Genomic DNA, 126,165 nt, shown 5'->3' with positions numbered 1-126,165 from the left:
TGCCCTCAGTTTTCTCTCTCTTCCCTCTCTCCTCTCTGCATCCCAGCCCCCCCAGGCAGTGTGGTGACCTCTCTGCGTAGTGTTGCATGTACAGCCCAATCCCTATCTCCTTCTGTGCTCCTTTCTCTCTCCATTATCCCCCATCCTGGTCGTGCCACAGATTAAAACCAAACTTAAAAGATTCCCCGATCCCTCCCATCCCTTTTTTTTCTTTCTCATCTTTCTCTCCTCCCCCATCCTCTCTTCTTCCTTCCCCTGTGGTTAGCTACTGCCTGACTCATGCAGCTCTCCCTCTTTCTCCCTCTTCCCGAGAGCGTGGCACAGTTAAGATGGCTAAATATGAAATATCTTTTGCTCTTAATTTTGGCCTTCCACACCGTTGTGTGAGCTTCATTGTGTAAGGGGAAAAACTCAGTCACAGCCTACCACCATGGTCAATCATATCAGTGCACAATATGTAGGCAAAGCAGCTCAACATGTATTTGTCTGATTAACAAGTAGCATTCATGTGGTCACAGTTTTTCTGCCCCATGAAATCACTGATCTTACTATTGTTCGTACTCTCTGGATCGCCACAGAGCTCCATTCATGTACAGAGACTATTAAAAAACACCAGTGAGCCGGTTTCTTCACTGTAGTAGCTGATTTTCATTCATGCAGCATTCTGCAACTGTAATATTCTTGAAAGTGCTGATTGATCCTGCCACTAAATCCCATACCCAACAACTGCACGATTTGATCCTGTTTGAATCATTTTTGTCAGCTCATCGAGGAATATAAAGAACTTTTGTATTTTATCTTCATTTTGAAGAGTCTCACAGAGCAGGTAGCATTAAAAGAATAATGAATTTTTACTTTTGAAGATAGCTTTTTGACAAATAAAGAACGGCTGTTTAAACCAGCAGAGCCTCGGCTGGGTGGCGTTACCGTGTGCCTCGCTTCTAACCAGAAAAAAATAAAAAGCTGGTCTGTTGTGAACTTTGCAGGAATTATCAATTAAATGTGTGAGACATTAATTGCTAGATGCATTGTTCTAAACGTGGCTCTTCTTGTGTTAGTTAAGATTAAGAAGTGACTTTCTATTAATTGTAGTCTACCTTACTAATTATAAGGTATCTGACATCAATGTGAGAATTTTAGATCAAACCAAAGTTACAAATGGGGTCCCTAGAGCGTGTTTAAGGGTTTTTTTTAATGCTCAGTATCTTTTATAAATGGAACATGAAGCACACAGTCAGGAATCATCTGAAGACTAAGTTGAAGTATAAATCTCTGAACATTTCTATAATGAGGTCCCAGCTCACCACTCTTTGACTCCCTGTTTCTGAGCCACATCACTACTACACAAAAAAGGACCAAAGGAAGGGCAGCATGAGGGGGAAGATGAGAGACAGAGAAGTGGGGGGGAATTTGTGAACCAGATGGATGGAGCTCAAAGATTACGAGTGTGCGAAGGTCCAGACAAAAAGGTAAAGAGTGGAATAAATGGAAAAGTAATGGTTGACGTGCCTGGTAATAAGTAGAAATAGTATTTAAAGTCACAAAGATTTAAAAAAAAATATAAGTTTGATTAGTCTGGCAAAGATATACATAGCATATTTCACAGTGAGATTTCAGTCCTAATTGGGATTGGCAGCTGGAGGTTGGTACAATAAGGGAGCTTCAGAGAGTGACAAAGGTAGCGACAACCTGATTAATAACTAGTTAAACTGGGCGTTGTAGATCTAAAATTAAGCATAATTGAGCAGCTGCATGACCTATTTCTTTGCCTCAAATGGAGACCGTCCTCAGCAGAGGAACAAAAAGCAAGACTGATTGCTCGAAAGCTTTGAACAGCCAGCATTTTTGTGGCAAGATTATGAATTAACCTCATTAAAAAGAAAAACTGGAACTTTTTTTTGATGTGCTATAAAAAATAAAATAAAATTTAAAACTTCTGCTTACCTGTAAACTTAACAAATGAAGTTTTATTTTATGGACAATGTTGTACAGCTTCGATTCATACATACATTCATGCATACATTTTGGAACGAAATGTGATCAACGCTGTTATCTGTACAGTGAAGAAACCTGATCTATACTGCCTGCTCTCAAGCAGGCTTTGTGAACACGGTGGAAGTAACTGTTTAGCAACTACAGGAGTAATATTCCTTCAGGAGTTAGTACAGACCATGAGTTCTATATAAAAGTAAGACTGTCCTTAGTTTCTAGGCTATCGTGCTACCATTTGGTTTGGGGTTTTTTTCTGGATTAGCGGGCACGAACTATCGGCTAACGCTTGCCTGGCTTGCTAGCTTCATTACCAACTAACACCCATAATTCACTGCTATATAAAATGGGATGCTAACTTCTCCAGTGAAAAACAGGCCTCAAAGAAATTGTACTCACTGGAACAGTCTCTCTAAGCCCCGAGTCACAAAGATGAGATGGTTTGCAACCATGTTGTAACCACCAGTCACTATGTAAAAAAATGAATATTCCCCAACCAGCTGGCAAGTGGTTACTGGAGGTTGCTGGCAGTGACTGTGGAATAAATTGCTAATGCCCCATTCACTCAGGCTTAAAGACGGGTCTGTGACCTCCTGGCAACCATCGGTCGCTGACAGTCAGTTCTGGCTTTACTCACTAGCAGGATTCTGTGAGCAGTAGTTTGCATGGAACCTGTTGATTTGTTTGCAAACAAACTACTGTCCAAGCAGTAGTGTGAAAAACTGCAAAGAGTGTACCACAGGCCGGAAGTAGAACACATCTGCCTTCAAAGTAAAAGTGATGCCTTTTGAAACTTGTTGGTTTCAGAGGTAATGGTACAACTTTGAATTAGATGAACGTCCTCTGTTTCCTGTTTCTGTCACACTTTTTCGAGTTTCACAAACTCCTGGGTGGTTGGTCAGTGTTTCCAGACAAGTTAGCGTCTTTCATGCAGATTACTAGAGACTGCAGCAATCTGCTTGCAACCAAAGCAATCACAAGGAGGTTTCTGGTGCAGAACCCTCTTTGTGATTGATTTAACTGCAATCTCCATCAGTCACATGCCAGCCAGTCAGTGAATACACATTTTTCCAAGCTCATTTGAACTTTCCAGGAGATTGCCAGCAGGTCTCTAGGCATGTGTAACTTGGTTCTTAGTCCAATCAAAAACTGGATAAGGATAAATCAGCACCTTCTTGTCTAAGTGACCATGTCCTTAACATTGCTTTAAGCTTTGAAACAGTATAAACCAGTAGGTTAATTGATTTAAATGAGCACTGACCAAATCACCATTCTGTTTGTCCCCAGCTAAGAGGCTGCCACTTGGTAGAGATGGAAAACAAGCAAGTGGACAGTGTATTTGCTGGGCTGACATTTGCCAGGTAGTCTTAAATCTAACTTTTTAAATATACATAAATAAATAAATAATCGATTTATATTATGTAAAAAAAAAAATCAAAAGATTGTTTGATCATAAGAGCTCTTAACATTGTGTTGCAATTGTTTGATTAGAAAGCAACGTCTTTACGTGAATATGCAACCTGATCATTACCAGAAGTAATGTGCATTGATGTGATTTCAGCCTGACTCGGTAGCTTTTACTAGGCAGCAGTTGTGATGACAACATGATCCTAGTTTTTTCTTAAAGTATGCTTTTGCTGTTGGTTTGAATGAGAAACCTCTAGCAGCAGAAATCTCATTCTGCACAGTTCGTTTTTAAGTACAGAGTCAAAAATGACTTCACCAGGACATTCTACTATTGAACAATGTTTTTATAATGATTTGTACTGCTTTAAGACTTAAGCTAATGTCAGTGATTATATTCATGTGAAATGCATATGTCAGCATTTGTGGAGTTTAAAACAACCATTAAGGGTCAAAAATAGCATGTAATCTGTAGAAAGTGGATTGGAGTGGGGCCAGTGGCACACAGGATAGCATCATGAGTGTAAAAACAGAAATTCCAGAAATCAGAATTCAAAGCAGCAATAGCGTGTGCTGGAATTTTAATTCATTGGAACAGCTCTCACCTTCTGGAGAGGATACATTTTGGCTCTGCTGTCTCTCCCTATCAATCTCCACCTACACTGTGCATTTAGTCTGAATGCCCAAGTTCAAGCACCTTCTTCAGGACTGAAAAAAACAGAAAAAGGCCATTTGTCACAAATTACTGCTAGAACCTACTAGAGATGGATTACATCTATCTGACCATCAGTGTATGGATTTTTTTCCTTGATGGATGTTGAATATGTATATCATGTCTTCATGTCCCTTGGTACTCCCACCCCCTACATTTTCTACTTTCCTCTGGTGTTTTAGCTAAGCCCAAGTGTTATTCCTCCTCTCCAGCATTTACACATGCAACTCCATCCCTCTCACCCTACTGCAATCTGTTCCACTGCGGTTTTTCTTTTTTCTTGTGCCTGAAGCACCTGCAGGGAGAAGGCGGTGGCATGTTGAATGTGAAAATATCACCATAAAATTAATGTGTCCTGGTCTTAAAATCAAGACCTGCTGTGATGACTAGCCTAAGGGGGAACTGTAATAAAGACTTGATTTCATCATGTAGGGAATGAAATGAATGTGAGGCTCAGACTCTTTGAATTTGGGGGAATTTTAATGTACAGTACTTGTAGAATACTTCTGCACAAAGCCCAGTATGTGTGTTTCTTTGCACATTTTGTAATGTTAATGTCAAAAATCTTACAAACAACATCTTGTTGTCCTTTGCATACAAAGTATGTACAATGAATGCTCATCATCAGTGTTAAGGCATGTACTACCTTTACACCATACTGGAAAATAAAAATACAGAAGGTCCATTAGTTGTCAGTAGACATCTATGCAACACTCACAGACTGTATATAAAACATCAGCATAGCTTCTGGGTGTGAAAAAGGAAGCCAAGGCTTATACTACAGTCAGACTAGGGAAAGCAGTGGGTAGAGACTGGAGAACAAAAAAAAGTATTCCAACCGCGTGCAATGAAGTTGTGATCTTGTTGCCTTTCTAATGGTTCATTCAAAGACCCGTACCAGGTTTACAAACACTTTTCCATCTTCAAAGTGATCTTGTTGCATTGAGACGGCGATAAAACCGAATGACAAAGACATTTTGCCATCAGTTTGTGATTGAATGGGTACAACTGGGTTTCAAGTTACAAGGAGTCTTATTGTTCCTCCAGTGAAGGGTTGGCAACTCCAGGCCTCGAGGGCCGGTGTCCTGCAGGTTTTAGGTGTGTCCTTGATCCAACACAGCTGATTTAAATGGTTAAACAACCTCCTCAACATGTCCTGAAGTTCTCCAGAAGCCTGGTAATGAACTAATCATTTGATTCTGGTGTGTTGACCCAGGGTGAGATCTAAAACCTGCAGGACACCGGCCCTCGAAACCTGAAGTTGTCCACCCCTGCTCCAGTGTCACTGACCCACAAAATCATGCATTTTTTCTACTGCCCAGTAGAGGATGACTCTTGCATCTAATTGTATAGTTTGCTAAAATGACTTGTTGGTTCACGTGATCTGTGACCTCACAACCCTTTCCTGAAGAGTTCATGATCACTGTCGCAAGTTTGAAATCTTACTGAGTAAAACACAACGCTGGTTTTGTAGGTTACGGTTGCTGTTAATGTGAAAAAGGAGGCTAAACCAGGAGATGCTACCATGTGGCTGACAAGTCGCTAGCTTGTGAGCATACAGCATTGCCACTCACCTTTGGTTTCAAAACAACAAGACGGTAATAGCAAAAATGGTAAGCCTGAGGCTTCACAGTGGGTTTTCCGGTGGCTTGGTCCATCGTTTAAATACAGGCTATAGCAACACTATGAAAGTTAATAGACTCAAACTGATTCTCACAGACTCTAAGTGTATTTGAAAAGTTCCTGGGGCCAACATTATCGCAGTCGTGACGTAATTTACAATGTGTGATAAAGCAAAGTATCCAGAGAATAAAGTGATATTTAAAAAAAAAAAAAAAGTCGAGTAATAAATGGTAAATGGACTGATTCTTATATAGCGCTTTTCTACTCTCCCGGAGTACTCAAAGCGCTCTATACAACACGCCACATTCACCCAGTCACACCCATTCTCACAAGCACTACCTCTATACTGAGTGCTTTCTAACTACACTCACACACATTCATACTCCGATGGATGCATCGGAGAGCAACTTGGGGTTAGTATCTTGCCCAAGGACACTTGGCATGCAGACTGGAGGAGCCTGGGATCGGACCTCCAACCTTCCGATCAGTAGGTGACCTGCTCTACCTCCTGAGCTACAGCCACCCTAATAGCAACTTTCTTCTTTGTTTTTTGGGATTAAACATAGTCAAGTTGAATGATTAGGGGGGTTTGTGTTTTTCATTTGAATAGCCTGCGGTTGCTTTTGCAAAGACAAGATGACACTGGACTCTCTCCTTGTAAAGCTCTAATGTAAGCCTTCCACCCAACAAACATTTAGTATCTTCAGGTTTCATCATTTAATTCCAAAAATGGACAAATGTCTGTGTGAATTCGGTTCCTCTCAGACTCGTTTTTTCTTTCCTGGCTGGCAGGTCTTAGAATCAGCTGATTTGAATAAGAAGCAGCCAGTATCGGGGTGATGTTTATGTCTAACCTTTCTGCCTATATCGTCTCATCCTTGAGCTGCAGCTTATAGCGGAAGAGTAATGGCTGCTGAAATTTTTATTTAGCAGATGAATATACCTATTATATAACTCCCCCAGCGCACTCAGGCATCCATGCATTGACTCAAACACACATACACAAACTCCCAAAAGTGCCATTGTAAAGCAATTAAAATAGGCAAAATCCACGCTTTGTGTATCTGTGCCCCCCTTTTTCTTCATACACCAATTTTTTTTAATTTCTCACAGCTATATGTGCAGTGACAGGCCTCTCTTATCAGTATGCTGCGTGCACTTCCTCTCTAAACATGGCCAAAGCTTTTGGGAGCTGTGAAGCTTCACTGATAAGATAAGAGACAAAGCCCCCTCTCTTTAAGGAAAGCATGAAATAGAAAACAGGAGATCCCTCCCTGTGGAATTAGAGGGATAGAATGGAAGAAGAGAAGCGATGATGTTTGGAAAATGAAATTTAAAAACCACATCAGATGTGATCCACGAGGTTGGGGGAGGGGGGGGGGGTCACTTTTAGGAACAAAAGAAATGCACACAAACACGCATGTACATCTTCCACTGGTGGTGTGTTACATGAAGATGATCTGCAGAGCATATTTAAATACTTTGCCATGGAAACAGGCTCCATGATTAGGGGCAAATAGGCAAAACTGCTGCAGCACTTGGGATTGAGATGATACAAATTAAGGGAACTCTGGGCGGTTGCCAAGGAGACGAAACAGGCGGAGGGGTTAAAGTCCAACCTAAACACACCTTAAAGCTATTTTAGTGACAGCAGAGCAGAGAGTGGGTGGAGGGAGGGGAGGATGAAGCGGGGGGAGGGGTGGAGGTGGGCTTCCGACAGCCGAGCTCCACGAATAATCGTTAGACCTGCCGAGATGTGTGATCAGAGTTCAAAATCCTTCCATATGTCTCCGCATGTGTATGCGTGTTGACTTGTGGTTGTGTGCACCTCTCGTTGTTGTGCCGTTCCAGTGTTTCATGTCTCCCTGCGGCCCTCGCACCACAAACACAAAAGGCTCACAATCTGGTTCAGTTTCATGCATTTTCTTTATTGTTTTGTCTGTGGATTCACTTCCATCTAAAATACTAAACGATATTCATCTTTTGTTTCCATGACATCATCATCTTAACAACAAACTCATCAGAAACAACAACACAAAGTGACTTTATGGCTTTGTGACATCAGCGGGTCTCAGTTTCCAAATGTTTTTGCAGTGTTTAAAGGTGCTAAAACGGGACGTGGTCCCACGTGAGACGACATAAAACATGCATCTCTGAAATTTCTGAAAAAAGAAAAAAAAACCCAGTTACTGAGATTTTATTTACAGAGATAAGTTTTGGTTATCAGTTGCCAACTTTGTCTTCAAGTTTACTTTTAGTCAACAATAGCTTTTGTTTATTTTTCATCGAAATGAATATTTGAGCTCACGACTGAACTTGGACAAATGATTAAATGCCTAAAAGCTTTAATTTTTCTCCTTCAGTTTTGATAAAAGACTGAAATGCTGCTCACATGTAGCTCATGTGTAAATGTTTACAGTATGGCACCTGAAAGGAGATGTGATTAAAGCCTCTGAGAAGCCACAAGTTGACCTGTGATCTGTCTTGCCAACATAGTTTCACAATAGGAAATGCTCTGTATTAGGAAAATTAAATTCAATTATGAGACAAGAAAAATAAATGCATTATGCAGACTTGTATCTCCTGAAAAAGATCATGGGGAGTGTTTACAATTAGAAAAACCAGTGAATGGACCTAAAAGGGGACCAATTTTAACCTCTGCATTGTGATTGGACTCTGGATTATTAGCCTGAGCTTTTGGCTCATAAGAATTTACTTAATATGTGAAACTTTAAACAGCATAACAATTGATGTGGAAACATGGGGAAGAACATACTAGGTCACCTTAGAGATTGCATTTTTGCTTAAAAAGGAAAGGAACCCTGACTATGAAAACATGTATAGATTGCATGAAATTAGTCTGACTTTCAGTTTTACTTCCTGGAAATACTTCAAGCCTTAGTCATACTGGTCAGTGACCAATGTGCAAGGTTTACTGGCGCCTTCAGTCATCCTTTAATAACCAGTAATATTTCTGAGCACTTTTAGCTTCAAGTGCAAAAGGAGATAGGTTCCTAGAACCTAATTGCAGGTCTTTTGCAGAGTGTCTTTTTCCCACCCCCTCCCTCCTCTCCAACAGGAAAGCTGTAAAGCCTTCACTTGTTTCTTTTTAACTGGAAATTGCAAACAAAAGCAGCACACAGTGACAATTTTTTAACCTCTGGTTTGTTAGAAATTTGGACCAATTCAGTTTTTAAATGAATGAAAGCATTCTATGCGTTTTGACAGTGTGCTTTAGAAACAGTGGCCACAAGCTGAACTACTCAGGGTTCTTTTTAAGGCTGGTAATCATATTTTAGTGCAACTATTTTCAGTTGACAAGTAACTTTTTTTGCCTTAAACAGTAAATGTCATTTACTTTGTGTTGATTGGCTTCTTTGACCAAACAGTCCTGAAACAAATCTAATCTGCCTCTAATCTGTGGAGCTCTCCTTTGGCTGAATTAGCAGACGTGCTCTCGTCAGGCTGTCAGCACACAGAACTGTGAGACGTTCAGTCTTTTTAATGGCTCAACAATTATTCCCTCTAAAGGGGTACTGCAGCAATTTCATATTCCACTTAAATGGGTGAAATTCAATCAGCAGAGGCTGACATATCCTGACTTTAAACTATGTCAACACAGGAGGCATAACATAAGCAGCACATTAGCTGCTCTAGGATTCTCTGTTTCTACACAGTATGGAGGTGCTGGCTTCACTCAGAGCCTCATTCACAATGATTTTATTTATGTGCGTGAAATGGAAGAAAATACACTCGAAGTACAAACACACCTTTCTGGCCACCAAATGTGCAATACAAATGAAACACAAACTGCCTTCTAAGCAGAAAGCTGAACTGATTAAAATAGAACCATATCTGTTCCATCGGAGATCAGATAGACGACTGAAAACCATGCATGAAATACTTTCTCTGCAGAACAGCTATGCATCCCTAGTCTGGATCACCCCCCAATGCCGAATCCTAAATTTCCCATTATGCAGCTTGATAGGCTTTTCTATAACATAAAGCAAGTTCTGCTTATTTCAAACTAAATTGCCAGAGAGCCCTTTAAAGACACCAGTTTTACTCCAACAAAAGCTATTGTTGTATATTCTCATGGCGTATTTCAGGATAAAATCTCGACAGCAAGACCTGAGCCATTTTAATTTTTTCCCTTTGTTGCTGAAAACTAAAAAGAAATCCAAAAAAATCTCTAAAATCCAGATATTTTGAAAAATGTTGTGTAATGTTTCAGTTTCCATCTCTCAGGTATTTGAAATACTCAAAACAAATATGAAGGCATACTGTGAGTGAAGGCAGTGAGTTGGTTGTTACTCATCGGGCAATCATCTCACCAGTGTGATAAACTGGTCAACCACTGCCCTTCAACCCCACACTCATTTTTTCCTTTATTATCACAAACACAAAAACACACAAAAAGACAAAAAGATTTAAGAGAAAACAATAAGAGTAAGTAAAACAGTCAGCCGGTATTCAAAGTATTCAAAGCACAGTAGAAGAAGGTTTTTGTTCAGGCACTCGATTAAGTAACTGTGTGTCATTTTTCATAAGCAGCGTTGATTCGCTCACTTGTTGAACAACTGTTAAAGAGCCCTGGATTGCTCTCGCCCTATTTTCTCATTATAGTGGTGATTATGGTAATGGGCTTGTTTGTGTTTGTGCCGTACATAAGGACAGTCTAAGCGCAAGTGTGTGTGTGTTTGTGTATAAGAGTGTGAGAAGTAAATACTGTGGAACTAATGAAATTATAGACACTGATTATGTCTCCATTCCTCACACATGTGTGTGAATTAAGTGTCCGTTTCTCTCTGTACAGACTTAGGCAATGCCTCTTGAAACACACAGAGAAAAATATTAAAATGTACATGCAGCTCAAGACACCAAGAATAACAACAACAATGGATTCCTGGTGTAAATGAAACAGTCAGAGAGCCTCAGTAAAAAAGAAAGAAAGAAAACTGTCCTCAAAAATGGCATTTCACTGTTAAAATAACCCATTTAAAAGGCATCAAGTCCTCAGACTGTTAGAAATCCCACCTAAAACGGAATTCACGTTATTTCATTCCATCCTTTAGCAAAAAAAAAAAAAAACTGTCTGAACTTTGCTGATGTTCTTTGTCTTTATGTTTACATTTTGAGGAATGATCCAACTAGGCTGGTGTGTACTGTCCTTTTAAGAAAATAAAAAATAAACCACAGCACTGCCAATTTACAACTACCACTTGAAGTGAGATTCATGGTGGATTGATTTGTGTGGGGTAGCTACTAATAGATTATAATTAAAGGTTAATCATAGGCTATTAATTTTAATATTCACTAATTATTTTATTTATTTGATCATAATTTGGGGTTTAATAAGAGGAAGTGGTGCTGAAGCTATGGAAGGAAAAGAATTAACAAATAAAGACACAATAGTCTCTAGTAAGGACTAATCAGACACAATGTGTTGTTTACACTGCTGACAAAAATAACTGAAGAAAATGAATAAATGTGACTTTGGACATTTTGATATGGATCCTGCTGCTCTTTGATGCTGCTGTGTTTGCAAACAAGCCTAAAGGAAAGACTTCTTAAACAGCTGGAAGCAACTTATACATCAGCTGCAGTTCAAGGTGAGTGTTGTTCATTTAACCTGTTACAGTGTTTTTTAATGCAGTCAGTTTTCAGTTTGTACCTAATAATTTTAAAAATAAGTCTAAAATGCAAGAAAAGAAAAGGAGGACCTTGTTTGAAATGATGCTGAAATGTGCAGAGAGTCATGTTTCTGTGTACAGAATGTGTATACAAAATAATGTTTTAGGCTTTGAATTATTTCAATCACTGTTTTAAACTGAAGAACCTGAAGTAATGGCCTAATATTTCATAAAGAGTCTCTATTTTTTCCCTACCGAGAGTCGTCAGAGTCAAATTTGATTAATAAGACTAATTTCCTGGTGTTAGTGTATCTTAGCACAAAGCCAGGGAATAACAAGAAAGAGCAGAATAGCTTTGTCTATAAAAAAATCAAACTTTCAGTTAAATAAAATGTATATGGCAATCATAAAGAATTACATGAGAACTTAAGAATCACTCACTGCCCACTGGAAATTAGCTTAGCCTAGGAGAAGACCGAACAAAGGTAGCTTAGTTGTGCTAAAGTAGCTTAATCTGGCTTTAGCATCATACTTGGCACAGATGTGGACATGGCATCAAAACGTTAAACTATTTCTTAGCGTATTATTATTTATTTTAGTGATCTTAGATAATCTAGTGAGAATTAAGAGTTGAAATGCTTTGTTTTTAAATCAAACAAATAAAAAAAAAACCCAAAGAAAACAGTTCAATATTCCTGTGACTATTAATTTTAACTCAAGACCTCACATTCTCCTTTTATAATGTTCCAACTAGCTCTAAAAGCTATGGCAGATAGCATGTAACCTAATTCTCTCTTTAAGTCAATAAACTGTCTCAAAGCTACATTCTTAGAGATCATTTGACTTTTACTGAAATGTGTGAATTCTGTTTTAGGGTGGATTTAGATGGCACCCTCATTAATAATTAATACTCATCACAGTGAACCAATGATTTCAGTCATACCCACATTAGAAAGCGTAACTTTGCTAATGCTGAGAGACAGTCATTCGTGTTAATATCACATGGCAACTTTTAAAGTTGAGGTTTTAAGGTGCATTTTAAAGGGTTTCATTATTCTCTTTGTTTTCTAAGACTGTGAAGGAACATGGGGTCATTCAGTTAAATGCAATACACGACTATGTTAAAAGATTCACTATGAACATAGTCACAACATTTTTGTTTGAAATAATACAGTGAATAAGACTAAAGATTATTCCAGTGGAAACCCAGCCCACGTCATCCCCCTAATAACAGCATGCGTTTAACAGTTTCTGTTTGGATCCCAAAGCCAATTAAAAGGTGTAAGATGCTTCCATCACTTTAGCTCTTTTAGATGTCGCTGTCAAACTGGTCAGCAGGGAAGACATCAGCCCCCAAACCACATCCCAAATTAATTGCACACTGGAACATTCACGTAACTGACACTTAACTCCATTACACGTTGAATACCCCAACCCCCACCCACAACAGTACGACTACATTCACACACACATATATATAGCACATCTACACCAGTCTCATTACATAGATGGCCACTGATTCCCAGCAGGTATGATACACATAAAGTATGTGCTAGTTACTTTTTTTGTTTGGGGGAGGGGGGATAAGATACACAAACTGTAAACATCAGATGAGACTCCAAAGTGACATCAATAATTAAGGGTTGTGAAGAGTAAAAAAGAAAAGTGCATAAAGCACATTACAATATGTTTTACCTTGCTGGAAAACCTTGGACTATGTGAAGAGTTTCACTGCAAAAATACACAATGTTTTTGGTTCATGGATTTTGACATAAATTTAAATCACATTTTGAATTATGGACATTTAAAAAAGAGGCATAATCTTAGTGCTGTTTCTTAGAAAATGGCTCAAATTTCATGCAGAAAAAGGTCCACATAGTTCTCCCACGAAACCCTTCAAGTCATTTGAGCCTCTCCTTCATCAGATGGCCCTCCCTTTCACCTACAAAGCCTTTCTTTCCTGACAGAGCAGGAAGCTCCTCACCTCCAAATATAAAAGCCGGTGGAAGGAAAATCTTGCTTTCAAACAGAAATTGCATGCTATTATCAAATTGCACCTCCAAAACAGAAATTGCACTCATTATTGCAGCCTGTGATAATGCAGGCACTCCCATTCTCCTCACTATTAATCCCCATCCTCCACCCTCCCAGCTTCCTCTCTGATAATAAGCCACTGATTCGGGATCAGCTGCAGCCACTTGGCACTGTGTGTTTGGCACTGAGGAAGATGTTCCTGCTGTTCTGTAATCAGACTGAGCTGTAACGGCACTGAGTGAAAATGACCACCAAACGCTGCTCACATCGTCTCTAACCAAGGCCCTCCTGACATCTCTCTGACTCAAACTGAACAATCTGTATTCTCATTAGAGCACCAATAAGAGGTCAGAAAAAAACCACACATTTTAAAGGGAAGGTAGGAAACCCAGAAAGTACTGATCTGATGAGCTGATGTTCAAAACAAGTGCTGATATGAAAATAAACATGGGCTTTGATTTATTTCAGATTTAGTGGTAAGTAAGAATGAAGCCTGTTGACACCTTTTTGAATAGTTTTCCCTTATATTTAATTTAACTAAAAACAGACAATGCTTTGTTGTGTAAGATTCCTTAGAGCTGACCTATGTGGACAGTTTTTCAAGCAGTAACTCATGTATGTAATTGTAAATTTCATTCATACAAACAGTATCTGAAACTGTAAGCTTTGTTTATATTTTTGCAGTGTCAGCTGACCTCTGCTACACCGTCTCAAGCAATTAAGTAAATAACAGCGTTCCACTTATTCATGGTCTGTATTTCGACTCTAATTAGAATCACATGGCAGAATTCTTTGAAACTGCTCATGAAAATCTGAGACCTATAAAATAAAGTTTTTAGACATCTTGTTCCAAAAGTGTATGAATGACTAAATTTCCATGTGAAAGCATGTCAGTGCTGCTGAAACACTAATTCAAGTGTCTAGAATTGAGTACTGAATCTATTGTGGCTTTTGTTCCTGGTTGGCAAAATATGAGAAGTCACCTTTAAAGTAATAATCTCTTATTAAATCAAATACGTTTGTATTTTTTATGTTAATGAAAATGAAAACGTGCCTGTCTGGTGTTTGTTGGTTGTCTGCTGTGTAACGGAATAAAGTTACTTTTTACCACATTAACGTCCTTTGTCATAGACATGGTCTGTAGTGCTCTGCTAAATATTTGAAGACAAAACAGCACTATCTAACACAAGTTTTACATCAATAAATTTGAATAAAACTGTGATTAAAAGTTTAAAATCTTTGGTTTTAAACCAGTTATGACTTTTATATTTGTTAGGCTTGAGAATTCACAAGTAAAAATAAACATTAAATCAAATCAGAATCATTTGTTTTACTTTTGTTTATCTACTATTTACTTGTTAATAGTTAACTTATTCAGAAATATAAAAAGTCTCACTAATGTTTTTGTGCACTTCCACTTTGAAACATAAACACTGACTTCTTTTTTAAAATAAATTTAGGTCACTTTAAGCCCACATGTCAGATATTCTTTTGACATGAAACTCACCAAATCAGAGTTTACTGGAAAACGTCCACATGCACTTCTGTGTTTTGTCAGATTAACTGACGCTGAAACAGATTTAGCACCAGTGTGTGAACTGAACATTAAATCTGTGTTTGGCTCAGCAGATCCTGATTCAGTGGCTGTGTTGACACAAGTTAAGGGAGCCATTCATTTCTTCTCTGCGCATACTGCATGTTACATGAATGAGAGATAGAACAGACGTATGAGAACAAAATCCTAAAAGCTAACTTACCAGTCCAACAAAAAGTGGATGAGAAGGAACCAGAAAGTAATAAAATTAAAGGAAAAAATGAAATAGCTCAAACCAAGGGGGTAGTGGTGGGAGGATGATTCTGGTACTGGGGCACTGTGGGTGATGTAGTCCACGTCACATGGCCAGAGCTCGGGCCTTGGCAGCTGCCGCCTGTGCCCGCTGCACAGCTCCCTGGCTGTTCTCTCTCTTCATCAGCTGGCTGGTCTCAAACAGACCCTCGTGGGTGCCTCCTCCTCCTCCGGGGCCTCCGTCCACAAACGCCAGCACTCCTGCACCACACACATTTCTCATCATGCATTTTATCAAAGCAAACAGGTACGGAGGAAACTGACTAACAGCCATACTCAAGACACAACTCACTTCATCAAACAAGTGACACATGGCCAGAAGTGTCAGATCTGGCTGCCTTTATGGACTGTTTTGAATTTTCTGTCTCTGAAAATAACTGTCTGCTTTAGCAGGAAATGTAATTGCTGCCTGGATTAATGTTCACTGGCAGCGTGTCATGTTCTTGTGCTTCACAGAAGTCAGAAGCAGGGGGTTCAAAGGGTGGATGGTCCATGTACACAGCACAGACTTTGACTCTGAAGGCTGCTTTCGCATCTTTGGGACAAGTTGCCTGGCAACTAGTGGGGACTCCAGCAGGTTATTTGTAGCCTGCCACATAACAGCCCCTAAAATGACAGACTGTCATCTTTACTCTTGAGCTTTGTACAGATTTAACAAACAAGAAACAAAGTGTTAGCTTTGGCTTGAAATAATGTGGTAGGCAGTTGTTTTTTGTTACCTTTGCATGAGGCCAGGAGAGCAGTGTTTATGCTGAGCTAAGCTAACCAACTACTGGCTTCATCCAACAAGCAAGAGATGAAATCAGTTTAGTTCCCAACATGTTAAAATATTGCCTCAGTGTTTAGGAGATCACAAGACAAAAACAACAAAAGTGGATATAATACCAAACAATTGCTAACAGAATTTAAAACAGCAAAGAAAACACATTAAAAGCACAAATAAGTTCATACACAAAGGGGTATAAAAATGCCAGGTGACACAGGATGCTGCTCCTACTTAAGTAGTGTGTTTAAAACCCAGAAAAAACCCCCACATTGCAATCCCAAGAAGATTTCAAGGTAGGTAATAAATAAATTCAAGAAGGGAAACAATCTGTAAGAAGTTAAAAATTGCAAGAAATTATTAAAACAAAGATAGTTGAATGAAATGTGTTTACATGTTGATCTAGAAGTTTTCCAGATTTTAAAAAACATAAAAAAGTTGACACTTCAACTTAAGCCTGATTTTTGTAACATTAAATGAATTTATTCAAGAAATGTCAGCTTTCCTCCTTCTTTATATTTTAAATGTTCTTCCTTACATTACTTGTGCCTGACTAAAATAAAACAATCACACCGACACAATAATTTTGAACAAAAAACTGAAAACTTGTATATCATTTGTATTGTAGTTCATTGTTTCAAAAATCTTTAAATTTGCTTAGTAAGCTTGCTCGTCTGTTCAGCTTCTCGTTACCACAAACATCTAATCAGCCTATCACTGAGCATCAGACACCGAGCATCAGAATGGGGAAGAAATGTGATTAAAGTGACTTTGAATGTGGCACAGTTGTTGATGACACAAAGAATTAAAGGAGTTCTGAAGGCCAAAAGGGTTCCAACCCAGCATTGGCAAGGTGTACCTAATAACATATCCAGTGAATGTATATCATGTAGTCAAAATATAGCTTAACACCTTTTGTATTGTGGCAGATCACCCCACCCAAGTATCTCAGGCTTTATGTTAGCTTTTAGAACTCAGCAGTGTAGCAAGGAGTCACATGACCTTTGATCTTTGAAGTTGTTCAAGGCTGAGTAGCAACAGGAAAATATGTGACACTGATTTTTGGTGTGCTACTTACACCAAATACAGTACAGAACTGCTACTCAGAGTCACAACAACTAAGTTGTGGTCCTAAATGTGGCTATAAGAAACCATGACAATAACTTTAAGTTAGTTTTACATTAACTTTTACATTTTAAGTTAATTTCTTCATTTGAAAACATACATCATCACCTCAGCTGAGAGTTGGGAACTCGGGATAATAACAATTAACAAAAAAACACATTTAAACCACCGCTTGAACCAGCTCTGATTTCTGGTCTTCAACTGTCAGGAAACTGAAGGAATCTTTATGTTCCATCTCTATTTTTATGAGCACAAAAATCACCACGTGTCACACTGACACACTGATCCACCCTCTCCACACAACAGCCTTCAAATAAAAAATGTGTTGATTACCTACAGAGACTCTGTGCCCAGACACACGATAGCTTCAGACCAGACAATTAGCACACTTCACTGTTTAATATAATTAAAAACACTTAAAGTAGTTGGAATCACAGACAGATAAACCACTGAGACTTGAGGGTTAGTTGAAAACATACATCTGAATTACTACCTTAATTTAATACAAACCTAAACAATTAAAAAAAAGCATAAACATTAAACTCCAGCAAGCAACACAAGCCAAAGGTCACCAAATTTAGATACTTTTAAGCTTTTCAAAATGTTTTTTCATAGACAGCTTTGCAATAAAGCAGGCTTCACTTTTAACTCATATAATACTGAATAATTCCTCCCAATGAAATCCAAATTACCTGATACATCATATTTAAAGGTAATGATAGAGTATGCAAAAACTAAGATGCTGGCAATGTCAATCTCATCCAAAATCTCTAAATAATCTAATAGTGAGTATCAGAATATGAGGTCTTACCATAGCCATCCACACAGCCACTTTTAAACTCGCCCTCAAACTTCATGCCATCAAAGCGAGTGAAGACGCCGACACCTTGAAACTTCCCCTGCACAAATTCCCCTTCATACCTAAAAAACAATTCACATAAAAATGCATTTACATGAAAGAGAGGGGCAAATTCCAGTACTGCAATAACAGCACTGCAGAAGAGAAAAGGAACAAGTAGGTGAGTAAGGAAGGACATTTTTTTAAAAGTATGATTTTAAACTTACAAAAAATACAAAAGCTTTATTGACTCACTAATTCTGTCCTTGAATATTTAAATTACGAGTGGTACAAATGCACAAAAAGCTTTTGGACTAAAATGTAAAGCTGCACTAAAGTACCAAAGCTTTCCGTAAGCGTGTGTCATCTAAAGTTCAGAGAGGCAGTGGAAAAATGTAGTTTTTCAGGGTTTCTTTTAAGAATTTAAAATATGAAATGGGTTTTTTGTGGTTTTTAAAAAGCCAAATGTTGGAATCTCAACATTTCTTCCTATGGCAAAAAGAATGTGTTGATTAGAAATTACAACCAAAATAACTCCAGATAAAAGAAATATGTGAAGGACCACAACAAAATCATGTAGGAAGCAATATGGATCCATCACTATTGCTGGATGGTGTTGGGTGTAAGGCATTGAAAAGTAATTAGGGATAAGGAAACAGCATTAAAGGCTTTTTAAAAAACAAAAACTATAATATGTAACATAAAGGATTAGTTTTACATTTCAGGTAATCAGTCATTCATGCAGTAACCTTTTTCCAATAGGGAGCTTGTTAATTCATTTCTCTGTGCCTTTTGCTGTTATGAATAAATAAATACATAAATACAAAGATAAATCAAGACTTTTGCTTTTGTCTCTGTTCATCTCCTTGGTACACAGCTAACAAGAGCAGAAAAACTCTGATGCACCTTTAAGCCAAAAACAGCTCCAAGTTCAGCTAAAAAGAAAGCTAGTTTATTTTTCCCTATAGATTGAAGTAAATTCAATAATGTACAGTAATCTACACACTCATTTCTCTCTATGAGAAACAGAACTAACACGAACAGGCTAAATGCAGCTGATACATAATGTAATCTGAAGACATGTGAAAGACTTCAAAATTAACGGTTGAATATATGACACCCCAAGGGAGCTGCTGTTGTAATTTGGCGCTATATAAATAAAAATGAATTGTCTTGAATGACAAATTATACCATAATACAGACACAACCACCAAAATGTAAATTTTATATATATTAGGGCTGTCAAAATAAACGCGTTAACGCAAATTAATCCGCCATTAAGGTCAACGCGATTAAAATTTTTAACGCAATTAACGCATCTGGAGTGCAGAATGACTCAAAATTCCCCACAAGTTTCTGTCAACGCATTTCGGGCAGTTTGTCCAAGTAGAGTTACCTTCGCACATGCAAATGGGCAGTTGATCTGGTAGTGATGGGCAGCTGGACCAATGAACTGAATATGGAAGATAATAAACGCACATTGGCCCTCTCGATGGGAAATGAGTATTAAAAAAGTGACGGAACAGTTGACCGACATAAAGTATTATTCACATTGTGCAAAAAGGAATTTTCTTTTCACTGAAGCACTTCCAGGTTAAAATATCACATTGACGCAAAGCATACGTTAGTCGGGGATGCTGCTAGGACTTTGGCTAATGCATCACCCAGCTTGCGACAAACCACTCATGGAGCATCGGGGACTCAGTAAGTCTACCTCGGACATATTGACTGACACAATTGCCAAGTGGATTGCAACAAACTGCAGACCTATTAATATTGTTGAGAACAAGCATTTTACAAAGCTTTGGTTCCTCATTTCAAGGACTTGAAGTGCCTTCCCAAGAGTGACAGAGAGAGTGTGGATAAATGTTTACAGAGTTTTTTGTTTTTTTGTCTCATGAACAGACCAAATGAAGTGTGATGTGGAGGACCCAAATGAGACAGATTAATCTTAATAAAAGGTGATTTGTTTATTAGGCTGATAATCCACAAACAAAAGCTAAACATAAAAAACAAAAAGGAACTGAAAACATTGAATTACATGAACTAATCCTGGAATGATAGGAGGTACAAGAAACTGGGAAATACACACAGGAGGGTGATTAGAGAGTGGAAACAGCTGGGAAACAAAGCAGGCAAAAATCAGGCATAACAGGACAGGGAAGGCAACGCTGAACATGAAGCACACGAGACATGGGACTATCAAGATAAACGAGGAAGCACAAACACTGAGAGACTAAGACACATGAGCTTGACACAGACAAAACATAAACTAAAATGGAGACACGACAGACTTAACATGGAAGATACTAAAAGACAAAATAGTAAGTAGACAGGAGGGGGACGATAAAGGGAACTAATAACATGGAAAACAATATGGGAATGAGAACAGCTCATAGACACAGCGAAACCAAAGCATATAAATAGAACCTAGCAACATAAACCATTTCTCATAACTCAAAACAATAAATAATTAACAAGATCCCAAAACTCTAAGCGCTAAACACTGTATCAAAGAACCAGAATCATGACATCTAACATCTAAAAACATCTTATTGAAATGAAAATGGTTGGTGAAATCAAATTGCCCTTACAAAAGCCCCGCTGACACAAACTAGTAATGATATTGGTTATAATTTACATACATATATATTGAAGATGCAAACAAAGAGAAAACAAGTAAGGCTTGCCAATTATGATTTAACTGCAGTTTTTATGTTAGATGTCAGATATTTTCCATCTATTTTTAATAACTGATTGCAGACCTTTTTAAGGCATATAGTCTGTTACTACTAACCCAGTCTGTTTAACTACACCAGACAGTATTTCAGTGAAGGAGCCAGAACCAGATCCATGCTGTATTGTAGTCACTGCTTTACAATAAGCTTAGCATGAATCTAAGTGCAGAGTGTCAGCCTTTTTAACACACAGCATGAACACAATTACTTCAGTGTCAAACAGGCACAAATTAACAAAAGGCTGAACTGCAAGAGAGCAAAGTAGGGTTAAAAAATCTGCAGGATAAGAAGGATGACAATAAAAAGCTGAATGTGAAATTTGTCTGTAACAGTCTCTTGAGTGTTTTTCCTCTGCATTGTTTCTTTAAAGTAATTGCAACTTAGTGCGCAAAACACCGGCAGTGCAACAGGAGATTTGCTCCTTTTTCAAACAACGCTGGGCTTCCAATTAAACTTATTGTAGCTTCTGTGAATTCAAGCTGAGTACAGAGTTCATCTAAACTAAAAGGTTTCTCAGAACTCGACAGGCAGTAACTGAAAAGATATATGTTCACTTTATTATTCACGTAACCTTTAAATATTATTCACTTAGCCTGAAATACATATTTTAGTGTTTCCAAAGCCCTTGAAGGATTAATCAGTTGTTTTTGTCCAAACAAAAATACAACAGATGGCATTGAACAGGCAATACTTTGCTTCTTTATCCTATGCCGTGCTCTACTTGAACACTTCACCTTCTCTTGAATTAACTGAATCTTTATTGGGCTGACATCTTTTTTTTATAAATATCTTAGGTGACAAAGCCAACAGAGAGATACAGATAAAATTCATGTATGAGGAATAAATAAAGGGAAGCAGCCAACAATAAAATACTCAACATATTGAGGCGATGAAAGCGCTCAAAGTATTCTGAGGTTAAAAACTTTTCTTTCCGTTTTTTTCTTTTTCAACTGCACAGGTCATTGTGCTACAATCTGCTGTGTATTTTTTTCTCTGCTTATTTCTCTTTTTTCTGAAACTGGGAAACTAAATGTTCAAATTGTGCACTGGCTTATTTCATTATATGTAAGGACACAAAAAAGATTGACCCCTTCAGCCACCTTCCTGCTGTTAATTTTAGTGCCTGAATTTTACAATTTTGTGTTGGTGATAAAAGGTATGTGAAGGATAATTCACTAACAGTCAACAGATTCTTATTAATAAAACATCACCTGCTTACATACTCTAATTTTAGATGAATTGTTATTCAATCTGCAGTAATTTAAGCTCTGTTTGGACCTCTCCATGGAAATTCTAAGAGGCAATACGAATAACATGACATGGAGGAGCTGGGGTGGTGGTGATTTGTAAAGCAGCTTGCAGATGGAGGAGCAACTGTTTGCAGTTTGATCAGTTTAATTAGCGCACTTCATATATATAGTCATATATATATCTTCCTTACACTGTTGTTGGGACTTTTTATTTTTCTGGCTCAGCTTTTCAGCTCCACCTTCACTACTTTTTCCACACTAAACTGTTCTACAAGGTGTGCGAATGTCCCTCTTTCAGCTCTGTGCAGAAGCTTTTTCAATCACATGTACCACCAAAGTTAGACTGTTGAGATGCTGTTGTACTCTTCTACTGTTGTATAACTTTCTCACATTGATTATTTTGTATGGAAATAAAGCTGAAAACCAGCATAAGCATTATGTACATTAATTTACAAGGATTTTTTAGGATCACCACCTCTCAGCACAAAGTCTTTGGGACAGCTCTAGAGTGACGACATCTACATCTGACAGAAGTAATAAAGGAACAAATCAGACATGTTTCATTCAGGAGGACATTCCTCCTGTACGACATTCTTATTTGCAGGTGCAGAGTTTCAAGGTTTAACAACCAGAGTGCGCAGGAAGTGACTGACAAACCTGGAGCCGTCAGGAAAAACCAGCACCCCACAACCATTGAAGAGGCCATTTTCAAACTGTCCAGTGTAGCACGTCCCGTCGTTGAAGGTCAACTGACCCAGGCCATGACGGAGACCTGCAAGAGGATAAAAATCACCTCACCAATCACTTCCAGAAAAATAAAAATCTAAGACACGAGCAGAGAGGTTTTGGGGTTTTTTTTTTACAAAAAGTATTTGAAATCCCCACTGACTACATACTTTTGCACAAATTTCCCTCCTTACATCTCCTATTTTAAGTTAAATATACTAATAAGACGCTCTCAGGATTATCTCTTTGCACCACCAGGAGGCTCATGGTCATGAGCTATGGTATCAGCTTTGTTGAAGAAGAACCAAACAGTGCTCATGGATGCCCTCTCCCAACCTCACAACTAAAATGCATTTAGGAAGGCTTCACTAAGCATCTTTGAATTAAAACAAAATGGAAAACTGAAAGCTTTTTCATAAATGAGTGAGTTTATTGGTCTTCTAAGAGCTTCCAATTTGTTTATGAATGAATGCTACAATGTATGAAATGGCACACAAACCTTCAGGCCATGCTTCCTTCCCCAAGGATACAAAACAAAATCGGTGTGTAAGGATGTTACTGAGAGGTCACAGACACAGATATTGAAATGTAGAAGTCCATCAATGAGTGAAAACAAAGATCCTTTTATCCCTGAAAACAGGACAATTAAGGGCTCACACCACCTATATGAGCTGATTGTATCGCGTGTGTTTATATCATCCTGTATTCTCTCTTATAATTGAGAGAAGATGACATTTCTTTAACTAAAGAAATGAATAAGTGGAACCACGACAGACAGGATTAAAGGAAAAGCATGACCATGAACTTCCACCGTGGAACAAAAAAAGCATAGTTTCACTCATATCTTCACAGTTCTGGCTGTTAAACATAGTGGCCTTAACAGGATATTGGTTTATTTGTAAAACATTGGTCTGCACAGATATAAGCTTGACTTCTGCACATGAAGACCCAGGTCAAGACGAATGTTTTGTTACCTCTAAAGAAAGACCTAAATTAAATTTCTTATTTTCAAATGACTAGACATAGATATTTAACATTTTCTATCACACATTCCACAATAATCTGTTCTTGAATGAAAATAAGCAGTGATGGGAAATGGGGGACCTCATGACCTGGCACATGGATGCTGTCCTGATACTTGTAGCTAGAATTTCTCAGTGTTGTGTTTGTCTGCTCAAATATTAGTGCAAAGAATCCATATCAAACTTCAAAAATTGCTGCCCTAATGTACTATGGTTTTATGTATATCCTTATGTATCCATTTTAAATATAAGATTTTACATTTAAACCTGCTTCAAATTCTTTTTTAAATGCAAAAACATTTTGTCAAAAGATATATATGGCACAGTTGTTGCCAACTGATATTCTCTGCTGTGTGTAAAAAGAGGAAGATTTTGGAAAGTTAAGCATCATTGCCTTGTCGCCCAAAGTTAATCTCATCCAAATATGGTCACTTCTCAAAGAAAAAAAATTAAAAAACAACAAAGAAAATGCCCAAAATGCACTGATGCTTCAAAAGTGAGTCCGGAAACCAAATGGTAATCTCATTGTGGCTGTGCACATCTTTTCGATACAGTCTATGCCACTTACTTTAAATCCAAAAGTTAATGAATGAAATTAGATTGATACAACTGTCATACACTAATAGAAACACTATGTATCCAATTTGTTTAAATAAATGCAACAACAAAAATGTACTTGATTTTTTTTCCTAAATTAAAATCCTGAGGCAGCATCTCAGCAAATAGTATTGTTGTTCACAACTACTGTTTTAAAAATGTTTATAGAATTACACGAAACTCTAAATTTCAGAAAGTGTCCTCTGATTTTTTGCGCAGTTGCTGCTTTATGTTCACTGTTTTCTTTAATTATTTATGCACTTGGTCTGAATTATCCTACACAAAACAAAATATGTATTAAAAGCATTCAGACCCTTTGCACTATGCAACACTGAAGACTCAAAACCTCACTGGTACCTGGATAGTTTTCAGTAGAAGTCATTTGGGTGAAGAAAAGAGAGAGAGCGAGAGAGAGATGGCAGATGTGTTATTACACTTTAATTAGATTTTGGAGTTAGCAGATTGGGAGATTCATAATTGGTGCGAGCAGACAAAAAGGTGAGCTGCTAGCTTTCATTTTTCACCTCTTAAAATGTTCCCTGAGAGGTGAGACCCAATTTTCCCTCTAATTCTCAGACTAATTTCCAGCATCAGGAGGATGGCAGTCGATGAAGAAACGGAGGGAAAAGGAGTGAGCATTTCTCCCTGCCAACCTCTATTAGCAAGCCCAGCGGGAATTAGCAGAGTAACTGGATGTGAGGCACAGTTGGACACGGGCAGAGGAGGTCCCGGTATGCTCGTGGCAGAGGAAGAGGATTTAATGGGAGCTCAAGTGGCAAGAAACTGGTGGAGTGGAGAGAAGAGTGGAAGATTGGGGGCTTCATATATTGAAAGGGAAACGAACTGTTGGCAGGGGTGGGGCTAGTGAGTGTTGTCCCTTACTCACAGCTCATGGGTAAATTAGGCAGTCCATCTGTCAGGCCTGCTTAAAGTGCTGCTCTCTGCCTAATCTTAGCAGGGTTTTCATGGGAGATTTGGAGAGGAGATTTGGCTGAAACTAAATCTGGAGCTCTGCATTCCATTTTCAAAGTCGCTCCAAAAGATCCAGAATCTATATATATATGCTGATGTGTGTGTGCGTGTATTAGCTGGAGATCATAAAGCAAACAGTATGAATAAAGAAGACGGCCAGCAGCAGTTTAAATCCAACTCTTCAGCCTCCATGAACCTTGACAAGCGAGTGAGACCCTGAGGCAGAAATTTCACAGACTAGCCGCTGAAATATAACAATCTGTTGGGTGTCAAAGAGGCTCCGGTGTGCCAACAGCAGTATCTCCCACCAAGAATTTCAACAGCTGTGTTATAGAATGAAATCGAGTGGTAGCAGTGTCAGTGTTTTGCTGACCACTATGAAGGTTTCTTTTTTTTTTTTAATGAAGGTACAGATTATCAGCTGTGGCAAGGGACAGTAATTTCCTCTGTCTCCTCCAATTTGATCCCTCCAGACTCTAATCTGCTGTTCAGCTTCTTTGTAACGCCTCTCTCCAATCTTATGTTGGGTCATGGTCTCCAGCTAATTACGGTTTAGCTGAATTTGTCCGGCTTTTATGTCAATCAATAGCGGTAATGCATAGATGTTAAATGACCACATGGGCAAAGTACAGTAGTAAATGGCTTCTGGCTGTGCCTTGGCTGTTGTGTTGTGGATGCACCCGACCTACTTCCTGTAACCTGATAGCTCCCGGGCCTGTGTTCAACCAGCGCACTGCTGAATTATTCATGTGACACCGTAGACCTCTGTCTGACACACACCTACATGTTTGTGTGCAAACAGTGACTTTGCATGCATGGACGCAGAGACAGGATGCGCAATGCGCATCAGTCTGTGTTTATGACAACACGGCGATCAAAACCCAATTGCATGCTATTGCACCAATTCAGCAGGGTTAATACAAATTTTCAAGTTAAAATAAATAGAATGTGCAAAGTGTATATGAAGTGTATTTATGTAACATTGGTAAAGGTACTATATTCATCTGGCTTATGCTGAAGATAAGAACGAGATGCTTGGGGTAGAATCGAAATATCAATAAAAACAAGGTACAAGGTAATATTTTACTACAGATATGGGGTCGAAAGGTCAAGGGTGACCATTCCTGTTATATTTTGCAATATGTTTTGAATCTGAAGTTAAAAGAAGGACGTGGACCTTGTGACCATGACTACATGATTTTCATCACAATCTGTGTTATAAATATTAACTTTAATATTAACTATGTTTTTAAAAGTGACAAGAAACTGAAGTGATTCAACACTCCAGAAGTTATATGATTAAAAGGGTCTTTTTCCATGTGTTGGTTCTAAGAAGAACAAACTAGCTTGGGCAAAAACTCTGTTAAATCAATCTAAAAAAGTCTGTTTTCAAGTCCATATTTTTTTAATTCTTGCCTTCTAGTAGAGTAGATTTTCAGGATTTACAGCTCAGATAATCCTTATTTATCCTATACTGGGCCTTGGTGCAGCCCTACATTTCATTCACTGTCTGTTCATGTAAGCTGTTTTAGCTCCTCCCAATTAGGCAACTTTATTCGCATTGGCTGGCACTCACAGAAAGAACGTTTCAGCAGCAGCTAGATGGCCCTCCTGTGCTTACAGTTTAAGCTGAGTTGACCATATTAGGAATATGCTCTCTGTGACATCATATATATTCAGTAGTAGAAAAAAATGTCTGAAATTTTTAGGTTTTGAGTTGTCTGGAGCCTGAGCTTTGGGCTCACACATTAATTATGGATGCAACTCTTTCTATAATGCAGTAATGTAACATATTGCTGTACTAAATTCAGTAATTACATTACTACTTGCATTATAATGGTTCTTCAATTATCTGCACATTGGGAAAAAAGAAAAAAAGTCATAAGACATGCCTTTTTTTCCAGCATGCTGGCATTACAATCAACGAAATTTAGTTTCTGCGGTGGAAGAAGGAAAATTCATCTACAGCTTATAAAATCAGAGAAATGGACACCTGAATTTTTATTACATGAAAAGACAAATGAAATGCGATAATAAAGAGCAAACTGCATCCAGGACAGCTGCTAATAACAGGTCAGTTGCACAGACTGTGTGCCAAACCAGTGATTTTAGATCTGAGTGGATGCTGACACCGGCCAAGGAGCCAGAGCCTGATCTTCAACAGGTAACCAAAGCAGAGTTGGCTTGTAGAATTGTAATCTCATGATCTATCCAAACCTGTTTCCACAGTAGAAACAGCAATCTCTATGTTGATCGCTGTGGAGTGCTCTTTTGGGCTGGTTTTCAGCTTTGCTTTCAACTTTGTGTTTGTAATTAAACATTAAAAGGAAGATCTCGTTGATGTGTTTCTTATTAGGATAGGGACATTTCTTCAAAGAAAGGAAAAATAATGTGTAATACATTAACTTATTTTGGTAACAAACTCCAAACCGTATATAACACATACGAGGTCCCTGCTCCAAAGGAGTAGAAGTTTATTTTACAGAATCAGCTGCTGCTGCCCTGTTTTTGAAGATCCATATTGAATATATACTTACATATACATGTAAATAAAATGTCTGGAAGAAATCCGAGCAGTTCTTGCCAACGCAGCGCTCCGTCTATTAGTGAACTAATTTTTTCTCACTTTGTAATGTCTGAGCTAAAAAAAAATTTAAAATCCACCCCTGCTGTTTACTAAAACCCGAGCATATCAGTGCATCACAGCCAAAACCAGTTTAACAGTTTTTTGCTAATCATACGGAGAACATATGTTTCTTCCCGCAGCCTCGTGCACACTTCAGTGCCAAACTTTTGTTCTTTGTTTAACCTTGCCCTAAAGGTTGTCTGACTGTTTTTGTTATAGTACAAGTGCTGGTTTAGGTAGTGTGATATCCTGTCTCAGCAGACTCACTGGCACCAGATGGTCCATATGTGCATATGTGTGTAGATTACTTACTGACTTTAGCTTGACACCTTTTTCTGTGTTTTTTCCCCTATTAGATACAATCTGTTTGGGTGAGAGTGCAGGTTCATTTCAAAAGTACTTTTGCTGTTGTGACTCACTTACAGTACACCCACTTCTTTCCAGACTCTCCATTCTGACATGAAATCCCACATTAATTAAAAGCTGCTGGAGTTAACTTTCTTTTATCATATTTTACTGACATCCCTATTATCCATTTATCCTAATAGGTATTCTCAGGGGGGGATTCAAACTGAAAACAACGATGCATTAGAACAACACATGGGGCTGTGGTGGTGGCGGTGGGGTGTTGTTTAAGAAGCCAGTGAGACGATAAAATGCAATCCAGGAAATCCAGCAGGAGTAAGATTAATGCATTTATGAGCTTATTGAACACCCAAACTCAATGAACACCTGCTCTGTAGCTACACGTTTCATTTGTTCATTCATTACTGTTATGACTGTAAGGTATCAGCACTCATTCTGTGTTTGTGTCACACTGGGAACTTTTTAGATGGACAGCTAGGGCGCTAGCCCAGATCAGCGACAAGCAGAGTCTTATTTAGGATACAAGCCTGGAAAGAGAGTTTTTTTAAAAATAAGATACTCATGGGGCTGAGTTATGACTCAACTTAAATATGTGAGGAAAGGCATAAACAATTATGACACCTGAACTTGAAGCAGTTTCAGAAGAAACAGGGTTGGATATTGTCTACTTTGCTCTTTTTCCCATGTAGCACACAGCATGAGATGGTTCACTTCAGTTGTGTTCTTGCTACTGAAAATACTGTTTTGACCAGGGGCGTGCGAGAGGCCTCACACGTGATGCCCACTCAGTGGCTATGAATTTACCTGGAAACTATCTGGGCTTACTGTCACATGGCCATAAATCACGTGGACTTTGTATTAGGAGCATGCCAGGTACAAGGCTGTCTGGAAAAGTTTTGGGCTCCAGTTCATATGTAAACACACTTATACAGTACTGTAACTATGTAGGTAACACTATAAGGTTCAAAGTGCTGTAAGATTTTTAAACAAAAATTCAAAACTGGATATTTGGTGTGATTTCGTTTACCTTTAACATAACAACACTAACTGTATATAAAACCTTGCACAGTGTATAATGTAAGTTTTTTAAAGCATCTTTTAAAAACTTGCACATTTGTAATTTTAAAAACTTGCCACATTTGTAGATGCTCATCACTGCAGATACTTTGATTTTAGAACTGTTTAAATGCCCCCCCCCCCTTACTCTACTGTGTGTGGGAAAAGACTATAAGAAAGTACATCCTCTTTCATTTCTAAGGATTTGAGTACCAGGATGTAATGAAATTCATCTGATCCTTAGCACGTAGGTCTTAAAATTAGTTAAATACAACCACAAATGAACAATAACATGACATATTAAACTGTTATTTACTAAAACCTAAGCCAAAACACAGAAGCAGTGTGTGAAAAACTAAGTGTACCCTTACTGTTTCCAATGGAATTAAGAATGTAAGTACATGTAATGGGACAGGTACTGCAAATCAAATGCACTTGGTTAATTGATCACCAATTGTTGCTGCCCACTGGTGTAGGAAGGGTTTTAAAACAAATGAAAAGACCAAACAAGTTTGGCTTGTTTGGGAAGGGTTGCCAGGAGAAACCCTTGTCTTTCAGCATTGTTGCTAAAGTTTGAACAAACCACAGGACTTCTGGAACAAGGTCTTTTGGACAGACAGGCTTGAGGTGGAGATGTTGGGCCGTAATCCATAGCACCACATTTGGGAAAAAACAAACAAAGCATTTCAACATAAACACCTCATACCAACTGTTGGAGATGCGAACTGATAAGAATTTAGCAATTCCAATTCCACTGTCAATATCACTTATCGACTTGATTTCTCATTGATTCTCATTAACTTCACTTTAAAAGTCACCACCATCACTACACAGCATATATAAGATATATTACTGCAAATTAATTGCATGCTCTGTTATACTAATCATATTGTTTTTGTGTTACTCCGTAAAAAATGACCTGAAACCTATTGTCTCATAACTGCCAGTTGACAAGATAAACCTATAGGCTACAGTCCCAAACAACAACACAAATCCCTATCCTAATGATGACAAACACACATAATCTTTGTAATCTTTCTCTTAGTATTTACTTGTGAACACAAAGCTGACAACACAAAGCAAAGATGGAACCCAGCACAGCGAGACTTTAAAGTGATCACCTAAGTGATTCTACTTTATAAACCTGAACAGGTAGAAATTGTTTGCAGTCATGCAAACAGTCAGGCTGCAGTCTGACTGCTCATTGCTGCTTTTATTACCTGTTGAGGTTCAAGGTCTGGCTGCTGGGCTGGGGTCAGCATTCATTCAGCTTTAATATCACTCTGGGTTCTGCTAAGGCTTGTAGCGTTAACAAGCCTTAGCATGCTTGTAAACCATCAAAGTTGTGTTAACAGCATAATGCATTTCTTTCTGTTATGGATGCAGTTTTAACTTTACCATCAAGCTCTTGTGCTTTTGTGCAATAAAAATACAAAATATTTTGATATAGGTGGTGTAGACTGCACCACCATTTTCCTCCTCTGGCACACGAACTAAAATCAGCTGATTGTAGAGCAAATGCAAGTGGAACCAATAAACGAGATCAAGCAAGCAGACCAACAATTCCAAAGGAACTGAACTGGTTCTTTACAAGAACCAGTACTTATTCCCCATTCCTACCAGCATGGTGGTGGAGAGATGATGATTTGAGTTTGTTTTGCAGCTTTTCAGTCGCTGACTCAAATGTGGGCCCATCTGTCTTACAGCTAAAGCTTGGCACAAATGTGGTCATGCAACAGGACGATAATCCACGCACACCATCAAATCTACAACAGACTGGCTGAAAAAGAAAAGGATCAGGGTGTTGCAATGGCCCAGTTCAAGTCCAGACTGAAATACCATGAGAGGACTTTAAAAGAGCTGCGCGTACATTAATATTAATTAATTTCCCACGTGTGGGACTAATAAAGGTTATCTTATCTTATCTTATCTTATCTTATATCCAAAAACCTCAATGAACTAAAGCAACCCTGTCAAGAAGATTGCGCCAAAATCCACACAATGATGTGACAGACTCAAAGTTATACAGAAAATGATTACCTCAAGTTATTGGTGGTAAGGGGAGTTCTATAAGCTACTGAATTATGGAGCGTACTTAAGTTTTCCATATGCTGCTTCTGCATTATGACTTAGTTTTTTACAGAAATGATGTCACAGTAAAATATGGCATGATTTGTAGTTCATTCACCTCAGAACCAGATGACTTTTATTATGTCCTAATATGTAAAATCTTAGAAATGAAAGAGGGTGTACTTTCTTTTTACCATGACTATAAATATCTAAAGAGGCTTAAACCTTTGTGCAGCACTGTGCCTCCACAGGACATCACTTAGACAGTAAAACGCTTCACAGTGGTAAGGCACAGGGGGTGGAAAGTTACCCTGAACTGCTGAAGGCTCTAGATATTGTTGGGTTGTCATGGTTTCTTTGATGGTGCAGTGCTTTACAGTTTAAAAAGTGAACTGGAGGGAGTGCTCGATTATTTGGATGTCACACTGTTCAGCCTTTCTACAAGCACATGAATGCTGGGGTGGAGGCTCCAACTGATTATCAAACTTGAGACACATTTTTTTTCTTTCTTTCTTTTTTTCTTTCTTTCTGTTTTTTCTGTTTCCTTACCACCACAAGATTTTCACTTTTGAGTCGTGTGGTACTTTTTTCAACACGCTAATTCTATAATTTACTTTTTTTTCTTGAATTACTATATTTTGAATTCTGTTCTTGTATTCTACCAACAAAATAAAGTTTCTATACATCCCGCGGAAGTACTTTTGATGGTATTGTATACAAATATAATGTGATTTAACAAATAACAGATGCATTTTAAGTTATTACCATAATTTTGATTTAGAAAATAGCATATCATTCACATTAAAAAAAATAATTACATTCATACCTTTATCATACATTGAGATGCATAAAATTTGCATCAGCCAATGTTAACAACCTCCTTAGGGAGAGACAGGTGAAAACCTGTGTAATTTAAACTTCTCGCATCTTCAGCCTGCTGTTCCCTTTGACATTCAGAAAAAGGGTGTGAATGCATTTTTTAAAAACTGCTCTAAATTAAATAAATTCCGCTGTAAGAAAAATATGCTGTGGATCCTATAGAAATGGTGTGTGTGTGTGTGTGGGGGGGGGGGGGGTTGAAACAGGCAGTGCATGCAATAAAAGCCTCAAGCATCTTGCAACTGAAGGAATTTTACACTGAAGAATGGTCAAATATTTCAGCAAGCTGATGTCAGAGACTGGTGTACTATTATGCAAAACGCCTACAAGAAGTTATTTCTGCTAAAGGGAGCCAGATAAGCTTCTGAGGCTAAAGGTGTACTTACTTTCCCCACAGAAGCATGTAGCATCTGTTAATATTTTTATTGAATAAATGATTGAAAAAGGTAATGTTCCTCCTTTACCTGACAGCAGTGTTTCACTTAGAAACAAAAGCTAGCAATTTCCAAGGGATGTTTTCAAGGTATCCACACCTGGGAAAATTGGTCCCCTTGATTTTTGACTCCCGTAAAATTGATGGTAGCGATATTACTGTACAACTGTACAGAAATGTCCCTGTGCTGGTAAGATGTCAGAATAGATGTCTGTTATTTTGAATAGGGCATAAGTCAAGCACACCACATATGTTACTGCAGATTATGTATAAAATTTTTACGAGCATTATCATATTATTATTTGGTTCTTCCCCTGCCTGAGCATCAGTCTTAATCACATTATAACAACACTTGTGCTGTTCATGAAATGTAGTCAGTGGTGGAGGATGGGCGGGTGACTGAGCAGGTGGGTCTTGCCTTCTTTCCATTCCCCGTGGTACTCCTCGCCGTTGGAGTAAGTAAAGGATCCTCGTGTCAGGGTCATGGGTCCTGCTGCCACACATGACACAAAGAACCATTATCAGGAGCTTTTCAGCTGTAGTTTTGGCATTCTGATACACACTGAGCTGGGAGTTTATTAAATAATACTACCACCTCTCAATCTACCGTGGGTTAATTGCTAGCATTTGAATACTGCAGCCAGCCTGCAGGGCAATCAAACTCAGATTATGCAGGCAGGACCTGCAAGAAAACTACACATGTACAACTGCCCCCACTATTAGAAACTTGCTCAATGCTCAATCACTGCTGGCTAAAAATCTGTGGACACCTTAAATTTACACTCCTATGTAAATAATGAACATCTGATTTCTAAACCACCGGTATTAATCTGCTACCATAAGAGCCTTTGTTATTCTGGTATCATGTTTTCCATCAGACTTTGGAATTTGATTACAGGATTTACAGAAGTTAATTTGTTTTACTAAAATCTCACATTCTTTGAATGTCACGTATCTCATATAGTTTCTAAAGTTGAGACTGGGGTAAACCAGACCATCTTTTCTACACCATGTTTCTCTTTTTGGGACACACAGCGGTTTGAAAGCAGAAAGTTTCTGCATGTTTTTCTTCAATCTATAAAGGTCAACAAAAAATCTTTCTTGCACTTACCTGTCTTAAGGTTTTATAGGACACAATGGTTGCAACTGGTTTTATAAGATCATACATGCCACAAGTGTTTTTCTCTCTATACATTCTAAATATTTGGGGGTCAGGTGGTCACCATGTGGAAAGATGTATCGACTGTCTTCATCTCAAACAACTTGGTACAGGATGTTTCCTTAAATATGAGATTTCAGTGTGAAATGACCTCAACAACTACTCATTAGGTTTATTTTTTTATTTATTTCTATATCACATTCACAGCTCCCTGTATGGAATTTCCAGAGTGACAATCCAAGAACATTTAGGCAATGCATCAGTACATGAGCTATAGCATGGCAGCAGGGGAAGCCAGGCTCAGATGCAAAAGTGTGACTTTTGCTAAACATGTTTGATACATTAACTCACACTGCACATTTTGTGGCTTCTCTGCTTACACTGTATGGGTTAACTGATGGTTACCGCTTAGAGATAAAACTAAATGTAAATCCTGAACAAGACTATAGTTGCACAGTAGGCTAATTTGCTGTTAAAAGTGACCGGTTATATCACCTGTTATACTCTTCACCATCAATTACATAAAAGAGGTAACTTATTTTTGGATTTCTTTGCTGTGATAAGAGGTATTATTTGTCTACTGGTAGTGTTTAATATAGCTATATTATTATAACTCTAATTTTACTCAAACACTACTACACGGCTGTGTTTATTGTGATTCTCAGTGGCATGCCATCTTCTTTTTGTTGCTTCAAAATGAGTATGTAGACAAACAGCCGCTGAAAGGAGCATCAAAGAAACATTTAGGCGACTCCATAAAAAAGAAAACACCCAAGGTCCGTTTATTAAGCAAAACAGGCTAATTGTTCAATGCCAACAGGCAGCTGTCAGCAGACGGGAGGAGGTGTGCGTATCCCTCCATCTAATGTTGCCACAGTAACGGCGCCCTAATCCCTTTCATCCTGCCGGCATGACGCTGTCAGCCTCCAAAACACACACGCATTCACACGGTGAGCAGGCCTGGAGACAAAAAAAATAGAATTTTACCTGTTTTATTTAAGAGCAGCTCAGCCTCTTTTCTCTACATCGCTGAAAACAAGAGAGCAGTAGGGGGATAGCGACTATTTAGCCTTTTTTTTGTAGCTGTTTGTTTCCTGGTAGAGCTGCCTCAACGTCGCTCTAAAGCACCGGTATACGATTGGCTACCTTTGTGTCACCTCGACTCAACATGTCCTTTTATTGGTTGCTCTTCTGCTCCGGCCAGCCCTCAGCAGGAGACATCTTTGTCGAGGGCAACGGGTTCAACGACTTAATTAGCCGGAGTGCTGCTCCGTTAAAGCATTTGCCCTTGTCGGTTTTTTATGTGCTGCCCGGCGTCTCTGTAGGATTATAAAACGGCAGCGGGGTTCTCCTTAATGATACCCTGTCATTTCATGTTTCAATTTGGTTATTAGACCCGCGTTTTGGCGAGTTTTATGGGACTTGATTTATTGTTCTGTTTATGCCTTAAAACAGCTGCGCTAGGTGACGAGGGTTTACTAAATGAGGTGATGTAGATTCAAAGCTAATAAGCCAAAAAGTAAAAACTCAGTAAAAAGCTAAGAAGAAGAAAAGAAAAACAATCAAGGTGACCCAAATGAAGCAAAACTCCGCTAACCTCATTTTTGTTTCCCCGAGGGGAAACCGGGGCTAGGATTAACCCGCTATTGAATATTAATTAGTCGTGGCCAACAATGAAGCACGTGTGATTAGAAACTGATTATCATTTATCAATATTAGCCTAATAGAATAAAGAATACAATTATCAAGTCTTCAAACTCTAGACAGATAATGTAGAGCCAAACGTGTGTTTTGGGTATATGAAGATGTTATTGTGCTATAGAAGGGAAATGGACGAGCCCAATTTATATTTTGCACTAAGTATGAGATGCAATTTGTTCTGAAATTTTGGTCAATTTCGGCACAATTTAGACAAGTTAGAGAGACGGCAATAGACCTGCCTTAACCTCAGAAGCATGAAGTACACGGTGCCTGTTACTGTAAGATACAGACTGATTCAAATTGTGCACAAACAAGGTGCACACTTATATCTTATTTGCATTAATAGGATACCATGTGTTTAATGTAGTAAACCTGACCTTGAATTTTTTTAATTCCCTTCACTGAACACCTATTGGTTTTCTGACATTGTAAATTGATACATTTATTACGTTCTGTTTTTCTTCAGAGTGACACTAAAAGTGGTGGACAAGATTTTAGAATCTTCTGCTATTTCTATCAGCTTTTGTTTTGAAGATGAAGGCAGGCGTTAAGTGTCTAAATTAGAGAAATAAATGATGTGAGTGAAAAATGAATGCATTTGTCATAAGGAAAACAAGATAGAAAGCGTAATGAGCCTGTGGAAAATTACATAAATGCTTGAATCAAATTGTTCCTTGAAAAAAAAGATCAAATTAACTTTGGATCATTGACTCAGCTCTTACAAATTCAGCAAGAAAGATTGGGCATGGACAAGTGTTTGGCAGTATGTGTATGGTTTGTATTTTGTGCGTTTTTTTTCCCTGTCATACAGCATCAGTCCAAAATCCAGCTAACAAAACGATATTTTGACTCATTTTTGCCTCTGGGCTCACGTGTTTTGGTGGGAAATAATCTTGTAACTTTCTAATATCCCACAGTTCTTTGCATAATTTACTGCAGTCTGGTAGTTGTCAATTAATTAATTTATATTTGTATCTTGAAACAATTATGATTTGTTTTGAATTATGACATTTTTGGGGGGCCAGGGAACTTTTAGACTCATTAGTAGATCTGAAGTCTTGGCTCCATCTTACAGAGAACATGAAAAATGCGCTCAAGTTGCAGTAGATGGGTAGGAATAGGCTAATGGTTGAGCCTTTATTAATTTAAGACCACTTAGTAGACTAACAAAAGGCAATACTATCCTTTAAAAGAGAAGTTATAGTAATGAATTAATTAGCTGTATCCTATGAACCTTTAATATGTAACCTTCCTCAATGTTTGACTTGGCGCTGGATGGACTGAAAGTTCCTTACAGGCACCTTACGGTCTCGTCCCACCAATGCGCTTATAGATGCCTTCATAAAATAATACTGTATAAGTTTGTTTTTTCTTAAATAACTTCTCTTCTTACCCGTGACAACCCCGTTCCCCGTGTACCTGGGCAGCTGTACGTGTCTCACATCTGTTGATTGAAACAATGCGCATTTTGAAACCCTTTGACACACATCGCTATAAGCTATGGCAAATTTGGAGCGCAGGCGCCATGTGCTATAGGCTACTCCACACAACATTTCATTAAACGGCCAGTGCCAGCAGCACACCCTCGCGCAGAGAGATGATGGGAGGGATGGGAGGGGGCGCTTTTGGTGGGTGGGACATATGAGCGCTATAGAAAGGGGGATGCTGCAGCCCCGTCCCCCTCATATCGCTCTCCACCCAGCCCTAGAATAAAAACCACCGGTGACGTGCGCGCAGGGAAGCACCCAGCAGTATGTGCGCGCCCACGGGAGGGGCCGATAGAAAATGGCGAGTCTGTGCAAAAGGCAGCAATGCACGATAGAGAGGCGCGGCTTTCGGCAGGAACTTGACTCTTGGAGGCACAAACTCATTCACTGTGTAGGTAAGCTCGCTTGGCATTGTGTGTGTGCGTGTGTGTGCCGCGGTCCGGACGCCCGGCGGGTGCCGGTAACTGTATGTTTTCGTTTTGGCTGAAGTGTGAGGAGCAAAGTGCCGGGTATGTAGGGCCTAATGTCCACTGGTAAGCCTATAGGGTCTCCATGAAGCTGTCATTTTTTTTCTTTGCGCACGGCTGTTGCCTGGCGCTGCCCGCCTCCCACCGGACATATCCAAAAACGATTCAGCTCCAACTTTGAGCCGTGTTGTGGGGCCCGCTGTTTCACCTGCAAACTTGTGTGTGCGGATACTTTGCCTGTTATGACTCGCTTTAACTGGGCTGTGAGCGCTCCGGGGCCATTTGGAGTCGTTTGAAGTATTATTCTATAGCTGTTTATTTATTGTAAGCAGAAGAAGTCACGTGCGCAGATGGAGCTGCTCTTCGGCCAATCGGCTGCCCCGCTATAGGTTGGCCCGTGCCCGAGTGCGCGCCGCCGAATGAGCTTTTTAATAGGGGAGGGTGGCGCGCGCCCTCAGCCTTCAAACGTGACACCCCCCACCCCCCACCCCCTCAACTGCCCTGGAAATCGGCTTTTGGGAGCGCGCTTTGCTGCATTGGGGGAAATGTCAGTGGGCATAATTTTGTTTTTAGGGGGGAGGAAATCTATAGGCGCGGGGGGGTCGACTGGGACAAACGCCCCGGTGTCCGCCTGTAAATCGGGTTTGAGACTTGTTGAAACGGCGCTCCTGGATGTGGTGGTGGGGAAAAAAGCTCTGCTTCAGGTTCGCTGTTTACATTAATAGTTCCATTAACATTTTTTTACATCGTATGATCGCTTGTTGTCGCTCCTGCTGGGACAGCGGCAAAATTCAGGTCTTATCTTATTGAAGAGCCGATAAAAATCAGTTTGAACCTCTTCCCTTCTTTGACTTCGTTTCTTCTTTTATTTTGGATTTCATCGTCTATACGTCTCTCCCACCCACCACCCCCTCTCCTGCCCCAGTCGTCCATTTGTGGTGTATTTCATTAGCTCGGTTTAATCCGGTTACATCAACCTTTCCCGATGTTACGGCAAGATTATCATCCCCCTCTTCGCCTCTGATCTTCTAACCTCCACTGGTTTCCTCGAGTCTCTCTCTGGTTCCCAATCCGGCTTTTATTGGCGGTATATTAAAAAAAAAGAATAATAAGCATCACGCACAGCGGCAGCGGAGGAGTCGGGGTGTTGCTGCTCCAGTTGTTTTTGGATGCTTTTCGGTGTCCAGATGTTGAGCCTTGACCTGTCACCTACTTACCCGTTCGAGCGCTTTTTAATAGCCTGGCCTGATTCCGAGCAGGCTCTTGGTGCCTTTTAGTGAGAAAAGGTCAAACCGAAGGAGTGCAGCTAGCGGTAAATTAAAAGGATGGCTAATCTCTGACCTTCAGCTGATGTGTTAGGCATAAAGCCATAAAGTATCACAGTAAACAGCAGGAAAGAAAAAGCAGAAACAAGACTTGGTTTGTTTTCCATTTGAACTTGGATTTCTCACTGACTTCATGTGTAGCTTTTACTCACAAACTGACTTCCAAAGTTCACACAGTAGGACTGGATTTTATTTATTTGGTTTTGGTGAGCTTTACCTTTACTTTGTATAACGTATAACATTATTGGTTCTGTTTAAATGACTTGGTGGGTCACAGGGTTTGGGGATGGTTCTGGCCCCTCCCCACTAAGTGTAACACAGTTGGGGGGGGTGTCCTTGCAGTTACTCATAATGAAAAGGAGATGCTTGTAACCTATAATAAACACCGGAAAAAAGGCAATGCAGATAATTCAGTAAGGATTATATAAGGCGCCGTAGGAATTCTGTAATGATACTAAATTTGATAGCGATACCTTAAGTATGATAAACACCCTGCAAGCTCCTGTGCATCTAGAATCTGTGTAGTAATATCACAGTGATACCACAGGGGACACAGATACCACAAAGCTCAATAATGAACTCACAGCTGGATATTACAGCATGCTTTAGCTCTGTATGGGGTGCTGTATGTGTGTGCATGAAAGTTCCATATTTCTTCATTTCTGCTTGTTGACATTCACTGGTTTGCAGTGCGTGGTGAGTCGTAGGGCTGGGCCAAGAGGCAGCAGCGGCTTCTCAGCGCTCACATTGAAATCTGCCATGTTCTTTTATTTTTGAAGTCTTATCCATTGTTGAACTATGAGAGGCTGGAGAATTAGTTTCAGAAAGATGTGTAAAAGAAAAAAATTGAATCGGGCTACTTTAAATTTATAGCTCGTTAACATTTGGGAGTTGGCACTGTTATTATATTGTGTTTGGATATTAAAATGTTACAGAAAGTGAAACTGTTTGTCTTACCAACAGTAAAACTGAAAGGTGCTGAACACTAAATGAAAAGCAGTGACTTTAGTGACTTACAGCAGGGTTTTCCTGCACAGAGGAATGTGCTGCTAGAAACAGAAGAAAATCAAAAAAAATCAAAAAAAAAAATCAGTAGTGTTGTAATAAAAGTCATTAAACTTGAGTTTCATGTACCCAGGCGTAATCATCAGAAACAACAAGAAAAATGCCCAGATTCATAATGTAACCCACTCTCACTGACTTTACTGTACAACAAAACGCCATGCTTATTGTCATTAAGCCTCTAAGGTGTCATTCTGAACCTGAAAACAAAATCCCGGCATAAAGGGAACTCAGAAGTCTCAACTTGACACCTGAGAAGCCTCCAGGCGTCAGCCTTGTTATAAGGAAGGTTTGCCGGCATGAGAATTCGTACCTTTACGAGGGAGCCTTATTATTAACAACATATTGTTAACGGTGGCGGGGACATTTGGTTGAAGAAGGTCAGCCAAGAAAGATGGACACCTTACAGTTTATTACATTGCACTGCGACGTGCATGGATGCGACTTGTCGACACAGCGAGCCTCATCTTCTTACCCCGTGCTGCACTGATAATAAATTAGGGCCTATATGCCAAAGAAAGGTTAACATTATGAGTTGGGAGCAAATATAGCCCAACTGCTGATTCCTTTGACACATATTCTGGGGAAGGGAGTGTAGCTAATTTGATTGCTGAAAGGTTGTGCCAGTGCTGGAGAGAGACAGACTGTGTCGGAGATAGAGAGAGAGAGGTGTGAGTGTGAGTGGCAGATTGCTTTTTTTCCCCTTAAATCTTCCAACATTTCTAAGCGCGGTACTGATGGCAGCAGTTGAGTTAGTCTGCATAGCTAGTAGTGGTGTACCGGTTGTGCCGTTCTGGGCCATTACTGATGTTTTAAAATAACAATTTGGCCAGCACTATTTTTTTGTGGTAATTTTTGATGTAATGTTTTTTTCTATATTCTCCTTTCTTATCTACCAATATTGATAATTGATTGCTTTCTTAATTGCTCATACCGATATCAGTCATCAGGGGTGATATTTGTGCATCACTAATATCTAATATTTGGTGAAAGTTTTCAAACAGTGGCCATCCTGTTAAAGGAAAAAAAAGAATAAGAGTGATTTCAGACAGGCCTACATCAGGCTTACAGATATAATGTATAAGGAGCACACTTCAGTGATAGAGTTAGCCTCCTAATATGAACTTTATCAATGCACAATGTAAGAAAAACTCAAAAAGAGTAAAAGACAACCCAAGGGCAATGTCTGTGTAACCTTTATTTAACCAAGTAACACCCAGTCAAGAGAGGACTGCAGTATTAAACACCACACACAAGGCAATCCAAAACAAACAAGGCCAAAAATATTGGTAAAGTCTGGAGTAATGTGTGGCGATTTTAGCAATTAAGGTAGAATAAGCTCAAAAACAGAAATATTGACAAAATTAAGGAAAGAAAAAGTGACACTTCAGCTTTTCTTTTAGGTGAAATCATTGCTGGTTAACATTCTGTGGGTAGCTCAGTAGTTCACAGGTCTTTTCCACCTTTAAGTGCTCATCTCTGTCACATGATTAGTTGTCCTTTGAGCTGAGTGTTTCCGGGTAATTTCCTTTTGTTTACTGCTGATTAATGAATGAGTTTGAGGCGAATCGTGCTGATTTTGCAAGAGGATTTGGCAGCATGTGCTATAAAGACAGCAAATGTCTCCTGCAATTACAGTTAAACTGTGATGGGCAAGTTTATCCGTTTTGGTTTAGTGTGTCAATACATGAATAAATCCCAGTGATTTCTATTTATCTGTCCATCTTTCTATCGTTCTATCTCTCCGCCTTTCCCTTGATTACCCACTGCGCTCCATCCTTGTCTTATCAAGTCAACAAAATCCCTCCATCCCTCAATCACGCCTCCTTCTTCGAGTGGACAGCTTTTATTTCAGTAATGGACAGATGGACGCCCCAAGAGATCTGCCTGGTACTTTCTCATCTTGCTAATTCTTTTCATGGGCTTCCTGAAAAGGAAAACAAAACATGGCACATTTATCCAGAGCTGTTGGGGGAGAGTGGCAGCGGTCCACACATTTGACCGGACCGGATGCCAACACTGTAAATCTCTACATGCACTCTTCATTATACATGCGTGCGCGCACACACACACACACACACACACACACACCCTCTGCCGCTGTAGTATATGTTTGGAGCTGCCTTAGGGGCTGATCCATGCCAATCAGGAGCCCCGTGGGAGGAGGGCTGCTCTCTTTGGTGGGGGGTTGCGATCGGTGAAAAGCAAAATGCACCACTGGCGCTAAAGAGAGTGTCGACAGAAGGCACGTATGTGCGTGAGAACCTTTATTTATCCAGAAAACGCTTCAGCGAGTGACGCGCTCTTTTTACAGTGGCGTCCTGCCTCTCGTTCAAACACGCCGAACTACCTGAAAGATCCCAGCCACCATCCTTTCTCTTACATGCTTGTGTCTTTTATCCCACAGTTTGAATTTGTTTCCAAGCACCAAAAGTATTTCATCTTGTTGTTGCAGGCTGTTGGAAAGTATGGCAGCTTTCAAGGACAAATTCATTTCACTTCTCAAGAGAGGAGGATGGCAGGTGACTTACTAAAAAAAAAGCCATTTTGCATGGCTGTTGTTGTTGTTGTTGTTGTTATTCTGTTTTGTTTTTTTTAAGAAGTCACTTCTTTGTTGTTTTCCTCCCCTGGGATGTTTGGCACAGAAACATAAAGTGATGGGGAGAGACTAATTATTATCTGTGAGTACTGGACCAGAAGTGTTGGTTACTTTGAAAACCACATAAGAGACTGGGATGCTTGTTATTGTAGTCTGTAAGCAGGGCTGGGCACTCTGAGCAATTAGATAAAGCTACTGAGGCCATCATATGAACTTTATTTTATTCAGAGCGGTCCTGGTTACATTTAGAGGTTAAACAGTTAATTAATACATAAAGTGGATTTAACTAATAGTTTAAGCAATGTTTTAATTAAAAAAAACAAAACATAAATGACCTGCTCCATGCATCTAAATTGTTGTTGTGCTAGTTGTTACACCTAGTTCAAGCTGTTTCTTCTAGGCCACCTTAGCCTTCATCCAAGGATGATTAAATGTAGATACTTTTTTCTTTTGTTGTTTCATTATGGAAAAACTGAGCCTGCTGCGGGTTCGGGAGGTTTACACTTTTGAACCTCTCTGGAGTTCTATATATGCTTGAGTCATTAAACAGTTTATATCCAAAGCCTCTCAAAAACACGTTTTCTTTTATTGTCTGCCCTTAATTATTTATTTTTTCACTTTTTTATTTTCTTCAAGCTTGCAGATGAAGGTCAGTGTGACAATCCTAAGCTGGAGAGAAAGGAAGCAGCACTTTTGTTCTCTGTCTTTCTCTCGCTTTGTTTTTTCTTCCCTCTCCATCTTAGCAGAGGCCAAAGTCCTCTGCTTCCTTAAACTTTGTACACGGCGCTTGTTGCTCAATCCAAAAATTTATGTAAGTGTTCCACTGTTTGTGTGTTAATGCATGTGAGTTTGTCTTATGTGAACTACCTGACCTCCCTGGTACAGTTCTTTGGATCTCCATGTGGGCTCATGCACTGTTTGGAGCTTGTGTTTGGAATAGACACACACACACACACACACGCACACGCACACACACACACACACACACACACAGAGAGAGAGCGAGCACTGGCGAGAGGTGCTGAGGCTTTAAAGCAGCAGGAATGTTTACTCGGACCCGCCTTTAGTGAATTCCTTCTGGTTCTTCAATAGTGGCTGCTTTTGTGCGGAAGGTCATATTTGAGCAATGTGTTTTTCAGAGTATTTGATTAATGGTGCGGAGTAGCTTAGGTGTGTGTGTTGTACTTCTGCCTTTGTAAAGGCAACTAAAGACCTTAAAATTGAGGCTATATTTGGAGATTGAGGACATTCTGTTCATTTCTCACCTCTAAGAAGTGTGCGAGAGTTAAAACCTGCGCTAAATCATACAACTGTGATGATTAACCTTAAGAAATACTTTAATTGTTTTAAATCTCCTCTTCTTTGTAGGAATTCAGCATTAATGGAATGGAAGTGTGTGCCATTCAGACTGTCATTAACAATTAATTAATACAAAGTAGCACCTTGGTATTCCGGAACAAGAGCAACCAGCTAATGAGCTAATAAGCGGGGTGAACAGTCGGTTAAGCAGTAGTAAGCTGCCATGGTTCACAGTTAAAGGGACAGTGCACAGGCAGCTGCACGTGCAAGAAAAATCTGCACTTTTTGTCATTTCATTCACAGGCTAATATGAAAGAAGATCTTTGTCAAAAACCGCTGCAGCAGCAGGATGTCATGTTTATATAATCAACAGCAGAAGGTATTTACGGTAAAAAGAAGTGTTAACTCACTTTATGATGTTTTTTTTAAGTACAGGAAGTTTATATTTGTTATGGCCCATTAATAAAGGTGACACCACAATCTACAAACTTTAGAGATTATCGCTTATTTTATTTGTCAGTGACATTGAAATGTACAGCACCTAATGATCAAGTATATTAATCAGTAACCGCGGTAAAGTGATAACAGATAATGTGATCTTTTTTTGCCACATACATTTTTATTGTTAAAAAATTATTTACCTGCTGTACTAACTGAAATACTGCAAAATGAAAGCAAAAGGAGTCACTCCACCTTTACATTTGTGCAGTCACCGCTAAATACTGTAATCAGCTGCTGCCTGTTGCACGTCACCATGTACCACTATGTACTTTGTGTCAGTTTCAGTGTGACGAAGCCAACGTTTTCCGCAGAAGTGGATAAAATGGTGGAGGCAACAGTCAGTCTTCATACAGCCCTGTTTCAGAATTGTTGAATATATAAATAAAAGCCCTAATGTCTATGATTTGGGACTCAAATTAGCACAGAGACAAAACGTCCGACGCAGGGAGGTATGGCAGTTTAGCATGCAAACTATTTTACAAACATGGCGTTTTGTTTTTTATTATATAGTTTTGCATTTTCTTCGAGGAAAAAAACAGGATAGTTTTCCATTTGCTTCTGTTTATCTTAAACAAGGTCATACACAGACAAGGTGGCTGAGAAAACAACCAAGAATGCATTTTTGTATTTAGTAGAGGTCCGTTTAGCTGTAGCCCCTCTATAAATTCTCTACTACATGAAATAGTCAGCAATGTCTTTTAAAAAGACATTGATAAGAGTATATATCTTATTTTCTTTTTATTTTTTTGTTTTGTTTTTTGGAATCGTTTAATTTAGAATGTAATTTTAAAGAATGTATTGTCAATATGTATTTATTTACTTTCCTTTACCTTGTAATTTCAGCTCTTAAAATTTTAGCTGGTTTAAAACCTTCTGGTCTTAAATGTTTTGGGGATGTAAATTCTTTCCTTTTTTTCTTTTTTTTAACGCACAAGTCTATACCTGTATTTATGTAATGTGCTATATAAATATTGCCTCATACAACATCCAACTGTAGCCTATTAGACAGTGATACATACTGTTATTGCAACTTCTAGTACTGCTAATAATATGAAGATAATAATGGTAGCACGATCAAACAAATTCTGATTTAAGGAAACATTGTAACATTTTTCTGTACGATAATGTTAAAGTAATTGTTATAATAAATAATAGTTATTAAATATTATATTATATTATATTATATTATATTATATTATATTATTGGCTTAAGTGAGCAATAATGCTTTTTATAACTTATAAAAAGTTTTAATCAGGAAAACACTGAAATGGGTACAGAAAGATTTCATCACTGCAAACTGAAAAGTTGATCATTTGCTTCTTGTATGTTTGCTTTCTATACATTGCTTTTAGTCCATTGAAGTCAGCGTGCTGTGTGTGGTGTGTGTTTAAGTTGGGTTTAATCTTGCATGTTTGTTTAAAGACTCTTTACCCACCAGGCATGGCAGCATGCCCAGTGAGGAGAGTGTGCCACTGCCGTGCACGGTTGCATCCTGGGAAATGTAGTTCTTGGTAGACAGAAACAGATGGGAGAGTACGAACAATACGGAGACACTGAGGGAGAAGGTATGCAGAGGGAGTGTTGCTATGCTATGCCGCTTTTATACAACAAATCCTAGGAGGAGACATGATGGATGAGGTTTGCACAGCAAATGACACAGAAACAATGGGCAGTTATTTGCAATTCAAAGACTGAAAAGGACTTCATTATGATTTTGCCTTGGACATGAGATTGGTCATGGAGACACAGGAAAATCTTCCACTCCTGATTCACAAAAAAAAAAACTGTTGAAGCGCACGGTTTCTTTTCAGGAGATCCTCATGAATATGAATCAAAGTGATGTAATCTTTCTTAACTTAAACATAAATTTATGCTGTGAACATGCTAAGAATGAGCACTGTTTGGCACTTGGTATTACTGATATAATAAATAACCTTAGGTTTCACAAAAAGTCACTCTTTTTTTTTTCTTTTTCAACTTTGTCCTAAAGAAAAACAAATAAAATTTATCAAAATTAAATTTTTAAAAAAGTTTGATTGGGACAGTTTAAACAAAAACAGCTAAATTTCTACACTCGTGCATTCCTCGACCAAAACTAACATGCTGGACAACAAAACTGCTTCATTAATATTAGTTGCTTTCTGTTAGATACAAATGATTAACATGGAGTCTCTCACCTCAGAACAAAGAAACATTTACAAAGAAAGTTAAGATACACCATTTAAAAATATATGGATTAAATTGGACATACAACAATCAGTGAGCAGGGACTGTAATAGGCCAGTTTCCAGCACTATATCCAGTGATGTGCTGGTTTGTTTCATGCATGTTCAACATGTGCATGATTGTGCATGGAAATAGTGGCACGCATTCACACAGACACACACGCCAACATGTCATTAGCATGGAAGCTTTTTGATTTTAGATTGAAAGAAAACAATTCACTCAGTGGAGAAAAAAGAGCTAAAAGTGAAACATAATAGCATTATTGTAACTTTATGGACACACGCATGCCTCTGTTACACACAAGTCACATGCTGGACCCTGAGAAGGTACGTTTGCGTGCTAGTGAGCTTAGTTCCTGCTCAGAGTGTCTGTGAACATCAGAGAATGTCTCAGAGTGTAAAATCAAAACAATGTGTGACAGGACCGGAGAGGAAGGAACGATCTGAGCTCGCATGCTCAACATAACTGCTTCCATGTGCTTTTATTACTGTAATAGTTTCGTGGGAGTGTGTTTTTGTGAAGACAAACGGGGACAAAGGCTGGAGAAAAAGTGACTAAACCAACCAGAGCTCGCAGTGCCACTCTTATTTTTGAACTCTTTTTCTGTCTGCATAGCTCAGCATTTTTACTCTTACTTAATTGCCGATGCTAATAGGCTTAACCTTTGTGTCGTAATCAAGTGATGACACAGTCCCTGTGTCCTCATTTTCAGAGCTGTCGTTGACCACTTTCATCAACCGTGGATGGAGTCTTGGCAATGTCATCGTCATTAAAAGTACATACCAGTCATTGTATGAAAAGCTGAACGGAGGGTCATCCCCTGCAATGGCATCTGAAGCCATGGGGTTTTAGGGTCTGACTCACATTGCTCGAGGAAGTCTGACCTCACTGTCATTCTGTCACACAAAGTGGTAATAGCTGAAGCTTCTTGTGCAGGTGACCTTCTGTTGGAACAAGGCATTTGGTGTTCTTGTGGAAGTGTCTGTTGAGCTCACGATGTTTAAGATGAAATGAGATTGTTCTTTGTCCCAAGAGGATTCATTCTGTTTTTAGGGGGTGAGTCCAGATCTTTCTTATGCATTATGCGAAAACTTAAATTTATAAAGAAGATATCAGATCTCGAGCCATATTAAATGTTAAATGGCTTAGCCCACTTGCATGTGCTCTTACTTCATTGTAGTACTCAACACAACCCATGACCCCGTATACAGCTCAAACATTTTCTTGAGGTTTAATTTAAAATAAAAATATTTGTAGGAACGTACTTACTCACTAATATCACTCATAATACTAAAATTCTTGGGCTTCAAAGTTTCTAAACAGCACCTTATTCTTAATGAACTAATACACTGTTACATTAAATTACACAATAGCATTATAACTACCTAACTCTTTCCTTTTATTTAGTGTCTATAAAAAATAGGAATGAGCTCTGTGTAGTTTACTTTTACGCATCCATGTTTGTTAAATGTTTTGTTCGTGATAACACCTATGTGATAATTTTGTGAGGATTTTATTGGATAATAAGATTACTTTATAAGCACATTCATAATGTTTAGGGCTGTAGAGCAGTTTGAAATAAAAAAAATCCATGACCTTTCACATATTTAAAGAAACTTGAGATATTTAGTCCATTTTTAGCCTGTTGCTAAGGAAAGTTAAAGTATTTTGTTTGTTCTGTCAATAGTCTCTGTGCTGTCGGTTGTAATGAGCATTTGAGCCTCTCTCTACAAACCACGTGGGGCCTTTTTTTTTTTTTTTTAAACATAATTTTTTTCTTTTCTTTTCTTTTCTTTTTTTTATTTGAAGCTCAAAGTTTTAATGATCATGGTCAGACATGTCTGGGAATCTTAAGCTTCAGATATTCATTGGAAAACAAACAAAATACCGATAAAGCTATGTTAAAGCTTTATTGCAATAGTTAGGAAAAACTCTTGTGAAATATTGGTTGGAAAAAGAAGAAGACGCAACAACAAACAACAAAACACATGAATTTAAAAAAAAAAAAAACCCACAAAAAGCAAAACAGTGTCTCCACAGCCTGAAGGAATCTGTCAGCATCATATAAAATAATGTAAGTCTACCAGGAATACAGATGTGGGAGTAATGTTATGTACATGTGGAAGCTTGTCAGCAGTTTCTGGCAGTATCACAAAATTTACATTTTTGGGGCCCATTGCTTTGTTGTTATGAAGAAACAACAAAGCAATGTTATTATTTAAAGGTCAGACTGGTGCTGGTCTATTTTTTATCCAATAGTTTGAACAGTAAATCACTGTTAAATCACCAGAACCAACAACACATTAACTGCCTTTCAGTACAGTCTGCCTCCCTGATGCTCCAAGACCATTGGTTCCCAATTTTTAATCTTAAACAATGCAAAAACATTTTTTAAGACTCAGTAATCTCACGAAAACATTTGGACATTGGATTTTTCTGAGGAAATATTACTCCGACAGGAGGAAATGGTGCGTTTATTGGGGATTATTTCAGTGGTGGATTAATCGACATTTGGTGCTTTAGTAAGTCTTTTTACAAGCAGTGTCTTGTATGTTGGTGGTGTTTATGGAAGGAAAAATAATGTAACCCAATGCAACAGTGTGGAACAATAGTGTGCATAATACAAGTTATATTTGATATTTGACCTACAGCACCTGTTTTGTGGCTTAAGGTATCTTTAAAAAACAAATCTGATTTGTTGTTGTTGTTGTTTAAAGCCCGGTCTAGGAATGTAGTTGCTCTGTAAATTCTTAAGCTGTTCCTAAACTACTCAGATCACTTATTATCTTTCTGGTTAGTTATTGATTATGTGGCCTCTACAAAATCTATGCGTTGTAAAAGTACGTTTTAAAGCTTCATTGCAGGGAGCAGATAATCTTTCCTGTGAATTTCCTGTGAATTGACGAGCCACTGCGCTGATTTTCTGAGACTTGAGCCATTTCTTCAGCAATGCCTTAACTCTCACTTTTGTTTGTCTATAGTTTACAGTAACTCGCCCAGTTTTTCCTCCTCTGTTCTCACGTGTAGATGTGCTCTCATGTATGTTTCTTGTTGTTTTTCAGACATGGTGACGTATAGGTTGTATTGAGTTATTCATTTCTTTGTATGCTGATATTTTCTGGTCAACTGAAAAAAACTTGTAGGGTTGGGGAACTGAATATCTTGACTAAAGCAGTTACAATAACACCTTGGACAGTAGCCAATAACAGATTTTTTTTAATGTTTATTTTGTTGTTGTTCTATGCCAGCAACACAAAAGAATCAACAGAAAGAAGAAGACTTTGCTTTTTTGCCTTTTTGCTGTAAAAAGCAGGAAGAATAGAAAGAGAAATGAATTAAGTGCTGTTTATATGGTATTATAAATGGCACTGCTTAATTTATCTTTATTTGAGTTCTATGTAGCATGTCTAGTGGTTAAGTTGAGGACACAGATTATTCTCAGGAACTGCTAATGGCTGTTTTGGGGGGACCGGGGTTCAGCAGAAGAGCATAAGTATAAGCAGTGTTAGTTAATGGCCTGGAAGTGGGAAATGTATTATAAAAGTGTTACTGCTTCAGCCACCAATGTGTGAAAAGCATGAATGCATGCAGTCCGTGTTTTAAGCTGTGTAAAAACACGGAAAAATTTGAGTTCAACAGGCTTAATTATGCATTAGCAGGTTAATGTAAAAGCAGATGTGAAATATGGAGATGTGTTTTGTTTTTCTAAAATCAAGTTGTTTTCAAGAATATTGAGTTCGGGCTCTAAAAAGGTTTATTATATTTTTCCCGTCACTTTTTCCATTTTTCATATAGAGTTCCACAAAGACAGAAATTGTCGATTATTAGATTTAGATTATTATCGCCTCAAAAAAAAGCATCTTGCAGGTTTCCAGCCAAGTAAAAATATGTAATTTTGTCATGAAAAAAACTTAAATTTTTGTCATCTGAAACTTGTGTTTGGTATTTGCTCTCTGATACTATTTGTCACATAACACCCATTCATTCATGCATTAATTGCATCGGTTTGGTTTTCTTTACTAAAGAAATAATCCTAATATATTAATTTAGATTTACATTTAAAGTTGGAGTGAATTATTATTGTACGCCAGTCTGCCTGCTTAGGTAGTCTAACTAACAACCTATTCAGATAACACTCAGTTGGACAGATTAGTTTTCATATGAATCCATGAATTGAGTGCTCATAATTTATGAAATTACATTAAACCACAGTCCAAGTCGCAATTTCTGATGCTTTGCATAATGATAAGTGTTAAAGCTGCCATCTCAGCTAAAACTTTAAAAGGATGTCATAGCTTCCCTTCTTGCTTGAACTCCAGCAGCAGCCAGCCTAGTAACCCTGGCTGAAAATGTACAGACACTGTTTATTTATGGTTACAGATTACAGTGGGAGAGCAAAAAATCATTTTTTTCATCTGGCTTTTACTCAGCACTGTAGCGGACACACTGACACACAGCCACACACGCAGTGTTAACGTGAACTTGGAGCCTGGCAGGATAAGTGAAAGTGACAGAGCCAGCTGTGCCGTGCGAGGACCGGGCAGGCTTGGAGAACTGGGGGCTGTAAGCTCTCCTCTGTGTGACCGTGTCACCCTCAGTTAGGTGTGGAGCCCACCAGGCTGCATAAACACACACACACACACACACACACACACACACACACACACACACACACACACACACACACACTCCAATAAAGCTGAAGGTCAGGCAGAGAACACCACCGCCGTTGCTCCCGTCACCATCAAGAGAAATGTCACTTGTATTTTTATCTGCTGCTCTCTCTGCATCATCAGCATCATCTCCTCTTTCTCACCACTCAGTACATTTTTTTTGCTCCTTAACTCACATGGCTACTTTGTTTTCTTTTGCCTTGTTCATAGATGTTTTTTTCCTCTGCTTCTCTTCAGGCATCATAGCGTACCAGCTTCTCTCTCCTTGCTTTATCTGTCTTTTCAGCTCCTTCTTTCTCTGCATCAGTCTCGTTTTCTTTCTCACAATCACTCCTTTGCATTTTCAAACATGTTTTCCCAAGTCTAGCCTGATTTTTATTCTGCCTTCAGTATTTTGACATTTTATCAAGATTATGTCACAAACTGTTGCTACAGGCTGCGCTTTTTCAGAGGTGGGAATAAAGAAATCAGTCATCCATCTGTGCGTCTGCAGCCAGCTGAAGGAGCTCTCATATTCTTTTTTTTTTTTTTTTTCATTTCTGCCAAGAGGCACTTATATTCAGCAACTTTTTATTCTGGTAGATTTTCTGACACCCACCCTCAGAATGAGTGCGTGTCTAGACAAACAGTATTAATTGAGGCGTAGGCAGGTGGGGTTTTTTTTCCCTGCATATTTCTTCTTTGTTGGTGTATCTTTTAATGTATCGATGTTATTTTTTCTAAATAAATGTTTTAGTTCTTATTACACGTACACACAGATATCATGGCACTGTGGTCCGTTCATGTAAATGTTTAGATCTCTGTAATATAAATGGAACTGAAGGCTACGTGCTGTTATAAATGTGCACAGAGACGCTCCACAAACATGTGGTTTCATTAGCTAGATGTAAAGTTGCACAATAGAGCCAAAAAAATCTAAGTGCAATTTCTTTGCATTTTCTATTCTGCTTGGGAGATAAATTGTCATCTGTGTGGAAAAAGTATTTCCAAAGTAATTGCTTTTTCATCGCTTAAAAACAGATACAGAATCTGTTTTGATCAGATTTGAAGCACATGAATGAAGTGAATGTATTTTTTTTTTCACTGTGACTCTAATTTGTGGTTATTTTGCATGCTTTACTCAAATGACTGCATAAAACATATTTCGCTCTGGTTAATTAACTGTGCAGGCTCATTAGATTTCAGCTGCCAGTGTTGCAGTTTTTGACACAACAATAAAAGCACTGTGACGTGCATCGCTGAGAAACCCATCGTAATATAGTAATGAATGTAAGGGTCAAAACCAGAAGGACAGATTCCTTTCAAAGTTCATCTAAGAGAAAAATGGGGTAGGGGAGGGTGGAATTGTCACAGCCTTTTGCAGGGTAGGCTACGGTTTATCTGCCTTTTTCTTTTTTTTCATAAAGGACTGTGTTCCACAATAAGAAACTGAAGCCTGTATAATTGGTGTAAGAGATCAAAACCACAAGGACAAACTCAACCGAATCATATGAAAAGAAAAACGTGTTTATAAAAAGAGGATGCAATTAGTACCTAAGGACTATTTCTTGTCTGTGACTTTGTGAAGTCTCGTTGTAAACAGATCCATCGGGAGCAATTTTGAATTTCACTATCTTTTCCTTGGAGAATTAAACTATCAGCAACAAAAGAAAATACGTGTATGTAATTAAATTACTCTGTTAGCTATTCAGTGGAACAGATAAGCCAATAAAACTTAGGTTATGCAAGAATATGAAAGAATGATTTTATTTCTGATATTTGTAAAATCCATTTGGGTGAAATCACTGCTGCAATTTTAGAAGATACAATAAATTCCGCTGCAAATATCTTGAGACTGTTTTAACAGAAAAGCTTTGTGTGAGAAGAAAAAAAGAAATGAAGGCAAGTTAAAAGTATTTGTAATAGTTTTCTGGTGCTTTTCAGTTTGTGCTGGTTGGGGGGAAAAAAACAGCCTGTTCAGATAAGTGAACTTTATCTCGGTCACATTGTTTTGCAATGTGCCAGTTTTGGATATGGTTAATGAGTCGTGAACATTTTTAAACTAAGGTGTGTCGCAGCGTATCAGCAGCTCTTTGGACTGTCCACGTTTAGACTGCGAGTGTAAATTGGGCAAAAAGCTCTTTAAGGAACAGTTCAAGGATAGATATGGCTATAAAACCGTGACAAGGATAACTTCCTGTGTGTCTGTGTGTATGTCTTTGTGTGTGTTGATATTACCCATGTTGTTAGGACCTGAATTGATTTACACAGTCAAGATATGGAGACTTGTCCTTTCTTTAAAGGGATAAAAAAGCACAGGTCTTTATTATGTCGGTCAGGACAGATAAGGGTGAGGGGTAACCGTTATGGTTATGATTACGGGAAGTTACAACAAATTAAATGTAAGTCAGTGTTATATTCTCTGAAGTCATGGAAACATGAAATCGAGAGGAAGTGTGTGTGTGTGTGTGTGTGTGTGTGTGTGTGTGTGTGTGTGTGTGTGCTGTATGTAGAGCAAAAGAAGAGAACATTCCTCCATATTAGAGATAATATCATCTAATATTAATGTGAGGAGGCTCCATTGCTGCTGTGTCAATATTGAACTGCTGCTTCCTTCTCCTCTCCCTTTTTCTCTGACTGTGTCACTTACAGTCTTACAAACACGGAGACACACACACACACACACACACACACACACACACACACACACACACACACAGGCAAACTAACAGAGTCCACCAGACCTTTGATTTGCAAAAAGGGAAATATTTATGGCCAGTTGTTAAAGCGCTCCTGGGTACAGCGATGTGTGTGTGTGTGTGTGTGTGTGTGTGTGTGTTCAATGTGCGCCAGCAGTGACATACGCATATTTCCATATGCGTATGTCACTTCGGCGCACTCACAAATGGTAAAATCTCTGCGCGTGTGAGAGAAGTCGACTTAAAAGCAGACATATGGTCATATCGGTGTATGTGTGCATTGAAAAGTCGATACGTATGTGTGTCAGCAATTATGTGTGTGCGCGTCACGTGGTCGCCCCCTATTAAACTCACTACAGCACTTAGCATCGGCTCCAAATGGCTGCAGTTATCAAGCTCTCAACACGGGGTGCTCCTGTAATGATGGTGTGTGTGTGTGTGTGTGTGTGTGTGTGTGCATGTAGGCAGTGCAGGTGAGGAGTTTTTAGCTCTTGCTGTCTGCCTCTCGCTCTGTCTTTCAGAGGAAATAATGTTTTTGCTTGGCTGCTCTCTCAGGTCTGTTGTGCTTTCAGCTTGCAAAGCCTCGACGAGAGCAAATTAAAACTGTTGTACTCACAGCAGTGTTCCATGTATGTTAATGAAAAATGGACCTTTCATTTTATCGACAAAGCGTGAGTGATTTTGCTAAGTGACAATATTTTGAAAAACACTTTTTGTTTCACTCATTGAAATTTACTGCATGTAACACTTTTGACTTGTTCAAACGTCAAATTCTTAATAAATGCTTCTCACGTGGAAACAAATAGGAGAGAAAAAAACATGGAATCTGAACCACTCTGAAGTGAAATTGAAGACTAGAATTTAGACTTTAACATAATGCGCCACTTTCAAAACTAGAAGTTTACGGTTGACCTGTTTGCGTGCCTGCTGATGTTGACTGGATCATGTGAAGCAGTGAGGTACAAAAAATGTGATTTCATGCCCCAGGCTTGACCTGTGTATACAGCCAAACATGCATTAGTAGTTTTGAGCCTGCTAAAAAGGGTTCAGCTTTCCTATTGTTACAATTTACATAAATGAAAACTCCAACTGTAGCAGTGATCTTTTTTCTTTTAAAATGTAACGTAATACGACGCTGAGCAGCTGGGTGTGGTCCAAAGCATTTCTGTTGCACCTGTAGCCACACCCAGCAGTGATATCACAGTGCGCTGAGACAGGTATGCTTTGGGAAGACTTCTGACTTTGAAAACATGCTGTTCAAACAGAAACCCCTCTAAACTTACAAAACCAAGTTGCTCCTTTGTATGCGTGTTTTTTGATACTCAAGCAGATGGCTGATCTTCGGTATTTTAGAAAGGCTAATTATGACAGCAGACAGCTATCTTTGTGTGTGTGTGTGTGTGTGTGTGTGTGTGTGTGTGTGTGTGTGTGTGTGTGTGTGTGTGTGTGTGTGTGTGTGTGTGTGTGTGCATTTAGGGGAATTTCCTCTAATAAATGCAGACATTTTTCCTTCATTTGTCCTCCTGTCTGTGAATTCTTTCCTTTATCTGTAAAACTGTGAGCATCTCAATATCATGTGAAAATATAACAAGAAGCCCACACACAACAGAGACCACAGACACACAGTTAGCTGTAACAGTTTTTTTTTTTTTTAGTTCCATCAGCTTAATCAGATTTCAGTCACATCTGGCCAAAGTTGAAGTCTTTATTTTTGTGTGTGGGTGTGTGTTTGCAGGCAGCCGAATGTTTGTTCGTGAGCAAACAGCTGTTGTTTGCTATAAATCCATTGATTCTTGGATTGCTGAAATTGAATGCTTGAAGGTGTTACTCGACCGTGCACCTGAGCACATCTGTGTTTTGCTGTATTATGTAGGTTTAGTAGTTGCGTGCTTCAGCTCAACTTTGAAGCTTAATGATGTTCAGATGAACTGATACATTAAACTCCAGATTATTATCAAGGTGGTGCTTTTCTGTCAAATTAGCAAATTTTAACATGTCTCAGAAATAATTTTCTCATTTCATGAAATTTCCCTCAGCATCATTTTTTGTATTGAGAAAATAGCAATTTCTTTGTAAAACATCGATGGTAACACATTTGTTCCTGCTTTCTTTTGTCCCGGTGTTACTTCCAGTTGTTTATAGTTATTTTCCCAGTTTTAAGATGTTCAGTATTAAAATAATTATACCTTTGATACAGAAAGGAATAAGCAGTTTTACACTAATTTAATGTATCCCCCAACCTTTGTGTGCTAATTCTAGACATTTTTGATGCCCTAGGTAAGATTAGGATAGTGACCCCTCCACTGTCTGCAGCTGGGGGCGTTTTTAGTAATTTAGTTTAATTGGACATTAAACATTAGAGAAGGTAACATACTGGAAATCATTCATTAATAACACAGGTCTGCAACCAAAAAACTGCATAGGATCTTTTAACTGTTTCTTATAGATTTTACTCACTGAAACCGGGAAAGATATTTAAAAAATTCCATCTCATCGGGTTTTCTTGCAAAACTCATGTTTTTAGTTTAATGAAGCGTACAATTTCCGTTTTTAAACTGAAATCTGGTATCCTATACTTGAGTCAAAGAAACATATCCAATAATAATTTCTTACATTAATTTAATATTTCTAAGAGCAAGAAAATGCGAGTAATTGCGGGAGGTGATTGGGGGGGGGCACGTTGGGTGTGGCAGTGCGAGGAGCTCAGATGATCATGTCTCAACAGGTTTATGTTGTTCATAGCGAAAGGTAAGGAATTTCAGAAGAATTATGCATAATTAATTGTAATAAAATATAGTTTTTTCTCATTGCTGTTGTGCTTTTTTTTTTTAAGGTAAAGTCCTCATGTTTCACATGATGGAGGGAAATGGAGATTGTTTTTGGATTCAGCACCCTAAAAAACATCAAATTTACCAAAAATTTCCCATGCAGCTGAATTATTATTATTATTTTTTTTTTGGAGACCTGTGTAATTATTATCCCATTAGTATCATCAATATTGTTCAGAAAATCCTTTCATTGGGTTGTTTAAAGCTTTAGAAACGCTTCAAAATCTTTCTGTTTGGTGTTTGATGATCAGTTATTTAATAAGAGGAACAATAAAACAATATGTTGCCTGTATTTCACTGTATTTCAGTACAGTGACCCTTGCTTGTAAACACTGACACTGAATTTAAGCAGAAAACTGAAGAAAATGAAATCAAACTTAAACTTACTGTCCTAGTTCCAGACTAGGACTCGTTTTTCTTTTCTATTTCAGTGGCTCATTTGACTAATTGTTAACTGGAGAGAAGCCGATAGATGGTGCATGCCTTGAAGAGACGGGCATATGTGCTCACCGTGTACTCGTGCACTGGGGACACTGCTGATGTGTGGAACCTGTCAGCCCATTTCTGTTTGCTATATTACTCTTTTCATCGTGGGTGCTCCCGACGGGCAGTCTGCCACTTCTGACAATACAATAAAAATGTCCTGACAGTTGTGATGGACTTCCTGACTTTTATTGCAAACCTGTAACTGTGTTTGATAATTCAGTGTCAGGCGTGCAGAGAAATAGACACAGTTATATGAGAATATAACCAGTATCATGTCTTAATGCAGAGAGTAATTAGTAGTTTTAATTATTGACAGTGCTGCCACACAGTTCTGTGATGCTGGACGTGACGCGACAGGTGTTTGATAAACTCACACAAGCAGCAAACAAAACTTCATGTCCCTGCACAGTTTATTGAGGCCCAGATTACAGTAATTACATATAACAGTGTGTTGCATTAACAGATTATCAGATAGGTCTGTGCCTTCACTGCACCGACGTCTCGTGTGCCGGGGTTGCTATTTCTGAGTATTCCTGAAAAACTGCTGGGTGGGGCTTGATGCAAATTTGTGAAACCCGATAAGTTCCAGCAATAAAAATTATTATACGCAAGACTGATAGCAGCCGCTCGAAGAGAAGGAGCAGTCAAGATACGCGCGCACACACACACTCATCAGCTCCTTCCTGTTGACTGATCGTAAAGTACAATTCATATTCAGCCTTCTCGTCTACTGTGAAATGCTGTTGATAAAAGGCTCAGATAAAGGTGTAATTGAAGCCATTAGAATCTTTTTCTTGTATCCATAAAAGAGCTCACACTGTGTCATGGGATCAGTTCTTGGGGCTGACAGGGCCGCTGCTTTCCAGCAGAGTCAAGCTGCTGTAAAGTGTTTGGGTCTGACCTCGGCGCTGCGTTAAAGTCAAGGACGATTTCCGTACAAACGAGGAGCTCTTTGTTAGATCTGTGCGCAGCATGGTGGTTTTATTTCCTCCTAGTGTTTATGTGTTCATGCACAAGTCCAGTGTTTGGCTTTTAAAAAGCTAAACAGTAATTGTGAACATGAAACAGCACCTACATGATGTTGTTCCGACCAACACCAAACAGGGTCGGGGGCAGAATTAGTATCAGTGGATTATGAGATGATGGTGTTGTTGTCAATATAAAATCTTATTATAAAAATGTTTTTTTGTTCTCTTCACCTGCACACATTCTTGTTCTGGCAAGCTTAGCATCGCTACTTAAGTACATAAAGACCTTAAATAAGCTATAGGGTTGTGCAAAGAGTGCACATAAAGCCAGAGTCGGAGATCTGATTCTGTCTGTTGAATCAGTGCGGCCTGTGGGCTGTAACTACTCAGTAATAAACTACTGTTTCACATGTGATTATCTCAGACTTTCTAATCTGATTAATTTATTTCCACTTAAGTTATGAAACCTTTTTGTGTCAAAAAACATCACTGCATATAGAGTTACTGCAGTTATGTACTTATCCAAGAACTCCAGTGTCAGTTTATTTCATTGGAGAGACTCAGTCACCATCAGAAAATCAACAGATAACTGCAGAACTCGATGCTTTCTTTTCTTTTTGGCATTAAAAAAACTATACAAGGTTTTATATAATGAAGTTTGTTTTAAGATTGTATTATTTAAGATCATAATACTGTTGTAGACAAAAAAAATTCAAATAAAACCAAAAAAATCTATCACTTTAACAAAATTGATTTTGTTTGGGGGGGGGGGGGCTCAGAAAAGAGGATCAAGTTTGTAAATGTAAATGTTAAGCTGGGCAACTGTGGTCTATTTTTAATGAATCAATTTTTAAAAATGTATCAATTTTTTTAAATGATAGAATACACAAAAAGCAAGAATAAAAATCTTGGAAATTATTTAAAGCCAGCAAAGTTCTTTTTTTTTTAAGTCCATGATTTAATCTGTTAGTTTGGATTACAGTATCTCACAGAATTATTCATTTAAGGGGATCTGAATTCTGTTAAGGGCTTTGCTCTGTTTATTACAATTAGAGCAATTATGCTGGAGCAGTTATGCTGTAATTAATATTGAATTCATGTGAATCACTGGTTATTTTACCTTTGTCTGATAAAAAAGGGTTTTTGCTCATAGCATGTGCAACAGCTTTATTCTGTGTTGCACAGCTTTAAGTTTTATTTTCTCTCTGAAACATGAAATGATTTTAAATGTTTAAAACTGTTCAATTTTCACTAAAATTGTAAACAATTGTTTATTTTTTTAATACATAAAAAATAGGGATTTTTTTCTCGATCTACAATTATACACAATTATAATCATGTAGCTGATCGTGTAGCTGTTTATGCTCCCTTTATAAATAATAACCCAATCTCTTGTTCAGGCATTTTTTTAAAGAGAAATACCTGGTTTGTTTTTATTTTGAAATCAAAGTCAAGGGCATGTGCTGCTTAGACTTGTAGCTGGCAAACGTCTGAACACGTCTTTTCAGCTTTTTGGGTGGAAGGGCATCCTTTACGTAGCGTTAGCTTAGTGGGACATGGATGACTGCATTAATCAGCCTCTTTGTAGGTTGGGCAAGTTTTTAAGATTTAACTCCATAATGGCTTCTGTGAGTTCCGCTCTTATCCCGGTCCGTCAATAGAGGCACATAAAAATAGAGATAGTCAATCAGCCAGTCAGCATGAGCCCCCAGTAAAAGGCTCCACTGTGTGTTTATGGCGAGCGGGGGAGGAGACCTCGCAGCGGGCAGCTTTTCTCTCTCTGTGTCTCGCTCCCTCTAGGCTCATGGAGGATCGCTGCTGCTCCACCAGATCCTTTGTGTCTTATTAAAGAAAAAGGCTTCTTTTCCCAAATATGTAATGAAATAATTGAATTCGCACTTACCTTATTAAACGGTGAATGTGAAACAAGCAGCCGATTGTGCGACTAGAAGCTCGGACTCCATGGACTCTGAGCTTATAGACTATTACGCCATAGGTTTCCACCATAAGTAGCCGTTCCACGTTGGTATTTTAGCAGCAGTTTATTCTGTCACCCTGAGGAGACGAGCAAGACGGCGCTGAAGACTAAAGAAAATATCCTGACATTTATGTTGTGACAGTGTAGGTATAAAAAGTGGCTTTTTAAACAGAATTTTCACAAGGTCATCTTTACTCTACCTGAGCTTCCTCTACCTATGCACCACATATCAATGTCTTTGTTAAAATTTAATTATGTTTACAAATGTTCTTATATTACTTTGAGCTGTGTTATCATTCTTTGCTAACATTATTTAATCTTTTTTTAGAGCTTAAGCAATTACACAGTTCATTATTATTGTTGCTATTACTAGTAGTAGTAAAAGTAGCAATATTAATTATTGCCATACATCGCTTGCATCTGTGCAGGTTTTCAAAATTACCAGCTTATACCTAATAAAAATTGTAATGTAAAATGGAATGAAGTGAAATATAAACCAAAACTTAAGAATGTATTTGAAAAAAACTTTACAAAGGAAAAAAAACCATCCTGTAAGTGATTCTTCCACACTGTCAGAGCGCTGACAGCAAAGACACGATCACATCTCATCTTTGGTCAGCTAACAGGAACAAGAGGCCTCAGCCAGACGACCTCGTGGTGCTCATAAAACATAAAGCCTCTTTCTCTGCCGTTGGGAATCCCCATGAGGCGCTTCACAAGTAATCAATAACATTCTCACTCTTCAAAATTTCAGCCAGTGTTTTTTTAGTTTTTAAACATTTTATGGCCTAAAGAGTGATTTGTTAATTTTTCATAATATATATTGTAATTCATTCATTGTTCTCACACAAAACAAATGTTAAACAGTTACAGTAAGAGCTTGAGATGAGCTGTTCTGTTATAAAAAAAATATTTTTAAAAAAATGTATAGGAGAACAAAAGTGTAAAGCATGGCAGAGAAAGAAGGCAAAAGTTAAAGAACTTAAAATAAATGACGAATATTAAAGCTAAAAGCATAGTTTAGGGAGAAAACTGCACATTCCCACTTCTTACTTTTAGTTTATCAGTCATGTGGATTTTGTACTGAACTGAATTTTGGATCACTGGTTGGACAGTTTTGTAGCATTTTCAGACATTTTATGGAGCAACTATTATGATTACATTAAAGATGAAAAGAAATTTCTATCAGTCTCATTTATTTATTATTTGTTACTTAAAGAAGCTCTGCAGCCTGCTCATCCCTCTCAGCTCTCAGATTCTCACCCCCTGTGTGTGCGTGGCCTTTGTGTGAGCTAAGTAGGTGTATTGTTGGAGGCAGAATGTCTTGTGTAGTCTCTCATGGCAGATAGAAGAACCAGGGACTCTACAACATGAATAATGAAGGACAGGAGAAACGCAAACAACTGTTTTATTGGAGAGAGCGAAGAAATAATGAGGGAATAAAATGAGTAAAACCTTTAAGTGAGGGATTAAAACTACAGCGCATTAAAGGAGTTAACAAACGAAAAAAGGTGTGGACGTCTGGAATGAGGACTAAAAATGAATAAAGGTTTACTGAGGTTTTAGGTTGTCAAGAAACTGAACAGGGAGCAGGAGGGATGTAATGAAAGAAAATAAATAAATCGGAATAAAGAGGAAATTGTGCAAGGGAAGATGATTTTTTTTTTTTTTTTCAAATGAAGCGAGATTAAACCAGGCTGGAAATAGAAAATGAGAACAAAACCAGCTTAAAAAAATGTAATGGAATGAATTGGAATAAAAAGGTGAGGGACACAGACAGTAAACTAATTATAAAGAAGAATAGAAAATATGAGTAAATCGAAGGAAAAAGAAACGAGAACATGTTTTTCTCCACTTGAGTTATTGTCCATTTTTTGGGGCCTTTGCTGTCTCCAGCTGAAGGTCGCGTTCAATCCATGCCCCTCAGTGTGTTATTGTCTGTGTAAGACTCACACATACTCGGCAAATATAACACTACAGTGATCACATAAGCCCCGTGTTAGAGCGTGTGTATGTGTGGCCCTCTCGATTTCTTTTCTCTCATTCAATCTTTAAATCTCATGAGGAATTTACCCACGTGCCCCAGTGGGTCAAGAGGAGAGGACAGGGGTTGGGGCTGACTAAAGACATTTAGTCAAAGCCAGCAGAAAGTGGGGAAAAAATGTTTTAAAGCCACTGGAAATTTAAAAATAAAAAAAAAAGTTTCTTGAGCTGTAGATTTTTTTCTCTTTTTAAATAAAGAAAGAGAAGAGAAAACAGAAACAGGGGGGCATCCCGATGGCTCAGCGGGCAAACGCTGGCCACACACTACACAGTAAGACAATACAATCGGCGATGGGGCACTGTAGTAGTGTTAAACAATGACGCACACACAGGAAGGGTGGGTTCACTCATTAAGATTCACCGCTCTGTTTGGCTTTAAGGACTGTTGATACCCCGCTGTGTTACCAAAACAAACTGTAAGGACTTTTTGTTTCCCTAACTTTTATTTTGGCAAGTTTCCGTAACTATAAGAAATGTCAAAACGCTTCCATTCCTCGCTGTGTGGTGTTTTTCACTTCTGAAAATGGTGATTGCAAAAACAAAAAACAAACAGAGGCTAGAGAAATAAAAAGATCTCAAATTATACAGCTTTAAGTCCTTTCAAACGTTCTTGTGTTAAATATTATCCTGTTGTTTAAATATAAGTGCGTAGATAAAGATAAGATTTGAAAAACGTAAAATGATTTGGCTCTATAGGAGACCCAATATGTTCTTTTTCAGCTTTTTTAGACTTGGATTCTGCTAGAGTAGCTTTGCATAACACAAAGTTCAAAATAATCCTCTCCTCATGCAGGGCCTTGGAACTTGGTGCTCTTTCAAATAATGAATTCTGCATAGGAGTATAAATACATTATATGTATACATATATATATGTATATCTATGTATGTATGTATATATATGTATAGATAGATATAGATAGATAGATATATCTATATGTATATGTATATATATATATGTATGTATATATATATATATATATATATATATATATATAGATATAGATATAGATATAGATATATATATAGGTAGATAGATAGATAGATAGATAGATAGATAGATAGATAGATAGATAGATAGATAGATAGATAGATAGATATATGTATACATATAATGTATTTATACTCCTATGCAGAATTCATTATTTGAAACTTTGGTCAGGTTTTAGACGATATAAGAAAACATGAGAAAAGTCACGGTAGGTCTTTTTTAATGCATGAACTAGTAAAGGTACGACTAAATTAAATGCATTAGAATTAAATTATATGGTGTCAATACCGCCAGGGATCAATAAAGTTTAATTGTAGCCACTGATAATACACCATCATTTATTTGTTGATTATACTTTGTGTTAGTAATCCAAAGCTGAAAAGTAATTGGTATGTTACTCCCTTGTATTGTAGTTAAATAAGTGGATCTTGTTACACTTCACTATGTTTAGCAGCAGTGTGTGCATACACGTCTAGGCATGCATTGTACAGTAGATTTTGTCATGTTGTTTGTACTGTTAAAAGACTAGGTGAACAAAAGCACTACACATAGATCAACAGCAACGACAGACACTTCTATTTTTGATTACATCCTTGTCTTGTTTCTTTTGAGTTTTGAGAGGACAAAAGCCAGAAGAATGTAATCTTGTATAACGAAAAAGACGTGTATAGGGAGAAAAAAGGCTTTAGCTTTACTAAAACACAGAAGCTGGTACAAAAGAAGATTTTGTATAATAAACACTGCTGGGGGGAAAAAAAACAGTTATTGGAAAGAATGAGTAATTATTGCTGCGGGTACCTGACCTGGTGCAGGGTAATGATAAACGCATTTTTTGTTTTTCATTGGCAGGAGGCATGTCAGTTTAAGCTTTCTGTCAGTGTAGCCTGGGGCACAGTTTTCAGACAGCTTCTGGTCTCAGCAGTCAGACAGGTCCGAGCATTCCCTGGAAGGAGTGAACACTCCAAAGATGCTTTGTCCAATTGTGAGTAAATAATTCAAACCGCCCATTAGTACAAGGTATAACTTGTTTACACTGCGCTTTACTACTATAGTTTTTTTGGTTTGTTTTAATAGAACCCAACCAGTATAAGAACAGAGACAGATTTCTATGACATTTGTTATGTGGAGTTCTGTATTTACTAGTTTCTAATCTACTCAACTCATCCCGCAGTAGCTGGTAGTTGTGTTTGTGGCGTTCCAACTCCTCAGTTCCTCCCGTCTCGTCTCTTCTCTACACTTTTTAAATTTTCATCTATCAACTGTTATTAATGCTGATACCAATCAATAGCTAACATCAGCTAAAAATATCAGCCCACTGATAAATTGTGCAGATGCTCTTTAGCACCACTGTTCAATAATCACACCATTTAAAGTGCAGTAACAATAATATCCTTATGCATTCTGATGTACCCGCAGAAGCACAAAAAGCTGGAAAAAATAAAGTGAAGTAACATATTTGGTTAAAAAAACCACAGGGGCTCCGCACTGTAATAGTTTTCTAAAAGATCTCAATGAAACCTTCTGGGCAGCAAGAGCAGCTTAAAGTCAAGTTGAGTGTTCAGGATCTGTGAAACCAAAGTGGGTTTGATACTGCCTTTTCTGGGGGCTTCGTTTCATCCTTAACAATGTATGCCGTAGAACAAATGTTATATAAAATTATTCGACATGTTTAGGACGCCAGCACTAAGTTGCATTCAGCAGAGATTAAACGTGATGACAGCTGCATCCCCGCATCCGTCCCCTCATCTACACTCTGCCTTAAAAAGAAAAATCCACACATTGATTCGGTGCTTAGTAAGGAACCTCAAACCTTGCCTCTGGCTTTAATCACTAGTATTAACAGCTTTTAAAATAAATAAATATATCTAACACGCCCCTCTTCTGCTGTGTTTGGATAAGGAAGGTGGAGAGGGGGGAGGGGCAGAGCACGGTGGAGGGCGTTGGAGCTGAAAAGCCCCCTCGGTGTGTTCGGTGGCTGAGGTGCTGCCTGGACAAATTGGATTTTCTGCTCTGCAGTAGCTCAGCTGTTCGCTGAGCATGATGTCACTCCAAATCTGCCTGTCTTTCTCCCTTTCTCTCTTTCAGCCCCCCCACCCCCGCCCGATCGTCCTGCCTCTGGTCAGAATGAGTTTTAATTCAAGTGAAATGCGGGTCAAGTGGGAACCAGATGAGATTATTTAACATCCTTTTGGGGCACAAAAAAATAGAGAAATCAAAACAAATAGTATTTAACGCAGCTTGTGTACCCATTTGAGTGCGTGTGTGCTCGTGTGTGGCATGCTTGTGCGTTGAAGTGGAGCTTCTTTACTCTGTTGCGTGCCATGGTACAGTGAGTCACCGAATCTCATTAGAGATCTCTGCATGAGTGAGTCTGTGTCTGTGTCACTGTTACAGTACAGTGAACGTCAGGTTAAAATTATGAGGTTTTCATGAATGTTTGTAAAAGAAACTCAAATTTTGTCTCTGATTTTTTTTAAGTATTTAATGAAAAATGAGATCAGTTGTTTAACCTGTGCACTGCTCAAAATTAAAGGAGAATGTCCCTTTCCGTCTGTTACTGGTTCTGAAACCACTGGATCGTTGTGTAATGGGAAAAAAGTGTGTAGGCTTTAGAGATTAGTGCAGCCTGTTCATATGACATATTACATGTTGCCTTTTATATTCTTTTGACTTTGTAGAAACCTGCTCTGTGTTTGCTTTGTTTTCACCAGTGGAGGAGACTTTATGTTACTTTGGAAACATACAAATCCATGACAACATATCCTGGGACTGTAGCATGTGGTGAAAATGAATTTGCCTGTGTCCATTCTGGGTATTGGATTAGTTACTGGCATATAGCGTGAGCATGGAAGACTTGTGACCAGAATAAGTTCTGCATTGCTGACTTGAAATTCAGAGGAAAATCTGAGTGAGAAGACTCAAAAAATTTAACTCTTCCAGCTCCCTCAGAAGAATGTTTATGAGGAAGAAAAGGTGAGTGATGCATCTACTGAAAAAACAAAATCTTGTGGAACAGTAAACTCAGTATTTCTGGGTTCTGGAATGTTTTAAAACATTGATGGCATTTAGTAAATTTCGAGAAAAATGTGATTTTCTTTTTTCTTCTTTTAAAATGATGTTTTTTATGAGGTGTGGTCATGGAGTTTTAAGATTTAAGATTCGTGGAACAACAGCATCTTTACATTTGTATCCTTGGCCAGCACTTCCAGCACTTCCAGCACTTCCAGCATGTCTACTGCTTTTAGATCCAGAAAGTGGGTGAAGTTGCAGGCAAATCTGACAGGATGGGTGGGAAGTTAACAAAGATGGGGTTGCTGTGGCCTAAAAACCTCCTGCCTTTTCAGCGCTCTGTGAGCAGCTCACAGTGGGAGGCTTCACAAATATTTCCCCTCAGACACCGCAGGATCTTACAGTGGAACTTGCCGCAGTCAGGCCAACCCTGGGGGATGATTTCCCAGTGCAAAAAAATGGGACACGGGCTCATGGTTCTGTTTCTTCAGGCTTAGCACTGCTGACTATTTCAGTATAAAAACTGCTGTTAACTCTCGGGGTCATAGCTAAAGAGCCAGCACTGTCACACTGATGATCCTCTTAGGAGTCAGCTCAGTTTGACACAACAATGAACAGATGTACATAAACAACACGAAGAGAAGATTGTCCAAATTTAAGTAAGGTTGTTTTTGGTGCTTTTTCTTCTAATTTATCTGTTTTCACTTTCATTACTAGTAGCTCTGAACAAAAGCACCCCTGAGAAGCTCCAACCAGTGAACCTGTAGGTGATTATGTTTGTTCTGCTGGTCCTGCTAGCCCCAAAAAGTGTCTCGTCTGTGAGAAGCTGGTGACAGATGTCATAATGAGGTTGAAGTTATGAATGCTGCAGGACAGAGCAGCACACATGGCCAACTACAGCACTGCTAACAAGATTAGATGTCACCCTTGTTTGCTTTCCATTTGAGGCCGGATGTTTCTCATTTGGTAGAACGACTCATTTGTGCTGCTTCTTTTTTTAAAAATTATTATTATTTTTTGTTACACAGCTGAGCTATTACGCTTTTCTCTCTGAAAGAAAAAAAACATCAAATCCCCACCTCCCTTTGCAAAGAACTTGATAGTAATTACCAGTGGAAGATTGGGCTCAGAGGCTTCGTACAAGGAGATAATGAAGCAGACAAAGACCTCAGTTTCACAGCTCTTTGATGCTAACGAGGAGGCACAGCATGTGATTGTTGACTCTTGTGCCACAGCGACAGAACTTTCCCACAGTGCCGCTTTCAGTGCTGAAACTTTGCCACGTGCCAGAACAAACACTTCTCACACAAAGCTTACGGACCGTCTGCCAAGCTGCCTGAAACCATCGTCTCATCTGCTCTTAGGCTAAAAACCCTTCTGTGACCTACTCCCAGAGCATTAGTGCCAGCAAACTGATGTATACCGTTATATGGTATAAGACATTAAAACAAGTGCTTGTTAGAAGCACCAGTGATATTTGTTTTCATACTTAGTTTTAGATTAAGTTTTAGTTTTGTTTGTTCCAAAAATTTGAGTTGAGTGTAATCCAACCTGATCCAAAGAGTGAAGAGTAAACATGAATAACGACAGCAACTTGGTGCTTCGCCAATTAGCAGAATGGTGCAAAAAGAAAAGTAGGAACACATCATTTTTCCTGCACTTTAAAGGCCACATAGTAATAATAAAGCACCATTTTATCAGAGCTGTCAGTCAGCTGGTTGCTCGCCTTTCATTTATAGACAAACTGACACACACGTGAAGCACGTCATAACAAATCTCTGCAAATCACATCTGCAAGGAAATTTACTTGGTTAAAAGAAGAAAAATCACAAAGTCCAAGAAAATGAAATTAAACCTCTTTCCATGGTTGGCATTAATTATAAAGTAAGTGAGTATGTTGTCCTTTGGTTGGACCAATCAGGTTTTAAAAAACAGTAAATCAAATAAAAATAGAGGAAATGTCCCTGTCTTGAAAAGGTTTTAGCTAATAGGTCCTCTCTGCATCACTGTTCACTGGACTGTGCTGACCCATATAAAAAATTATACACCAAGCAGTAAATGTCACCAATTAAGCCAAATTACCAAAGGTATAATTATTTTCTGTTGCTGAGCTTAAAAAGTTGGTTGAGGCTGGTCTTCACCTCATGGGGGGAAATAATTAGCCAACTTTCTTTGTACAAGTTCTTGTTTTCTGTTTGTTTGGTTATTTTGCGATGGAAAAGAAAGTCCAGCTCAAGACAGGTGAATACCTTGACTCATAAATAGGCTGATTTTACTTTTATACATTTCTTATGGCCCATAAATGAAAATGAACAAAGTACCAAAGAGGCAGGAGAAACACCCTTCAACCATTTTACGTTTAATGTTGGATAGTTTGTCCATCAGAGGGCAATTTCCCCTTTAGGCGATGCATAGTTATAACGCCATCCCAATTACAACAACTAGACTGATCCAAGCAGTCAGCCAAAGCCTAAACAAGCAACCCCACTCAAACAAATGTCAAGGAATTCTGTTTCTTATGTTACTGATGTCATATTTTTAAATCACAAAATGTTGATCTTAAAAATTAAGTTATAATAGTAACCTTTGATAATAATGTCATATAGCATATATGAAGCCCCTTTTAAAATACACAATTACCAAGTTCTTCATAGTGTACATCTTTATACATGTAAATAGGAACAAACACATGGTCTTTTATTCCTGCGACACTTTTATACACACATATTGGAAAAAGAAAAGGCCACCGATAATGGGTAAAAGCTTAAAGAAAAACTAACCTTTAGGAATACTGGTCCTGCTCTATTTCAGAGAGGTGATAGAATATAGAAATACACCATTATAAAGGGTCTTTGGGGGGCATTGGGCCCCTACTTGCAGACTTAGTAGCTTCAGTGCCTCTTAGCATTGATTTTTCAAGTCTCTGTTTCTCATTTGGTTGAACGGCTCATTTGTGTTGTTGTTGTTTGTTGTTTTCAGCTGTTATGCTTTGCTATCCTGGAAGGGGGAAAAATGTCATTTAGATCATCAAATCCCAGAAACACCAGTCTTCCAAAAAACGCCATTCTGGTTTTCTCATTCGCTCCTTTTATGTTGAGAGTGAAGAGCGGGGGTCCCAAAATCTCCCAGAAGGTTGGATTCAGATCTGGTGAAAGTAAGGGTCGTATCATATTAAATTACTTGAACACTCACCAAACCATTCAGTCAGCATTGGTGTCCTCGTACTCGGCGAGACCACTCTGATGTTGTGCATAAGTTTTGCACCAAGTTTTGCACTGACTCCTCCCTCCAAGGGACAGGTGGTCCTTATGCTGCTCTTCACAGCAAAACTAACTGAGGGGATGATGACTTGAGGTTGGTTGGCATCCGTTAGGAGGCGCAAAGGCTAAACACAGAAGAATAAAGAGAAGGACAGTGTGGTGAAGTGTGGTCTTTGCCCGGCTGGCTCAGTCAATAAAGACTCACAATTTCAGGGTCACTGCTTCAGGCCCTTCATTGTGTGTCAGTGTGATATGAAGCTTGTTTGTGGGTTTTTCACAAGGACTTTATTTTACCCCACACATGCAAAACACTCACTGAGCTGTCTTGTTGAGCTTTGCGGTCTTCTTTTCCATGCCGGCGTCTTCCTCTGCTGAGTTCTTCTCTTCTGTTACTGCCTTCCTTCTGGGCCTCGGCACATTGCTGAAATAGAGGGAGGGAGTGATTACTCCAGGCTACAGGTGTGCCACTCATCTCACCTGGGACTAGCCCCCCGAGACCATCCAGCCCCACCCCTGCTGTCTGCAGCCGAGGAAAGGGCACATCCCACCACCACCACCGTCGCTCTCTTCTGTTTCCAGCTGATTACTAATAGCTATCATTTGGAAATTATTTTGAGTACTTGTTTGGGGGCTTTGAGATGACCTTTAAAGGCAAGGTCTCTGTCTCAGTAACAGTTGGAAACATTCTTGTTTCTTTGTCATTGTTTTCCCCACCCAGCTGCAAGCTAACAATTTAGATTCTTTTCATTTCTGCTGTAAATAATTGCTCTGCCTGAAAGAAATTTCGAGAGAGGTTGATAAGCAAGAAAAATGTTACCCATCTCTCCATGCATCACAAAACTAGCTGCATTTCATTTATTTATTTATTTTTTTTATTGTAGGCACTCTATGACATTCATTTTCCGTTAGTCCCCCACCTATTCTTTTATGCGACCTTGTACTGTAATGAAAGATACAGTTATATGAAGAGGAACATGGTATTGGCCATAGAAATGAGAAACTCTTGTCCTTTTCATTGGGAAGGAGAGAAGGATTGCACGTTTGTAATGTCAGCAGAGTCGATCAAAGGTCTGAAAGTACTTCAGAAATTAATAGGAATTAAATGACTTTCTTTAAAGAAAGCTGAAAGAAGGATCCAGCAGAATGTGGTGAAGGTTTTCATCATTATTTAAGCTTTTGGCTGTGTATTGACACAGTTCATGTGTCAGTGTGTTGTTCTTGTGCAGAAGCATTACAAGAGGCCACGGTAAAGGGAACTGAGACATTGACCTATTTTACACTTCATCTAGTCAAGTCTATAACATTTAATCATTTAGTGCTTCGAGGTGTTTTTTTCTTCACAAAGTGCTTCACATTGCAAGGACATGAGAACATATTAAGAAGACAAAGCTACACACAGTGATGGAAAAATATGAGCCTCTAAATCCAAAAAGTTGGGAAGAGAAGTTTGTTTCTTTGGGAGTACTTCAGCTTAAAAAGTCAGTTTACTTTTCAAACAAATAAGATGGCAATAGATTTTAAATGACTGCACTTCACTGACTTCACAGAATAAAAATACATAAACAGGTTTGAAAATGTTTCTTTTAAAGGAGAGTCGACTAAACGGAGCTGGAGTGGTTAGCTGCTCCAGAGCCTTGGTGTCAAAGACTGTTTTCCCACTAGGTTTCAATCTTGTACCAGAAACAACTAATAGATTTTGAGCCTGTGAGTAAAAACAGCGAGCAGCATTTGATTTAACAAGAAGTTGAGGTATATGCATTCAGTCTGATTCTGTAGTTTTCCATAGAGTCAAACTGGCCAAGTGTGAATGCACTGACTACAATCACGTGGAAAAGAAAACTTTTGACAGGCTCAAGTCCTATGAAAAATTAAGTATCCCTCTACTGCTCATCAAATGATCAGCTGATGATCTTACCAGAAATGGACACCTCAAATTCACCCCAAGGTCAGACTCTGCATCTCAGAGTCAGGCCTCAGTTAGCATGTTAAATGCTAAAGTTCATGACATTCGAATTACAAAAAGACTAAACAAAGAGCTGGAAGGGCTGTGCCATCTTTGAGAAGGAAGATGGCACTATGTAAGGCAGTTGCAAACAGATAAACTAAAAGACTTCTGGAAAAAGTCCATGGCTGAAGGTTTCTGTTAAGACTATTTCTTTCCCAGTGTTGCCAGGCTCTTCCTCACAAGGTATACTTCTCTAGGGATTAAATCTGAGATATATAATAGTGGTGTTAATTGTTCAAATTCTAAAATGTAAATGATCAGAAATGTTAAAAAGTCACACCTTTCTGTTCGGCATCAGTCGACTCTGTTTTTCCTCAGAGTCCGCTCATCTTCTCCTCCTTCACCCCCCCACAGTTTACCACGTTAGCAGACAAAGTAATTGGCAGAAAATAAAAGAAAACACACAGTACCAGTCCCATTCTTTAATACATCAGTAATCACCACTATCTGCTTGCCCCCAAGAGGCCCTGCCTTACATAGTCCATCATTTGCACTAATGCATAAATTCCCCATTTCTTCTTTAATTGTTTTCAATTAGCTTCTTGTTAGCACTTTCATATGTGGCATCATACGCCCGCACTTCCCTTTCTTCTCACTTTTTCACACTCTCACAGGGTGGCTGGGAGAGAGAGGGCACACATGCAAAGCCAGAAGAGCTAAAACTCAAGAAGTGTTGAATGTTTGTGTTGGAGGTCAAGAAAACTGAAGATGACAAAAGTGGCTATAAATACTTGACAGCATGACTAGAAACCATAGCAGAGGGACTGGGCACAGAGGTAATAGTTTCAGGTGTCATCAGCCGAAGATGAAAGGAAACACAGAGAGACATCTTCATCCTCCTTCCTGCTCACCACCACATAATGAAATAATTAGATAGTTAGAGAAGTAATTGGAATTTTTCTTTCCTCCCACTGAGACGTTCGCTCAGCTGCAGAAATGAGCAAAGAGAACAGAAAAGGGAGCACAGATTTGGAGCAGCCTCACCACACCCATCTGAGCCCAAGCCTGCCCCGCTGCATTGTGGGGAGACAGGGAGCCAAATTTGCCTTGACCAATCGTTTGCATGTTCAGAGTCAGCTGTGCATATGCACTCGGCATATTTGTGTGTGCATTAGGGGAGGAGACTAATTTCACTGCTCTCGTTCGGTCGTTCGTTGTTTCGCGGCAGGGGGTGATTTGTCAACCAATCCGAGAGCTCGACCTAGTTTTTGTTCTCCTTTCTTTCCCAAAGCTGTGGGCATGTTCAGAGGATACAGTCAAAGCACCAAAGCCAAAGTATGCTGCATGTTGTGATACAGTGCATTGTTGTGTTGAGTCACCTTCTTATGAGACACCAGCGGACTTAAGTTGCTTTTGTAGCGTTCCTGCTGTGTTAACAAGCGTGTGTACGTGTGTGCAGTGGTTCTGGTGTGTTAGTCACAGAAATAGCTGCCAGCGCACATCAGCCTCCTTTCAGCTCATCACCGGATACTTCAGAGAAATGAGATGAGATGAGATTAGGGATTTAGTTTGCTGAGAAGCCGTCAGATTGAATCGGCACACTATGTTTAGGTTGCGTTCTTCCTTGTTTTCTCTAACAGTTTGTTTGACACTCTGTTTGACCACGCCTTTGGCCAGTCTTTGCTCATATTTGCTTTATTCATACTCGTCTTCAGTCTCCTGCACACACACCCACACATGCGCAAACATGCATGCACACGCTGCATGTATATGCATATACATACAATGTGCCGGCGGTGGTTGTAACTCTAAGTAAACACGCTTTTATATTTGTATTTGTTCACGCACAGAGAAGCACTAAATGCTTCAATTGTTCCGCTGAAATTAGTTCTCCTGCAGAGAAGAAAGGATTTCATGTTTTTTTTCCCCTCTGCTGTGATGTTTTGCCTCACAGTTCTTTTTGTCTTTAGATTTTCCGTGTTTCAAAAGACTTCTCACTTTGCAAGAATGTTTAATTTGTGAAAAGCAATCCAGCGCTGGTCTTTTTTTTAAAACCATGAGTTTATGATCTAAAATGATTTCTTTTAAAAATCTTCAGATTCCTATGACTCGTTGATCTTATATTTTCTTCTCCCTTTGACACCATATTTGTAAAAGATTTTGCCAATGACTTTTTTTAAATCAGATATTGCAGAATTTGCATACTAATGATATTTAAATCCTGAGATACAAAAAAGCAAGACTATTTTTGCAAGACTGAGCATGTACAGTGAAGCCCCTTCAGTAAGTGAACAGCTGAAAGTCAGCTGATCTGGTTCTAACTACCACTAATCCTACATTAACATTTCTACATCCTCATAAAGGTTTGCTTTCAATTTACAAAATGTCATCCTCTACATATGTAATCAAACACACTAAACAGTCTGAGCATGCTAAAACAGCTGCACAGCCATGCTGGTGACAGTGATATTAATCCCAAGGTGACTTTTTTTCTTTTTGTTAGAGAGGAAAACTATAATATAGTGCCTCATTAACGCATCCTTTCTTACTTGTGTGTCATCTGCAGCCTTGAAATCAGATGCTCAGTCTTCATTTAGACTCTGTGGTAAGGTCAAACAGAAATGTATTTCTTTGTAGCAGTCATTCAGACATCATCCAGTCAAAATAGACAGCTGATCCTAGGGGCGACATTGCTGTGAAGCTCATATTAAAAAACAAAAGACAGAAAATCTTTTATTTTCTTTTTAAATTTCCTTTAGCTACCAAGGCCAAAACTGTACATTTTATATGAGAACACAAAGAAAAACACCAACAGTGGCAAAATGCAGTTCATATACAAACTTAATATATATTAGCAGAAAGGTTTTCATGCTAATTACTTACAGCTACATCCTATTACCTGCTATATATTTTAATAATTCTTGTGGCCTCCAGTTTAATTTCAAAATAAAATACTTTTACGGTATATGACTGCACAGCAGCAACTACACTCTTTTTTTTTATCGCTAATTTTTGTTTTGTTTTGTTTTTCAGCCTCTCTTTATTTTGTTTTGGCTTATCAAGCTTTAGTATATTAGAAAACTATGCATTCAATGTAGAATAGAAAAAGAACAAATCCCTTTCAAGCAGCGGTTGTTGCTACCTGTTAAATGTAAGTGTAGAATTAGTGCTGAGTTACTATAATCTGGCTGTATGTTTGACCTTTTTATTTTAGACCAGCTAGTGAACTTATTGTAGTGCGTCTAATCGGAAACAAAAAAGCAAATGTGTAAAATCAACAGAAAACTGAAATAATAAATGTCTAAAATCTCGGATTTGATGATTTGAATCATTTGGGGTGGTGTGTGAAAAATGGCCACCCTCACATAAGTGATAAATCTGGAACAACGGGTTATTCTTGCAGTAAATTCAGAGCTTCTGCTTGTTAACTCATCATGTGATGCTCCTGTGTCATTCCAAATCCGTGCGTCCTCACATTATCGCTGGCAGATGATATGTTTTAATCAGTGTCAAAGTGCAAAGAATGGCAGAGACTAATGTCACAGAGAATGATGTTATTTTTACCGTTAAACACCAGTCTCTGTTTAAATTGCTACAGCTATTTAGAACAGCTATATTCAAGAGGGCAGAGATCACAAACACCAGAGCTCTGCTGCACTGCACTGATCAGACAAAGCTTTTTTTCATTTTTTTTCAAGACATTTTTGTAATCATTATTGCAACTTTATTTTTTAACAAAATAATAATTTCTAACTTAAATAGGCAGGTCAATCACCATCCGCCCAATGTGGATGGTTGTGTTCTGGCTAGCTGTGCTGTCCACTAACTAATACTCAAGTTTTTCTGAACTAAAAAAGATGATTGTAACAGCTCTGTGTAGTAGTTACTGCTTTACTTAAACTTTTGATGATATTCTGCTTCTTAGGACCTTGAAAAACTCTTTAAACTGACAGTTTGTGGCTGTAATGGCCACCGTGGGCAGTGAGTTCACAGGTAACCCTCTGTAATGTATTTACCACCTTATGTGTAATTCAGGATTTTCTTTTACTACTAATGGTAGTCACTTCTGGCTCTTGTCTTAGAGTTGAAATCTGGGTTGTAGTGTCTGAAATAATGCTGGCTGTTAGTATTAAGTAATAGAGAAAAGTGCTCGGTGTTTGGTGCGTCTCAGAGAGTACTGGGTTAGCCAAACTTCATTTTGTTTTTAATAACACTTTCCATTTCCATCAGCTATATGTGGAATAGAAATTGTATTTATATAGCACCTTTTATTATCTGTAAAGTAAGACTGATTTACAGTGGAAAACAAAAAAATTGAAAATATGGGCGTAAACAGGAAAATAAACAAATATGAGGCAACATAAAAATAGGCATGAGTGAAATGTAAAATCTGAGTTAATAAAGCAGAATACGTCAAACATGTTACACGGCAATAAAAGCCACAAAGAGATTGTTGCAATGCGTGTCTGCTTTAAGCGACACACACACACACACACACACACACACACACACACACACACACACACACACACACACACACAGTGATTAGCTACAGGTGTGGGAGAATATGAAAGTTTTTGAGAGAAACAGTTGTCATGGACTTTGAATCAGCGTGACTGAAGACGGCCTCGTCAGAATAATTCTCATAGATCAACTTCTGTACGTTTATTTTACAGGTCTCAACAGGTTATCATCAAAGAGTGTTTGATATGTATTTAGGGGCCAAAATATTAACCCTTTAAAGCCAAGCGTGTTGTATTCGATACATGCGTTTTTGTGAGTTTTTGAGATTTCTCTTTTACCCTCAAAAAATGATATAAATTGCATGATATATTTTTAATGACTGAATTGTAAATGTGATACAAACTAAAACTGATATATGCAGATTAAAAATAATATATTTTTTTTTATATATTTTGCCTAAAGGTTCAACAAACACTCCATTATCAAAAAATTAAAGATTTCTGGCAGTTATTTCATGTTGCAGGTTTTAAAGGGTTAAATACTGGAGGTCCAAGTCAAAAAAACTGAAATGGTGTAGAATATGTATCAGTTAGAAAGATTATTTTCCTTGTTCTTGTTCTTGCTAAGATTTATGGGGGAAAAGGATGTATTCTGATTGTATAGGGTTAAGGTTTGGATGTAATGACCTTGCAGGGATAAAAACCTGTAAAGAAACTGAAACCTTAGCTTATTAGAGTGTTAGGAGTAGTAAATGATGCTCAGTTATTCCCTCCAGTTTGCACTCCCATTGTCTCATTTTCATGACCCTGGATTTATTCGACTTGGATTAAGGATTTCTACGAGGACCATTTTTTGTAACTTCTTCGCCCACTTTTGTAAATGTCAAACCTACAACACCACGATTAATCTCTACTGGAAAAATTATCTGAAACTGTGTGATATTATTCCTGTTTCCCCCTTTTTTTTATTAAACCATCTCTCCTCCTCCCTAACCCTCTCTATTACAGCCAGGCTTTCAGCTATAAACAGGTCTAGGAGACCACATACCTGCACTTCCTTAACTCCTTACTGCTGTTAGGGTTAATTAGGTATTGATTTGATCAGGACCAGGCAAGGGGCCTTATTCTAAAGGCTTTGGTCACAATGAATTATTAATGCTCATACAGAACTATATATAGCGTGCATCCAGTGGTCACAAGAAAGTCAAACGTTGGTTCCTCTGTGCTGTTTAACCGAATCCCTGTTTGCTCCCCTCTCTGCTTCCTGCTCAGATTGATTGCACTACTTCCTTCAGGGTCATGTTCATTTTTTTTTCTTTTGGTTGTTGGAAATATGAGAGCTGTTGTTTCTTTACACGTTTGGGTGTGCTTTAATTTGACAAGCACACCCTGAATGAATTTTTTAGTTGCTCCGTTGCTCTTGACAAATACAAAGCAGCGTTGCGAGAGCACCGAGAGGGAGGCTTTTACTGATCTGATGTTGATGGTGTTTTCCTAAGAGATATATCCACACAATATTTTTTTTTTTTTAAAAAAAGGTCCAAGTCTGGTTAACGCCAAGCAGAAACAACAGTGAATGAATGCCAAAACTGCAGTTCATCTAATAACCCAAAGTGAGCCTTCTTTCAGCCTTGAGAAAGTCTGTCTGTTACGAACAAAAGCTTTGGTCTCTACAGAGTTTCCAACCCTCATAATAACTTGCAGCTAACGAAGCTTGCTAGCGTTAGTTGATGGCTTAGCATCTTGTAGTCTAAATATGGCAGCTTTTAGCTCCAAGATTCCAAAATGGTGGCAGACAATGTGTGGCTACATCCATCTATTATATAGAGTGTGGGGTTATCACATTTTCTTTCTGCTTTCATTAACTCGTAAACATACCATAAAATGCCAAAGCTTTAATTAAAAAATAATGGCTTCTAGTGTAAAGTTGCCAAGCATGTATGTCTACATCATCCACTCCTTCTTTATCGTTAAAGTGCTGTGTGTGTTATATCTTGCACCGTGATTCACTGCATCGGTCATTTGTTCACATATTTGCCAGAATTGTTTGTCGTTTGTCCATTTCAGTGCACACCGTTCAGCTTGATGTCTGCTGATTCCGTACATGTGTGCATTTTTGTGTATGCACCTCAGTTTTGGTCATGCTCCTCTCAGCTGTGCTGCTGTTCTGTGTGAAGTGAAATGAAGTGGCACAGTGGAGATTTCAGAGATTTGTGCGTGACAGAAAGAGGAAGAGAGTTTGTATTGACATGTATTTTTGCATAACACAATGACACACTCCAGATGCCATAGTGTGTGTGTGTGTGTGTGTGTGTGTGTGTGTGTGTGTGTGTGTGTGTGTGGTCTCTTTCTACTAAGTCATGTGTGACTGCTTTTGGACCTGCAGTGTGTGTGTTCACTAACTGACCTACATTTCTGGAGCTTTTTGCCAGTGGCCCAAGAGACTTTGTCACTGTTATCTCATCTAGCCAATCACAGCCCCTAATCTCATTTTGTCCAATCACATCCCCAATCTCATGTGTCCAATCATGGCTTTGGCCTTCGGGGGGAGTCATCTTCTACTCTACCCGGGCTTCTGTCGGAGAAGCGTTTCCGGCTGACTGTACCTTTTAAACACTCACCATCTTATGGCCCAAATAGAGGAGCAGCTCAGTAATTTTGACTTTCAGCGCTGATTTCTCATGCAGCGCTGCAACCCTAATTATTTCCCCCCTGACTTGAAAGGAGAGCTGTGTTTCTGCGCACATTGCCAGCTGGAGAGGAAGGAAAAAAAAATTAAAGCTTTTGAAAATTCTTTGAAGCTTCTGTTTTTTTTGTTATCAAAGCTGTCTTTGTTGGTTGCATGAATTTTGCATGTGCAGGTTTAAGGGAACTGTGATGTGCGTGTGTGTGTGTGGGAAGCTGGGTAGGTGGATGTGTTTTCATACAACATATTTTGCAAAATATAAAAAAGTGCCCATCACAATAGGTTTAATCAGTACCATCCATGTGAATATCAACTATAAAACCATGACAACAATATTAACTTAAAAATTGCCCGCATTTGGTTTTACGCTCCTTGAATTGTTTCTAATCTAGCGCTGTAATCTATATAGATTATATAAAGTAGCTGTGTATTTTCCATATCGATAAGGGATGACCTGTTAAATAGATGATGCTGGAGTTGTTGCAGTAGTTATCATGTTATTTAATTTTAAACTCAACCTGTTCAAACTCAACAAGTTCATTTGTATCAGGCTGTAGGCCAACACAAGCCTGGAGAGTAAGGGACAGATAATGAGGGATTTCTTTCTGTATCTCTTGCACAAACACACACCATTTCACACACTTTTTTCGTGATGGCAGTGCGACTTATCGTGTGGGAGTTCCTGCGTGTCTAAGCGCATAATCAGTAATGTGCTCATTGTTTTAAAATCAAGCATATAAAGTTAAATTTTCATGGCAAAATGAAAAAAGAGACTTGAAAATAAATTGGAAATAAATAGTGTTTTGATAGGTACACCGTCAAATTAAAGCTGATGGTTAGTATTGTTGCGGTCACAGTGTGAAACCAGTGTGCTCAGATACACGAGTCAAGAAGTTGAAAACCAGCTGTCTCGTGTCGTGTATTAATTACGGCAAAACAAAAATAAGTGCAACATCAAACCCGATTCATACCAACTGCGTTTCTTCCACATTGGATTGAAACCTAAAAAATGCAGCTGCAGTCCTTGAATCTTTGACCTCCTTCCTATATTGGTTGCTTATAGTGTTGGTGCTGTGGGAGCTGAAGTGTTGCTGCAGACTGTAATGATTTTATAACAGAAATACATTTCCATGCAGGCTCTGGTTTTTCAGTCTCTGCTATTCCTGCGAGTAAAGAAGCATGGCCTCAGACTGTCATCTTCAACACCGAGCGAAGTGGCCACACTTGAACTGTGTTCGTGTGTGAGTGCGTGCAGCGTCTCCTGCACACACCCCTCGAACCTTTCCATCCCCTGCTCAAAATGCACACACATTTAAACACACATATGTCTTTGTCTCCGTTTCTCTCCCTCTGCCTCTGTTTCCATTTAGTGGAGGATGGGTTGGGGGAAGGAAAGAGAGAAGAAAGGTGGAGGTGGTGGTGGTGGGGGGTGGTCAGGTTGAAAATTACAATACGTATTTATGGGTTTTTTTGTGTGCTGTTGCTTGGCAACACCACATCGGGGGTATTTACAGTTAATAAAAAGTGAGTGACATTAGCTTGGTGTATTAGAGGTAAATCGCTCATTTGCTTTAAGAGCTAGAAAGAAAGTGTGTGTGTGTGTGTGTGTGTGTGTGTGTGTGTGTGTGTGTGTGTGTGTGTGTGTGTGTGTGTGTGTGTCTTTATATTGTGTGTGTGTATATGTAATAAGTGCTCACTGAGCCTTATCTTTGTAGATATTTAACTCCTGGTGTGACTGAAAGGCCTTTGTTTTTTGTGCTCTAACATCATTCTGTGTGTGTGCGTATAGAAATATATTTTCAAATTTGTGTGTACACATAAAATAATATAATGCAAAATGTTTAAGTTTTCATTTAAATAGTTTTTTTCACATTTATTATTATATTGCTTTTTTTTTCTTTTGTGCATCAGCAGAAATCTATCCCAGGAGAAAAGCACGTTGTCATCACATTTCCTCCTTAAAAGAACGATTGTTTTATTCCATGCGGCGGTATTTTTGGTCACTGCCATTTGTTGTTTCGATGGGAACTGTGTCAGCTGGCATTAACGTCACATCTTGTCTGTCTTTCACAGGCTTTGAAAGCATCTTGGAAGGCTTGTTTGGGCCGGGACTAGTCAAAGACATCACCCTTTTCCAAGGTAAACATGCAAAACAAACAAATCAGCATTTGCAAATACAACTGTATACAAACGCACCGACCATAGTTAGCAACGCAAATGGCAGTCTGTCCTACCAAGTCTTTGGCAGCTGGCATACCAAGTAACGCACACGTGATGAAACTGTGAGGGAAAAAATGGGAACTTTAATAAAATGAAATAAACAAAACATCAAAATGGATATTTATTGAGAGAAAAATAAAATAAATCATTTTTATCAGTGACAGTGCTGTTTGGAAGGACTAAAGTCATTTTCATTTTGTGCTCTGGAGAGCTTTTATATATTTCTGTTTAAAAAAACAAACAAACAATAGACATATGCATACAGCAGGAGCTCAGCTCTCAATTTAGCTTAGTGTTATTCAGCGTGAGAGACACTGTGGACCTTCAATAAATATATACCGACATGACAATGAGCGACGCAGCATCTCCCCATTGATCTGTCTTTAAAACATTTATTGCCTACAGAAGTGACGCTGCTGCAGAAAGCATTTACAATACAGAACAATATGATTAATTCATACAATAGTGTTTAATTTATGCAGGCCAGATGTCACTAAACAGAGCTGGAGAAGGACAAAAACTGGCAGCCTGGACCAGCTGAGCTTGATGGTTTCTCTGGTAATGAGGCTCTCACTGCTCCCTAATGGTCTGATGCTAGAGGAGCTGGTAAACGGCTAAATACAGTGCAAAAAAAAAAAATAGTGCCTTAAATGCATCTGCTACGACTGCATTCACGGTGAGAGCACGAGCAGCAGAAACAGGGCTCGGTCTGAATCACACAGCTGATGTCACAGATCAGCACCACCCTGCAGATGTGTCTTCATGTTACCTGCTGACTTGAATGTGGATCTGCACATCTGTAATTTATCACAAGTATTAAAATAATATTATGGTGTATGCAGCCTCTTTTTCATAAAATCCAACATGCCAGGTCTTTTAACCTTTACTTGAACCCCTATGTGATTTTTCTTCTGTTATCTTAGATTTTTTTAGTTGTAGAATATTCAAATATTCGCCTCTTCAAATTTTGTTAGAAGATTTAGCTAGTTTTCATATCCCTTTGGCAGAATCTCTTTTTTTCCCAAAAATCAATCTAGAAAAAAAAGGAGAGTAGAAAAACTACAGACACAAGAACTGCCCTCGCTCTTTGCTGTGCTTATGAGGTGAGTGATTAGCAAGGCCTCAGAGACTTCCAGAGAGCAGCGCAGCATCTTCTGTTGCTTTTTTCCTGAGTGATCACTTTACATGTAAATATAGCCCAAGTTACAGCAGAGTCATTGTCTTTATCTCTCATGTATGTATGTTGATTTTTTGTATTCACATGTATAAAATCACCGGCCAGCCCTCACTGGGAGAAGCTTTGATTTTTCACTATTGTTGTAGGGAAGGTCCAACAAAGCTCAGAAAAAACTTTATTAGGTACACCTTTTCAGCTGCCTGTTAATGTAAATATCTTATTAGCCAATCACGTGACAGCCGCTAATGGATTTAGGCAGGCAGATGTGTTTAAGATGACCTGTTGAAATTTAAACCAATGAGTAAGAAAGGTCATGTCAGTGATTTTGAATGTTTTTCTAGTTTAGGTTTTGGGAGATGGTTTGTTGGGTTGTTTGGGTCCAAATTTGATGCAAACAACATGAATCCAGGATCCGTCCTGTCATGTATCAGTAGTTCAGGCTTGTGTTGGGGGGGGATTTATTTTGTAGGCACACTTTGAACCCCTTAGTACCAGCTGAGCATCATTTAAAGGCCACAGCCTAAATGAATGTATTTCTCACCATGTCTGTCTCTTTATGACCAGTGTACCCATGTCCTGATGTCTGCTTGTAATAATAATGCACCATGTCACATAATCTCAAACTAGTTACTTGAATGAACAGAACTACAGTAGGAGCCCCTTTGGGATGTGGTGATATGAGAGATTTGCATCATGGATGTGCAACCAACAGATCTGCAGCAACTGTGTCATGCTGTCAAGTCAATGTGGACCAAAATCTGAGGAGTCTTTCCAGCACCTTGTCAAATCTATGCCACAAATAATTAAATGCCATTTTATTAGGTATACCTTACTAGTATTAGGTTTCACCACCTTTTTCCTTCAGATGTGCCTTGAGTGTACAACTGGCGCTACAGTTACAGCCTTTAGTGGAAAAACCGTTAAACAACCACAGTTTGCATTTTTCCGGTGCTCAATCATATGCTGGTTCCCCAGTCTGTCATCCAAACTGGTGAACCCCAGTGCATATGTAAATTTATGAAGTATATTTGTGGTTGTACAGCATTGTCTGTGTGATGACTGCTTTCATTCACATTCTGAAACTCAGGATGCCATAAAGACAGATGTTGTGTTTGGATTCAGGGATTCTATCATTTGTGGCTCTTCCTCCATGCACAACACTCACAGTACTTATGGGAATTACAAAATGAGTTTTTACATCAGCAAAACCTCCAAGCCCAATTGTTACATGTTCTCATAAATATCATGTGACTAAAGCGAAGGAAGACTGCAAAGGGCCACGACTCACTCTCTCACATGCACTCTCTGAAAAAACAAGGTCAACATGGCGTTCTGCTGTCATGTGACCCATCCCCCACCAACTTAAAGCATTTTTAGAATATTTCGGGCATGTCATTTTCACTCATGCGTTACACTCGTGCATTGTCTCCCAAGTAAAGCTGGCACAGGAGGCAGCAGTGAAGCCTCCCTCACATAAAAACACAAACGCCTAGCAAAAGTTAATCTTCGTGACTTGAAGAGGAAAAAAAACCCAAACAAAATGCTGTCTCATGAATTATTTTCCCTCAAAGGGCCCTCACCCTCCTTTGTGTTTCCCAGACTTTCTGTCTAAAGCTGAAGTCAGCCAGCTCTCACTTTAGAGTTATATATTTACTGATTTGAGTCCTGTGGGCGCAGAAAACTGGTTTCTCAGCCTGCGATCAAAATGTCAGAAATGTTAAAGGTCTGTTTAAGAAAGAAGGCGCTGCTACGTGATTCAGAGCAAGTGAAGCTGAAGTCTGATGATTGCAATAGTTGCTGATAGCTTCCATGTTTTTTTTTCTGTTTTTTGGTCAGTGGTTCGCTGTAATCTTGTTCACAAAACCAAGCATATAAGCATAATTATGCAGGGTGCTGAGGGGCATACACTAAGATATGCAAAGATATACAAGCTCACGTTAAACAGCATAGATGTACATTACAGAGAAATCACATCTGCGGTAGCTTGGAAACCGTGTATCTCTTAATCTCAAACAAACCTGCGTTTTCTTAGTTTTCACGTTTACGAAAGCAGGCTGCTGCTGCTGCTGCAGGTATGCTGAGCTGATTATGTGCATGTAAACAAGCCGAGAGCTGAGCAGGGCTCCGCACACACACACACACACACACACACACACACACACACACACACACACACACACACACACACACACACTGAAAGCTTCCTCTAAACGGTGCCAATATCGCCTTTGTGTTTACTACTTGCACACACTGACAAATACCTTGAATACTGTTAGGGAGGGGTGGGGGTTAAGCTAGCTGTGGGACTGGAGTTTAATTGGCGCCTTCCCAGGGATACTGTAAGTGGCACAACCACGGGGTTCAAGCACAGCTCACCTTTGACCTTTTTCATTCCCGCCCCGGAGACAGAGATGCACAAAGAAACCGACAGAGCAGTAACTGAATCGACTGCACATCTCGCAGGAAAATGATGGGAAGCTGGAGAGTTCAGGCACATATCTGCAAACACACTTTAAGAAAGGGGAAAACTAGCAGACCTTATTCATAGGATTTGGACAGGTTCTTCTTAAAGAAGCATGCTGGTGTTCTTACTGATCTGATCTTACTTGTGTGTCTTACTCTGCTGTAGGGTGTGATCGCGAGGTGAAACAGATTAAACTTTTAGCCAGAGGGGACAGAAAAGCACCGGTTGGGATTTAGTTACTCTTTAACTCCAAATCCTATTGGTTATATTTTCATTTTCAGATATTTCATTTTTGGCAGCCTTTTGTCTTGTTCAGTGCAGCGCAGCGTGAAAATCCATTTTTAAATTTTCTTTGTAATCGATTACACCGAGGCATCAAGTGCGAAGAGAGTGTTTTGCTTTGCCTCAAAACAAATAATATAGCTTTTACAAAACTGATTGCAGACTTGATGTTCACTGTAAGGGATTATACAACTCAAACAAATTGGATTATTGATTTTCTAATCTTACAAAGTAATGGAAGGTCATGGTGTGGCACAAAGAAACAAACAAAAACTCCTGGAATGTTAGCGCTGTCATCTGCTTGTAACTTGCTATTGCCCGCCTGCCCTCGTGTACTCTGTTGTCATGCCTTATTTGCTATTATTTTGTACATTGTGCTCTTTTTATACGTGCATCCCTGCTTTGTTTTTCAGTTATTGTCAAATTATAAATGTCAAAAAAATACAAGTTAATAATATATTCACATTTATAGCTCAAATATTATTGTTTTTCATGTTTTGAGATTATTAAATTCCTTGTTCAGAATAAAGGCATCCTCTAAATGTCCATATAAATATAAAGATTTTCCTTTTTCTTTTATTATTTTTTTCATGCTCATAAATGGCAAACAAGGAAAAAGAAAAAAAAGATGGATAGAAAGATAAAGACATGGATGGACACATTTGCTGATATTAGCTTGTTGCAGAAACATCTATTCCCAGCACGTATGTCAGCTCACAGTCGACACAAAGAAGGAAATTGAAATAAATACGATTCCTTTAATCAAATTGACCTTACTGTGAATAAAATGTAGATTATCTGTATCAGCAGTGTAAAGAGTGCAAGGATGAGTGGAAATGCATGCAAGCCATAAACCCAACAAATGGAGAAGAGAGATGGATTGTGCAAACCCGGCCCTCTGATAAAGCAGTCACTGGAGCGGTGCCAGGTGTGGCTCCCCTATGGACCCACCTCTGCTACTCTGCCCTCCTCCCACACAGAAACACCAACAAGCAGAGTGGGGAGGGGTCATCACAGTAACAAGACGGGACAGCGTAGAATTGCTGAACATGGCTTCAGGTCATTTACAAATGGTTTCTTTATTACATCAGAGTGTACTGTATATATTTACATTTCTGCATGTGATGAATGCAGCAGCAAAGATGAGCATTGACATATTTTTTTAATATTCTACTGTTTTTTGATTTGTTTTTGTTTTTTTATCTCATTTTTAATGCTCTAAATGTTGCTATTCATTTGGACCTAAATAAATCAGGCAGTTCAATCCTGCTATTTTTCTAAAACTGCAAAAGATGAAGGGTTTTTTCTACTACATAAAAACAGAGCTTTTACTTCTTTATGTCTTGAAATGACTGGGTAATAGTGATGCAAGAAGAAAAAAACCCCCAAATGAATCAAGAACAAGAGATATCAAGTTGTTTAATGAGACCGAGGGCATTTGTTAAGTGCTACTGATATATCATCCCCGTGTGATGTTAAAATGAACATCATACACCTTACATTTATCAGATTTTCACAGTTTAAGGAATAAATTCTCACGTCGTAACACTTTGTGAAACACTCTCACCTGAGATTCAGTGTGTCTGCTTAGTTGCTGAAAAGGTGTCATTTTGGAGAAGGGAAGTTTTGAATTGGCACACACTTCATGTTCACAGGATGTTCTGATATTGTTCTGTCTCTCTGTGGAGCTGACTTGTCCCTCCTTTTCCCTCCTATATATATATATGGTTTTAAATGGAGGTGTAATACCATGGCAACAGCTCAGCTGTAGCCAGTGTCCTCAGATCAGAAGGTGCTATGTTGGTAAAAATGTATTTCTGCTGCTGACATCATCTAAATCAATCATCATCTAATCATGAGGACAATCAGAGCAGAGTAAAACACCTGCAGAGAGAGAGTCTGCACACTGTCAGGATTTTGGCTTAATGATATGAAGCTCATAAAACTGTCTGAACTTTGTCATCCAGAGAAACACATTTAAGAGAAATCAGTTTTGGAAAATGGACATTCTTTGTGAAGACGGCTTCAGGGCGTGAATCCCTTGAAATGATTCAGATATATGCACATAGACGTCCACGCTGCTTTTGGAGGTCTAAGGCAATAATGTGCCTGATACCTGATTGAGCTTATCTGTCAGTCACAGGTGTGGTTCATTTTTACACAGCGTGCTTGTGGAATGAATCGCTGGAATTTAGTCAGTCGCTGTAATTAAAAGTGAATCACTTTATTGCTGTTGTTGATCTGGGTGGTGGTCCCTGAGCTGTCAGTCTCTATCGGCTTATCAGTCTGGATTTCTCCCTCGATTCATATACACCTTGCTAATGATCTGCACCTGGATATTCAAATTGAATAATTGTAGTAGTGCCTCGCAAATCAAGTAAAACACACAATAAACCTTCACCACGTTGTTTGGTTCTTTGTTTCTACTGTTATACTAACAGATTCTGCTCCCGGGTAGCGCATCAGTCAACTTAGGAGATCCTGAGCATTATGGGAGTTTGAGTTAGTCATTAACTGCATACTTTCTGTCATTCAGACTGCGAGCCAGAGGAAGTGTCTGACTGGTCCTTTGATGAAAACTGTCTCTTCTGCTGCTTAAGACGTGAGAAAGTCAAGGTAGGTGGCATTGCAGTTCAGTCTCCCTTTCAGATAAGACCCTCTCATTTTAATTACATGGCTGTGATTTCACAACTCTACAGAAGCTGCTGGGTGGTATCACTTTTACCTCACAACACGAAGGAGCCTGATGTAAATGGAGCAGGGTTTTTTTTTTTTTTTTAAATATGGAGTTACATTATGTTTTGTTTTCACCTGAATAAACTAATGTTAGCTTTTTAGCAGCACACTCGATTGAACATTTGGTTTCAAAGAATAAGCAGAATACAGAATATGGGGGTGATGGGTGGGGGCTGCATTTTATGATGTTTAACTGTGTAATTGTGCTGTGGCATAGCTGGGTTTTTTATTTCATACTTTGAGTGCAAAGGAAAACATTTTGCCAGCTTTTCTTTTTTTTTTTTTTTTTTACAGTTTTTATTTGTTTGCATAAATCTGGTTAATGGGAATTAACCAGATTAATTATTAATTAGGCGAGCAAGATACAAATAGATAACTTAATACCCATCCTTTCTCTTCCACATATCCAATTAAGAGTCAAGGGGATGCTGGAGACTATCCCAGCAGTCATAGTGTGAGAGGCAGGATACATCCTGGACAGGTCACCGGTCTGTTATAGAGCTAGACGGCTACATGTACACATGGGGTTAGGTCACCAATTAACCTAACCCCCATGCGTTTCTTTGGACTGTGGGAGGAAGCCAGAGTACCTGTAGAGAACCCCAACTCACTGGGTTTCAACCCAGGATCTTCTTGCTGTGAGGCAACAGTGCTAGCAAACCACACCACCATCCCTGCACCTAACTTAATAATTGCAGCTTTTGTCCAAAGGAAAAAAAACAAGAAACTTTTACATTTTTAAACGGGCCTCAATATAAGATGTGTATTAGAACACACTTTTATTATCTAAGGCTTACAAATACGATGTAAAGGCCTTGAATAATGTATAAAAACATGTTCCACTGAAAGTGTGCTGTGAGTGTGGAGAGGGGGAATGTTTCACTGCAGTGTTGTACAAACTAATAAAATAAAACATGAATTGATGTGCGTTTCAATTAGCTATTTCCACGCTAACATTGTTGCTAACAGAAGTGAATGCTGCTCTCTGCCTGATACAGCACTTATGTTACTTTCATGAAGCAGCTCATTTTCTTTGTCCACGTGTTCTGTATTTTAGTTCACTGCCAGTTTTAAGCTTTCTATTGAAAAATGCCACATCTTTGTCTCTCTCCTCCTCCTGCTGCACTACTTGTTATTTGTGTTGTTCAACCGTCCATGGTCTTGACCCTAATTTAGCCTATAAAAGGACTGTGACATAATGATTTGGAGGTGAGTGAGTGTGTATGTATGTGTGTGTGTGTGGAAGGAGGAGGAGGATGCTGACATGATTGTAAATTAGTTGGTCTCCCACACCAGCCTAGATGCTGGTACGTCCTCACAGTTTCTTAGCCAAAAAAGCATCCTGAACAGAATAATAATGAGTTTATTGGACAAGTTTCTATTTAATATATACAAATGCAAACATGTGTTCATTGTGTTTCTGCTCATTCTGCTGTGCAGAAGGCCTTCGTGTTTTGTGGCCATTCATTGTTACCGCCCTCCGCTGCACTTAAAAATGAGGAACAAAAAGAGCAAGGATGTTAGGGGGCCCTCAACAGTCTCTGGATGATTCCAGATGGGCTCCCTTGTTGCATGTGGCCTCCACTCTCTTATCACCACAGTCGCCATTATAAACACCGTAGGGGGTGATGTGGATGAAAAGAAAAATTCTTTTTTAAAATATCAGAAGAAAGTAGAAACGACATGTTAGTCTGGAGGCTGTAATAAGAGATGAGTCACATATCCTGTGTTAATTAAAATATCAATATTATCATATGCTTTTGAATGCATTTCTATGAGGGCAGCTGATTGGGGGAGGGGCACTGAAGTCTAAAATATGCACAATAATTTATAGGAAATCATCTTATAGCTCTAATGCCTCTGACACAGTGTTCATTAGCAGACTTCTTGTCTTTTAGTTTTTGTTCAGGGTTTTTTTTGTTCCTATTTAGCTCAGGGTAAGTACTTTTTGGGATGTTGACCTAATGTATATGTGGACACATGTATGAAAGAAAGGTATGTGAGAAAAAACAAGGAAGGGAAGGAAGTTAGGAGGGGGCGTCCTTCTGTCAGACATACATTGTTGCTTGTTTTTCGACTTGACCCTGGTCCGACCCCCAGGGTCGACCATCTGTCTGCTAAAAACATCCCCATTTTTCCACCACTCACTTCCATCTCCAAGCCCCCATATGCCTCTCCCTTTCTGTCTTTCTCTGCTCATGAAGCCATGCTAACGGTAGCTGCGTTGTCAGAGCTCACTTGTGCATGTAATAGCATAATCACAGATAAGATATGAATAAAAAAATCTGAAGCAGTTACCGGCGCAAAATCAATTAAACAAAACCTTGCAGGGATTCCAGAAGGTTTTTTTTCCACCAGTATTTTCTAAACACTCAATAACCGTTAGCCGCTCACGTAATGCGAACCATGGCACCTCAATTACATTCGTCTTCTACGCTCAAATACAGTTTTCAGTTTTTATTAATATGGTAGGGTTTCAAGTGCTCTCCCTGTCTCGCCATTATTACCCTCTGCTTGTTTGCGAGATGCCAGAGGAGCTTCAGTGGGCGGGAACCATCGATTCATTGATCTGAAGCCATGCAAACCATAAGCAGAAAGAGAGCTGAGGGGTTAAAATAAAGAGAACAGAGGCTGGAGAAAGGTTTTCTCATCTAAGTTCCTTTGTTTCCTACCACTCGTGCACACAGACGCATACATGCACTCAAATTTCCTCTTTATTGTACTGTAAGGATAATGGCGGCACACACAATCTAGCTGACTACCACAACAGACAACAATGGTGTTAATCTGGTCTCTGATTTAGAGGCTGAGTCCACTTTCTTTCTCATTTTTGCTTTGTTCATAATAATCTCTTATTTGTATGAATGTGTTTATGTGTGATTGGGTGAGTGAGGCTTGTAGTGAAAAGCACTGTCAGTGCTTGGCGAGAGTAGAAAAGCGCTATATGCCATTTACCATTTATCATGTTTGCAGGCTAAAGGCCTTGATATCCTGGAAAAGTTAGTGCTTTGGTTTAAAGAGACCCTCCCTTCAGTCAGAAAAAACAGTGGTTGTAGATCACATGCAAGATTAGAAATTAATCTGCTCTCAGTTACAACTAAATGGGGTCAAGCACATGTGATCTGTTTATGAGAATACGCCAATTAACTGATAAATTCTGAACCAACAACAGTTGCCTTAAGGTGCTTTATATTGTAAGGTAGACCCTACAATAATACATACAGAGAAAAACCCAACAATCATATGACCCCCTATGAGCAAGCACTTTGGTGACAGTGGGAAGGAAAAACTCCCTTTTAACAGGAAGAAACCTCCAGCAGAACCAGGCTCAGGGAGGGGCGGGGCCATCTGCTGCGACTGGTTGGGGTGAGAGAAGGAAGACAGGATAAAAGACATGCTGTGGAAGAGAGACAGAGAATTATAACAAGTATGATTCAATGCAGAGAGGTCTATTAACACAGTGAGTGGGAAAGGTGACTGAAGAAGATACTCAGTGCGATATAGATGCTACATGATGGTGATTTAACAGCCACACAGTAACATAGCCATTCTTAAATTAGACCAAAATTATATGTGAACATGTTGTAATCTGAGAGTGATGGCAGTCACTCCCAAGTCAACTGCGGTTGTTTGTTGTTTCGATTGCTTTGCGATTGAAAGTGGTCACCCAGCGTTTAAGGCTACCACACGCTCAACCACTTGCAGTCATTTGTCAAATAAGAAAAATTTGATGCAATCACCAGGTAACCACTGAATTTTTAAATCCTAATTTTACTCTACAGTGGCTGAGCCATTAGTAGTAGTAGTAGTGAGTGAGTAGTGAAGTGAAGACGTGTCTTGCCACCACTTCTCCCTGTAGTGTTATGTTATTGTCATCTTAATGAAAACGTGTGTGTGTGTGTGTGTGTGTGTGTGTGTGTGTGTGTGTGTGTGTGTGTGTGTGTGTGTGTGTGTGTGTGTGTGTGTGTGTGTGTGTGTGTGTGTGTGTGTGTGTGTGTGTGAATGGACGAATATGGCTTGCCCTGCAATATTTTCAGTAATCCAAAAGACTCGGAAATGCAATATAAATGCATACTATGCTTGCCAAGATAAATAAAAAAGGCCAACGTATGGAGAAGTCTGCTTGTCCCCGCTGTGCAACCCATCTTCTGTTGACACAGAACTGTCGGAGAATTGTCGACATTGAGAGCTGGACATGTTTAAACAATCATAATGAAAAATTGCTAGTGGCATAATGCGGTGGTAGTGTGAGGGTATTAGTTTCTTTCACACCAAACCTTTACTCACTCATTGGTCTCTACGTGTTTGTCTGTGTAGGAGCACAGTGTGGAGAACGGTGGAGGCAGCCACGTGCTGTCGGAGTGTGAAGACTTCAAACAGGAGCAGTCTCGGATCAGCCGACTGGAGAGACAGGCTCAAGACTTCCTCAATGCTGTGTTCCACAGAAAAGGTACGACACACATACCCTTCATCAGTCATTTCATCATCAGTCATTATTCATTTACTAAATTCAGTCTAGACATGGATATCATGGACATGGAGTAATTTAACGTGGGTCTAGAATCAATATTATACTTTTCCTATATATATTTATTGAAATTTTCTTTTTTCTTTCATAAATATATGTTACATTGCTGGTTGTTTGTATTAAACATGTTTCAAATAATAATGTTTTAGCATATATGAAAGTAGTCCATGAATGTATGCTTTAAAACTCTATTTTAGATCATTTTATTCTACTTTTGAGTCTTCATGATGTAATTGATGCCCCTAGTATTGTCCTCTCAAATTCATAAATTTTGCTGTGAGAACATAAGCTTTAACTGGATGGTTTTTAAACATGTCTCTAAGGGGTAGCCAATCAGAGTAAAGTTGTCTTAAATGATAAACTGTGAGTCTGCATCAAGGCCCAGTGTAGTAGAAAAATAAAGAATGTTTGCACGATGGTTCAAGGCAATGTTAGTCTTTACCCTGTAACTCAGAAAGTTGGTCAGTTACCCACTGGTTGTATGTAACTGTTTTCTTCAAATGTCAAATAATTTATTCATAAATAGCTAAACTATGTCATTTGCATTCTGTAGCTCAGCTTTGGGACCTAAAATAAATAGCTCTTGTAGAAATTATCCATCATGCCCAGCTTTAGGACTTGAATTGGAGAGGACACAAGTCTATGTTTGGGAGCAATGTGTAATGCCTGAGTGTCATCAATAACATGACAGTACAGCTGGAATAAAAAGGGGCCAGGGATCGATCCCAGAGGGACCCCAGATGTAACTTTGTCAGAGTTTCACATTTGGGACAAAGACATTTCTGCCTTGCAGGTAGACCCTAAACGGGTTGAGAAATGGGCCAGAGAGGCTGACCCACTTTTTCGACCTGTGCTAACAGTGCCATGATTATTGTGAGAGGCCATGCAGGAAGCTCTGTCGAATGTTACTTTACACAGTGGTGTTACAGTGAGAAACTAGTACTGAATTTGGGACGTTGGATACTTTCAAAATACAATAGGTGAAATCACCATTGACAATTGCCTCATACATGCACCCCTAAGAAAAAGTATCACTATACCAGTCATAACAAAAATGCATGAATTCAGCAAGGACTTTTCACAGAAAGACTCTCTAGGGGATTCATCTGAATTTGATGTGGTCTTACAATACAGTGTAAGACCACATCCTTGCTGTACCACCTCCTTGTTACCTTGCTGTAATGCGGTTCACCTTTCGTGGCCTCGCTGTTTCTCTGAGTGTTTTTGTGCAATTTGGAATCCTTCTTTTTTTTTTTTTTTTTTTTTACAGCGCATTGTGTTCTGCGTCCTGATTGGCTTCGGTCGCTAGTAGTGTGACTCTGAAGTGCTGTACTGTATGTTTGTAAGTTTTATCCCCAACAAACACAGCAATGTCCACGAAACGTTTTGCACTGTCAAAAGCACCTGTGGTAGCACCCAAAAGGCAAAGAAAGATGCTAACCATCGCACAAAAAGTTGTTCTTCTGGACATGCTAAAGGAAGGAAGAAGTTACCATATTTTTCAGATTATAAGGCGCATTAAGTGAAACAAAACAGTCAGATAAATCAAACTTTACTCAACTCATTCTTCTTGCTTCCTCACTTCTGTACCATTGATTCATTAATGTTAAATTCTCTGGCAGCGGCTCTATTCCTATGTTCTGGACCTGAAAACAGGGTTTGATCTTTGGTTTCATTCTATAAAACTGGACTTGTTTTTCTATGAAGGGTTGAACTTTGAGTGTTTAAACAAGAGAGAAAAGTGTGAAATTGTTCATGCCTGTCTGAGAAAAGTGTATACATAGTGTATAGTGAGGGGTTTTACACCCTTAAAACATCTATACAGTGGTCCCTCGTTTATCGCGGTAGTTATGTTCTAAAAATAACCTCCGATAGCTGAAATCCGCGAAGGAGCCAACTTTATTTTTTTACAATTATTATAGATGCTGAGACTGATTATTCTTTAGGCCATTTAGGATTCATCTCTGTTGTCCATGACACTGATTATTAAGCCATGGGGGGAGTTCATATAGTCTTTATCACTTTCTTTAGTTTTGAATATAACTATGTGTCAAATAAGCTTTTTGAATCCCCCAATAATAATAGTAGTTTTATCAACCATCATAGCAGGTGTTCATTGTCATCCAATTTTTCTTGTGATGTTTAAAATAATTACTGTTTCACTCAAAGTATATTGAAAAGGAAAGAACCCTACGTGTCAAAAAGGTTCAAAAGTAACACCAACGTTTGTTTGGGAGAACTGGTCAGACTGCTGACTTTGCTAAAATGTAAGAGTCCACTTGATGACCTTTACAATAAGGCAGATGCAGTGGAATGACTATCCAAACTATCCAAAATGTCGAGGTGCCCGACATTTGAGGAGTTCAAGGGCTTCGGTTAATCTCAGAAAAGTCACAGCGCAAACTTTCACGTACAAAGAACACAGCTTTATGAGGAGTAAATATGTATTTTTTCTAAAACAGATCTCAAGTATTTAGCATTTAAAAGGTTAAATATTCTTTGTTCACACTTGAAGGGAGACAGCGCAGATCATATTTTTCACAGATAATAAAATTAATGCAGCCTTTTTGTTGTCAAATCTTTGTCAACACGATGCCAAATATTTGAGGCGTGACACTTGATACTGCAGTGTGAATGTAGAGTTGCTGCCGCTTAAATGGAATATTTGTTAAAATCGTCATGAAATGTTTTGCGCTTTTTGTTACCTTTGAGAGCTTCTATTCTTCATTATCTGACACATGTTAAGCCAGCCTCCTCTGTCATTTCCTGTAAAAGGCACTTTGCAAGAATCCTAGTTTCTTACATTTTCAATTTGACTCTTTCCTCACATCTGATTTAAGTCACTTATTATGCATTAGGGCATATCTGGCATTACGTATGTGCTATTATTCCTCTGTTCCCATTGAGATAAATGTTCGCCCCAGCACCAGTCTTACAGGTTTATTGTCAAACCAGAAGTGGACATGATTTCATCAATACTTGGACTACATCCATCAAATTAACTGATCCATATCTGCGGAGCGCTTTGGTCACACAGTTAGTCTCTCAGTCCAATCAGAGACTTTCTTATTTCTTCACTCTCTCTCTCTGCTAAACAAGAATTACTGCTGTAGCGCTGTTGTCTTACACTTTCTTTAACTGGCAGGAAAATACTTTTGAACTCTTAAACTCTGTTAACTGCCCAGTGCTATTGTGTTTTCAGTGTTGAATGGAGTCACACTGAATGATCTGCTAAAAATTAACTGAAGCATATCGGGGTCGAGCCATTGGATAAACAATTAGGACCCACATCACATGGCCAAAAATTCCTTTAGTATTTCCTAGTTTCCTAGCCCTTTGCTCCATGTTTTCTGTCTGCTGCAGCTGTCAGAAACAATAATATCTATATTCAATTATAACTTTAATTTTTTTAGTTGACCAAAAATTCTTAAAACAGGTTTAATCTTGCATTCAATTCGAACCGTGATTTTACATTTAAGTTGGCTGTTCACCTGCCGGGGATTCCAGATGACCGTTACTATAAAGCCAGTATATTTCTATGATGGATTTAAGTGCTCATTTTAATTAATGTGCATTTTCCCTTTAACATAAAAAAACTTGAGGAAACTGTGGACATCAACTTAACTATTGTGCTGGGACTTGTGTTTATGGTATATTCAATTTCAGTTTTATTTATATAGCGCCAAATCATAGCAACAGTTGCCTCAAGTTGCTTAGTACTGTAAGGTAAAGACCCTAAAATGATCAGCTTTGGTGCATCAGTACGATCATCTTCTACTGAATATCTGAATATTTGCTGAGTTGCCATAAGTCCCCCTTTTTACTAAGAACACATCATGTTCTGTCCTGAGGCAGGTGGATGCTTTGTGACAGAGGTGAACTGAGTCTGGTGGAGACTGTAGCTGTTGTATTTTTAATTTTTTTTCCAGGAGGAAGGAAACAGCTGTTTGTCAAGTCAGTGCCCAGCCTCAATCAATCTGGCTTCACTCACACAGGGAGAGATGCCTGTGGAGCTGCTATATTTAGACAGAAAAACAGTCCCACAGGCATAGGCATGATGTGGCACACACACACACACACACACACACACACACACACACACACACACACACACACACACACACACACACACACACAGAGTCATTCATACAGTAACAGATCCACAAGCACGGTTAGGCACAGAAACACTGCTCTGACAGCGCCTGTGGTCATTTTGTATCATGAGGGAAAATAATGTTTAGCAACAACATGTAGCGCTCTGAGGGTGCAAACCTCCACCCAAGTAGCTCGCTCTCAGGGCAGTATGTACCTTTAAGAGATTAGTATTGTTTTTGTAGATACTTTATTCTTTTTAAATGTACTTTAGGGATTTTGTAGTGCAGGAATTTTTTTTTACGTGTTTTTATTTGCCCTGTTGAAATCAATGTAATATACTTAACCTAATTTTGTCTGTAATTATTGTTGTTATTTATGTGTATTTACTGCATGTGTTGCATTCATTTCAGTGTTTGGTGAAATTTGTTTAAGTCTTTAGTCAAAAAAGTTTATTTTAAAAAAGTAATATAGTTTTACATAACTCTGTATACTATTATTATCACGTTGACCTTCAGATAAATCTGTTGATGTTGAAGGAGAGGTCAGGGGTCAGATGTGACATGATGTTTTAAATCTTTATGCAGTACTTACTCTACGTTGACCATATACACCGCACTTGTAAGAACCAAAGTTTCTAACTTCTAAGACTTTTTGTCAACCAATAAATCATGAAGTTGGCCTTGAAGATCTCGGTGGATGTAAATGTTCACAGATCGTTACCATGAACCCACTCTGATGCCACTCCAACAATGTTTAATACTTGCACTCCAAACTAGAACTTACACAGCAGAGCTGTATGTGAGAATGAAAATATGTTGAGTTAGTTGACCTGAGCATTAGTCACATTTAGGTAAACAGCTGTACAGTGGCTTCACTTAAAATGCCTTACAGCTTGTATCGATGTAAAGACCATGACCTAAGAATTAAAATGTAAGTCAAAGTGTTAAACAGATTGTTTGTTCTCACATTGTTTGACAAAATCATCAGAAAACCACAAGTGTTTTCACAGAATTGCACATTTTGTCAAAAACTGTTTTTAAAAAAGCTAATATGGGTGTATCATCCTTTGCACTGAAGTAGTGGAACCATATTTGTAGTCTTTAGTGTATCAACAGCTGATAACCTCAGCTCACTGAAATCTTTTACCAGAGCCCAACCAAGATGTCAGGGTGCAGCAATTGCTGCTCTTTTATTTGGATCGCACAGTGCAGGGGGTTAAAAAATCATCCTGTACAAATTAGGGTCGGACTTTGAAAAAGCAGATACCTGATGAATGGCTGGCAATGGCTAGCAGCTGTTGTATACTGGTGCCTTTCTAAATAGGCAGGATTAGTAGTTGTGTATGTTGTATGTACGGTGCATGTGATTTCTGGATTATTTCAGCACAGCTTCAGGATTACATTTTTTGGGCTAATGTATTGTTTGAAGGATTTGGGCTCTGACTCAGTGGCATGCGTGAATTTATCTGCATAATAATTTATACTTTTTGCTTATAAGGAGTAAGTAGAGCTGACTTATCTGGGACAATGCCAGATTAATGGATTTAATAACAAATGAGTGTTGTCATTGTCACTGCTTTGTTGAGTGTGTATTAACCAGCGAGATCAGTGACCAGTGTTTGATGTGGATTTGTTTGGTCACAGCAGGAGGTCACAGAAAGTTCGATTATGAAATCGTTGGGTTTTTTTCCCCCCTAATTGCTCTTCTGATATTTGCTGTACTTTGAAACTGTTATTTTTCTTAATCAGTTTAATTTCATATAAAGTGTCAATTTACAGTGAAACTGCCCTCAAGATGCTTTATATTGAAACATAAAGACCCTGCAATATTAGAAAGAAACCGCTAGGCAATCAAATTAACTCCCTATGAGCAAGCATTTGGCGACAGTAGGGAAGAACTCCCTTTTAACAGAAGTCAGGACTTCTGACATGACCAGGCAGTAGCCACCTACCCTGACTTGGTGTAAGGAAAAGCAAGAGAGAAGAGGGCAAAGAGAAACAAATGCAAAAACAAAACCTATGATAGAAACAAGACAAAATTGAATAATAAGCAGTACTGACATATAAGTGGACAAGGAATGCCCAGTGCATCATGGGAAGTCCCCAGCACAACTAAGGGACAATGAGCATTATCAAAAAGGAAAGTTTGAAGCCTAATCCTAAAAGTATCCAGGCTGTCCAGGAGAGGAGGGAGAAATGCTGTGTTGGGATAATGTGGTACTATTTGCTCTTTAAGATGTGATGGGACTGATCTCTCAGGGCATTCAGTTCGAAATTTAACATGGAGCCAATGATGAGACACTAATATGGTGGAAATATGACTTCTGTTTCTAGTTTCTTTCACTACTAGTATCTGGATTTTTTATTTATTTATTTTTTACTTGTGTCTCAAGTACTTTTGTATTTTAAAAAAATGTGGAAGCCAAAATGCCCTTATTTATGAAACAAGAAGCTCAAGCAGATGATTTAGTTTGATTTAGTGTTGCTCAGTCTCACAGAAGACAGTAACAGGAGGTGAAACCAAAGGATGTAATAACTAAATAACACAGTTGTAAAGTTCCTCTTGTAGATGACAGGAGTTGTTGTCTGTGGGATAAATGTTGCTGCAGAATTTCAGAATATCAAATTATTCCTCCTATTTACCAAACCCGAAACATTTGCAGAATACTTTGTAATAAGTAAAGTAAAAACTTGTCATGGTGATTGTGCAGTTCCATCTGAACTAAGAAACTGGGATGCGGTCAAATATTTTTTTTCCATTTAAATAAATGAAATCATAATTTAAACACTGCATTTTGTATTTTCACACATTATGTTTGAAGATTGTTATTATGTATAAAGATTGTGGGGGCTCCAACCAGTATCTTCAGATTGCTAATTTTATCTAAAATCAGAAAACTCAAAAATATTCATTTTTGATATAAAACGGAGAAAAAGAGCAAATGTTAAACAATGCTGAAAACCCAAATCATTTAGAATATGGGTTTGATGAAAAACTACTAAAAAAAATAAAAACTGCTGATTTTATGTTGTTGTCAAAGTGACAGATCGAATACTTGTTGGTACTGTGAATAGAGAGGCTGTGGTGTCTGCACCATGTGGGCTGTTTACCTGTGCAAATATATTCAAGTGAACATACTGCTGCAAGATCAAATCCTGGACAAACTGCTCTGAAATACAGTGTTTAGAGATGACATAGTGCAGAGCGTAAGACTGAAAACAAGAAGGAATCCTGGGAAATTGAGGGAACTGTTATGGAAGCCCCAGCTGAATAATGGCAAGCAGTAATCTGTTGCACAAACTGATATCATGGTGTTTCCAACATCAATAGGCAGGCTTAAGCCCTTCTTCCAAGTGATTATTTGAGCAAAGCATCAGGATTACATTTTCGGATGAAATGGTATAAATAAGCTGCTGAGAGCAGCATCAGCAGAGCAGATTCCTGGGAGACGGGACGCTAACATGTTTGCTCTCCTCTTTTGTTCTTCTCCAGACCTCCCAAGTTTCTCAGACCCTCACATTCCTCTAGTGGCTCGTGAGATCATGCAGCGAATGATCCGCCAGTTCGCTGCCGAATATACCTCAAAAACTACTCAGGACGACCCGCCCCTGCCCAACGGCACCATGAAGGACCAAAGCCTGCCGAAAGCAGTGTCTCTGGCCCCGGCCCCCAGCTCTCCGCCCGGGCCACTGGCTGCGCCAAACTCTCCTCCATCATCTGCCTCCTCCTCTCCATCCCCGACCCCAGGACAATGCTTCAGCCCCACCTCCGCTGCTGGTGCCTCAGCACTCGCCTGCACCCAGAGCAGCAACAGTACGGGAGCCAGTAATGGTGGGGGAGGAGGAGGAGGCACGGCTGCTGCCTCTGCACAGAATCCCGTCCTCAGCAAGCTTCTCATGGCCGACCAGGACGGCCCGTTGGACCTCACCGTTAAGAAGAACCAGGCTGATCCAGAGCCCAGCCAGCAGGGTGAGAGCAGCACACACACACACACACACACACACACACACACACACACACACACACACACACTTGTTTCTGACCAACATGTGGGCTTTTTTTTTTTAGGCTTTTACTAACCAAAAATATGAAAACCACAAATCAAGCTCAGTGTTTGTTTTAAACAGGCAGGGCGGGTCTGCTGTGCAAAAATACTTCCTGCTCTGTATTTAATATCAGTTTGCACAGACGACAAAAAGAATCAGACAAGAGTGTTTAAACAAAAATTTTAATGTATGATTCTTTATTAGTGCAGTGGTAATTCAAATTTAGAGTTGGCTGCTGTTATTAAAATAATTAAAATGTAGATATGTAGAAAATGAAAATAGAGCGGAAATGTGAAAAATATATGTAAAAACACATTTCAAATTTTTACTAATAAGTATGACACTTAGTGTTTGTTCTCATCTTCCCAAAGTATTAACCACACCCTGGGTTGATTGCCTGGCTCAGGTCCATGATTAATGTTCTCATTTCTCACACTGACAGCAAACATTTGAAGCAGACTTGCACATCAGACGATACAATTCATTTTTAGTCGTCGTCACGGGTTGCGCATAATTGTCCATTTTCAACTTTCAAAGCGTGCACACTGTTTTCCTCTTGAACATGACCGTGATCTCTGGAAAGACATGCTTCGAATCAAGCCTGCACGTGCAGCGCTTTACCAAGTCCGGAATTGTAGCTCAGGGCTCAATCTCTGTTTAATCAAACTGACCCAGCAGGGTGTCTGCGGTTTGATCACCGAGCAGGCTGCTGGGGTGAACCAACAGCTCACTGCCTCAACCCTCACAGTGTGACCGATGATCCACTTTAATACCAGCTTTTTTAGAATCTGCTTACAGTAAGCTTACTTAATTTTTACAACAAAGAGATGTAGGCATTTAGATCCACCTCGTGGTCACGAGCTATCTCTCTCTCTCCCACATGCACAAACAAGAAACGCCTTTTAAAGTGATTCTGACTCAATGTGGGCTCAGGAATCGTTTCAGTTACACAGCAAATGTAATTTCCGGAGAAGAAAAAGAGACGCATTTTATTTGCTTCACTAATCAGTGTTTTGTTACATCTGTGTGATGGCTGATTGTCAGCTGGAGCACACTGCAGCCATAAATTCTACAGAGAAAAATCATCTTTTCATTTAAAGGTGCATCATTATTTTATCCATTAATATCTGTGCTAGCTAATTGTGCCGCTATTAGAGCATTACATGTTCACAGAACATGTTTTTACCCCGTCTGCTGATTACGCACCAAAAGTCTTCAGCAAAATATCTTAATATTAATTAATATATTCCGCTTATCCTTATCAAGGTTTCATTAATGAAGAGCTAATACTACTACTACTACTACTACTAATAAAAATAATAATAATAATATTAGTAATGATACAAAAAACAATGTCTTAGAGCAATCTTAACTTAAGCGCAGTCTTTGGCTTACTTTTACATACACTGACAGCGTTATTTGAAACTGTGGCCATGTTTATCGTGAGCATGCACATGTGTAATTAGGATTGCTATCATACCAGAATTTCAAACTCGGTATGGACACCTAGGAAAACATTTGTCGCTCCCTACCATTGTTGATAGGGGGAATCAAGTTAAGGGGCATATTCTTTTAAATAAATCTTAGAAAAATACTAGTGCTTATTTCCTGTTCTTGTGGTGGCTTGGCACATATGTCATTGCTAATCAAATAGAGTCGGTACATTATGCTGCACTGTCTCTGTCTACTTGCTGGCAGACTTTTCTCAGTTTCAGTCTGACAATCTGGCATAATACTATTTAGACTCAAAGAATTGTGTTACCCTGTTAAATCAAGGCTGCCCGTTGTTGTTTCAGGCTGGCAGGACTGCTCCAGCGTTAACATCATGGTTTTATTATTGGGTGCAATCCACTACCTAAATCGTATCACCTAATGTGGTGATCAGGTGCTAATAGTTAAACTGCTAACAGGACAATGCACACCTCCCAGGTTAACATTTATGATAGCGGTGTTGTTGAAATGTGAGCTTTACTGCCCCCGGGAAATGTCTCATAAAGACCGCTGTCTCAGTCTTTAAGATGCTTCCGCAAGTTGTGCTGCTTGTCAGCTATTAGTGAGGGCAGGGCCTGTGTGCCTGTCTGTCACCAGCAGTGCTGTGTGAGGTTGGGTGTCAGCTGAAGGAAGTGAAGACAGCACTGTTGGTATCAGTACTGCTGATAATGGGTATTTAATTCAGTAGTACTTTTACTTATCAATAAATATCTGAATATCTTTTTTTAACAACCCTAAGTATAATTTAGCATTCGCTTAAAGGTTTGTCAGAAATTCATTATTGTACTGAATTTACTGGAAGCTTTTGTTTTTGACCAGAGTGTTAATGTAACAATTTAAATAAATGTAATCACTATTAAATGCATTTAAGGGTCAAACATAGAAGAGAAATCTGAAGGGTTTGTAACCGGAGTCGTTTTAATCTCTTCCTATTTCTCAGCCCCAGCCCTGCTCTGTCCATCTGACACTAAAAAAATAGTACAGATTCTCAGGAGCATTTTTTTTTTGATTCCCGACTAATTTAGACAACCTTCTGAGAGTCACTCAGACAAAAAAAATCTGCCCGGCATTAGACACTCGGCGGGTGTTAATTTCATAACCTACGAGTAACAGTTCGTAATCTGATTAGAACTGCTGCATAAATATTCATGTTGATGGGGTAACTTTTTTTTTTCTTATGACAGTTTAATACAGCAACACGGGGAGCTCGTATTACCACCATCAATGCATCCTGTAAAAACAAGGCATGCTAATGTAGAGGTCGATGATAATTAAAATGTTCATTAGCTCGGAGAAGGACCTCATTAGTGTAACTTGTTATGTGTAATTTATCATGGTTGTTATCCCTGGGCGTTTTCTTACTTCAGTGCATTTTCTTAAAGATTAATTTAGGAGACAAAACGTGTACACGTACAGAGTTTGCTTCCTTGTTAAAAACTTATCATGCGTATGCCGTATAGAATATGCATATGCGAGTATTACAGTATGTGTGCATGTGTGCATACTGTAATTGTCACAGTCAGTCTGGACTCTTTTTATATATGGGTAGCACGGTGGCGCGGTGATTGGGTAGCCGAGGCCTTTCTTTTCCAGCTTCCTCCCACAGTCCAAAGACATGCAGTTCGTGGGGTTAGGTTAATTGGTAACTGTAAATTGCCCATAGGTGTGAATGTGAGCGTGAATGTTTGTCAGTCTCTGTGTGTTAGCCCTGCGACAGACTGGAGACCTCTCCAGGGTGTGTTCTGTTTCTCACCCTATGGTAGCTGGGATAGGCTCCAGATCCCCCACGACCCTGACAAGGCTCCCCCAGAGCATGGATGGAAGGATATGTGTACATATATATATATAATCATATAATCAATCTTTCTTTGTCATTAAAAGGATCAGAATTACATATTTTTACCATTTTCTGCTTTGAAAATGAACAGATTTTCTTTAAAAGAAAATAAAAAAATAACAGAATGTGCCAGCTTACACTTTTTTCTGCTTACTTTATGTCACTACATAGGATGATCAGTTTTTTCTCCACGTGTGTGTCAAATAAACATATTGACAAATAAACTGAGATTTCACACTCAGCATGTAGCCACAGTATTTCCAGGACTTCACTGCAAGTGTCACACAGATTCCACCTGTTCTGAAGCACACAGAACATCTTTTTTTTTTTTTTTTTTTTTTTTTTACTATTTAACTAAAAAAAACTGGGGAAAAAACAGGTTGTTTCATATACAGACACAAGCAGATGCCAAAGCTTTTAACATTCATGATGCCGATCGATCAAGCAGTGATGGAAAATTGTATGAATGTTTAAAATGCAAAATCGTGATATGCAGTGTGAAGTGGCTCATATATAAAACACATCCAACCTTCCAAATAATGTCGGATGTTTCATATACATATACATATATATGTATATGTATATATATATACATATACATATATATATATATATGATGGGGGATTTGTCAGTATAGCAAACAGAGTTTATACTTTCACTCTGGAATATGGTATGGTCGTCATGGCAACTGCCTTCCTGCTCAGGTTAATCAAATCTTGATTGCAATCCAAAACCTTCTATAGGAGGGCATTAAACATGTCTGGTGAAAATCAAACTGGACTGAAGAGGAGAAAATATAAATGCATAGTATACTAAAAGAAAATGGATCGTGCAAGGTCTGAAAATATCACGCTTTGATATGCAGGTAACAAATTTGTCCTGGCTTTTACATTTTCAAATGCTCGGTGGTAGTGTATGTAGGGATCTTAATAGATTCAATTTCAGTCACACGTGGATTCGTTTCTTTGTTTTTACTTTGTGTTTTGCATTACAGACAAATTAATAATCAGAAATAGAGAAAATAATATAAAAAAACACTCTTGTCTCCCTTTGAAATCGTTTCTTCGGAGATGTAATTGTAAAGACATACAGACATTTACAGTAAGGGTTACATGTCTTTACATGTTTTGGCTTTCCAAAGAAAAGCAGTGTATTGAATAGAACTGGAACTCTGTTGTGTTTAATCTTTTTTTTTTCTCTCCTCTTTGTTTATTCTCAGATGGCGTCCTAGACCTCTCCACAAAGAAGAACCACAGTGCAGGCAGCCCCAAAGCTTTGCCCAACTTCACCCCCAAACCTGGGCTCAAAGGGTAAGAAAGCAAACTAGTCTATTTAAGCCAGGGGTGTCCAAACTTTTTTCACTGAGGGCCACATACATAAAAATATAGGAGGGGCTGGGCCACTTACTAGAAATTAGGTATATAACCTTAACTGTAGCGTATTAAAGTTAGAAAAATCATTTAAAAGTGGTCAAATGTGTTATATTGTTGAATATAATTAAAGACAAAACTGCCTTCATCACAGCTTTCCATAAATGGATCTTTATTGATTTATTCAGAAAAAGCTTTGGTAGCTCATTCTCAGAACAGCAGCAGATTTCTTCTTGGACAGAAGATTTACAGCACAGAGAAAAAACAATAAAGGGGAAAATGGGACGGGTACATTTCAAGTTTGTTATTTAAGTTCTTAGGCTTAGCAACACACCTGTTAACGTTCGTTTGAAACCGTTATAAACATTAACAGACTGAACTGGACTTAATAACACGAGTCCATATAATTTTAGTGAATTATTCTGGTGAGTATCAGCTGCGCTGGGTATGTAAATCGGGCCATCCAGCCGCGGTGCTGATCGCCACTCGTGCCAAAAATCCAGACAAATGTCACTTGATCAAGGAGCAGATCTGCATCAGATGAGATCAGCTGACTTTGCGTGTGCGTGCGCTGTGCACAGCGGTGTGTACTCTGTGCATTAACAAGAAAAACGCATATAAGAAAGTGGTGCGCAAAAGCAGGGTAGTGACAGAATTGATGCGCATTATTGATATTTGAAGCATGCATGCTTATTAACACACGGGTACTGTGGAATATATTTTTACTCACCTAAAGTGCTCGTGCTCTTGTCCACTCCCCGCAAAAAAAAAATTAGCAGCTGTGCGGTGTCTGTGGCATCGGTGCTCTCATCGCATGCGATGGAGTAAAAATCAAAAGCACAGCTTTATCAGACAGTTGCAGTTTAATGTTGGCTGACGAGTCTTCAGTGCGTCGAACAACTGTATTTCTGGACATGCTGACGTTGTTGAAGTCCTGCACTTTTTTCGGGCACATTATTTCGGTGACTTTAACGAGGCAGCGTTTTATGAGGTCTCATCTGAAAAAGGCTTGCCACGTCTTGCGATGAGTTGGGCGACCTCATAGCTGCTATTGGAGCCTTTTCCTGGACAATTTGAGCACGAAAAAATACTGTTGCTGACCCCGCAGGAGAGCTACCCTCTGCTTTAATTTCTGCTCTCGCTCAGCACCAGTGTAGGATGCATAGGCCTGATGTTTGGTTTCATAATGACGTCATACATTATACTCTTTCATAACTGCCACAGTTTCAGTGCAGATCAAACAGACACACTTCCCCTTGAATTCTTTGAAGAAATATTCACTCTCCCACCGTGTCTGAAATTTTCTGCACTCACTTTCTACCTTTCGCTTCTTTGGTTCTGCCATGTTTGGTAACTTGGGGTAAATTTCTTCTGTGATTGTCCTTTTTGGTAGAGCAACTGCCTTGATCAACAGTAGAGCCCCCTGGTGTTAAAACTAAGAAGTGCAATACACTCAAGCAAAAGTTGAAGTGCGGGCCATTTTCTATTCTATTTATAAAATTACTTGAGGGCCAATTAAAAATGGACGCGGCCCGCGGGCCGGACTTTGGACACCCCTGATTTAAGCAAAGCAGCTCAGTTATTTGCCTGAAACAGCACTGGTGGAGGAAATAAAGCAGTGTTGTCATTTTGCACTACACTTCACAGACAAAACTTGGCAGTCTCTTTTATGGCTGTCAACCATATTGATTACCAAATACTTATTAATTAATGAATACTTGATTTAACTTAAATAACCCTATTAAACTCAATTACAGCTCCATATTTTTTCTTTATCTCTGCTAAAGTGGCTTTAGGCTCCAGGCCTAAAGACTGGTTGGCAACCATCTGACAACCTCCAGGTGCTAAGGAAAAATTCGGATTCTGTGACCAGTTGTTGATTTCCAGCATAGAAATTAGTGCAAATACCCACAAGCTATTCACCAACCAGCAGTGAAACAGCACCTTTTGAAATGTGTGGGTTGCAGTGATAAAAAAAAAAGTTACTTTTAAAGCAAATGTTTCTGGTTTCCATTGTGATTTTTCAAGTTTCACTGCAGCTCCGAGGGTAAGTGGCGAGTGTTTCCAGACAGGTCAGTATCTTCCATACAAACTATGAGCGACTGCAGCAATCGGCTGTCAACCAAAGTAATCACAGGGAGGTTTGTGGTGCAGCAGCCTCTGTGTGACAGATATAATGAGCCTTGGAGTGAGCTCTCATTTCACCTTATGTGAGATAAGAAATTTTAGCTCCTCCCCCTTGATGCCAGCTTGCTTCTGATTGGCTGCTGCTGCAAACAGATGGTTGGAAGATTAAATGCTTGGGACTGCTGCGGTCTCAGCGAAAGCTGTCTGGCTGAGATCAGCATATTAGGGAATTTCTTCTCTGACATGACACAGAGCCCAAAAAACCCCAAACTGTCTGAACTTTAGAGAGACAAACTGAGCTTTTGGATCATAGAGATTATTTGTAAATAAACTGTACTGGCCTCATTATTCGACCTATAGCAATATTTAATATAGACCTCCACCACTATATGAAACACACCTAAATAAAAAGCATAATCTCTCCTCTGTTTTGTATAGTCAGTATTTGCACCATCGGTATATCCTGCATGCATTCACAATAGATTATTTTCGTGAAATGGAGCTGCAGAGTAGATCTGTCAGTTTATGAACCCGTATTCACTTTGGGTTGAAAGTGGGGAGCTGTTAACAGGTAAATTAGAGGTCATCAGATTTTGTTATGACTGCACTACTCTATCTTGTTATGCATACTCGATGTGGCTGTCATCACTAAATAGCACCTTTTTTAAATAAATAAAAAGTGACTGAGAAAGGGTACAAATGCAAGTTGCTCTGTCTCTGTATAGCTGTGTGATGCTCCCATACTGTTAGTTCAGCTAGGCCACAGAGTCAGGCTCAACCTCAAGCCTGGCAGATCCACTCTTCCTGGGCTGGCACTTAGCTGACACCCTTCCACTCATCAACTGCCCACAGTTGCTGCACATCTGCAAGCCACTTTTCAACCCACATCCACCGCAGGCCCTCCTCCCTTCTGTGACATAACTGTTGTCATTGATTCCTGGTCTGTGTCTGTGTTGGGGTCTTACTGCTCCCCCCACCATTAAGTGTAAATTATGGAACCACGTATGTGTCAGTTTTGCGTAGGTTTTTTGGCTACGCAGGATTTTTGGGTGTGCAACCAACACAGACGTGCTTGCATGCAGTACTTCAAAAAAGCAACGGTGTGTAGGCTGACAGTGATGATGCTGTGTGTAGGAAGAATGCTGACTGGTTGAAAAGTAGGTTTAAACAGGAAGGAGAAGAAGTGTGAAAAAATAATCAGAAATTTAAAGAAGCACGCAGGAGAAGCGAAGCAAGGAGTTTGCACTGTTTTTAACACGCAGTTTCAGTCCACTGCAAAAAGCTCTTTGTCTGTTATGACTGCTGTGTTCTCCGTGGCAGGGGCTAAGCTAAAGGACTAACAGCAGCCCACAAACACTGATCTGTAGGCTAATTCGCAAGAGTAGCCCACAGTTGTTCCAAATGTTTTGACACTGCCCCCAGGTGGCAGTGCACAGCTACAACATGTAGATGGTCAAGAAAGTGTGTTTCTTTCACCAAGAATCTAGCAAATCTCTCTCACATGTTAAAGATGTTAAATCATGTAGACAATAAAAAGAGTTTGTGTTTATATTCGGTACTATATTATCCATTCATCCAGGCAAAGGATTCACAAGCTTATGTTGTGGCGAGGCATAATCTCTCTGTCTACAGTTCACAAGAATCACTCCACCTCCTGCAGTGTTGGTCAGAATTAAATCGAACTTCACCACAATGATAGCCTAATGGGACAAAGGTCACATTTGTCAATTTTCGGGCAAGAATTGCGATGGATCTTGAACTGGATGAATTATTACGCTGACGTTCTGATGATAAATTTATTTATTAGTTATTATTAATCTCTGACTCTCTTTTAAACTGTGTTTTTTGTCCCTTCCAACACCTCCATCTGTTCATGGCAGATGTTTGCCATTTCCTGATCCTGGTTCTGTTCAAGCTTTCTTCCTGTTAAAAGGGAGTTTTTCCTTCCCACTGTCGCCATTTGATTCCTCAAAGGGCGTTGTTTGATTGTTATAATTTTTCTCTGTATATAAAGTGCCTTGAGGTGACTGCTGTTGGGATTTGATTATATAAATAAAACTGAATTCAGTTGAATTAAAGTCAGTTAGATTCTTGATTTTACAGAAAATACACTTTTTTTGTAAAGCCGAGCACAGGACCGATTGTGCCCATATTCAGTTTCTCCACATTTCTCCGCTTTTATTCTTCACTTATTGATTTTACTCTGATGAACTCTCATCAGTTTAATGGTAAGTTTATATAGATTTGTTTCATCAACCCCACAGTGTTACAATAGCAATATCAACATGACTTTGGCCTGCAGAAAAACAGCCTTTGTCAGTGTCTTCAGTGAACTTTCTTTGCGTTGCATTCTGTTAACTATTGATGAACATAATTTTCCTTGAGGTCATGTTAAGAATCAGAAGCTATCGTACTTGTTGTGCATCAGGAGGGAATAAACAATTCATGCTAATTGCGGTGGTCATTTTCATGAAAACCTTTGATCTGTACTGGGGGTCAAATATGGATTAAAACAGGTTCGATTCAGAGAGCATATGCGAGCAGGGAAACCTTGCATCCACCGTGCCAGGACTCTCCTTTTGATTTGGCTGTAAATGCATCTACTGCTCCACTGAGATGTTATGTTAAATTTGGGCATGTGTAGTGATGTTCAGTTTATGGCTTCCTCATTTTACCCCAAATACTCTCCGATAGTCTTGGTTCCTGTCTGATCATCTGTGTTTGTTGCTGACATGGATGATATTGCAATCAAGGTTACTATAACAGAAAAATATTAGGTGAAAACTGACAGACACTCAGATGCTTTTTTTCTTACCCTAACATAGCAACAGATTTCCTGCTGTCAAACCAAGGCTATAGCCCAGCAGGTAAACCTTGGTGAAGTATTTGCACAACACGATTAAAACACAGTTAGAAACAGCACCTTAAGCCTATGAGGATAGGTCTTCCTTCTAAGGATTGAAATGTCTCAAAAGTCCTGAGGCACCAGGCCTATGAGCCTCACTACCAGTGAGGCTTCCAGTAATATTAGCTATAGCAGGAGACCAATCCTGAACTTCCTGCCAGTGTAACACAACATTTTATACACAGCTAGACAATTCTCAAAACAGTCAACATGATAGTATACGCATTGCAGGTATGCATTGCTGCTTACTGGCAATTCATGTCAATAATTTTCAGACCATGTTTGCGTACCATTTTTTTTATTCAAGCATTCCACAAAATGATACTTTTGCTACCACTGGCAGCTGCTCGTGGTACTTGGGAGCTGCAAAAGTGTATACGAATATGTCTTTTAGTTTGAAATGGTTTCAAATAACAATATATCCACTTAAATTACTGAGAACAAAAAAACATTTAACAAAGTTAAATATTGGCCGCAGGACACAGTATTTCTTTAAAATCCTGCTGAGCTTGGTTGCTTGGAAAGGACAAATCAAACACCCAGATGTTGAACAGATCTTCCAGCCGGTCTCTTCAGGGATCCCACACTTTCATGCACATTTCTTTGCTCTTTTGAATTTTAAAAATATACACTGTCTTTGAATCCTTAGATCCACCATTATTTCCCTGATGACTACATGCTTACTGTAATAAAACGCTTTATTAGAACGTGGACTCCAAAGTCTTTCGTTAACTCTCCATTGTTTCCACAAACGGGAGACAGCACACTGTGCTAATCTGACTTTAAACTCCTGCTGAGGACAGTTTCAGAGATTTGGTCTGGCTTGACAGGCTATTTCCTGTTGTTAAAGAGCCTTTTTTTTTTTTTTTTACTGTTGCTATAGTTACTTATCAAGGAACATTAACTGCAGCGGTTCTACACTAGAGGTGGTGAACTTTAGTTTAATAGTTTACTTATCCAAGAGTGAGGTGAATATACATAATATACATGAACAGGTCTATGTAGAGTTCTGGAAACCCACTTCAGAAAATACCGTGCAGTAAGTTTTGGCCATTTACTAAAGCATTTCAGATATTTATTAATTTGAATATCATTTTTTAACATTCTTCAAAAGTTCAAAAATATTTATCCTACCCCCGCTTGCTAGCTGAAAACCATTATTGTTAAACCATTTCCACAATAATAAAGAGGAGGCAGAGTAAGATGTCATCATAGTGTTGCATGAACTCAACACTCATTTCCTTTCTTTAAGGCCAGTTCAATTCATTTCAGTTCACTTTTATTTACATAGTGCCAAATGACAACAAGAGATGCCCTGAGGCGCTTTACATTGTAAGATAAAGTAAACCCACCTATGAGTAAGTACTCACAGGACACAGGGAAGAGAAAACTTCATTTTAAGAAACCTCTGAGAACCACTGAATATGATACACAACATTTGGATTGGGGTTATCCTGAAATGTATCTGGACAATTCTTTGCATTCCACAAATAGTGCTTTTAAGTGATAATGCTCTCATATTGACTTTGAAGTTTGATGACAACCAATGATTGTGGCTGATATCTGTGATATTCATTGGCATCTGTTGGTGTCCTCCTACTCAAGAAGTGCAGTCACAGCCATATCCTTTATTTGGGCACACCGTCCAGGTATGTTAACAACCAACCAAACATTGGGCAGCTCATTTTGGCATGTTTAGTATTTTTAATTATTTCTTCATTTATTTCAAACAGTTTTGGAAGTCATGTTCAGGCCAGTCGGCCCTTCCTGTCTCGTGTTTATCAGAAGGCTTAGCCTGTTTCTGTTGTGACAGTCTTTGATATCATTCAACTTCCCCTCTAGAGAACCTCTTGCCCTGTGGTCCAGACTTACTCCACCTTCACTGCAGCTGGCAGTAATACTTGAATAATAATGAATAGAACAAGGACTCCCATCACAACAACTATTTACCAACCCTGGCATCTGTTAGTTAGCATCTGACCATTCAGGAAGAGACTCCCAAGGCAACTGGTTATTGCTGTATAAATATAAATACAATTTAGTTCTGTTGGTAACAGCAAAATTAAACCACCTTCATGCAGTGGGTTACATCAAAAGCAGCAACTGAGATTTATTTAGACCAAAGAAAAAACCATAATGCCATGCATCCTTGTGCTACATTATATTAAATGCAGCTGCAGTAACTGTAAATAGCTAATTGATGCTCAGTATAATGTGGGAAACAGTAAATGTTCTGCTTAAAAAGAAAACGTGTTGCATAAAAGAGGTCAAAGATTTGTTTTATTAGCTTGTTAGTTTCAGCTTTAATTAATCACTCAATACTGTATGTATTAAAGCACGAGTTCATATAAGTGCAAGCTACAGTTTGTTGCTCTTTTCTCTTTTTTGTAATTACCTCAATTGTTTCAAATCTACCCTTGTCTTAAAATTAACTTTGATCTTATATAAAGAACTGTGTTCCTGAAGTTCTCGTCTTCTTTTTCTCCATCCAGACTTTCAATCAAAGCAGATCATACCCTGCCAGAGGTGGAAGAGGAGGATGGGCTGCTGCAGAAAAGTTTGCAGGATGGAATGAGGGAGAACTATGTCAACTCTAACTCCTTCAAGCCCCCACTGGCCCGCTCACTGCGTATTAAGGAAGAGCTTCTCAGCCAGAAGCATCGCCTTCTGAGTCAACCTCCTGCTCTTTCATTGTCTAATCTAGAGTCAGCTGGCTTGCTCAGTCATAGCCAGTCCCATTCCTTGCTTGGCCAGAAGGGTTCTTCTTCATTTTGGGGAAGTAAGGCTCACCTTGAAAGCCTAATGAAGCTGAAGCAGGCCAGTGGAGCTTTGACCGACCTCAAAGACCTGCCTACATTCCTGGAGCATCAACACCACAACCACCACGGAGCCTTCTCCTTTAAGAGTTCCCTTCATCATCACCACCACAATCAGGTTTCCAAGGCCCAACATCATCACGTTGAAGGAAAGAGAGACCAAGGCCACTCTCCGCCTGTTGACCTGAAAATCCCCCAGGTTCGGGGCATGGATCTTTCCTGGGATTCCCATTCCTCTGAGCTTTATGGCTACGGTGCCATGGGGGTCGGGGGTGGTGGCCATGGGGACAACACCCTGAGCCGGAAGCTAAGAGCCATTCTGCCAAAGCAGAACCGCCGAGGAGGAAGCCTTGGGAGCCTCTTGGATGGGGCTGCTGAATATTGGAACTCAGACTTGGATCACTCAAGTTCTGGGCCAGCGTACTCCATCTCTGACGTAGAAGGGGACCCAAGCTCCAAGCAGCCAAGGAAGAAGAGAGGCCGATATCGCCAGTACAACAGTGAGATTCTGGAGGAGGCCATAGCTGTAGTGATGAGCGGGAAGATGAGCGTGTCCAAGGCACAGAACATGTATGGGATCCCACACAGCACCCTGGAGTACAAGGTCAAGGAGCGCATGGGGACCCTGAAGAACCCCCCAAAGAAGAAGCTCAAGCTGATGATGAAGATGGAAGCAGGAGGCCAGGAGTTTCCCAACGAGTCGGAGAACACACCCACTGCAACCCCACGAGGCGACGGTGCATCGCTAGCAGCTGCCGAGCTCAAGGACAATGTAAAAGAAGAAATCGATGATGATTTCAAACCGATCGACTAAACGACTTACACATGTAAACCTCAACTGACTTAAGTAATTTGAAAATGGATGGGGCTTTATTTGTGCCAATTTACTTTGCAGTATCTGGGTGAGCACAAATGCAGGGATTATATGAGGAGGATTCTTAAACTGGAGAGACACAACTAATCGGATGGTTCTTAACTAGTGTCATTTGAGCGATGCTATAGAAGCATTTGTTCAGCTTTTCTATCCAGGGGCTTAACAAATGCAGCTAAAGACATTAGGTAAATGACAATTATTTACGCATGCTGATAATCCCCAACCCCCAAAAATTCTCTCCCGTCGTTTATGAACTGAATGATACACTGAAGCGTTGCTGCTTATAAATGCAATCTGCTTTGGATTAATATGATAATGATGGGGAAAAAATAAGGGGAAGGTTGAAAATTAACTCCTTAGGAGAAGTGACAAATTGGTCCCTTTATCACTCCCCTCTCGCTCATCAAGTACTAGCTCAAAATTGCAACTGTAAGGTTTAATCGTACCATTGATATTCCTCAGTTAGGGTTCGGAATCAAACCCAGTCTCTTATTGCCAGGTAGCCATGACGCTTTAACTGAAAATCCTTTTCTTTCCTCCTTCAAATATTCTGCTAATTTCCGTGCGGACGAAAAGCAAGAATAACCCATCCTTTTTATGAACGAGAAGACACAAAAGTCATTCAGGGATGCATGTTTGTGAGTTTCGTGGACACTACTGACTTCTATAATCGACTTCTTTTCCTCCATCTTTTCGTTTGATTTGTTTTGCTTTCTTTTGCACTACATTTTGGGTCTGGCGCTTACAGACCAGGTTACCTCGGCATTGTTGCCCATGCATCATGCACTTATTATGGTCTGTCTCTGAAGCCCAGTCACAACTTTGCAAAGGGTCAGAGGTGCACATCGCCTGCATACGCTGATTCATATTCAGATGCAGGAGGCTTCTTTAACCCTCTTTTTTGCCAAGGGACAATTTAAGGGGTGATCTGCTTATGGATCAGCGGGTTTTTTTAAGGCGGAATGCTACCTCACGGACCTCCATCAGTCTCTCACTGCTGATCCTGGAAAGCCGGAGCCACCCGCAAATGGTGACTAAAGTGAGCTCACCCTCTCATGAAGATCGTTACTGGACAAATGCCTTTTAGGATCAGAATGTGAAACTGTGCTGCTACCCAGTTCATTATCCAGTTCCTATAAAGGCTTTAGTTGACCTAAGCTAATGGATTTTGGCTTCTTAGCTAATGACACCATATTGCTGATGTTTTTTTTTTTCTTTCCTTTTTCTAATCAAAACCAAGCAGAAGCAACTTACATGAGTTTTAAAAGAAATTCTTCTCCCTAAAACTTCAAAGATGGTTTTAAAGGCAGTTTACTACAACAATGTGCATTTATTGTGGGGTGTTCAGTTTGGGGTGGTGGGTGGGTAATATGCAGTGGGCAGGGGTAGTTGGTAGGTGGGGGAAAGGCAGATTTTAATATATTATAACTTATTATGACTGACTATGTAAAAGCCAATCCATGATTCTGGGTGTTTTTTTTTCTCTCCTCATTTTTAACTCAGGGTAACTGAGACAGATGTGGATTACAAATATGGTAATTTCCTGTTGGACCTAATAGTAGATGAAAAGAGGACACAGCAAGCTTCTCACCAGTGCTTTGACTCTGGGAGGGCCATATGGATAATATGGCAGTGCCATAGCAGCAGATAGACCTTTAAGGAATACTGGAAAAGAACAGAACACTGATGTTGGATTTGTGGATTTATGGCGCTTAACCTCTAAGATAGCACTTTTTAAACACAAGAAGAAAAACAAAGGAGGAAGAAAGTTTAAGGTTATGCATGCAGTGTAGCTCTTTTCCGAGGAATACAACAGAGGGGGCAATGAGGAGGTCAGAGAGATGGCATAAAAAAAGCTTTAGTGTTTCTGAAAGGTGCAGCTTGGACCCAAACTACTTATTTTCCTCTCAATTACCTCCACAATTTAAAAAGAAAAGAAAAAAAAAGTTTGACAGCTTGAACAAGTTCAGTTTTGTGTAGTGTTGTCTCGTTGTTTTCCCCTCCCCTTCGTCGCTAAATGTCGCTCTTCGCTCCTGACACTGCCTGGTGCTCACCCAGTCTGTGAGATTTTTGACATGAGAATTGTAACTCTCTGCTCAGATGAAATGACGATGATTCACTCCTTTTGAAATGTATTGTACATTTTATTTATTTGATTTGATTTTGTTTATTCTCTTTTAACAAATGGCATGCACCACTATTTTTGGCTGATTATGGGTTTGGGCCAATTCCGAATATTAATGTTGAGCGTAATAATAATCCAACACAGTTAAGTTTTGAATCAATCACAATCTAATTATGATTAGAATCATTTACTACCTGTTGCAATCTTCTCCCACCCTTGGGGTTACTGGCTGTCCACTTTGTGTGACTGCCAGGCATGCAAAGCTAAGTGAAGTAACTAAAAAAAACAACAACAAAAAGTAGTAATCCTGGAACAATATAGCCAGGAATCAATATGCATGAAATGCGTCCAACACTTTGCCAATGCTGAGCATTTGAAGTGTCTAAAAGGTTGCCGCGTGCATCAAGTTGGACCCAGCGAAGGACAATGCACTGATCTGATAGTTAAAACAGGATCAAAGCCTGAGTGGTGATAGTAAAGCACTTGTTATGAACCTGCCTTTGATAAAAGGCACCAAAGCTGTGAATGAAAGTAGGAACAAAACACAACTCACATTGTGTTCCCTCACGCCAATCTCCCTGGTCATGTAATACGTTTTTAAAAAAACCCCAAAAACCCATTTATGCATTATGTAATTGGCGTCATGTTTGCATAAATTAACTCAATTGGCACTTTGACTGAGATCCCCTGAGAGAGGCAATTCCTTGAGGGCCAAACAATATCTGCTGTCTAATTTATTCAAGTGACTAAATCATGTACAAAACTTTCCTCTCGACCTTTCTTGAACCTGTTATGTTACAGCTGGCTTTGGCTCTGTATTTGTCATTGCTTTCTAAAAGTACAAGTACCATTTTCAGCCTGAACTTATCTACTGAGGTGCATGCCATTTATATATACACATATATTTATTTTGTTTCTTTTTCTCTTTGGTTTTGTTGATTGTTTATAGTCATGTGGTTAACCGCTCCCCCTGTCCGAAAAAGTCCTCCTCCTTGCAACCGAGTCTCACTTATGACCGTGTCTATCTATTTATATTCTAGACAAAATAACAAACACTCAAGTTAATGAATGTAGTGACATGAATCCGTCAAACAGCGGTCTGCAGACACATTCCGCTGTAGCTTGATTTTTTTTAACAGACTGTTGCTTTCTCTCCTTTTGCTTTCTGCTGCTGTCATTGGAAACGCAGTCGTTTTCAGTAGCCTTCAATACTGCAAATGTCTCAGGATCGAGCCAGTGGGATGGGCAGCAATATTTGTCAGTCGGAAAATGGCGCATGACTTAACTACCTGTACTAAATTAGTAGACGTGTGTACGCACGCACGCGCTCACACACAACATGTTAACTTGGTCAGTAGAGACCAAGTGCTATACCTCATTCTCAGAACTCCTTTCCGTGCCTCGTACTTTTATGTATCCCTTACCTGGGAGCTTGGCAAAGGTGTAGTTGATACTCCGGGAAATACAGTATCCTTCACTGTTTCTTTGCTTTTATAAGCTTTTCTTCTTTGTTTCGCCTTCACATTGCAAAAAAAGACACGTCAAGTGTCTGACTGACCAATACTTGCCACCCACCGCTTTTAAGGTATTTTTTTATTTGCGAAAAAACCTTATAGCATAGGGGATTATACAGCTATCCCAGGTTTAGGTTGGTCTTATATGGGGAGAGTAAAACCCTCTTCCTACTAAAATTCAAAACATTTACAGATTCAGTCATCTGGTTTCACCCTGGAGGCAGTGAGTCAGGTTGGTTCCACCCTGGTTTGAGAAGGAATCTGTTTTTTTAAATATACATATGTTTGTTTCCAAGTGTAACAGAACTCCAGGATGAAACCTGACCAGGGTACTTTTTGTCCTTTTTCTTTCTCAAACCCAGAGAAATCAGAGGCCCAGCAGTGGAGATTGGGGGACAGGTGGACAAGTTAACCTTCCTTTATGAGCTGTGATTTAAAAAAAAAATCCTAAACATTTGACACTGTATTCCCAAACGAAACAAAAAAACGCAGCACGCACAGGAAAATGTCCTTAACGATGTTCAAAATGAAAAAAAGCTATATCTTATGAATATGTATGTATTTATTTTTACTGTTTTTTGCATCTTCATGTAAGCTAATCAGTTTCTCTTTGCTTTTCAGGTCGGTTTTAATTCAATTTGTGTTTTTTCTTCTGAGAGAAAGACTGACAAAGCTATAAAAAGGAGTAAAAAATGTCAAAAAAACAAAAAACAAAACAACTACTGTAACCTCACTTATTAGACGACACGTGATGCGCCGTTCTGTCATTAGGGCGGTGCACGATGTGGTGGGATACCAGGAAAGAAAGAATTATGTATGTGATCGCCGTGCACCTCTCTGCAGAGAAGTTGCGTCTGTTTCTTATTCTGTCACGCTGCATATCTGGTTGTCATTTATACCTCAGGTCTGACCACTTCAAAGCAGCTGATTGTATATTAGAAACACACAAACCAGAAGAATCAGGATTTTTAGTACGGCTCGTTTCCAGATTTTTAGATGTAACTGACATAAGCAGATTTTGAATATTTTTTTTTCTTGTTGTGATTGTTTGTACTGTTGTTCCTCAAATGGCATCTTTGTTTGTTAAACAAAAAAGAAAAAAGATGAATTCTTTAAAAGCCAGAAGCCAGGTTTCCATGAATACAGTTCTGTATTCTTGCTAGCACAGAGCGCGCGCGCACGCACACACACCAATAGAGACGTGACGCACCCACAGCAACACACATTCTCGCTCCTCATCAGGTAGCCACACTTTGTGTGGGCGGATTATATGTATAATTATGAAGCTGGAGTCTGCCGTGTCTCTTTTAGAAGCAGGTGGGTGTGTTTTGTCCACAGCCTGCAGAACATCAGCCCTGCTGGCTGATTTTGATCTGGCACACTGGGGCACTGCAGGCACTGCCTCTGTGAAAATCACTTTGTTTGTTTCTTGCCTTTCAACAAAGACTCCTTTTCCTTTTTTCTGGTAAAGGAAAAATCCTCCCTACAGTTGTTCTCTTCTAAGTGGCCAGTCTGTGGTGTTTTGTGCATTCCTGCAGTCTTTTTTAGAAGGTTTCCTTCAAACTACCCAGTCTATTTTTGCTGCTGTAAGTGACAACCCTCAGTTCCCAGGACTTCTTTTCACGGGGCCTGGAGGATGGGGATGAATTTATTGGGTGGTGAGGCAATAGAAATGGAACAATTTACAGTTGAGGGCTGCATTGGGTTTTGGTTGGACGTGGGGAAATCAATAGCAGAACGTGCTGTTTATTTGATATAGAAAGAACGTGTGGTAAAGCGTTGTATCTGCTTGCCAAAAAGCACAAACATGAAGGATGACTTTTCGTCAATAAATCATTTAAGTCTTATTTAGAAGGCATGTTCGAAGGAGCATTTTCTTTATCTGTTTTTAAATAAAATCCCACATTTGACCTATAGCGAGACACTTCAAATGATATAAAGGCAAAGTAAGCATTGCTCCTCGACTGTCTCTTGCAGGATTGCATGCTGGTCTCTCGGGACAATTGGAGCTTTAGGCTTGGATTTATCTACTTAAAGACAAAAATGATTCTGCAGTCTAAAAACCAGCTGCAGGAATGCACAGCATATCACCAGCAGTTAAAATGATGGATTAAGTCCCCAGTCCAGAATTAATCCCAGTTTTGGACACATGTCTGAGAAAAATATGCCCAGTGTGCTTTGGGATGGATTTTTCTTTTAACCACATATCCAACTGCATATCCAAGAATCATTTTGCTCTCTTGCAACAGGATCTGCTGCACTCAGAACACAGTTTTCCAAAGTAAGAATCGGCATCAACTGACAGTTACAGTTTTCCTCATCCATCGTAAGCTGTGCTGTTTCTCCTCGACGCTGCTAAGAGGTCTGTTGAAATGTGCATCTCCTCTGACGCGGAGCATGATGCCAAGTTTTTTAAATGTCAAAGCGTTTGTGACAAGCAGTCACTCAGGAGCAGGCTGGCTTTGAAAGCAGAGCTGAGTACAGATCTTAAAGGCCAGACACGCCTCTGGAATGATGCTGATCTGCAGCAATCAACACAACAGACTCCTTCACTCGCTGCTGTTTAAAAGCGTTAAAGAAATGTTGACGTGCCAGGGTTTTTTGGTACAAATCACAAACTAATAATGCCCTCCAAGGATAAAAAGTTATTTGAACATTTTTCCAGTAGGCTTTGATTATTTTTATGGGGCCGAATGAATAAGTGATTACATAAAGTTGTTCAATCAGTGGAATCAAGAGTGCCTTTTTGTAGACTCTAATCTTGAATTTGAAGACACAATCTCAAATCTAGTGCTCAAGGGTTGGTTTCTTAATCAAGTATAATCTAACAACCTGTTTGAAATTACAAAGTAGCTTGAAGAGTGGCATTTTTCCTTCAAAGAAAACATCGTGAGATTCGGATCAAATTTGTAGGTTTAAAATTTGCAGCCCCACCCTCCTGCTACCCTGCTTGATTAGGTTACACCGTGAGAGGCACACAGGCACACTCTGTTCTATTTTCCTTACCCAGCAGGCCTTTGCTGGTGTGCATCTCAGCCCTCCTTACAGACAGTCAGATAGATGCAGTGGTCTGAGGAGGTGGATGGGAGTGCAACGGTGAAATCTAAGTGAAGTGGAGAAGAATAAAGGCCGCCGAAGGTCGCCTTCCCCACCCCCACGCTACAGTTAAACATCAGGCTTTTATTGAGACGATGCTGAAATTCACTTCAGAACTCGATATTACTTTACTGCTGATCTGAAGCTTTTAGGTACAAAAATAGTTGACCAGATTCAATTTTTTTTGGGGGGGGGGGTATTTTGAAAATGCAATTCAGGGCTTTGTGAAGGAAATCTGAGGTGCTCTTGTGTGTTGCCATGACAATCTTGCAGCATTGTTCCTGTGTGGAGGTGTGTCTGGCCCTTTACAGCCACCTACATGGACCAGCTGGTCTGTGTTCCTCTGAACTCAGAACCAGCTCTGCTGACCCCTGTTCACAAAGATTTAGGGTCTAATTTGGATATTTTAGTAGAACTTAAGCAGTGCAGCAGATTCATTAGCTTTTGTCTAGTGTACTTTGTGTTGAGGGAAATGCTGCCGGACTAAGACACGATGCTACAGACCACAAAGATTGCTCGTCTCTGAAATTGTTGCTACCTCAGTCTGTCATGTCTGTAGCAATCTATTCAGATGCAGAGAAGTCAGCTGCGCAAGGCTGACTTGAAAACTGAAGCGTATTTCCACTTAGGTAAAGTTAAACTCATTTTTCATTCGTTCCCAGGCTGTACATCCATGTAAATCTTCATCAGCCCTTTTCAGGGAGCTCTGGTGAAGTTAAATGCTGCATAGAGGATTTTATCAGGCAGTTGGTTTTTTCCTTACAGAAAATGTGTCAGATTTTGACTTTCCTATCTATAAAAAGTTTCCAGTGATGCTCTGTCATGCCGGTGCATCTCTTTACACACTTCTCTGAACACTAATCATCAACTCCTTGGATACCGTCACTTTTTGTCCCGTGGTTATGTGTCATTCTCACAGCATCTTTGGTCATTGGAGCGTGAGCGCTGCAGGGCTGACAGGGCCTCATTTGTTCCCAGAGAGATGGGGCGTTCCTGGGCCGCTGCAGGTCTGTCACCTTTCTTCAGGCCCTTTCAGAAACATCATTTCCTTCTTCTTCTTCTTCTTCTGGTGTTCTGTTTTTATTCTGGTAACTCTTCACAGAGGCTTTGCTTTTCTTTTCTTGGGTTAACTGTGTACAGATTTGTTTTTTAAAGACAGGGCTTGAGGCTCTTTTAGCAACAAGGAGATCATTATCCTCTGAAATACTGAGTCTTTCTAGAAGGACAAAGTTAACATTTCAGCTGTAGTGTAAATTTTATGAACTCTCCCCAAAATATACTCAGTGTTTTAAAGGTTTGATCTCTTGTTTTGATGGTTCAGGGTAATGAGCTTTGGCTTGGCTTTTGGTTTCTATGTTTAAAAGAAAAACGAGAGAGCGGGAGCAAGAAAAACAAGAAAAAAAGTGAGCAGGCGTTGTGTTTTGTTGAAATCTCCCGTGTGTTTTCTGTGATCCTCTTGTTGCTTGTTTTTGCCGTCCTTCACGTTATGACGTTCGCTTAATTTGAACTTTGGCGTCTTTGACAGCCACGTACCTTCTCTGTTACCTTCGAGTTATGAAGTCTACACTACATGCAGATAACCACGGCCGCCGGTGTATTTTTAGTCAAGCTGAACAACACTGGCTCATGAGTAAGATCGATTGTCAGGTCAGACAGACTGGCACTTGCTGAGTGGATATTGGAGTTCAGTCGTCAGACAGGAAGTTTGGTGGGTGAGATACAAATTCTCAAACTGTAAAGAAGATTAAATGTCACGAGACCTCACACTCATCTGGAAGCAAGAACATCACTTGAAAGGGTATTTTATTGTTTTTGATGAATTCTGTACTTTGTTTTTTAGCCAAATACTTTTCCAGTGCTTTATAAACAGCAAGGATTGTAAATCTGAATAACTCATAGCAGGGGAGGCTCACACAGAGCTCGTTTAACGGCCCAGCTCGTTGGTTCTCCGGAGATCTAACAAGACTCGGACTGTTGCCTTCCCAAATGTCAAAATTACAGGAAGCTGCTCCATTAAAAACAAGAAGAGAAAAAAACAAAACAGAACGAGCGCTTTGAATCCATGTGCGGGAAAAATAACGCTGTGTTTGTTCTTTCTTTTAGTCTTTGATGATGTTCTTTTTTTTTTTCATCTTGGTGTTTTTGGTGCGCAAAAATGTAAAAAAGAAAAAAACTTACAACACAGAATACCTCAGAAAAGAAATCCATGTAACCTTGACGACCTCCTTATATTGTCAGACCCTGTCCATCAACACTCATCTCTGGACACTTTCATCTCCATTTTTGTCATTTTTCTTTGTTCCTCCTGCCAAATGCAGTGCGTCGTAGCCAGTAAAGGTTCCACAAGTTTGCTTTGTCTATTTTTTTTAAAACACTAATTTAGCTTCACATTCCCGCATGTTCTATTTTTTAATTTGTCGACATTCTTGGTCTTAATCCTTTCACAGCCCACACTGCATTGAGCTGTTGTTTTCAAGACAATTTTAAACACTGCTATTTCCCTGTGGCTCGGAAAGATTCACAGAAGACATTCTTTGAATCCCTGTAAAAGATGGAAGTTGAAAAAAACCCAACTCTCCAGTCTTTTGTTTCTCCAAGTGGGTTTGCTGATAGAATGAAGGCCAATGCTGTATGTGAAACACTTGAAACCACACATTCCCCACCTTGTTCCCTTTGCATACCTCTTTATCAACTTTTTATTGTTGTTAAAAACTGAATGTAAGAAAAAAACGCAAACACAACAAACCTCTAATTTAACTATACATATTTAAGAATAAAAGAATACTCTATATGTGCACATAGATATACCTATACAAGCCCCACACAGACATAAACACAAATGCATATGTATATAAAAATCTCTAATGTCATATACTTTTATCTTGAAAAGGAAGAGGATGAGCCTTTTCCATTGATGATTCAGGGAAACAATACAGAAGTCCAGTGCAGTATGTTAGGTGAAATCGCTCCCACTCTGTCACTTTTGGTGTTTGTTTTCTTACTCTGTTCTTGCTTGCTATTTTCCCATGATGTAGCATAGGGCAAAGGGGCAGGGCGGCTCAAGGTTGTTGGGTTTTTTTGTTAACAGACGATGTAGTGAAACTAGGATCTTGTGTAGTTGTAGTCTTTTTAGGCCTGATTCTGTGAAATGGGGGGGATGGGTGGGTAAGCGGGTGGGTTTCTTTCTTTTTTTTTTCCTGAAGCGGACACTGTAAAGACAGTATATGTATGAAGATGACTTAGATATGAAGTCACACTGGGTGGGTTGAAGGGCTGCAGGGAGGGTGATGGCTTATCTTCAGGATGGTCGTGTATATAGATCGGCTTTACCCATCAGTCCTCGCCTGTTTTTTCACAGGTGGGTTGGAATTGTATACTGAAGGCACTGAGAATGAACGGTTTTGCGTGTTTTTGTGTCTAGATAAGAAAAGACTGTTTTAAATGAAGGAAGTGGAGGGGTGATGAACCCTGTTCAGGTTCTCCACAGAAGCCAACGGACAGCGAAGTTGTTAGAAGAAGCGGCTCCCTCGAAACACCGCTTTGCTGGGAGTGATGGATGATTTCGTGGACGTTGACACTCTTGATATTTTTGCATGCTGGTGTACATACCCCTCAGTCCTTTATTTGAAGAGGCTGGTTAATCCAAAAGCGCTATTTTTCTTTTGGATGTTGTCCGCAGGACAGATTCGGATATTCTGAATATAAAATATAGCCCCCCAAGGAAAAAAAAAAAAATCCCCTTTCCTAAGAAGGAGCACCTAAGGTGTTTGTTTGTCACTGCAACAGCTTTCGTAGTAGTTTTGGCTAAAGCTCTTTTGCAATCATTCTGTTTTCCTTGTGTAAAGTAATTTTTTTCAAGTGTATGAGTGTGAATGTGTGTGCCTATGTAAGAAACGATGTGCAAAGCTTGCTTCTTTCGATTTCTTTTTTTCCCCCCTCAGTTCAACCATGTTTTCGCCTCAGAGTTGTTTTTAAGGAACATTAATCTTTTTGTGCTCATACGGAAACTCAATGAAACAGTGTGCAAGTTTGAAGAACTGCATCTCTGTCTGTAAAAGATGCCTCTCTCTGGGCGCCTTACAGACCTAAATTGCATTACCCAGACACCCTCAGGGACCCTTGACAACACTGCTCTCACTCTTATTCAGGTACTTAATCTATACCGAGGCCTAGCAGTGATCAACTTTAACTATAGTTTATTTTCATTAGCCCGTTCCTATGAAAACGAATTACAGCCAAAATTTGATCCGAAACAGTCTGTCTTGCCCTCTACTCATGGAATTACGTCTCGTTTTCTATCCTTACATGTCTCTTTTTGTAACCTCTGGATATGTTTAGTATGTTCTGAATGTTAGCTGTCTTCTCAGTTCATAACCACTGAGTCTTTGTAAGCACTCTGTTCTCTCTCTGACTTGTGTCAAGTGCCATGGCTTTTGCTCTGTGCAGTAATCAGGAATCGATTATTGTCTTGCTACGAAGCACCAACCTAACAGTGACTTACACCAAGCTAACCTCTTAAAATAAACACGTCAGACAAGTGCACATAACAGTGGTTTGGCTTTAAAATTGTCTTTAAAGCCGTCCACGGTCCTTTATAAATGCTGGTTTAAAAACCAGAGAAGATACAGTAAGCCATCTTCAGGTATCCCTCTGGTTTAAGTGCTAACCTTGTTTTTCCTCCACCACCTGTGGAGCCACACACAACAGAGAAATGTGATGGATCTGCCTTCAGTTCTTCTAAAGCTTCAGGGAAAACCTAGTAACCCTCTCTACAAAGCTAAGCCGACTCTTGTGTCACCAAACCTGCGGCTCTGTTCAGGAACGAGGCGAGTCTAACTTGGGTAGAAATATCTGCTGGGCAGTTTTCAGTGATGTTGTGCACATTTGTTGTGTGATTTTGTTTTTTAATTTCTTTTTTTTTTAAAACAGCCACTCATCTCTGCTGTGATTGGTTGATGCCTCTGCTGGATGTTAAGTGTTTGTGTTGCTTCGCACAGCTTGGCGGATTCCAATGTCTGTTTTATGCTAAGAATTAGTCATGCAAAGCAGTTATTTATTGGCCTGGTCTTGATGACAGGAGTGTAGTATACATATTGCCTAAATTTTGTACCTCTTACAACAATCACATCACTGATGTTTGGTGAGAACTATGTAAAGCTGTATTTCATGTTAGAGCTCTTGCGATTACTTTCTACATTCCTAATGTTGGTTTTGGTAGTAACCTGATTTTGTTGTGATAGAAATAAATCTGATTGGTTTGGAAAAAGGCTTGTAATATTTGGTAGATGCAAGAAGTGTTGTCCAGGGGTTTAGACTTTAGTTTGGATAGAACAACAAACCTCTTTTTTTCTTGTTCTCGGTTTTTGTCCTGCTGAGGTTTCTAAGATTTCGTAATCTCACCTCGGTTCTTAACGGGTGGCTGGACGCCCCGAGACGGGGTCTGCTGGGCTTCTTTTTTTGTTTTCCTCTTTTCCACTGAGATTTTGTTTTTGGGTTTGACGATATACCTCATTCCTTCAGTCCAGCGGGCCCTCGGGGGGGCGCTGTGCCGATGCTCAGGATGCTCAAGCCCCCTTTCACGGTTTGGTCCCACCTGGACTGTACCTCTCATAAACACGTATAAACACACATACACACATGCATGCACACTTACATACAGGTTCTCCAAATACCCCGATGGACCTCATTTTTCAATATCTACTGTTTACAGTTTGACTAAAAAACTAATTTAAAATATTTTCTCATATTGTAGTTTTATTTATGTACAATGTACAATTTGTTTTTTGTTTGTTTTCATTCTATTTTGTACCTTGTGAGTTGGACTTCTATTCTTCTAGACTTCTGTTATTAATGTCCATGTAAATGAGCACTTAACAAGGATCACAATAATCGGTTTTAGTTTGACTGACAATTTTATTTTCCCCCTTT

At 39.1% G+C, this 126,165-nt stretch overlaps 2 protein-coding genes across 4 annotated transcripts; one reads left to right on the top strand and one right to left on the bottom strand.

The window, feature by feature from the left end:
* Positions 1 to 8,799: 8,799 nt before the first annotated feature.
* LOC116315597 (MORN repeat-containing protein 4-like) lies at positions 8,800 to 34,987 on the bottom strand. Of its 2 annotated transcripts, none has more exons than XM_039614085.1 (5): positions 34,849 to 34,987; positions 33,121 to 33,195; positions 22,613 to 22,727; positions 17,941 to 18,050; positions 8,800 to 15,442 (listed from the first exon to the last, which is right to left on the bottom strand). In XM_039614085.1, exons 2-5 carry the CDS (start codon positions 33,185 to 33,187, stop codon positions 15,288 to 15,290), a joined length of 447 nt encoding a protein of 148 aa, XP_039470019.1. In that variant the 5' UTR covers positions 33,188 to 33,195; positions 34,849 to 34,987; the 3' UTR covers positions 8,800 to 15,287. The 2 variants fall into 2 exon arrangements, with proteins under 2 accessions (XP_039470019.1, XP_039470020.1); XM_039614086.1 differs by having other exon boundaries at positions 33,121 to 33,192.
* A 2,284-nt stretch (positions 34,988 to 37,271) lies between these two features.
* Positions 37,272 to 114,863, top strand: lcor (ligand dependent nuclear receptor corepressor). Of its 2 annotated transcripts, XM_039613480.1 has the most exons (8): positions 37,359 to 37,444; positions 42,359 to 42,425; positions 80,608 to 80,673; positions 87,214 to 87,293; positions 91,731 to 91,863; positions 99,529 to 100,005; positions 104,630 to 104,720; positions 112,305 to 114,863. In XM_039613480.1, the coding sequence occupies exons 2-8, from the start codon at positions 42,419 to 42,421 to the stop codon at positions 113,440 to 113,442; spliced, it is 1,992 nt and encodes a 663-aa protein (XP_039469414.1). In that variant the 5' UTR covers positions 37,359 to 37,444; positions 42,359 to 42,418; the 3' UTR covers positions 113,443 to 114,863. The 2 variants fall into 2 exon arrangements, with proteins under 2 accessions (XP_039469413.1, XP_039469414.1); XM_039613479.1 differs by lacking the exon at positions 42,359 to 42,425 and having other exon boundaries at positions 37,272 to 37,444.
* The last annotated feature ends 11,302 nt before the right edge of the window (positions 114,864 to 126,165 follow it).

The sequence above is a fragment of the Oreochromis aureus genome, linkage group 6 (genome assembly GCF_013358895.1).
Source record: "Oreochromis aureus strain Israel breed Guangdong linkage group 6, ZZ_aureus, whole genome shotgun sequence".
Classification (NCBI taxonomy): domain Eukaryota; kingdom Metazoa; phylum Chordata; class Actinopteri; order Cichliformes; family Cichlidae; genus Oreochromis; species Oreochromis aureus.
This window is presented reverse-complemented; position numbering and strand designations above follow the sequence as displayed.

Excerpts from the sequence above, each read along its gene's own strand:
- LOC116315597 (XM_039614085.1), bottom strand. The coding sequence starts at position 33,187 with ATGACCCTGACACGAGGATCCTTTACTTACTCCAACGGCGAGGAGTAC. Across the intron at positions 22,728-33,120 it reads CCACGGGGAATGGAAAGAAG|GTCTCCGTCATGGCCTGGGT; the intron begins GCAAGACCCACC and ends ATCCTCTTGCAG. Across the intron at positions 15,443-17,940 it reads TGGCTGTGTGGATGGCTATG|GAGTGCTGGCGTTTGTGGAC; the intron begins GTAAGACCTCAT and ends TGTGTGGTGCAG.
- lcor (XM_039613479.1), top strand. The coding sequence starts at position 37,348 with ATGGCGAGTCTGTGCAAAAGGCAGCAATGCACGATAGAGAGGCGCGGC. Across the intron at positions 37,445-80,607 it reads CAAACTCATTCACTGTGTAG|GCTTTGAAAGCATCTTGGAA; the intron begins GTAAGCTCGCTT and ends TGTCTTTCACAG. Across the intron at positions 80,674-87,213 it reads AGACATCACCCTTTTCCAAG|ACTGCGAGCCAGAGGAAGTG; the intron begins GTAAACATGCAA and ends TCTGTCATTCAG.